The sequence below is a fragment of the Malurus melanocephalus genome, unplaced genomic scaffold, assembly GCF_030028575.1.
Source record: "Malurus melanocephalus ecotype Western Australia unplaced genomic scaffold, MMel_1.1 scaffold_413, whole genome shotgun sequence".
In the NCBI taxonomy this organism is placed as follows: domain Eukaryota; kingdom Metazoa; phylum Chordata; class Aves; order Passeriformes; family Maluridae; genus Malurus; species Malurus melanocephalus.
In genome coordinates this window covers 309,407-450,325 of record NW_026623645.1, presented here as the reverse complement: position 1 = coordinate 450,325, position 140,919 = coordinate 309,407, and the positions used below count along the sequence as shown (strand labels likewise).

Here is a 140,919-nt window from a genome sequence, read left to right as displayed (position 1 = left end):
TAGCTTATGCCTAATGTAGTGTAACTTTGCCTAAAGAAAAAAAAAAAAAAAAGAGAAGCCAATTTATATTATCTACTTTTCATTTTGAAATTTTCTTAATCAAGTGTTATGTCTCTTCAATGATTAAACTGGGAAATTCAAGACCACCTCCAAATTCCTGGTTTGGGATGCATATCTGGCCTCACCTTGATTGTTCATTAGGACAAAATCTGCATAAAAATTGCATAAAACCCTCCCTTAAGCTCACGAGTACAGGCAACTGACAATCAAAAATTGTGTGGCCTGCTGCAGTGTGCATGTAAAGATCAGTTGAGAGGGAGACTAGGTYTGACAATTCACACTTCACATCTAAGGAAAACAACAACAACAAAAAAAATTAAAAAAGCCCAACATAGGTGTATCTTACAGTAATTCACACACAAGTCCATGATCCACAAAACACTATCTGTTTGTCTATGTTAGGTGTTGTCCTTACATGATCTAAAAGATCCTAAGGAAATTACATGAGTTGCTCAGAAAGAAGCAGCAAAGAGAAATAGCTACCACAAAGATTAAACCTCTGGGAAATACAGCACGGTGACTGCCTGGAATTTTCAAAAGCAACAATCAATTTTGGGCATTTCCCAGTTTTGGCACACAAACCTATTTTCAAAAAGTGCAGAACAAGTGGCATCTGAAGTTTGGCAGCTTAATTCACAGGTCCCTTTGAAACTATTGTCCATTTTATAATCTTTGGCTAAATSGCAATCAGGGAATAGGGAAAACACTGCCTGCAAACATTTGATGAGGCTCAATGCCAGTAGGAGGAAGTCTTTTCGATCCCCATCTGCAATGATATCCATTTGTAGGCTAAGGCCAGTGAAGTCTGTAGTGCTCTTGTTGGCCCTATATCAGTACAGTTGCGAAAAAGAGGCCTGAGATATATTTCAGAGTTCAGTTACATTGGTACCATGTAAAAAAAAATAGGAAGTTTACTAGGAAAGTAGTTCTTACATCAAGACTTACAGCTCTTGAGGTAATGTTTAAGAAAATCTAATTTGCAGAAGCTAATTAGCTTTAGATATTTAAAACTAGACTGGTTGAAATATTAGTATATATATGTAGAGAACAATCTTGCCCAGACAGAAACTACTTGTTCAAACTGGTCCTTTCTGCATTTAACTTTGGAGTCTATCTTAATGAAGGTTTTGTTTGGGAATATTACAGTGAAGAGTTAAATCAGAGCAGCGGAAGAGAGACATTAAAATGTATAGGGAGAGTAGGAGAAAAGGACTTGTTTTCATTTGAGATTTGAAATGAGATGAAGGTCACTGAGGCTGAGAAGTACACAAAGGCTGTCCCAGACTGCAGCCTGTTTGGAAGAAAAGGCTCTCACATCAACAGTAGCTAGATTGTGTGGAGGGACAGACCAAAGTCTAGACAAGCTGCCAGCAGGACAGGGGGACACAGAGAAGAAAGGTTTTTCTTTTTTCCAAAATTGAAGTGTTACTATAATTTCTATAATTCTGTAATTGATGACTCTCAGCTGACCACATTGCAAAGGCCAAGCATTGAGGATTTTGAATATTCCTTTGTTGTAGTCCTCCAGCATCTAAAAGCATCGTGTTTGTCTTTGATCAATTCATTCCTCTTGCTGTGGTGCAACTTAGCATCATCCWGTGTGCAGTGACAGCACAGCCTCTGCTGAGCACAGTGAGGGTGTGAGGTTCAAAGCTCCATCAAACAGACAAGGTGCTGACTGCTACAAATGACAGCTTTATATTTGGCCATGAGATTCAGTGCTCACAGGTCAACAAGAAACTCTGTTTATCCACTGGTGAATTCTATGATTTGGGGGTTGTCCTTTACTTTTGTTTTTGATCTCATGCAATGAAAGTTGCACAATGACACTTTCAGTGGGTGGATGTCTACAGGCAAACAGCCTAACATGTAGGTCCAGCATTTACAACGTCTGCACTGTTTTATTACGCACTTCCCGAGCTGTTGGAATTCCTCAGGCTGCTCACATAATTTTTTTCTGCTTGATCAAATCCCACTTTTCTAAGGTGATAGAAATTACTGGAAACTAAGTTTTTCATATTCGTCTTTAAGGATTGCATGGTTTTGCTATTTTTGAGTAGCAAATACGTGCATATTCGGATGGGTGATCTTAAACCTAACTGGGAGGAAATGGGAACTGAATGTATTAATTGCAGTACTTTTCATTAAAAGGTAGCAACCCAATAWAGCATAACCCAACCTTCTTTTTCCTAACTTTTTTACCACAGATTGCTGATATTTGTAATAGKTTTTTTTTTCAGTTTCTGTCATTGATATTGTTCACTCAGGGACACTGGYAGTAGCAACAGTGTAACAAACACTTGGGTTCTGAAAATTGTGCTCAATATTTTCTTTATGCTTTTTTTTGTTTCCAGTGCCAGCTTTGCAGGGGCAATACCAGGTTTGCTGCATTTCCTAGCAGTAGCAAATGATGCTTAAACAAATGTCTGACTTTACAGGTGATGAAATATTTCAGTAGAAGTTAAAATATCTGTGGATGAAGAGATAATAACAAGAGACACTGATGGAAACATATCTGTTGAGTTATTAAATTCTTTGAAAAGCCAGCAAAAAAAGTTGAAGATAGAATCTAGGAGAACATAGTGAGAAAACTAAAGAATTAAAGAAGCAGAATCCTTGTATAAACTACTAAAAGAAGGATCAAAAAGTCAGAAAAAAACCCAAAATAAAAACAAGTCTAATGCCTTAGAAATATTGTACTTGCTGCAACCATGCTTGAATTTATTTCTGTACTCATAAAAATCTCTTCTGCCTGGCTGTAAATCACTTAAGGGTATCATTCTCTACAAGAGTTCCACCAAAGTAATTATTTCAGAGTAATTACTTTAAGATCTGCAGAATTACTCCAGTTTTACATTGATATTACAGTGACCATAATCTGACTGTGGGTGACAATTTCTGTGACACCTACTTACTCTGTTAACCATTGTAATTTACATTTCTTTTCACATTTGCCTTAAAGGGTGATATTATCCACATTTGCCTTAAAACACTGTGAATTAATTTGACAAAAAAACTGTCTTGTGCCTTATGTAATAATAAGGATTATTTTAATACAGGGTTTTTTAAATGTTATTGTACAAAACTGCTTTTAAAAGCTATATACTYGATATCTGATGATAAGTTTGGTTTGACTAGGCAAAGAACTGTTTTCTCAAACTAAAGGGACTGAGTTCCTCCCTAGAAGTTAACCTTTTCAAGCAGTTGCACTCACTGAAGTGGATTGCTTTTAATTTTATTGGAATAATAAGCAATCATATGCAATAATATACARTAATAAGGACATGCTCTTGCATTTGTGCAAGCATTTTTTCAGGCCTGTACCATACTTTCTTAATTGCTTATTATCACCAAGCTTTCATGGTAATTTTTTTTTTTTTTCAATTCATTATCAATTAGCTTTTCTCTCAYGGATTTTAAATTGAGTGCCCTTAGAAAGAAAGAGTAGATCTTACTTTTGAAGAAGGGAACCCCTCATACAGAGTGAGCAACATCCCTTCATCCTGGTGAATTTTACCTTAAGGAACACATAGGCCAGCCACTCCAGCTGACTCCTGTGAGAAYTGCATGTGAACAACTTGTGAAAGCTGGACACTTACTTTGGTGATTAAAAGAATTATATTGGTTAGTATAATTATATAATAATTGTTGGACACTTTTTTTCCAACTTCCATTTAGTCATGTCACACTGCTTCTCTTAGTAATGTTTTACTGCCTTGTTAATTGGAAATTAYTCTTGATGTATGAAGCAGATGAAGYAGTGTGATGGACAGACTTCTTCATGTTGCTTTTGTARTAAGTACTTCCACAACTTGAAACATAAACAGATTTTCCAACAGTCATTAGCCCCAAAGAGAAATTTCTTTAGTATCCCCTGGYCATAAATTACTTTTAGAACAAGCAGAGACAGGAAATGGTTCGCAATAGAAACACGCCCTTGAAAAAGTTTTGCACTTCTTAGAGATGGGTCATCATTTAATCCCTATGAAGGAAACCCTTGACAATTGGGGTGAAGTGTTAATGAATTGCCCAATTTTCTATTCTGCCTTTACAATCCTAATTATATATTTTTATGTATWCCTGGTCATCTTTCGGCATGTAGCTGCTGCCTGTTGAAACTTTCAAAGCAGGTCTCTGTATGGGATTTYCTGAATCTCCTAACACATGGAAGGGTGATATTATCCACATTTCAAAGACAGAAAAGCTGAGSCATGGCTTGAGATTTTCAGCAGTATGCAGGAAGCTTCCTGCAAAGTACTGACTGGGTATAAGCTTTTGACTCCCAGTCCCACACCCTTCCTACAGAAGAGCTGGTAGTCCAGAAGCAATCAGACTCTTAGAGTCTGGAAGGTTTTCCTCTGGCTACACATAGCAGTAGTTAATAATCTATTTTCACTTCACTACCTTTCATAGTGAGTCCTGTACTTTTTTTAATTTAACACATACCCTTTTCTCCCTGCAACTGTGGAGATTGTTAGGTAGAAGACTATCTTATTTAAATTTCAAAGGGCTTCTTTGTAATATATTTCCTTATGGTGGAGCCCCTAGTTTATGCTTTTAAATAAAATCTTTACTCAGCATGTTTAAAAATTACAGGGCACTGCACACAAGGAGCATTTCAGGCTACATTTGCAAGCAAATGTAATGTGTACAAGTGCAGTCAGAGCATAAGAATGTTGTGATCTTTTGAGTGACTTCCGTTGTTCTGAAGTTGCCACTCTTTGGCTCGACACTAACTAATGTACATGAGCCACCTAAAAATCAAAGAAACTGTATCTCATTCTTTTTGCTTGGCAGCTGGTATTTTTAAGAACCCAAGCACAAAATGTACCACATATACTTCCTTATCACATGACTAATTACAGTCCAACTGCTTTGCACTCATGGAATGCCTCTTATTATGTCAATTAAAATCAGGCATCACCATACACACACAACTTTGGCTGAATCCCTTAAGAGCAGAAACGGCAGCACAGAGTGAACTGAAGCAACAGCATGGGGTGGTACCTTTCTCTTCACAGCATCATTAAATGCACAAACACCTTCTTCAAACACCTTCTTTTCAGAGTTAGCCCCAGCAGCCCCTGGCACAGTGTCACCAGTGAACAATGGCAGAAGTGTACACTTGGCAATAGGAAAGTCTGCTAATTCAAGTGCTTGCTCTCTCTCTGGACAGCACAATCTGTGACAAGGCATTTGAGTGATGAGAAAACACAGCCACCAGTGAGACATTGTCTGTCTTTCATTACCAGGGTGTTAAGAATAATCTAGCTCTAAAATAAAAGAAGCTTTTAAAAGTGTTTGATTCCTATTTAAGCAGAAAACATGGATTTTTTTTTTTTTGTTTTTATTATGCTGGGATTCGATTGCATTGTCCACATCTCAATGTAATTTATTCCATTGCATGGAAAGAGAAAATAATGATGTTCTAGGAAAGGCACACTTACCACAAAYGCAAAATATGTTGAAGGGATATGTYCAAATCATACAGCATGCCATGACAGAAAATCATAACCACATTATCAATTAAAGGTAGAGGAAAAGAAATGGAGTTGTCATTAACAGAGTACTTTTGTTACCTGAATAATACTGTTGCACAACTACAAATAACACTTAGTCCCCTGTGATCCATATCATAATCGYTCTACCTGAGGTCAGAATTGGGAAACTGCCATTATTTACAGAGGAAAAAATAGCCATTTTTTCCCCCCCACAGCATATTTTCTGGCCCCCACAAACCAAAAGTCCATAGAGATGTACTCTGACAATTTCAAGAACAACAGACTAATAGAGGGTGTCTGTCTAGAAAAAAAAAAAATAAATTCAGGGGGATGCACCTAAATGCAGTGTGACCAAATCTCTAACTTATCTGGTTTGCATGACAGTTTAAAATGAAGCTTAAGATAAGAGGTTTAACCTGTACTATTGGATCAAACCCTTAGCTGAATGTGACCAGGGAGAAGTCTCTTTTCTATTACAGGAAACTATTTGGCGTCAATTATTTCCTTTACAACTTTKGAAAGCTCCATTGTTTCTAAGGCTTATCAAGCAGAGATTTAAACAAGCAAACTTAACCATATGCTCTGCACATTCAGGAAACAAAATATGAATAMATTTAGAAATTTTAAATTTAATTTAATCTTAATGAAATTATCATTCTAGATAACTGCAGGAATACATTAGATATGAAATCACCAGAGGAAAAGAACCCTATTTTTTAAGTTGGGTAAGAGTAGGAGTAAAGACATAAATTATTGAAAATTATTTTATCTAAAAATCACTGAAAATTTGACAAACTAATCTGTTCCTGGAGGTATATATTAGTATTTTTTAAAGAAGCCTTTGAGATTTGCACTCTCTGCTGGTATGGCTGCCTTATTCCAATATAAGCAGTGTATTTGCTCTAAGAAAGCCTAAAAGGTTCCAATATTATGTTGTAATTTTTCTTTATTCTAAAGAGAAGCAAATGTGACATTACTCAATTTTAGTATGAATCAACACTAATTTTTTTTTACAGTAGGCTAGTCTGTGCCAGCAATATTCAACAAACTCACCTGGGTAATGGAACAAGGCTGAGAACTGGAGCTGCATCAGCTCCCAAGTTTCCAAAATGTTTCGCTGGAGAAGTCTGCGCTCTGATTTAAGACTTCTCTRCGTCCAAACTGTGAACTTATTTTTTAAGTGGAGTGATCAGTAGCGTGTGTAAATAAACATGAGCCCGTGTAGTTTGATTATCCACTCCTTGAAATTATTCCAGCAGCCCAAGTGGCTACAAACCCAACCCATATGGCTGCTCTTCCATGAGCAGACAACCCAGATTTGGGAGCTAAAAGCAGAGGTACCTGRCAAGCAAGAAAAACCAAGATTTGCTATCTTGTGGGGCCCTGAATTGGAGTCCTGTGAGTATCACTATGCATTAAATGATATTGAGAAAAGAAGTACTTACCAAAAGAAAACCATGGATGACCAGTCTTGTGATGTAGTTTGGAAAAGACAAACTAAGGAATCACTTTCAAAATTCTGCTTTGTGGGCRGGTATTTTTTAATTCTCAAATTCTTTTTGGTTAAGAGTTGTCTTTGGCTTTGTTGGACAAAAATGAAGAACGAAAACAACCTGTACAGAGATCTTAAGAATTTTAAAAAATGCTATATACACGAGCCATCAGCAAATCAGCAGTCATTTGAGTTGTACACATGAACTTCCTCTCAACTCACTCCACTCTAGAGCAGAGGTTTCCTATTACATCACTGAACCTCAGCCTCTTTCCCTGGTGTAAATYGATAGGGGACGGGAGACTGCACTGGAGATAAATGACTCCTGGTTGTGTCCCTCATGCCACGACAATGTGACCTGCTTTTGGAACCTAAACTTTGCCAGAACCTGGGAGTTTAGAGCTCTGTGGCACGTCCACACTCTTGCTCCAGGAGTGCAGATGAGATCACTTCATTCTTGGTTGTCCTCTTAGTCATTTCTGTGCACAAGTAATTCTTGCTGCTCATGGGTTTGCAATTCTCTACAGTCTTGTTTCATCTTTTGACTTGAAACATTCTGTGTGTTTCCACCCACTGGCTCATCTCTTTCCATCTCTTTTCTGTCCTGCTCAGTCAGGGAGTTTCTTTCACCACGGGAGCAGCATCCACTTTATTTCATGCATATAAAATATAATTTTAAAGCACTTTTTATTTGTTGTTGTTTTGGGTGTGTAAGTCTACTCCAATRCCAGTGTCATTCATTTCTCTTCCTAGCTAACACTTCTGATGTTCAAATATGGTATAAATCACAGGAAACATAACAAGAATTATTCTGTTTTGGAAGATTGAATTCAATGTGGATTTTCTCTGGAGGGAGATATTCCAAGTAAGTTAATTTACTGATACTGCCACAAATACTCTGAAGGCAATGGTGCTGCACTGATTAACTACAACTGCGAAAGCTCAGACTGACGCCCTTGTTACCCCTGATTGTGTAATTATTAYCCAAGAAGGGGCTCAGAGGATATTTTTTATGACACTGCTGGAAAGCTTTCAGTTACAGAATAACAACAGCAAAACAATAATCCAGAAACAGGTATCTTAAGGTACTTGCCCCTTTGTGACTGGCTTAACACTGCAGATACTCTTTTCTGTCTCGGAAACACACTTTACTGCAAGCCTGTTCCACAGACACTTCAAGTCAAGGACTTAAATGTTAAAAATGAAGTCTGAAACTGCTGATTTTGTTAATTTTGTCATGGGAATGCTGCAGACTGCAATGTATTTCTTTACACAAAGGACTGCAGCATCTGATGTGCATCTGTTCTGCTCTGAAGAAAACAAAGCAGCTCCYTTTTCACCCTGTTCATCTTTTCCATCGTTAAAGCAGATAATGAGCTAAAGCAGACAGTCTCAGAAATGCACTCGAAATTAGTATGCTATTTAATCTTTCAGGCTAATATTTTGCTCTATGYATGACTGGGTGTTAAGTCTGTTTTATATTTTATATAATATGCTTCAAGTACTTGCAGTGAAGCTGCRTTTTCTTGGCACAGGCAGCACACCATTAACATGAATGCTGTGACCAAAAGCTCTGTCTCCTTCCACACAGAGAACAGGCAGCTTCCTGGAATAACACTATGGTCCTGTAATGTTCTTTAAATAAACAGAAGGGTGAGGCTGAAATTCTGGTACTATTCATACAAARTAATTTTATCGATGGATTTCCTCTGTAGCATCTTTTACTTTTCTTTGTAGTTAAACTTACCTGCAGTCCCTTGCTAGCTCCTGCATGCTTTAGCATCCATAAACGAGTTAATAACAAATCCCTTACCTCCATTCTGTAGCTATGCAAGCTACCTTTTTATAATTTATAATGAGTTGATATCTGACTTAACAGATTCTGAAATGCTGAGAGGTCCAGGCAAATTTTAATTCAGACTGTGTGCAAGATAATAAAAAATTATTTGCATCATCAGCATAACAAGTTTACTTTAACGGACATCTTAGTGTTGTTATTTGTGACACCTTCTACAATCTCTTATTTCTGATAAAAACAGGTAGGAAAGAGGGAGATGATTGATTTTTCTGTACATGATTTGAGTGGAATTGCAGCCGTCTTGGGAAATTCAGCTCTAAAAGTAGGAGACTGAATTTACAATTTGTTAAAGGTAATGCCCACTCTTGGAGATTCTGGACATTTCATTTATGTACTAGTATACTAACCAAAATTACAAGAAAACAAATAACCAAGGTAAAATATGAAAATCATTTTTTTTTATACTCAGAATACCTTCCTATTTCCTTTCTAATCAAATCTCTCATTGAATAAATTTACAGCTTTGTATAAAAAGTATTTATGATGAATGACAAAGTGAGTTGTGGTTGTAAATGGATTTCAGTAGTTAAAAAAACCAGTCGTAAATCAAAGTACTACAGTAAGTATAGGCWACATTTTTATACCATTCCTCAATATTGAAGTGTTTGAAAACAAGCAAAATAGARTTAACCCTGGCCATAAATTGTTTTCTTCTTCTTCAGTATATTATTTATTCTTTAATTATCTTGTAAARGAAGTGGCTGAAAATATGGTATCTGGTCAAATGTTTACCACCACAAGCCAGAGTATTCCCACAGCAGAGAAATTTACTATATCCAGTATATCTAAATTGCATGACAGAGTATTTTTTATTTACTTTGCTGTTTTCCAGAGGGCAATTGCCAAACATGGCTGGACTTCATCTGATAATAAGGATASTCTTGAAAAATAGGGCTTGAGAGGTGAAAGTGCATGAAGCAGTTCACACTACRATCTCAAAGGCTTGTTTTTTGTTTTGAGTCACATACACAGTTATTAGTAGTTATTCATGTTGAGAAATTTMAAAATCTTGAGCATCTTTTCTGTCCTTCCTTCTGAGAGAATATAATTAGTTCAGGATGGAAGGCACATGTAAGTCATTTCCTGAAATTATACTTTTGTGAAAAGTCTGGTGGTTGGAGTTGAAATTCAGGGARCAGAGAAGGGAATGGAGCTGTCAGACTCTCACGCCATACTATAGTAGAGAAATTGATTTTAACTCCTTCTCTCACCAGAAAAATACCAGTCACTATCAGTAAAAAAGAAGAATGAGCCAAAACCATTTGAGCCGCTATTCATACAGTGAACTCTGCTGCTACAACGTTTTGTCCTGAAAGGAAAAGACGAGATTTTAGTGTATCAAGAACATGCAGGGAATGAGTTAAACTTTAAAGGGTGCTTGATAGGATACAAGAACACCTCCCATACTTTTTCAGTATCACATTAGTTCTTTTAATTGCTATTTTAAGTCCTGCTCAGTTGAAGAGTAATTTTAGTAATTTAGTAATTTTCTTCCCCAGCCTAAAGAGCTGCCTGCCTTMGTCTTGTAATTTTGAAACTCTCTGAATGGTCAGAGCCATGTGAGTTAGTTAGAAGAGGCCTCCCACAGGCAAACCATGGACAAGTTCTCAGCCTGTGTGACTGTAAACATTCCAGCTCCCACTACTGAACCTCAGGGAAATGATTATGTGCCAACTGAAACAAAACCTACAAGTCGAATTATTTGGCATCAAAGGCCACAACCCCCGCAGCAGSAATTGTTCTCAGAACACCATAGAGATTCAGAGAAGTCCTGCTGGCATGGAGAGGAATGATGGGGATCCTCTGCAGTGCAGAGCCAGCATACCTGTGTTCACACCATGGGACAATGCACCAGCCATCCAGCACTCTCCCTTTTTCCCTGCCCTGGTGTGATTCCTGTGTTTTACAGGTAATCTTMCACATGGTTACAAAAGCCTAGTGCTCCAAAAACACATGTAGCATTTAACGAAGTTCTGATTTGGTGTTATTAGCAACCATTTGCCTACAGGGAGACTGCTCCCCATTAGCAGGTGTTGTTTTGTTCTATTATGCTCATTAAACTTGGTATTTCCKAAAAGAGTGATGACTGTAATCAGCGTGGCTGTCAGATATTTATTCATCAGTTCAAAATGCTGAACACAGCGTCAACAACCAAATTGCCTGTAGTGTCAGAGCTATTTCAACCAGCTACTCATCAGTCCAGTAGTGTATCAGTTCATTAGGGTGGGTTATGGCAAAAAAAAAAATTCACTATGGTAGATTAATTTGTTAATACTATTGAGACAGCTGTACTCCTCAATAGTTAAAAGGAGTGGAAGGAAGAGAACATAAAATATCCTCTGCATTGCAGTGACCTGGGGGCAAGTCTACACCCTTATTTCAATATTGTATTGTAAGGAAAAAGAAAGCTATTGTGCCAAAATGTTTCCAGGGATATTTTCTCCAAACACCACCGTAATTGAAACAAACTGCTGCCTATATGCAATGTCATTTACTTTTCTAACTTGCCTTTGAGCATACTAAGCATTGTGATGTGATTTACTCACACATGGCACAGTTAAGAGGTAACTTGTGCTTAAAGAAACACCTGACAGAAACTCGCTGCCTGAGACAGGCCTTACTGCATTCTGTCTTACAAAAACTTGGTAAGGAAATAYTTTCCATTTGGCTTGTTGAACGAACTGCCCTTTTTCAGTTAGTGGCTATGTTGTTACTTTCTCTTAATGGTCTTCTGTGGAGGAAAAAAAAGAGTGCTCGTGTGTTATGTAGCTGTTCCCTGCATATTAACTCTAGATCATCTAAAACATCAAATCAGTGTTGTAATTCCTTACATGCACCTCACTATGTAGTGCAAATCATWAGCTCCTGGCAGCAAAATTGCAACATTGATGCAGTAACATTTTTTTCCTTTACTTGTRGTACACTTCTTACAGGCAATGAATGTAGCAGGAATTTGCGTGCAATCATCATTTTAAATGGCATCTCTGACATGATGAAATGAGAGATGTGATAATTACTGAATGTTATTATCTTTAAGAGAACTCATTTCCTGAGCTGATTGGGTAGCCCCTAATAAATAAATGCACTAGAGCATAAAACAGAAGATAAAAAGCTTTATCACTCGGTAAATTGTGGGGGTTTTAAGATGTCACAATGTTTGCTCTATGTGGGAGCAGCAGGTTCAATTGTACTGACCTAAACCAAAGTTTACCCCATTACTCACAGTAGTCATTGGCTGTTTCCACTGCTAAAGAGGTTTTTGTAGAGGTAAGGTCCATTCCAACCCAAACCATTTTGTGAGTCTATGATCTTGTTTATGAAATCAACAGAAATTGAAGGAAGGCATAACTAACGTAGGATTCAGAGAATGCCTTTGTGTTAAAGTGGACATAAAAAAAAAAAAAAAAAAAAAATTAGAAAAAAAAAAAAAAAAAAAAAAAAAAAAAAAAAAGAAAAAAGAAAACAAATAGAGCAGAGATTTGAAAAGAACTCGAGACAAAAGAATTTCCAAAATGGTAGTATTGTCCAACTGTCCTGATGGCTGAGCTATGTAAAGGGAAGAGAAATATGCCAATATAAAATGTCTATATGACATGGCTTTGTATGCTCTGTTGGAAAATAGTGAAAACTTCTGTAGTGAAAACATAATTTCTAGCTGGTCATGAACCAGACAGTTAAGAATTCATAAAAGGTAATTGTCTAAATTCTTTTTGGCATCTTACTTTCAGGACTCCAAATAGTTTTGAAAAGACTGAGAGTGGCTTAATCTACCCGYACCTCCAATTGGTTTAGCTCTCCTGTCTTATACCCCTCGATTCTGCTCATTTGACCATCTTTTTCCCCTGTGCTACAAGGAGCCCTTTACACACATTCATACACAAAAACTATTGGAAAAGCAAGAAAAAAACCAAGCACAAACCTACTGAAAATACAGAATTATGCTTTGCCCCTAATTCTGGAGCATCCAGAAATTGCTCCAGACCATCAAGGACAGGATGAACTGTCCAGGGTCTGTCTGGATGGAGAAGAAATCCAACAAGAGGATGATTTACAGAATGAAAGTTTGCCTTGCTGGAGCCTTGGACACATTCATGCCTTTAGGTGTCACTGTTCACCTGTRCGGTGCGTTCTCCTCGCTGAAGGGAACTGTGTCTGTGTCACACCACCCGAGTGAAGGAAAATTCCAAAGCTGCTGCCTTGCTACAGCTCTGAAATGCCACATTCAGAGGGGAAAGATGAGCACAACATTAACTGAGATCAGGGATCTGCTCTAATGCAGAGCAGAAGCTGGGATAACCATGGCGGTCTTTCTCCCTTAACTTTAAAAAAGACTCTTTGTACTGCATTCTCTGATTTTTTTTTAGGGCTTTTTTCCTCACATCCCCAGTTGCTGGATGCTCCTATTAATTGGTTGCAACACCGTGAAAATTTGATGTACGATCACAGTCCTGCTGGATTTAGTGTCACATGACAGTGGAATAAATTTCTGCAGCACRTGTGTGAGTGATAATGGTTTAGAARTCCATTACTAAAAGTGATGGACAGCCTGGTGGTGCTGTCAGTTTGTTCATGCTCATAATTATGGCCAAGAAGGGAAATGAAAACTGCCTTCATGTATTTCAGAAATCACATGTCAATGTTGGCAATTGAATTATTTTAGCAATACATGCTGCAATTTTGTTGTTGTACCCACCAACCTTGTCTTGTGTTTGCAAGAAAATGTCAGAAATCTAAAATTGAGGAGAACAGCTGTGCTGAAACCTGAGCTTCACTGTCCCACTGACCCACCTGCAGGCAGCAGCATGGTATTGTGTTGYAGGGTTGTTCAAGATGTTACTTTTCTCCTTCCTGGTGAAAAAGATGAGAGGTTTGGCCAAAAATTAGTGTTTTCCTTTATGCAGAGAATCATAATAATCCTTCAGCTAAAAGACATTTCAGAAAGACATACACTAAAAAAATCCAAATACTCCTGCTCTGAGAACACAGGTGTACTTTCTGATGTCTTACRTGGCATTAGACTTTTGAAAATTAATTTGGACGATGTTCTGACTGCTTAGAACTTTGATATTCAGTGATATTCAGACATCAGGTTTAATTCCTGGACTATTTCTCATAATGTTCATTGATTTTAAACCCAGAGCTTTATCCTTTTGACCCCTCAGTGACAAGACGGACCATACAGTACTTCCAATTTTACTAAAGAGAGCTTTTGCCCATACTCTGAATTTATTGGTGTTCAAACCCTGTTAAGTCTGAATTGAATCTCCATTCCCCCCTGAACACCCATATCCACTAATCCTTCCGTGAAAGGCAAACTGCTCCCTGGAAAACAGATGTGAGGGAGGCACTTCTCACAGCACCCTGCAGTGACATACCTCCAGGACTTTCACTGTTAGGGCACATTGGATAATTATTCATGTTAGGAAAAAGAATGTTCATTCTTAAAATGAACATTTATTCTAGTTGAGATTTAGTGTTCTGATAATATACTCAAAACTTATCTGTCTTCTTCTAAGATGATGCAACTGAACTGAAAAGATAAGATYATTCCAAGAGCTTAGATATCATCTAGAGAATGCTGAGGACAAATCCATCAAAGACATACATGTATCTTCCAAGACAAAAAATTCCAGAAGTAATCTTTCTGAACATTTGTTGACTGCAAATCAGGACTCAAAGGCATTTTCCTAGCACCTGCCATAATTTTTTTAATTACTATCAACTTAAWCTTGTAACATCAGACATGGTTTTATCTAGCTGGGGTTAACAGCAGAAAGGGGTCTTTCTGCAGCTTTTTGCCTCATCTACACCTTAAGCCACTAACAGTTCTGGAAAATAGAAAGGGTATTTTGTTGCTTTGTAATTTTGGTCTCATGGATTTGTAAGTATCAAAACCAATTTCCCTTATTCACCACTGAGAGATGTGGAGCAGAATAGGGAATAACTTCACACATTTTAAATTCAGCCTGGAGGATTGTTACATGGCCCCACTGTTAGAGCCAGGCTTATGATGCAAGAAAGGCTAAAATCTTCCAGACAGTAACAACCAAYCATTTCCCATAATGGGACATACTTAACAAAAGCCCCAGTCTGAACATTAAGTAGACATGTTCAGAAAGAGAGCTATTTTATCCAGCACCCTAATTTCTATTTAATATATAAGTGCTCCKGGCACAGAACATCATATGGAAGCATCAGGAGACAAACAACACTTACTMCTTCCCAGCAGTCAATTTCAAAATAAGACAAATACATTAGGAAATGGGAATTMATTTACCAGCTAAACTTTCTCCCTGGCTCCTTACACTGTACTGACAAACATGTTTTCATGGAGGCAGAGCAGTTTTGCAATTCAGGCTCTAAGCTGTGCCATTAACAGAGGGCCTGGGAGAGCATGTTGGAAAGCAGCATAAGGTGAATCTCTGTCTGTGTGTACCTGAAAAGTCCCACCCACGGGGCAGGGAATGGAGCCTGCAGAACCATCAGCACACAGAAATAACACAGAAATAACACAGAAATAACACAGAAATAACAGAAACAGAGCAGCCTTCAGCAGAGGGTTCCACAGGAAGAGCAAAACATCACCTCTGCCATCCAAGCGAAGACGAGTCGCCCGTGCAGCTCGCATGGTCTCACGTCACCCAGAGAGACCTCAGAGCACCAAGGCCAATGCTCAGTGGCTCGAGCACAGGGCTGCTCACTGACCTTCATCCYACTGGATTGCCCCAGGCAGGGATGGAGGGGCAGCTTAGCACAGGCACTTTGATCTCCCTTCACGCAGATGCTTCCATCGATCCGCTGCCACCCTCAGCGTGGCATGAGGCGACCAGGCCGTCACACGAGCTCGTGGGAAGCTAAATCATAGATACAGCTTCAGATCTGGATTCAGTGAGGGATAAATCACTGAAATACGGCCATAAAAATCGTGATGCCTGGAAAGGGCAAAGCTCTCAAAAAAAGATGACTCTTCAATTGTTTCAAAAGACTCCCAGTAAAACAAAATAGCTGGTGCCTATATGTAATGGGTCCCCTCCTTTTGCAGCAAGAATCACAAAGCCAGAATTCCCCAGCCACTGCAAATCAGAGGTTTCTATCAGATGGTGTAGCTTGGCCAATCTCTGCATATACAAACTGGGAGAAAAACAGCAAGCCAAAACAAGAGTACTACGGTGCATAGTAGCCTGAAATGACATTCAAGTACCAACAACTATAAGGATTTCTTCCCTTACAGTTCTTAAAACGTGCTTTAATTCATCCTTTTCTGCACCTYCCACCTTCAAATTGTTTTGAGAGAAAGCATCTGTCAAATCTCTACACATGATAAATCCAAATATAAAAATGTCCTTTGTGTATTATGATTTGGCTTGCTTGGAAATGTTATGGACAYAGATAGTTTGTGCAAGAATTGGAAAATCATCAATGTTTTCCAAACAACAGCACCTCTCCTCTTTGTTCTTTTTTTTCATCTAGAGTGAAGTGTGTTCAACTTTGTGAAAAATCASCCTCCAGATAATAATGCTGCAATTGGTATGGTGGTTTGGGCATTGGTTTTTTTTGTTTGTTTTTCTTCTGGATTTATTGTTGTTGGCTTGATTTTGTGTTATATTTTTTTTTTACTGGGGGAGGTGATGGGAGAGGGACTAGCTGTTACTTGGCAGATTTTCTTCATTCTCTCCAGTCATGTCAGAATGACATTTCCCCCATCCCCTTCAGTATTTTTAGGCAGTCAGCCAGAGGAATACACTCCAAAGCTACTCAAAGACAAAATGTCTGAGTCTCATGTGTCTTAAGACACACTGACGTTCATCTGGTGCTGTAAAAGCTTGAATGAAGCCCACCCAAAACAGCACTGAATTCGGTAACCCTGGTCTGAAAACACCCTTGTGTTTACAGCTTTACCTGCACCCCCTAGAGAGGGCTGAAGGAAAAGAAACAAGAAGCCAGGAGAGCAGTAGGAGCATACTTTCCACCTTCTTCATTGATACCCTTCATGCCATTCAAATAGACTCTGGAATACACTACTTTAATTAGCAAAGCTTGTTTTAAAGTAAACAACACAAACACTCCTTATAGGACAGTCACAGTCTCCCCTGCTAGACATACAGGCTTTTTGGCAAGATCACATTCAAACAGCATGAAATTCACCCGTGGCCAYGGTCCCGAGAAGGCCCTTGCACCACTTTAACTTCCATTTAGCTGCTCTGGATAGGAGCGAGTGGTTTGTGGGATAAGGACAGCTTTCCTCCAAAAAAAAAAGATGGTCCAAATCCACGTCTGTAAAGATCAGCAGTTTTACCCCTATAAGGTCATAAAGGTGTAATATAGGCGTCATGCATAGAGTACATACCATGTTTCCACTGAGTCCTGTCCCTGAGTGACTTTGAGCCCCGTGAAAGTACAATGCACAACACGTCTGCAGCGGAGCCCTCGCTCGCTGCGTTTGCTGCACTGGGCTCTTCACTGGGAACACCGCAAAGTCATTCAGGTGACAGGAGTCAAGACAGCAGTGAGAAGAGTATCCTCATGAGGAAGCTCTGACAGGATTCCTTTTGACACATGGGAGAACATGAGAGTCCCATCTTGGTTCAKTAATTGCTAAACAAACAGGAATCGGAAATCATTAATGCGACGTTGACCCATAAACACTGATCACCGAGGCCCTGTTCTCCCCTGTGCCACRCACWGGGAACAACAGATGCTCAAAGCAAACAGGGTAAGAACAAAACAGTATGGAAATAATGTTGGTTCCTTAACAAATGTCTTACTGTAGTCCATTTATGCTGACTGACACCGGTTGTTCATTTCAGTTATAACTGTGCAACAAAATCAGACATGTCTCATCTTCCAGTCTTGATACTGAGCTGTTGCTGTTGTTGATTTTCTTTTGTTGGTCAAGTTTTTTTAGTTTTTCTTTTTTTTCCTTTTTTTCTTTTTCTTTTTTTTTGGTTTTTTTTTTTTTGTTTTTTTTTTTTTTTTTTTTATCAACACTGATACATTACAGATCTTGTTAGTTATACTTTGAAGTCTGATCATGCAGAACTACAGGCAGGTGCAACTTAGATCTTATTACAGGATGGACATGGCAAGGTGAACAGTTGTTTTTGCTAGTTAAGATCTGGAGCTTTGTTACTGTTGTGGCTTAATGTATACTGGCCATAAGTCCCACTTACCCAATTTACTAAATATACATGATTCTATATGTACACTGAAACTTCCAGCACCCTCCTTCGTCAGCATGTGACTGACTCAGGAGAAGGTCAGAGGTCAACCATATTTAGGCAAACAGCGGCCTTATTGTAAAAGATTTTAACAGAAATAGCATGTTGGATTATTACACATTAGTTACAGAGGAAGAAAAAAAAATAAATCCATACAACTATTTACATTATAAATATCTTRCTTTCCAGAAGACAAGAATGGCCCTGTTCAGTGAAAATTAGCAAATGAGACCTGTCTGAAATGATAAGCATGGTAAGGATACATTTCTTTCCCAAATWGACTGTCTTCCTTCAATATGTGCTTTTCAGCTTTTCCCTCTCAGGTAAAAAGGCACCATTAGCCTCAGTTGAAGTTTTTCAACATTCTTTTGTCAAATCAAACCCTTTTTAAAACTCAAACTTGCCACAGGTCAATGAGCCTGAACATGCATTAAGTTTAACAYTTCACCTCTTGCAATCAACAGTTGATTAAAAAAACCCAAACCAACAACAAAAAGGAAAAAAGAAAGATCAGGCCACACTGGCAAGTTCCTAATACAMTAAGCAGATTCCACTAAATTTCACTGGACAGGTGTGTTTTCCAGCTCATTGGTGAAGATGATACATTCACCATTCCCCTGCATCCCTCAAGCATCTTACCAACTAAGACATAACATATTCACATAATATTCAAACCTACTGCACAATGATTTTCTTATRTGTGTGTGTGTGTGTGTGTGTGTGTKTKTGTGTGAAAAAGATCACCTTGAGCTTGCAATTAGTTAACTGTGTCCTTTGTAAAGTGGTGGAAGTTCAAATAAGCACAGCCATCAGATTCTTGAAGATGTGTGATCATGTTACAATTCCTCTCTTTACCCACACTGAGAACTTGGATTGAGCATGAGAAGAACAGAGGTTCTAAAAATCCGTATGTACACCCTCTCTTCCCTACACACAAATACAGAAGCAAGTAAAAAGAAAAGTCTAAACATAAATTGAACCTCTAGCTCAGACCTTTAAAAGAAAAACTAATTGTTCCCTGCAGGTYTTCTTTCGTATTGCTCTCCCTGGAAGCACAGAGTTTGTTGCAAAATGCCTTTTTTGTTTGTTTGTTTTTGCATGTTTGAATTCGCACAAATTTTTAAACTCTCAATAAGCATGAAGGAAGAAATAGAAACAGATCTGAATGAATTGAAATAAATAGATCTGAAACTAAAATAATTTTTGATCCTTTGAAATACTGCGAACCTTGCAATAGAAATAAGTTAGCATTGCTCACTAGAAGTTATTTTGAATTAAAAGATTCCAATTCCATTTTATAATAATTACAGGATACTCAAAACACTTTTAAAATAAAAAAATTGGGAGATTTGCTGAAAGTGACTCTCTCAGGCAGCTCTGGAAGTTCCTATGAGCATGTTTTTCATGAGAAAATAATTTGGTAGAAAAGACATCACTGGTGCTTACTGACAAATTTAGAATACAAGTTAAGTGAGTTAAGTAGCACTACTTTGGTAAATTCCCTAAAGGCACTGCAACAGGTCTAATTTCTTCAGTATTGCTATCCCAGACTCAGAAGGAAAAGCAATATCTATGAATATAAAGCAATTTATATGAACCCAATTGCTTATAAATTTGGAAGAGTGGCGTACTGACATGATAATCTGTCTCACACAACCTTTGGAAGCCAACGTTGTGCAGGAACTGGTGATTTCCAGAGGAAAATCATCAGGGCATGAGAGCTTAGAAAGCCTGATCAGGCTTTTTGTAGCTTTGTTGGTTTTTTGGGGGGATTGTTTTGGTTTGTTTTGGTTTTTTTTTTTTTGTTTTTTTTTACACACTACCATACCTGCTCTCCAATTTAAGTCTGCTTTATGTAATGCAGGCTTGCTATCTATTTGTGCCATGGAATCCTTGATGGGAGGGGGGAACATCAACCACAATACAATTCACATAAATCACTGTGACCAACTCAAATAGCTGAGCTCTCTGAAGATAGATTGTAATGGAACAGAGTCAAAACTCACAAGATACTATTTCAGCTACCAAGTCAGTATCTAAAGACTGTTTCCAAAAACTACATTGAAAACATATATAACCTTGCATCAACTTGTAGTAAATCAATTCCTCATCCTCATTAAACTCTCTGGTGAGTAAGAAGATAGAGAAAGGGTCTTTTAAGAGCTGTTCTGGCTTCTTTTTTTTTTTTTTTCAAAGTCCTCCATCTGAAAAAAAAGCAGGGATATTTTGAAGAAATTTTCYACTCTACCTTCTCAGTGCAGCCAGTGGTCTGAGCAGCCACTGACAGTTAATGCTCCTGCCATTCTYCTCACSCTGATGATGCCTGTATACATGACTTAGCTAAGCCACTTAGGACAGAATTTTCTTGGGTATTGAGGCACTTAGGATGCCAAGGGGCTCCTAGGTACATTTTCAGAAATGCCAAGGTGTCCATCCATTCAGGATGATGTAAAGTATGCCATTTCTGGCACAGGCTCTCAGATTGCCCCMTTTGGGTGCCCAAATACCTTGGAACATCTGTCATAGATCTCTGGCTTCCCAATTTCCTTCACTTCTGCAGTGGTGGCCATAATTTTTGCTCACAATTGCAAAMCTCAGAGAATTATGTGAAAATTGTTGCCCAAGTACTACATTTACTAACATTTTAAACAGAAGTAAGTTTAAAAGATCAATGGCAAAAATAAGAAAAGCATCTATCATGATCAAGCTGAACAAAATTTTGCAACAAAGGGGAACAGACTTGAAGAGGAGGGTATCAAAATTTCTAGAATCAGGAAAAAAAAAAGTTTTTCCTTAAGACAGCCTCAGAACATCATCACTACAATCCTTTACTCAAGAGTACATATGTTGTTGCAAGGTATCAGCTGACAGCACCAAATTCTGGCACAAAGCAAAGCAAAGGATGCTATTCCTGCTTGACGGTCGCTGCTTCAGTTTGGACATACAAGGGACCAGAATTGTAAACAACTAATGCTTTTCTTCACGGATGGCTTTTTTTTTTTTTTCCTAGTGTCCAATGTGGACAGCTCCAAGTCTCCTCCCCSAGGCAGAGCTTCTCATGAAGGAGACCAATTTGAGGACAAAAAGATGCAGTAATTCTTTTAGGCCCCATTTCAGCAAGGCACTTAAGCACATGCTGATGTCRATCACTGCTGAGCAAAGGACAAAAGCACATGCTAGTTTGCAACCTTTGTAAGCATCCTCCAGTCTCCATGAGCTGTTTGAACAAGCACTGGTGCTCAGCAGAATCAGGGAATAAAGCTGTGTAACTCCTGTGCTGTGAATTCATTCAGCACTGACCAAAGGACACCTTCTCTGGTCACTGCTTCTCCACCTGCACTCATGAACCCAAACAAGACTGAATTATCCATGGGACTAAGAGTTCAATTTTTGGCTTCAACAGATGAAACATGGGAGATCTACAAGTCTCCATCTACTATAAATGGCTTCCCTGCTATTGCCTATGCTACATCTTCATAATATCACTGGCATTGGACTGGGATTACTCCAAGTTTCTACACTGGTGGCATTTTTGCAGYTTCTCTTACATACAGCTTTGCCTCWATGAGWCTTTGTTTAGTTTTGTTTAAGTAACGCACCCAAATGGTGCACACTAAGGAATGTAAAGTAGATAGTAGTTACCTGAATATTATTAATGTGTATCTATGGTGAATTCAGTCTGGAGGTGATACATTTAATTATTGCTAAGAAGTCACCCTTGGTGTTATTGCCTACATACCTACAGAGCTTTGCTGTTAACCTTTCAATACTTTTATCCTCATTGGCTTTGGAGTGAGAGTTACATCAYTCAATAATGACCTGATGTTTCATGGCTTAAGAGAGAATATTGCTAAATAWATTTAGCAGTAGTAAATTATTGCTTTTAAAATTACTGCTCTGAGTTTTTAACAACCTAATTTTATCCTCAAAAAAACTTTTGAWAAAAATCTACCAAAAATATAACCAGGGAAAAAAACCCACTTCCTACAGCCATTCTGACATAGCTCAGACTTACCAAATCTGATTTTATTTTATGTCCTCTTAATTTTTATCTCCCCTCCTCCCCACCCTGGAGAGAAGTCTTACCTTTCTTCCCTTTGAACAAAATCTGGCTTGATACTCAATTTTTTCTCCTACCACAGAACGGCAGGCTTGTAAGCCACCCAATGGAAAGTCCTATTTTGGTAGAGTTTTGAGTACAAAAGAATTAGTGAATTTTAAATATCCACTAACATAGTACAAACAGTTTCTCTCTCTGACATTTGGAAAAGCATTGGAGTAGGATTTAGCTCATTTCAGATTACATKGCACACTCTGGTAAAAGGACAGATGACTCGGATTTTAGTTAATTTCCAATTCGGATAACGATGACCTTGCAGTGGAAAATGCCAATTACTGTTTAGGCTGGAAACATATTCAGTTGTTCTGAAATTCTGTATAAARTTTAGTCATTCTCTAGTAAAAATACTTCTTGTTACTTACCATGGGAAATACTGTGTTTTATCACCTGGTAAATTCAATTTGATATTCAGTCACTGTTGGGTTCTTCAGAACTTGTCCAAACTGCCCAAGACCCCTGGCTGCGACTCTTCCAGCCCAGCGCACGAGCTGATTGACAACCTCGGCTATTAGAATGTAGGAAAACTARACCCATGCACTCTGTGCTCTTTTCCATACAACACAGCTGCTAAAACTTCTGGGGAGTCCAATGATTTGTATGAGGAAATAAACAGCCAAAAGCACCCAGAGAAGCCTGTTCTCTGAGTGGCAGAAGTGCCTGCAAGGGACTGATTAAAATGGAAAACAAACTCTAAGCTGCAAACACACACTGAGAGGGAGTGGGCTGAAAATATCCTTTCTCCATCTAACCTTGTAAAGATCTAGACRTAAAATAAAAACAAGCTGTTGCATGTCCTTCTGATCATAATCTGCCCATTCCCCAACCCTGTCATACCCTCTAATTTACAAACAWACATGTAATTCAAAATAGCGAGCCTACCTATGACCTAAGATGATAACTCACTTAACACTGACAAAAAGAAGTTGCTTACTGATATCCTTCTGGGCTTAGACATGCATAGAAACCCTTCAYTCTTGTTCCCTGTAGCTTGCAAAGATACATGTGCTTCCTTCTAACCCAGTCTTAGCTTGGCATATCTGCTCTAAAAATCAGAACAAGTCTTAACATTCACAAACTAACATTTTTCTAGGAAGCTCTGTGGCTTCTTCTTTCAATAAAACCGGYTATTATTTCAAAATATATATACAACTCTCAGCAGAAATTTGGTGCTACATCTTCAAGTGTCTGAGGGAGCCACARTTCTATGTGGTTATTTACACTTCCACAAGTCCTCATACTGTAAATGCAACCTCATCAATGAGCAAACAGATCGAATATGTATGGGTAATATCCCATATGTAGTTATGCAGTCCACCTGGAACGGGCCATTTATAGCTGTGGAGTGCCCACGAGGTGCCTGTGCAGATGTGCAGGCACACAGCTGCATGCACTGCCAGGATTCTGTTGGCACGTGTGTGTATGTACTGTTGGTGTGTGAGGAGAAATGCATGGAGATCCCTGCCTGCCTCCCTGCGCAGATGGCAGAGCAGAGAGAGTGAGAGCAGACACACACTCATACGGTGGAGATTGGCTACTGCACACCTTGTCATGCCAGTGTGAAAAAGACAGTTGCAGGTTGCTGGTTTTGCAGCCATTCATTTTACATCTTGTGGGAAGGGGGGTAAAAAAAGGATTTTTCAGTTCCTTTTTTTTTTCCCCCCCCAGTAAGCATCACTGGAAGAAGACCAAAGCAGAGCAACTATAAGTTAAATATACACTTGAGCTTAGCTGCATTACATAACTCTGTAGGAGAAGCAGGCTGAAAAGATTTTTTTTTGTTTGTTTGCTTGTTTCACTTAAATCTTTGTATTTTATTTCTCTTTCTTTTCATCTCTGAGCTCCCGTTAATTTTTTCCCTCCTAGGTTCCATCATCCTCTGAAGAACGCTGGGTTTCGCAGGCAGGCGGCTAGTCACCTGCAACAACCGAGGGGTCCCGCAGAAGCTTCCAGGCTGCTGTCCGTGTCAGACGCCAGGGTTTGATCCGTGGACATGGATGAGATGTCGTTGACAGATGAGGATGGAGGGAGGCTCTCACTGCTGTTCACTGCTGCACCTGTGCTACGAAAACGAACACCAACGTGATTAAACCCGAAACCCCAGAGTTTGTCRCACCTCAAAAAGCAAAGGGTACTCACCCTGTGGCAACAAGCATGGGAGCACACAGAGCACTTTACACAGCAGCAAACGTTAGTAGAAAATGGGCCATACAAACCTTAGGCATTGGACTATACTGAATATCTTACCAGGAAATTCTCTCCCTCAACAGTCTGCTTTGAAAAGTTACACCTYGTACAGTGTTTGTCACCCCACTTGGTTTTAGCTTCTCAGAGCTTCCAAACAYCCAACAGTCAGAGGCATGCTAGGGTCATACAGTGTGTGATGAAAACAAAASCAGACCCTAGCTATTCCTCCATATTCTTCTCATAAAATTCCAGTTTTCTTATTGACAGTCTAGAACAGTGGGTGGGATCAAATCACCCAGAGGCAATGCAGAGTGTTTTCATTCTCTTGACTAAGGACAAGGTGACTAAGCCCAGGATTTCAGTTGTGACTGTATGTTTGTACACTGAACTTTACCTTGTCTCTCTAAAATTATGATGGTACCAGATATTATGCAAAAAATCACTTTGACTTCATGAAATGAAGAATGAACCTTCTTGAGATTATCATTAATGCACACCCCTGAATATTATCAGAAATTATCTGTCCTATAAATTCAGATAACTGAATGACAAATACAAAACCATGTAAAGAATGTAATTGTCATGCACCTGTGACTGGTCAACTGTTACTGCCCATTAACCTCAGCTCAAACTAAAGTTCTCAGAGTMGCCAAAACCTGTTTGATTGGCATTTTTTCTTTCCACTGAACTTTCAGGTGATGGGTTTGTTGGTGGTCTTTATACCAAAATTATCACTGTTTCAGTCTGAGAGGGATATATTAATTTTCATTACATATTCATGACAATAAAATGTGTAATTTTGTATAATCTTGCACAGCTAGAAATTACAGCTAGTCTTTGTTCTGCAGTGGATATAATTTCATTCTTAGGTCTGAGAATTTTCTCAGCCAACTTTTACAGGCTTTCATTTCTGCAGAATAGCTAGAAGTTATTACCCGTTGTCTAATAAAACTACAAAACTCATCTRTTCCTCAGAGATTAATAGACATCTCTACAGCCTAGGCTAAATATATGATGCTATGGGCACAGGGAAAGGATTTCTGTCACTTTCCAGTTTGCAATAAAAACATTACTTTGAGAAAACAAGCCACCATACTACACCTTCAACCACTATTCTATATTCCTCAACTTCTTCCCTTTGTACACATCAACTGTAAATATGCACAAAGGAGAGACRGATATGCTCACATTCAGAGCTCCAGATGGGAACTGCTTTCTGCTGTTCTAGTAGTACATTACGGCATCAGAACCAACCTTAAATTAATTTACTCTCCTTATATATTTGGAAAATAAAATTTTGTAAGTGCTGCAAAAATACAGAGCAATCTTAACAAAGTCTGACTGGTTACTGCAGACAGCAATCATCCATCCTCTCTGCCAGAAAATGTGTTTTTCAAAGGGTTTTTTGCACGTACTTCATCATCCAGTGCAATACTGTTACTTCATGCTTACATGGTATTTAATCATGTGGCATTTTATTTATGAAAACGCTAATCAGTCAAGACAAGCRCATTTATGTGCAGTCAAAATATGACTGAATTCATTTATATTAATGACTAAACAATATATTACCTTTCTAAATGTTTGCTATGCTGGGCAGAAGCCTGCCATTAAGTCACAGATACTGTCCTATGAATCAAATGGGAAGAATTCCAGTGGCTTCAATCAACTTTTGATCAAGCTGTCGCTGTGCAGCTTTCTTTGAAGAACACATACTCAGCCAGGCAAAATAACTGAAGAAGTAGCTTTAGAAATTTCAGAAGAAAGACCGCAGAAATTGTACAGATGAAGATTTWGTTACACTCTGTCTCGTTCAATACCACTGAATTCAATAAATCCTGCCACACTCTTTTCAGCAGGTATCCATGCAGCCCATAAGTTTCTGGAAATTGCATTTTTATGGCTATTCCTAGCTTTCAACACAATTCCAATGACACAACACACAGACATGATAGCTGCTGCTGCAGTCCCAAAGTCCCCAGACTCAGAGAGTACCCACAAAAACAAATGAAACCACACTAAACTTCAAGGACAGACTTAAATAGCTCAGCAGCACAAAGCAGCACTTGGGCAGAAACACTCAGAAGCCCAAACAAAAGCTGTCCTAGGCTGGAAGGAATGCTCCATCTGCTGTGCTCAGCACCTGCCTGGTGCTACAGCAGCTTGTTCCTGGAGGGATGTATGCCAGGTGAGACAGTGCAGATATGACAGAGGTGCACTCAAAAGGAAAAAAAGCCCCATTTATAAAGTTGCTRTTTGACAGGAAGCTTCTCACTGGCTGCAGGAAAGGTGCTAAAGGTTAGAGCAGGTGAGAAACAACTTCTGGGATCTGTTCCTGGCTCTGCCACTGACTTGACAGCTTCTCTTTTAAGCCACACTTCAGCTTCCGTGCTGTAAAGCAGGGATTCCTTCCTCAGAGGAGGTGCTATTAAACAGCACCATGGAAGTGCCTCTTCCATGACTTCAGCTGTGAAGTGGTACAGACTTGGGGGTAAAAAAGCTGAAAAGAGAACTGCAGCTTTTGGTGTTTCCAAAAAAAGCCCAGTGTCTGTCTTGGGGATTTGCTCAGCTTCTTATAAATTGTGTAAATAGAAACTCTTGGCACTGAGTGTCGCAGGGCTTGGCAAGTCCATAAGCTGCTTAATTTCATCTTCACATGGCAGAAGAGAGCTAGTAAAGGTGTCCAGTAGTTCCTGGGTGATGGCACCAAAACTGCCCCAATCAGACAGCAAGTAAAAGCCAGGAAAGGAAGAATAAAATATCTATTTTCATCTAGAATGGGAACGCTAAAAACAAGCTGCACTAAGATCTGTGCTATTTACTACAGTCCATAGTATAGTAGGAGTACATTTATAGAAAGGAGAARACAGTTGAAAATGTTATGTGTGAAACTACTGCTAGGTAGTGAAGGCTGGGGGCGAGTGCGAGAGGAGGTTAGATAGTATGGACAGAACTTACATTTAATTCTAAATAATCTATAACCTTGTATTAAACTATTTTTTTCAATACTGCTGTTTGATAATGTCAATCAGAAACAATTTTTTTTTTGAGAGGCAGAAGCAGCCTCTGCTGGGAACAATTTCTGACACTTGATTTTACTCACTGGACATGGGCATGAGGGGCAGGTACTGGACTTTCCCCCCAAAGCTTAAATGTTRTACTAAAGAACAGAGCAAGAGATTGAAATCCCGATTCACAGGCACTCCAAGTGGCTCAGTCAATGGGCAATAATTATCCCTGGTGCTGTCAGCTTCAGCAGGTTACCCCAAAACTCTGATCAAGTAATCATGGAAACTAATCTCCAGCTTGCTTGCTATGATTATTGATGGARCACTAAATCTTAGCTTTCTGAATTCTTGCCAAGAACACCAACCAATGAGTAATGTGWGTGTAGAGTCTCTCTCATTTTCCTTATGCTCAGAACTGGTGTTTTACCTCTTTCTTCCAGTATTTCATTCAGCTGAAAATTTAAGTCTGGCACACAAAGTGAAGAAAAACAGGAAATCTACTGTTTCATGATACAGTCTCATCTGACAGCAGTTTTAAAATATTTGCTGAACTTGTTGGTGCCTAACATTCCAGAAACAGCCAAAGGGAAACAGCAGAAGAAATACAGGTAAAAAATTACTATTTTGTGTGTTTGAAAATGTTTTACATAAAAAATAAAAACCTTCCACATAGGAAAAAGAGAATATGAAATACATAAAGAAATCCCTGGGTAGTTAATTCCCAAAGCAAGCAATTACAATGTTTCTTGATCATGAATCAGCCTGCAACCACAATTCTGCAAGGCAGAAAAATTTAACAATGAGGAYTTATCAGATAATTGTTAGGGCCCCAGATTTCTTTTCAGTGGTGGCACCACAGTTCGGTAAATTAAATCTGCAATTTCTGTACTTTGTCTGTGACTTGGCAAGAACACAGTGGATTGTTTCCAATATATTACTTCATCCATGTCAAAATCCAGGTGCAAGGCTCGTGCTCCAATATCACCACCCAGCTCTTTATTAGCTCCCTCCACTGTTGCCATGTTTCCCCCTGTCCTGTCATTTACTAGTGATGCATTCTTGTTCTGACATTACCTTAGCTCAGCAGCAAGGGAAAAATGAGAATGCAAAAAAAAAAAAAAATCTCCATGAAAATATGCAGAGAATAATTAGTTAAATGATTTTATTTTGAGGAAAGGTAGTTTTACCTTTAAATGCTGCTGGAACACTGTGCTCAAAATCTGGGCACTTCAAGTCTGCCAGTGAAAGTGTACCTTCACAAATATGTATTTCTGTCTACTGGCAGTCACAGTTTGCATTCCTGTGAAAAGACTGTTGATGTGAATTTTCCTCAGAAAAAATTAAGTTGTGATCTTTTTTGTGACAGAACTTCCTAAGAGTCAGTGGTTGAAGACAACTTTCCCTTCTCATTGAAGAGTCATCAAACCTGTCAGCTAGCTGTTCTAATGTGATCAGACTCCTGTGAGGATAGACTGCCAGAGTASTATCACACACCTCCATGGGGCTGGGGTGGGGGTCAGGTGTGCAGTGTTGTGTGTCCAACAGATTGATTTGAGCTAACATCACCAGTTTCATTTGCATCGACTGGCAAAGTATTGGTCCAATTATCCACCCGTGTGCAGTATGAAAWTATTAGTGTGAGATAAACCTCCACACCCACAGGAATGTAATCTGTAACCACAGACCTTTCCACAGACAATGGCAGGACAATTATCTCTCAAACTGCAAGACGACCATTTTTCAAGTATTACCATGACAGTGGAGTGCAATTAATAAAGGTCAACCCATCAGAAGCACTAGGTTTCCTAAAAACCTCTTAAACGGGCTTGCACAATTGCAAGTGTAGCCTGTTTCAGCAATCTTCGTTCTCTCTTTTCCAGTACAGAACACAYATCAAAGTTATTCAATGGGGCTGAGTACCTGAAGGAGAAGGCTGTCCTTTTACTACGCCATTTTTAGTCTTTTCTTCAGAATTCATTACTTCTTTGTAGATGAGTTCTGGAAGAGAGAATTGCATCTGTTACTAGCAGGGACCAGTGCCTGTGACCAGGAACAAAATCACTATCACACAGTGCTGGAGCCTTGCCCTGAGCTCCCTAAGCCTTTGTCTTCCCAAGTCTGACAGCTCTACTTGCTACTTTCTCTTCCATTCCCCTCCTCTCCTCTCATCTCCTTTTGGAGCTGCATTGAGACAAATGGGATTCAACCAGAGCACATGAATTGTTTAACGCTGCACTATCTAGAAGAGGAGCAGCACAGTAATAAAACACTTTTTTTACTGTGGCTAAAATAGTGATGCACTGCCCTCCTGAACAGTACTCTGTTCTCCAGATGATATCCTCAGATTTCAGTGAAGCTTTTATATTTTTATTTTATTATGTTTTTGCCATTTTGCCACTAAAAYACCCCTTCCCCTGTACTTCTAAACTGCAATTACCTTTCCATTCCTCGATTGTGTGTTCCCTTTCATCCAGCTGTTTATCATATATCTGAGGAGGAGGCTGCAAGAAAGAAACAAAACTGTTTAGTCAATTGCCTGTGATATGGTAAATAATTAAGAATAATTATTTAAAGATAATTTCTCTTCTCCCTCTCTGCAATCCATCCTATACATGCAAAAACACATGAAAAACATTTGAATATTAAAGGRATTAACACTTCTGGAAGTCAACTCTTTTGGTAGAAGAAATCAACATACTTCTCTGTTTTCCTTTCTTAAACAGGAGGCATAGCTGCAGTTGAAATAAAACCCAGGTCAACAATGTCACTGTGCTTGCACTGAGCCAAGGAATTCCACACACAAATTGTTTGCACCAGCAGAAGTACCGTCAGAATACCAACGCTCATCTTCATTAATTAGCAGTAACATTAACATACTAATTTTTAAGCTGCTCTTTAGATTTGCTGCCATACAAACTTCCCAAAATAACTCTAATTTTTAAGTAAGTCTCCCTGCCACAGTTTCTAACCCATATTCCCAATTTCCAAGTTTTCCAGTATATGTACTTATATGTAACTTATATTTTTTTTTAAATTGTGTTTCTCTTAGTTGGTGGGAATGTCACAGGACTGGCAGATCCTGGAATTTACGGAGACAAAGTCACCTAGAGTTTCAGGGAGGCTGAATACCCACTTTCAGTGGGYAACTCAGCCATGTGTTCATTGCCTCTCCTGATTTTGGCTGCCAAATACAGCAGCCAAGAAAGGCAGAAGAGTCTCCCCTCCTTCTTTCTACCAAGAAGCTTCAGCATCTGAGCTAAGATGTATCTAACAAAGATGGAAGCAAGATTTATGACACTTTCCTTGCTCATATCTATTTCCTCTGACTTTCATCTTGGGCACTTGCCATTGTGTCCCTTTCAAAACATCCTCCTATTAAATACATGCTTACCAAACTGTTTCCTTGAATCATAAAAATTCAGAAATTTTCTCTTGGGACTCTAACTCCATCAATCCATTAAGCCATTTGCACACTACGAATACAACTGAAAATGTWATAGCTCAGTGACATGATATGGATCAGGAAAATTACGTGATAGCTGAAGTGGACAAGTCCACTGAAAGCAAGAGAAGTTTCCTCAGAGTGGCATTTGTGTCAGGGCTAAAGATAAGGTGAAGTCATGGATTGCCAAGTCTCATAGCTGAGAAGGTGCTGGGATAACACCCTGAGTTACAGTGAGTGCCAGGCCTCAGCAGGGGTACCTGAGGTGTTTCTGTATCAGCAAGATACCCTGTAAGGGTCTGAGCCCCAAACCAATGCAGCTGTTCCCTTATTCAGCATAACAACCCTTCTCAGTCCTTTCCAGGGAGCCCTAATGCCACCAAGATCAGTGCARCCTCTGTGGGGATTCTGTGTTTCTGCTGACGGTGCTGCCAGAGAGGGGGATTCTACAAGACTGAGGTGATCCTCACCACGGACCAGTTGGATGGGACAAACAAGCTCCACTCCTCCATCTGAGCTTGCTGGACTCCTGCTCAGCCACTCAGCCAGCTTTGGAGCATGCATTTCCTACTCGGAAAAGCAGAAAAAGCTGGCCAAGACAAGGAAATTGGGGGCTAGGAATTTACAGGAGCAGCAGGGGAGGCATTTGGCTGAGCTGCAGCTGAGCCACAGCRACAGAACCACCTCTTCTCTGCCAGGTGCAAAGGAAAAGGGCAAACCAAGTTGGACAAGAAGATCCTGAAAGTACCTTCCTTTCTAAAAGCTTCAGGGAAAGKCCTATGAAAAGCACTGGTGGGAGTAAAATTGCATCTATCAAGTATGAACACTCTTTTTACACCTTCCATAGAAAACCTAGTATTTCTCCCCCAGACAGAAATAAGAGGAAAGATTCCTTTACTACTTTAATTCCCGAACATAAACTGCAGAAAAAGGAATGAATGATCAGATGCACATACCAGTTCTCAATTCACACAGCCACAGAATCTTTGGCTTATGATTCTTCTAATTTTTCACCTATATCTTAAACTGGGACATTTGACTAATACACAACAAGAAAATCAGTARTAATCATTGCYTAGAYTAACACATTCTGGAAACATTTTCCRGGGAGAGAGCCCGGAATAACCTCTCCTGCTACCAAGCTCCTATTTTTCTACAGAGTGAAACAAGGGAGAGCAACCAAACTGTCCTTCACACACTGCAGGATGCCAGAAGCTGCACCTGCACAGCATTCCACTGCTCTGCCAGGGTTTATTTTGCAGACTTTTACTTGTGAGCTAGCAGAACCCATGGCTATAAAACATGGCTCTTGGCAGGCATGAGAGAGCCAAGGGTAACAAATATTCAGCAGGATAGTGGCATGAATAAATAAATCCCTGCTCTTCACAGAGGCAGGATCTATAACTATAAAGCCTGTCCATYGCACAGTTGAATGGAGCTCTACTGCAAGGCCAGGCCAGTGCTTCACACTGGGAGAAGTGAAGCTTTCCCATCAAAATGCCCTGAGCTCTCGTATTTTCAAGGCACAGAGATGAGCTGAGAATACAAAAACTATTTCAAGAATTTATTTTCCCACAACTCTCTTTAATCCCAATGAGAACCACAAAACTTATCACACTGTTATCAATACATTGTAATCCCCTCCAGGGTGATCACCCTTTTTCTGCTAACTTGTTTGCTTTGTGGTAGGTTTTAAAGCCAATTTCTAAAATTAGAGGGAGAAGGGAGCTTTTAAAAGATAACACACAAGTATTKTCACAGCAATGGAGCAATCAGCTGCTGCCATACCCAGGTCCTCCTGGGCACCTGATTTCAGTCTTGGTGCAAAGGTTGCCTAAAACTGACTTCGCTACTTAAATCAAACATCTTTGAAAATGACTGAGTTCATAAGCATTAGCTTTCCATGTGGATGCAGCTGCAGGGTTGCAGTAGTATAAATCCTTCATACTGCACACACCAGCTGAGAGTGGTATAATTTATTAAGTGTTTAAAAAAAACTGGATGTGGCACTCAGTGCCWTTAGYTGATAAGGTGTTAGGTCACAGGTTGGACTTGATGGTCTCCAAGTCTTTTCCAGTCTAGTTAATTGTATGATTCTCTAGGTCTCAGAAAAAGTATATAGTGCAACTGGCATTAAATCAAGGCAGGGTGTGGATCAATCCTATGGGTGGCAGCATCTAGCTTCAGTTTAAGGCAGCCATTTTCTCCCCAAACAAGACTGATTTGTAAGCAGTTGCATTGGCGAMAATAATGAAGAATAGAATCTATTTCTGGATGTGGAAGCAAAGAAATGAATTAAATTTTTCTTGCAGATATTAAAAAAAATCCCCTTGTTGTTTCCATGGGGCTTGGCTTTTCTATTTTACAAATTGATTTTCAAACTACTTTTGCATTAAATGTAACATTCATTCAACACAATAAAAACTAAACAAAACAAAATAAAACAAAACAAAACAACCAAAACCCCCCCAAACAATAGAAAATATCCACATGGATCTTTTTCTGGGGAAAAAAAAAAGAAAAAGGCAAACCAAACAAACAAATAATCAAAACCCACCAAATAAAACCAAACTAAAAAGCAAAATACACAAAAGGCAAGGGGGATTTATGTGGCCTGATAAACAGCAGGAGACTACTGGATTTGTTAAACACCATTCTAATATCCAGGGAGGGGAAGGTTTTCACAAGAGAAAAARGCAAAACATATGTTGAAGCTGATGTATTCTCATTTTCCCAAAGCAACACAGATTAGTTCGTATGCCAAAGCAAAGGGGCTGAAAAGCAAAGGGCTGGAAAGCAAAGGGGCTGAAGCTCCCACTTGGGCAAATCACGCCATCTCTGCCTCTGCCTCTGCAGAGCCAGTGCCAGCACAGTGGAGACCTTGGGATGAGCTGTTTTTAGAAAGCTTGGCAGAGCAAGGCCTGAGTCTGCATCTGTTCCCAGCGTGGCAGGGTCCAGAGCAATAACTGTGGTGTGGCACAACAGGACAGCGATAGTTAGGAGTATGGAGATAAAAGAGGGAACTGGAGGCTGCAAAAGTTAATGGTGTGAGGTTAAACATTTTGTTAAATAGCTTAGATCCTCATAAAAGTGAGTATAAAAATTCCTTGGTGTTTTGCTACAACCTAAATTGTGTTACTGATACCATTTATATATTTATTCTTGCAGTGCAAACCCTAGTGCACCACCGTGCTTGTCACCAGAGGTCTGGCATCCCTATCTAGGAAGTTCTTGGGATTTCACCCTGCATTGCCAAGGGATTCCACAGTGGGCTGGGCATGACCTCAGCTATGGATAYGGAAGAAAAGATTACTCTAGACCCATGCATTCCTTGGAATCTCTGCAGAGACTTTTGGAAAACTCCACGCATAGTGTGCATCAAAGAAACTGCAGCCTGAGCTGTTTGCGAACAGCTGGACCATAAGGATGCCATGCAGCAGGAGTCAGSATTACTTGGCTCCACACAGATGAGTGAACAGCTTGCAGATACAACAARCAAGCTGGGAAAAGATTAAGTTTGGTTCGAAAAAGAAGAAAAGAAATGCCTCTTTCTTCTCTAATCACACCTCCTCACTGACATTAACAAAGGTTTTTGTAGAAGCTGTGCTCAGCTTCCATAATCAATCAGCTATAAATGGCTAGATGTTGTTGACTAGAGGAAATAYCCGTGCTTGTGCAGGAAGCAGAGCTGCACACTTCTTTCGTGAGACAACAGATGCACACCATCAATCTCTAAGCAGAAAACCAAACCCTGTACCTGAGTGCTAAAAAATGTGGCAGCTCATCGAAGAGTTTAGTTAYAACACCTATGCACACAGAGCTGAGYKAGAGAAAAGAGCACCAGAAAAGATGCACAACCTGACAGCCTTGCTTTTGTCATGAAATAAAGGTGACACCTTCTTTGAAGAGTTTYTGGGAAGGCCACAGAGCTATCCAAAGTGCTTCTCCATCATGATGGATGCTCAGCATTCACACGTAAAATAAGAGGTGGGTGAGRTTTTTGGGTGTTTTTCTACTGAAAAACTATGAACCTTGAAATGAATTTAAACCAATTGTATTTAACAGCTGGTCACAGATAGTTTATATAGRGCTAAGATAATACAGCAGCAGTTTCTGTCCTGGACCTTAGACTGAGACCCATAAACCAAGTTCTCCTCACAAACAACATTGGAAACAGCATCACATTAATAGAGGGTAACACACAGATTGGCATGCACAGAAAAAATGAATGATAGTTCACAACTCAGCCCCTTGTGGATGTACCTAGATGCAGAAATAATCCAGTGAAATAGATATCCTACGAAAATAAAACCAGTAATGAAAGCTGTGAGAATTAAAGTTAATAAACCCCCACAAAATCTATCAATGTTGTGAAATTCTGTCAACACAGAGAAAAGCTTAAAAGGAGTATTTTTAACATCTGATTTTTTCTGTTTCATAGAACTCTCTTCTAAATGGATGGCATATATCAGATAACAAACAATAACGACAGGTACTGCAAAATCCAAGACAAATTTTGAAACCAGTTAACAGAAAACATCATACAATACTTTATGGCACATTTTGCTACTACATTGTTTCCCATGAGGTGGGACAATACTTTTCCCAAGTAGGWATCAATATGAGATCACACATATATTCAAAAGGTTACCAAATGGAATCTAGTATGAAGTGAAGGGTTTCTTCAAATATATCAATATCAAAAGGAAGAACTTCTTTACTATGGTAAAGGATATGTCTAAGAATCCATTTTGTTTACGATTTGAATATTTTGGGATAAAAAACAGTGATCTGAAAATAGGCATRAGCATTAGCATAGATATGAAAATTTAAATATCAGATTTGGGGTTTATTCACAAATCATTTCAATGAAGGTAGAGAATGTATAGCAACTTCAAAAAAAAAAGGCAGCTGTGTAAATGGAAACAATCTCAAGCACAGCATTTTCAGACAGGAAAACAGAAAAGCTAATATGTCATCAGGGAGATACTGAGATTATCTACAATAAACAGGATAGTCTTCATGTAGAGGCAAGAGGTATTGGAAACCTCTTCTTTCCTAAAAATAGAACAAGAGCAATTTGAGGGAGAAAAGGTATCGTGTGTGTCATTTATTCATGATAATAGTCCAAATGCTGTTATATAAGTAAATATCATAACACGAAAATAATAATATTTGTTTAAAGGTGGATCTGAGACAGTTTATGCATATAACTTCCAGGAAGGAGTCTTGAACTGAAATGCAAAACAGAGAAATAAAGTCTATAGGTTCCTATTCTGATTTTACAATAGGTTTCCTGGGTAATATTAGCAAATAATACTTTTGCCCTGTGAACTCTTGTTTCCCTACATTTAAATTAGGTGTGAAGATTGATAACCTATTTTAACAGTTCCTAAAATCTTGTGAATTCCACACAATCCAAGCCTTATATTATCTGTATGGTCTCCTATTTTTTAAAAACACCAATTTTAGCTGTAATTGGCTGAATACAGAAWTTTTAATACCTGAACTGTAAAGCTATTCAAGCAATTTCAGATCAATGATGCATGCTTTGCAGGACCTAAAACTGTGACTTTCTTATCAGAGATACTGTGGTAAGCTGCAACTGCACAAAAGAACCAGGCAAACCACCGATGTTAAGACTAAAGAATTCCCTCCAAATCCAAAATCCACCAGGTAAGCTCAAAAGCCATGCAAGGCCTGTTTCTAGCTGTATGCTGACCGTTTCAGAGCTGTTCAGGGCTTTGACTGTGGTTTGTTTCATGCAGAAATTCCGAGGCAGAGTCACAGCAGTGCTTGAAACCTGCGGTTTGTGAAAAGCAAGTCCCACATCTCATAACAGCTCCTCTTCCTCTCCGTGTCAGGGAATCATCCTTGGCATTTAAGGCCACCCAGAAGAGTTTAATGCTGTGACACATTGAGGGGGAAAGGGTATTGCATTCCTACCTCTTCCCGTTTGTGCGCACTGTTTGCCCATTAGAATGAGACGTAATAGTTCCATTGCCCCCGTACAGTCTCTGAAAGGCCATAAAATTATAACAGACTTATAAAAAGGCACTGTGACTGTCTCCCTAGTCTGCTTTTTAACTGGGTAGGGCTGTTTTATCTGTTTGCCTCACGTTTATAATGCTGTACATCTGGGCACACACAGGGTTGTTACCTCCAGGTTAAACTTTGACACCAAATTCTCTGCTCACTCCCTGAGTTGGCTTCAGTGCTCTTCATTGTCTGCTCCAGCGCAYGCTGACATTTAATGACATTGCAACAGCTCACTTCAAAATTCCTGTCACATTAAATGCTTTCAGTTACCTGTCCTCTTTATGCTTCTGAACAGAATGGACACTACAACAGATGCCTGGCTGCTTTTGATGAAGCCATTTACTGGGGAGAAGGGGGAATCTAACTAGACAGTAAAAGTTACCTAATTCCCCCGTCCTCAGTACTCTACTGGGTGAAAATGTCATCTTGATTAATGACTCTCTATCCTAATTTCTATCCCCGCTGTACAGGGCTACTGATAGTGGGAGGAATCCTACTTCATGTTACAGTATGGGAGGAGAACTTAAAAACACCCCAAAACATCCCACTACCAAACCTTTCACTACATGATGAAAGACTTCACTCCATGTAAAAGTGCTTATCAAGTATTACCAAAAAAGAAGAGTGCAGTGAACAGTCAGATGCAACACACTGCTGGCTTCAAAATCCCAATGGTGGGAGGGAAAAATGGTGGGAAGTTAAGCATTATGCAAGAGACCAAGCAGAACTCTGTCACTAATTTYCCCCTTGCTCTCTTGTCAGATTCCCTGGCTGCACATTTGCAGGGCAGYCCATGAAAAAGCAGGGTTGCTTCACAGAGYCTYATCACGCTGCAATCTCACATTAATGAGCCACATAGCCATTTTTAGGCTGTGAAATGTCACTGAAATATTATTTCTTTGTTCAGTTGGACCCTATTATAGCTTCTGTGGTTTTGCTCAGTTTAGACAAATTCACAGAGTCAGATTATTAAGTGAATKAGCAAAAGTATCTACCTCTTAAACAGCTAATTTGTTGGATGTTTTTAGACGCCTACTGACTTCCACCCCTGCTACAAGTTTGGCAAGATCTAACATAAATACATGGAACAAGCCATTTCCCCATTGTCCACGGCATGCTTAATGCATAGCATTAGGAAATGTTTACGGAATTTGATCCTAACTCTTCTGCAACTATAACCGGGCCAAAATCTCAGTGGAGTACATATAGGAGAATGTTCTTCTGAGTAAGAACAAAATAGTWTTTTTGGTAAGTTTTCTCCAGGAAATAATTAGTAAATGATTCATAGCTAACCACTGAAGGTGTGTCAGCATGAACASATGGATATTTATAATTTAATAAACTGTTCCTTGCAAAAACAAAGTCTTCAAATTTAACCTCCATTTTGAAAGTGAGATTGGCAAAACCAAGCCCTATAAAGCATTTCTAAATAACACCCTCTGCAAAAATCCCATGGAATTTTGGTGAGGGTCAGAGCATTCCATTTCTGTTTGAAGTTTACTGCATTTCAAAAACACAGATTGAATTGAAGCACATAACCAAACAGCAGTGATTTAACTTTACAAGTTCTTTGTTTCCTGTGGTGGCTAAGTAAGATTTCTAAACCTTGTTTAGAAATCTTAAAGTTGAAATACTGAGCTCTCTTTTCATACATTTTATGGAGGGTATTACAGAGCACCTCTCTGAATTGATGCCTATACCCCTTATACCATACCACGTCACTGAAGAACTGACAGATTGCACTTATCCCTGCTAACATCAGCCTCACCAAAGTATACAGAGAGCTGTCTACAGCATGACAGGATTATCAGAAAAAATCCATTTCTGTTTGCACACAGTGTACATGATACTGTACACTGAACTGTGGCTCAGGAAAACACATGAGYCTCTGCTTCATTTTACAGAAGTATTTATGCCCTGCTAAGATTTTTCTGATTCCTTATTTCAGGATTTTTTTCAGAATCCCAACTATTGTTTTGCTTAATTTTCCTCCTCTCTACATATGTCTTTGAACACAAACATAAAACATGATGTTTGCTGTCTTTCACGGGAAAATGTTTGGAAAGAAAGATAGTATCTTTTGCCAGATTGAGTTCTATAGCTAAAAAGGGGAGCTACTGTGTTCAAAATCCTTTCTAGAAGAAGGCAAAAAATGGCTTCATATGCTCCAAGTGTTTTTGTGTCTCCCATCTATTATCAGTTAATCTAATAAAGAGAGATATCCTGTCCCTACAGATCTCATTTCACATCAATCCCTGGACCACCACGGTGCAGGCATTGTTCCTTTATAGCATGCTCATTATCGTGCTGCTGTAAAGCAGCAGGAGTCCATGAATCACATTTGTGTTCAGCATTCTGATGGAAGCAGCGCTGCCTCACTTACCGCCTCCACCTCTGCTGGGTCGTACCAGACATTAATGTATGGATGCTGTAAGGCTTCATCTACTGATATCCTCTTGGCCGGATCAATGACCAGCATCTTGGATAAGAGGTCCCTGGCTTGGCTGGCTGGAACAAGGAAAGCAGAGAAACACAGTGTTAGTACAAAACAGCCTTYAGAGGAGGGATAATAGGGTGGGGAAATAGCAGTGCACAGCCTTTTTAGAGACTCTGTGTATGTACTTCTGCCCCTTGCCTTCTCACAGCAAGAGCTCTTCAGTAACCATTTCAGGTCAGATTCATTAGAAAGGTGCCAACATCAGGGCTGAAACTGTAAGTCCCCTAACAAGCTTCAGTGAGATTTTCCACATATGTGGATTCCACGGAGAGGGCTGAACAATATACCCAAGAAAAACGTGTTTGATATATCTGTGATTATTATCAGGATCAGAGTACACAAGTTCACATAATGAAGTCCAAAATMATTGCATTACTAAATCAAAGCCTGAAACTTACAGACACTCTTAAACTGCCTCAGAAAAACAACCACACTTCTCTGGATGTTTTAAAGTTTTTCACCTAACCTGCTGTGTGGCATTAAACATTTTAATGAGGCATAGATATGAGGCTAATCTTATGGCAACCCCTTAGAAGCAATAATTTCAAATCTGTAGCCTTGGCACCATAGTGGTAGGGAAGTGTTTTAGAACTGGTTGAGTCTTGTTTGTCCTGCATAATGAAGTTTAAATCAGTGGGGCACATCATCCTCCACTACATATATATATGTATACATTTATACATGCACATTGAATTTTACATTGCAGCATTGATTTATTTTACCTGATAAAAGATCCCATTTTGCCTATCAGGYCACAAACTCAGATTAATATTACCCAAATGTATTTTTACTAGTTGGAGTTTGTAAAAAATATAATATCATCTCAACCCACACGAAGAAATTATAACAACATATATTTCTATTGTTATTATTATTAACTGTGTAGTGTTCTRAGCTCTCGGATGCTCAAAATTATTTGCTGTGTAAGTGAAAAAGACAATGAAAGGAAAAAACTGCAAGGAGCAGTAAGTGCAAAATATTATTAGGTATCGCACCATACATGGGTGAGTATCTAATTAAATCCTTAACATTACATTATGGTGAAATATTTAGGCAGGGCATGGACGATACAGTGCTACACAAGTAGGGTTTTTTTAATGCACCATTTCTTGCTCTGTCACTGTATCTTAAAAACAGGCATTCAGGATGCTCAAATGTACATGCTTTCTGTATCCAAAAGATAAAGCACTGTTTGACAGTAATTTCTATTCATTAACYGCAAATCCAGGAAAATTCCATTATTCAGTTGTGATGTAGTAGGAGTATAAAATTCTGTGTATCCAAAAGCATCTGCTCAGACCTTTCACTTTACTCACAGAGCCAAGACAGCAGCTTGGCTATGAAGCAGTTGTTAACTGGAAGAGAATTCTGGGTCGTGTAATGACATGCAAATTGCAAGCAATTGAAAACCATTAGGTGCCACYGTGGTGAGTGGCTCCAAATAGTGGAATGGTGCAGAGCCAATGTGCAGCACAAGTCTGYAGGGTCTCCAGAACTGAGTAATAACACACAGTAATCACTCCTTCCAATTGAAGGTCAATGACCCTTTCAAGGAAAAAAAGACTTTAATATATGATTAAAATCATGGCAACTTTTCTTCTGCAGGGGGATATCTAGTCACACTGTAATTAAGTCAGTTTTCTACTTTTCATATCCTAAGTGACCAACAGCATTTTCCCAAAAGAACAGACCCACCCCAGTAGTATTAAACCTCAGCTACATCATTTTGGCTGATGCTGGTAATATCTTTGTACTTTCTAGTAAAGGTAGAGCTATGAGGCAGGCATCTGGCTGAGCTGGTATTTTTCACCTAAAACAAAGCAGTGCAAGTGCTGAGATCTCCCAGTGGAAGTTCTATTGTTCCTTCGTGTTACAAATTCAAGAATAAGAGTAAAGGGACACCTTGATTCCTCATGGAACAGGACCATCACATGGAACACCATGGGAGTATGCTCAGTGCATCAGYGATTATGTTCCCTTGGCTGCCCAAGCATCAGGATCTCCAAAAACCATTTCCAAAGCCTGCCTCTCAGCTGAACAAAACCCATGCAGTCACTGATCTGCAACTAACTGCATTAAATGGAGTGCAACTAGAGAGAAGAAAAATTGGAAAAACMCTTCATTGCACTGCAGCTGTTGCACATGAACCATGTCCCTCTGTCAGACATACCTTTGAGTTTGTTGTGTTCTGAGTCCGCTGGGAAGAGAGAGTCTGGAAAAAGTTTGGGGAAAGTGAGRCCAGCATACTTGGGTCTGTTCTCAACGTAGTTCCGTACTGTTGGCTGCAGCTTCTTCATGAATTCTGGACACGGCGTTCCCAACTGCTCGATAACTTTATTCCACTGATCAATATCTGAACACCAGTAGTTAAGGGAAACAGAATGCAACCCCACATGTAGCCTCCTGACATTTCTCTCTGTGTTCTCTGAGAATCCTCAGAGGTATTTAACTCCCTTCATAATATCTTTACAGTCACTGTCTTTCCTTCTCTTCTCACTATACCTCCAGCCTGCAAAGGGAAAAACTCTCTCACACAAGAATATTCGCTTAAGGACATTGTGCAGTCCTAAAACCATGAYCACCACAGAACAACATACAGATTCCTCTCTTTGGGTCAACACTTGTTACTGTTTTTTAAAAAAACACAACTTGAAATCCAATGACTTGCACTCCCTTTTTTTACATGCAGATAATTGCCACTACATCACCTTGGAAGAACGTGTGCACCTGCCCTCTCCATTCAGTCTCTGTAGAGAGGGAAATGCAGCTGACTTAAAGAAGTTCTGCACAGGACAAAAATCTTCTTGCACTTATCTGCTTTGTACTTGTATGTTTACGCTCTCCAATAACTTCATTTGTGCTAACTTTTTTAATACCAGCCACCCCTCAAAAGCAATTTGTCCCATTTTATAAGAACACACTGGGACTCATTTTCTACAGACAAATGATGCACAGGTGTAGAGAGATGTTTACTGGAAAATGTGACAGCTACATTGCTCAACTGATACTGACTAATGAGAAACAGGCTCTAATGCTTAAAAAGAAAGTGTATTACAGGCATTTCATACTGAGCTTTTTTTTTAGCTTGAGGTATTGACTTTTCAGTTTTCTTGTGCTAACATTTAGGCACCTGACAGGTGTTATGTAGCTTTTTCAGCCATGGTCAGAATAAGACTTACTATGCTAACAATAAAAAGCAAATTGCCAGTAGCAACTCTACATCACAGTAATCCACAGAGCTAAGAACCTGATGGCTACATGGGAAAAAAAAAGGAGGATTACATGCAGCCATGGGTACATTGATACTAAGAAATATGATGAAGGGAGTTTCATTAAGAACACACTGGAAAGAAAAGGCTTTTAAAAGACAAACATTCAAAGCATTTCAGCACTGAGATTTTTTTTTTAAAATTATTCTTTTAAGTTATTATGGCTATGAGTTTCATAAGTGTGGAGGAGTTTCCCMAATACTAAAGATGGGTAACAAGAAAAAAAAAGTCAAGCCAAAACCAGTTCTTGRTTGCAGTRGCAAYTTCAGATTAAAAAAAAAWAWTYYAAGGAAATCARAAGTTTTTTAACGTACCTTGAAAAGTAAAGACAGACTTMACTCAGATTTACCCTAAACTGTCTTATTTGAATTAAAAAAAAGAAAATAAATAATTTAAAACTTGCAGGTTTACTAATCAAATAAACAAATTAAAATTCTAAGAGGATTTTACATTTTAAATAAATTCAAATTCTGAGAGGATCTTGAATGGGCTTGTTTTCAACTGAAAAAGGCTGCTAGAAATAGCAGCAGACTGTAAAGATTTTTCTGAATACCTTTTATTTTTTAAACTAAAATGAAGATTTGTGTAGAAAAGCCCCTCCCCCCCACACAACTCCATAGGCAGCACGTAGCTTATATTATGTTGTCCATGAATTTTTTTTTTTCTCAACAGAAAACCAAACAATTGCAGCAACAATAAAGTTATCTAAGACTTCAGCTGCCCAAAGAATAACCTGAATATTTCATTAAATATTTTATTAGAAAATAAAGTGGTTTGACATTTTAAACTTGTATTCAAGTTAACAGACCTCAGTGATTGTGGCTGCACTGCTTCAGAAGTAGATCTGAGGTGCCTGAGAATACCGAGTGTGTAAATGCTTTGCAGACAAGAACAGAGAGCACAGAAATGAAGAGGCTGTTAGTTGTGCCAGGAGAAGCTAAATGRGTGAGAAAGCCAAGCTCTAAAATCATCACTGGAAGTGTAACCTGTGCATGTTGAGTGAAGKGTTTGATAAATGGTGAGGGCCAAACACAGGATTTGCATCAAAGGTTACCCTGGTACAGAGCAGCTGAACCATCTCCCAGGCATTTAATCATGGCCAAAAGGAAAATGATCTCTGGGATTACAGCACTTTGGGGGACTTGGACACATTGAGATGGAAGATGCAGTAAGATGCYCTAGACATGAGCAAGAAGGGAAAAAGAGTACAAGAAATCCCCAGAACAGCGCCTGCATGGTAAGAACGCAGTGGTGATGGAGAGAAGAGAAGGAAAATCCACATGCAACAGGCCACTGCACATGTTTCTTCTAAGCTGACAGAACAACTCTCACTAAGACACAACAGACAAGCAAACCACCACATGTGACTGGGAGATTTTAAGAGACGGAGACATCAGTGCAAAAAAGAGAGCCAAAGGTAAGGGAACTGGAGAGCCACCATGCTCTGCTGCTTGACTAGACTTGGTTCGCAGGACAGCACTGGACCTTTTTCAGCCCTGGCTCACACCAAGAAATAAAAGRTCAGGCTTTATGTCACAGTAACCTCAGGGACATGTTTTGGATAACTGAATTATCTGAATGGGTTATTGTGCTACTTTACTGCATTATGTTGCTCATATACTGCCAAAACCCTTAAATAAAATACATTCACATGCACACACACACACACAAACTGACATGATGGAGCACTCAGGACTGGTTTTGTCCTGAAAACAGCAAGAACAAAACCATGCTAAGTGAAAGCAGATAGACCATTTTTTAGTCAGATGGACACACACATTTTCCCTCTAGTAATGGTTGTCCCTTTACCTATACCTTACAAACACTGGATTATATTCTGAGGTCCAATACCTGAAATTGTGCAAGAATGTAACAAAGCTCTTGCAGAATGCTGGTCCATCTCCATTTCACTCTGATGTTTTAYACAGTCACCACATGTGATGCATCTGTGATGCACCTGGAGATGAGAAGTTGTATCCATCATGGTATCAGATTAAAAAAAAAAAGTCTTGGAAAAAAATCTGAGGTCAYTTATCAAAGCAAAGATAAGCAGCTTTCTCTAGCTGGCAGTCAGCATTAGCTCCAGCAATTCTGCAGGAAACGAATGTTACTACAGGACAGTCCTAATGTGAATCAAAATCTGCAGTTGRTTACATTAATCAGTTAGAGATTGTAACTATAGATGTTATTGAAAAATGGTACTAAAAGTTAGTGATCACATAACTCTGACAGAAGTTTCCCAGAAAAAAATAAAAACCCCTTTAAGAAGAAAACCAGAGGACCCTGTTTTCCCCCTTGAAATTAAGCAAATGCTAGACAGACTGAAAGTAGGAAAGAATTATGACCCCAGCTCTGGAAAATGATGAAATGTCTGCTTAAAAGCTATTTGAATCAGTTCAGCTGTCCATTGCCCCGTTGCTCTTTCTGGATAAATGTGCTGCTTCTGGAGATAAYTAAAACTAGGACATGTCAAACCTTGCTTTGGTTAAGGTAGGCACAAAAAAACAAAACAGACACAGGAAGTTTGTAACAGACAGGGGAAGATMATCTCTTTTCAAACACAAAATCTTGAGGGCGCCACCTTTCTAATAGTCTTCAMCTTAAACCTGCATATTCCACCAACAAAAACTAACTGCTCCATTTCAAGCAAATTTTTGGTCCTCCTAACTTGTCAAAATTAGAATAACTACTATGAACAGCTCTGCATTTCCCTCCCTAAATTGTGGCAACCACTGCAAAGTTGRTAGGTCAACTTTAAAATAAAAATTTTAATTGAACCTTTCTTTTTAAAAAGAAATCTGTTAAAAAAGACACTAACCAGCTTTACTGTGGGAGACATCAGTGTCACATTCATATTTTTCCACAGTCCCACAATTTACATATTGTTGCCATCACATTTTCAAAAAAAAACCCACACAAAAGAAGTTGAAAATGCTACCATCTGACAAGAAAGCAGCTATAGAGCATTTTATGTTCCAAGGTGAATAGTTTGAGAAGAATGTGGCATTTGTAAAATTAGACTGCAACAGAAAATACTGTGCAACATTTCRAGTAGTAGTTTCTATTTTTATGGTATAATAGAATATGTGGTGATGATTAAAACAATTTGTAACACAAATGAATTACTTCACAAGATTACTATTGATCATTCAGGAGTGAGGAGATTGTGCAGATGTCATTAACATTTTGGATGCACATCTGTGACAACACCTTAACCAAAATTTTCAAGTACTACTTTTTTTTTGCTGGTATTTCATTCAGTTGCTGAGTATCTGTGCTTACACAGCAGCAAGCAAATCATAAAATCATAGAATGATTTGGGTTGGAAGGGACCTTAAAGATCATCTCATTCCAAGTCCCCTGCCATGGGCAGGGACAGCTTTCACCAGACCAGGTTGCTCAGAGCCCCAGTCAACCTAGCCTTGAACAATTCCAGGGATGGGGCACCCACACAAAAATGTTACAAGTGTTTATAAAAGCCACCTAGGAGTCTAAACAGGAAGTAGGATCTGAGTGACAGAGCACAATCCTAAAATGTTTCTGTTGTTACTGTCAGTGAAGTTGTTAGGGGCTCAYAGTTTGCTTCTGTACCTCAGTGTACCTGCAACAACTTGGGTACGAAATCAAGAATAGACTCCTCAAGCTCAAAACACAGAAAACAAGTTCCTGGAAACTGTAGGATTGCTCCTGTTCCTGAATCAGGACAAAACAGATTCATTCTGTGTTTTCATTTGTGTAATCATTTGTGTAATCAAGTTCCTTTTACCCTTTACAAATGAGCTTTCACACCAGTTAACAGTTACTCAGCTCACCAGTGTTTAAGGAAAGACAAACATTGGCCTTGAAGCTCTGCAAGAATATTCAACAGCATACACCATTCTATATATTCATGTATCTATCAGTCAATATTAGCTGAGTCACCTCCAGCAACCTTCAGCTCAGTCATATTCTACCAGTCTTTCACATCAATTCTCTCTACATTTCCTCTGACTTCCAAAAAGCAAAAGCTGTACTCATTGTTCAAAGGATGGGAAGTAAGTTAAAAGACTAAATAAATGCTAAAATAGAAAAATTCCACGAGAAAATACAATAAATATTCAAGAGACCAGTTGTAAAAATGCATGAAATGAGTTGCATTATTGGATAAGCGTGAGTGTCCTCATTTTCCTTACATTTACATAGAGAGGGCAGGTTTTCAAAGATAAAATTATAAGCTGTYAGTACACTGCCAAAGTTCAARCAATTTGTGTTTAGTACAAACATTTCTAACAGAGTTACATTGCTGTACTGAAAAGTCTTTCATCCATTTAATACTGCTGGGCAAAACCACCAGCTGGGTGCTCATTTTTTTARTGGTTTCTCCACAAAGATCACTGTTTCCATGGAACCACTGCTCATTGAGCATGGACRCTCACAGAAAAGCCACACCAAAAAATTACTTTTCAAACAGAGTATAATTTTCATCTCKGATTTAAAGAAGAATTAATTTATTGTGCAAATACACAAAGCTGCTTTTCCTAAGGAGTTTATAATTTCTAACTGCCAATAATACCCTGAAAATCACAAAAYGCTGTTTAACTTACTGTTGTAACCATTAAATCTGTACAGCTAAGAYCACAGTAGACTTCTGTGCAAAATTTCTGCAGTCTCTGTGTCTTTTTCCATCAATTCAGATGTCCTGACAAAGAAAAGGTATCAGAAAAATTAGTTCTTAGAAGGTTTGCTGGAATAGTTTCCAATAACCTGTTCTTTTATGTTGTCAGACCWKTCATTGCATCTTCTGCATAAAGCACAGAAAGCCTTACAGCAATTGCTGAAATCTTCTCCGATGCCTGCAAAAATTATTTTGCTACTAATCCCAGAAAGCACAAACCCATCTCTTCTTAAAAAAAAAAACAATTATTATAGCCAGTGTTATAATGACTTGTGCACAGATACTGCTGGACTTTGCAGAGCATTCTGACTCAATACAGCAGCATTTGTTTATGGAACCTAGACCAAGTTATTARGCAAAATATGTACATTGAAAAGTATTTTCAGAAACTACCCAAATTTTTCTGCTCTGCATTTCACCAGCAACTCAGACGAATTTGCTGCAAAGTTTGCAATTAGATTAACTCTGTGCCTGAAGAATCTACCAAAAACTGAAACTACTGTTTCAGAATATGAGACTTGAAAAACATTGTTTCCTTTTTGTTGAAATGAAATGGCCAGGAGTGTGGCTTTAAACAGAAAAGTCCTTCCAAGGTACTAATGGCTTACAGTATTTYAATCTATTTTCTTCCCCTCACACTGGTCATATTCTTCAATTTCTGAGCACTGAGTYTCAACACAAGGTCTGAGGGAGTAGGTTTTAACTGTGTGAGAATCTTTAGTGAGCTCGGCTGTCTTCTGAAATTCAGCTGTCCTTCCTGAGCACAAAAAGCCCTGTTTATCTCCTGAGTTCCACAATATGGCTTTGAAGCTCTGCCCAGCATTTTTTCAGCAGATCAGCCCAAGTATAAGCTCATCAAATCTGGCKGGAGAACTTCCTCTACAAACACATCTGCTGCTGCACCTGGCACTGGCTGGAGATTCCAAGAGTTCTGGTAAGATGGATGCCTGGCAACTTCTGGGAGAAATTTCCTGGAATCATAGAACTGTACAGGTTGGAAAAGACCTTTAGGATCATTGAGTCCAGCTGTTAACCCAGCAGTGACAAGAGACAAGTGACAAGACACCACTAAAGTCCATTGAAGGCAGCCTGGACTGYAGTGATCATGCACTGCTGGGGTTTGCAGTCCTGGGAGATATGGGTCAAGTGAAGAGTGAAATCAGGACCCTGAATTTTTGGAAAGCAAAATTCTAGTTGTTCAAGGAGTTAGGCAATAGGAYCCCCTGGGAAAATGCCCTCAGGGACAAGGGAGCAGAACAGAGCCGGCACATCTTWAGGGACACTTTCCAGAGAACACAARAGAYAGCAATGCTCTTGWACCCCAGTCCCTGCAACATGCATGACAGGATTGCAGATGTACAAGGCAGAATAAGACTGTGAAAGCTTGTGCAGACGATCCTAAGAGCAGCTGCCACCACATCTCTCTACTGAATATATATTTGTTTCCCTAAGCCTTCCCAACCACAGGATTTAAAGGAACAATCATCCTTCTTTGCCCAAAATGTCTGCAGCAGTTAAAAAAAATGCTTTTTAAAAATAATGCACTTTGACAGCTCACCACAGGACTAAGGCAACTTCTTCACTCCTCCAGATCGTTTATGCAGCAATGAGAAGAGAGTCTCCCTCATAAAATCTTGAGGAGAACACGTGGAACAAGAGTCAAGCTCACAGGTACAGCCAGCTTGTCACATTGCTCCTGAGGCAACACAACACACCATGTCACCATTTTCTCCTTGCTCGAGGCACAATTACGTGCAAGCTTCATGCTAATTGGGTTTTTGAAAGCAGAACTACTGCTGTCAACATTGAAATGAAGTTTCATAGGAAATTTTTTAAAAAAAGTAAAAAGGAAAAAGATTTAGCACATAATTAACTGCATCACATGCATAYACCAAAAATGGTAGAGAAACAGTAAAATTTCAAGGATCAGTAAAGACCATGAGAATTTTGGACCCTGCAAATCACTCTTTGCAACTGGGATTTTAAAGGAGAATAGAGGTGGGTTCTGTTCTCAGCTTCACCCCAGKGATTTCCGTGAATTCAGATGGATTACAGGAGTGGAACAGAGCTGCAGCATAGCTAAACACCCTGCTCTGCACTTATCAGAAGCATTTTCTGCTTTTCTGCTGATGAGTTTTGCTCCTGGAATTTTTTAAGTTAGCTGAATTGACTGTTTAGTTGTGTAAAGAGTAACAATATCGAATGACCTACTCTTCTTAAGCACTGGAAAATGGCAAATAGTAAATTCTGCAGTCAAATATATGATTGACAGTGCATTTCTCATGAATATTCAATCCTTCAGCTTCAAAACTGCTTTTCATGGTTATTTATGCATAAAAATTGACACAAATTAGTATTAAATACTCTTCAAATCACAGTGTGGATGTGAAATGAAGCACTGCCTGTTAAGAAAAAATTGCTGATAGCAGATTCTGGTACACTGCCAGGCTTAACCCATTTTACGTCGAAGAGGAAACTTTTTTAAAGAARCGGATGTTTAATTACTCTTGCTCCTGTACTTAAATACATCCGTAAGTATGCTGCCCTCGAGCTCTGAGGGCTTATAGTCCCYGCTGATGGAATTATCCAGCTGCCCAACTCCATCACTCGTCTAGAGAAATAATCTTTTTTACAGCAATGCTAAGCATTTTCTGTGCAGGTTTAAGCAGAAGATGGCACAAGGTCATGAATCGCAGCAGGCTGGGTGGGAGCTTGCAGCTTCCTGCCTGGTTTTCAGCTGCAGATGGGCAGAGGAGCCAGAAGTGCTGAGTCCCTGCTAGTGGCTGCTCAGCAGCAGGGAAGGGTGTGGGGGATGGATTGGGAGAAGAGGTGGCTTTGAGGATCTTTTGCCTGAAGGAAGGCAATGGCATTGTTCTCTGTCTGCAGAACTCATGGAATGGCAGAAGAAAAGCAGAGYGGTACAGAAAACACAGAGCAAGTTTAGCAACGTATTATAAATAAAAATGGAGAACATGAACTCAATTAGAGGCCAATCCCAAACAAATCGGCAGCTGGTAATGACAATTTCTATGGAGTTATTGCAATAATAGACAGCACACAATGGTTTAATTATAGAGGCTTTGCACAAGTTCTTTTTAACAAGTGCGCAGCTGTGTCAAAGAAACCAGATTTTGAAGTGCTATTTAAGACAYATTCAATTCTTTTTGGGCTTATTTGGGGGATATCTTTAAATGCTGGATTATAAAATGTAAGTCTATGAACATTAAACCAGTTCTGACTACAACACTGAGGGATGCTCACCCCTACACTACAATGCTTCACTCACATTCACAGGAAACAGCAAATCTGGAGCACAAAGAGGTGCTAATGATTGCCATTAACACACAGAAACAAAAGGTTTACTTTCACATAAGCAGAGAATATGTGCTCCAGATAACACAAAAACACAAGGAAAATGTATTGCTCATTTCAGTATGGGTATGCTCACCCAGCATTTTGGACAAAATACAGATTAGAAATTTACTAGACAAGGCTGTGAAAATATTAATGATATAATTACCTACTTTCATTTCTTTAATGCTCTTCACATGATACTTTTTCCACATTCTGATCAAAATATTGAACCCTTTAAAATGCAAATGAGGTCAGAAGTGAAGTGCTGAAGTGAACTGGTAAGTATGTGTATACACACACAGACACACACACACACACACACACACACAAGTGTATGTGCACACATATTCAGAGAAAGTCACATAAAAATCAATAATGCCTGGAAATGTCTGTCATCTAAGTACAGAATTTAAAATAGAAAGGAAATGTGTACACAGATCATGTCCATTTATCATATTGGTCATCCTGTGGGTAGTAAATGACTGGAGTTAGACCAAGCATGCACTGAACTAAGTTGCTGTTGTACACAAGGAAGCATTCCACAAGTTGATAAATACTAAAGTGCATATCAAAGCATGAAACAAAATAAGAAATATGGCTGCCTCAGCCCTGAGTGCAGAACGGTCTCTAAGGAAAACATACATATTCCTARCCTGCTTGTCCTCTGAGGGGCTTATCTATAAATCACTCCTTGTTGATGYCAAAAATACATTCTGCTTTCCCATAATACTCATATTAGCTTATGTACTCATCTCATGYACTCATAATAGCTCCATGTACTTCAATAAAAGATGACAGACCCGAGTCCATTACAACAGTTTCTCAAGAAACTTCCAAACTTCTGAGTCACTAAACTACTACCAAGTGATAATTTTAGTCTTGAGAAGTTGTGCCCAAACTGAGGCCRTTTCCTACTTTTGTACTTTAATACCAATTGAAGAGCAACCAAACAAAGCAAATAAGCAATTCYATGAGTCTATAACAAACAAGCATTTCTATGAGTCAGGTCTGAGTCAATCAGAGATGCAGAAATGCATGTGAAACACAGAACCTCTTACATCTCATCCTGAGGTAAGCAGTGACTTGTGCCTACCCTGCTACAACCTTCAAAAAACCCTCTCATTTATGAAACACACCCCTCCCACACACAACCAAATTAATAGAGACATTCATAACAACAAAACTGTGGTCACTGGCTGCAGAAAATGGCTCTGATGAACTGTGTAGGATGTTGTTTTCCATCTCCTTATGCTGTACTTACTGCGGTTTCCTAAGGCTTTTGCTGAGAGGCAGTAATGGATTGTGGACATTCTGGTTTGCAGGGATTTTGCAGTGGGGCTKAACCCAGCTCTTTAGGTGCAGTACAGAGGTATGTCAGCACTAGTCTAGTGGGAAGGGGCAGGAAGGGAAAGGGCTGGAAGCACCYACTGGGGCCAGAATGGCTGCTAGGAAGGATACGATCAGTGCCAGGAAACAACACAGCACCTTTAATCATTTCTCCCATGATGCACCCTACTGACCACATGTCAACTGAAAACAAAAATGAAATGAAGGTAAACAAGAAAACAGGAACAGAACAACAAATAAATGAGAAGACTTATCCAATCATGCTATTGCACAGTGCCTGCAGACACAGACCTGCCTCTTGCTCTCGGCGGGTGCTTTTCTGCCTGAGCACACAGTTTCATGACAACAGAGCAGGTCTGAGAAAAATCGACTCCAACAGTTTCCTTTACCCCAGTGTGGATGAAAGACAACGCTATTAAATACAGAAACCCAAGAGAGACCCGCGGCTGGCTACTGTGTCGTAACACAACTTTGTAATTAAAATTTACCAATTAATTTTGTCTTTTTCGAGTTTTCATTTGTATTCATTACCTAGRTTTATGATGCTTTGTCTTGTAAATGAATGCTGGTCTCTGTATTCAATAAGGATATGCAAATTGCTATTCCTTTATCATTCCAGCTACCAGAGATCCATGCATATTTTCACAAGCTGAACTGCCAGAAGCCACAAAAGGAACTTGGGTCCTTGTGAAGACGTATCCACCGCTTACTCAGGGTTATGAATAGCATTTTTGAGCTCATTCAACTCCAACAATGCTTGCTTTRGGGGCTGTTGGCTCACTTCCATCAAATATCAGTGAAGCCAGCAGTCCATCACACRGATCTTGAGAATCTCATAAGATTTCCATTTGCCATGATAGGAAATTGTGATTTCTAAACAGGCCAGTTGAGACACAGAAGCACTAAGCTGTACCTTCTGCACTGAAATTCACAGAGAACTGGGGGCCTGTTTACCTCACAGAGGGAAGAGCAGTTCAGCTGGGTCAAACAAAGCTCACCACAATTTACACAAGATGAAAATCAGACTCCTTATATCCAGCACAGGATTAAGGTGGCATTTTCTCCCACACTGATTCCATGTAACCACATTACTTGCGCTGTCCTTGCTCTATGAAAAGTCATAGGGCATGAAAGCAAGCACAGGGACARACTGGTGTCTCAGGGCCAGAAACTGGGGAAAAATATGAAAGCACCATGCTGCTTGGTTAAATTTACTCTTGCAATTTCACATTGAGCAACATTTTAAAGYGCATTTAACTTTGAAGGCAAATGTCCTATCTGTGGAAATCTTAACATGCCTAGGTCTAAGGTTCCCTTGTTGCTTTATTTAGCATATGAAAAGCTTCACACACAATAAATAAATCAATAAACAAAACACAAAGAACTAAAGAAAAGGCTACTTGTTTGGAAGCAATAAGCAGACCTAGAGATGCAAATTATTGCTGCTTTCATCACAAGCTAAATGGCATGCAAAATATCAGGAAAAGATAGAGCAAGCAGTTGTTTGTTCGTCTGTTATTAATTCCTTTTCATTTTTGGAGGCTGCCTCCTGACACCACTGYGCTATGCTATGCTCCAGGGGGCACACACACAAGTTCAACCAGTGACTTCCTAAATTGCAAACTGTAAAATCAGGGAAGATTACTTCTCTCTACTCTTGAGGTTTTGGGAAGGAAGCTCCTTGAAAATTTCCAAATCAGAAGGAGCAAAGATAAATATAAGCAGCATTCCAAGAGCCTTCTTTACTGCTGCCTCCTTTTCGCCTCCTGAGGCAATTAGAAATAAATCAAAGTGGAACCAGGATATGGCTGCAGGTTTAGAAGTAGCTAGCTGGAGCCTAAGAATTTCAGCATATACAGCAGCAGCTGTCAGAAGCCCCAGCTAAGGCAGGCACCAAGACTGGTGCAAAGCTCCAGAAASAACTGCAGTACAGAGATCTGTGTCTTGATCCTCTGCTTTCTTCAGTCCAACATAAATCCAGATGTCGTAGTCCAATTAATTTTGCTTGTACAAGCATCAGAAAAAAACAAGCATACCACAATCTCTAAGCATCTGCTCTCAGCTCCAAAGCATTGAAAATGTACACCTGCATGAGACTTTTTTTTTCAAATGCAAGATATTCACAAAGACTGGTAATGCTACATCAACACAAGGAACATYCCTAAGCTTTAATCAAGGGCAACTTCTAGTGACAGACCTCTGGACGGCTCTGGGTGAAACTTCAGTTTAGCAACGATTTGCCTTGATGTTCAAAGATTACATGAAACAGTGTTAAGGATTTCAACCTACAACTTTTTAAGACTCTCTGAAGTGGAAGTGTTAAGATTTTGATAGCCCTTGATGAGAAACCCACTCTCCACTGGAATATCCAGGTCCTGGATTACTAARAGTAGGGGATTTTTTTAAGTGTTCAGAATCTCTACAAACCAGATTATTGCACCCAGCTGCTCTGGAACACATTCTTGAATGTGTACACTTAAGAGTCCGAGTAAACTGGCCAAGGACACCACCTGCCACCCTGGCATACTCAAATTGGATTAATGCTCACCAGAAACCACATGCAAGTGTCTTCCTGAACAAAGAAAACATTTTAATCATACAGCAAATCTACTTCTTAGGGCCACCTCCTGGTTCTGATTCCCCACACAGGTACTTCCTGACCCAAATGAGTGCTTGCTCATCCTTCCATATTTCAGATTCCCTCCAGCAGAGATGCAGAAGGATTCCTTCATCAGCCCACATCAGCCTTCCGTAGACACCTCCCTGGTAACTCAACTTTCTCCTCCCACAAAACTGTGGGTTTTTAGGGACTTCACAAAACACAATGAGAGGGAGCCCATGGGGAGAATCAGTAACTGTCCTTCTTAAACTCCCACCGAGGCGGCTCTTCAGTCTTGCACTCAGTAAGATCCAGCTGTCATTCAGTGAAAATTGTGACATTCAAATTAAAATTCATAAATGCAAGCCACAGGAAACTCTGGGGACCAGAGATGAGGGCACAGCTAAATGAGCTTTGCTATCTCTTCCAGCCTCATGGGTTAGTTCACATTTTCTGCCCAGAGCACTAGTGAGAATACCAAACATTCACATTTGTAACAGCTCCTGTTTTAGTGATGTGGAAATCACCCCTCTGCAAGCTGAAAAGAGATATTCATGTCCTCAAAACTGACTGAAGAAGATTATGATAGACATGTTAATGAAATAAATAATGATACCTGATTTTATTTGTGTAACTGTAGGCCAAAATATTTAGCACACAACACTGCTTGCCACTGGCTAAGGTGCAAACTCTCGTAAAATGTCAAGGCAGCTGAGTATGCCTGTCATAACAGTGAGGTTCTCTCTCCCAATTCTCCTAAAATGGACAGACACCTTGCTGGGCAAGTCCTTTCTTTACCTCCATCTCTGTTTAAAAGGACATGGTTTATAAAAATACATGGTAATTCATTGTAATACACTGGCAAAGCTTTTTTTTTACATGCTCCAGATACTGCAGCTACAAAGGCTTCAGAGCTGCCAGTGCTAAGGGAAGTCTGTGATGTGTGGCACTCACAATGACCATTGTAGAGATTACTCAAAAACTTGAAAAGGATTAAAACCCTCCCCAAACCACCAAACCCTTATTACCCTCAATTCTGGCTCAGTCATGGCAAACTCTCAGTTTTGTGACATTCCAGCCTGCTTGCTGAGACCTTGCTGAGATATCAAAACCCTTCCCTTCGTGCATGTATTTCATATATATATGAATTTCAACATGTTTTAACAAGGGTTCGCTCTGCACACTATCAGCTCAATCCATTAAGATTCCCAGAGAAGGTCTTTCTAATTTGAATAAAGTTGAGCTGGGGAAGTAGGGAGAAATGTAGGGAAGGTACTTTAAAGATTTGGTTTACTTCTGATTAACCAACCCTGATTTTGAATGGTGATAAACTCAACTAATTTCCTGAWGTTGAGTCTGTTTTGCCCTTGGTTCAACATGGGTGATCCAGCCAGGGTCAACCCAYCACAGTGCTAGARCCTGGCCGACCTGGAARAAGGCAGAAGGAAGTAGGGATCAAATCCARACCTGTGCTCTCCCTTGAAGGTTGGCTCTTAGGTTGCAATGCCAAACAAGAGCTAAAAAATTACTGTTAAATGACTGAAAAGGCCAAGGGAATCCTGAGCAGCAAGCTCAAGATTGAGCGGAGGCACAAGGGATGACTCATGCCCTTCCCTTTCTCCCATTTKCTTGTGAATATAACCATATAAAAAACCTTCACAGTAAGAGAGACCTGCAGAGAATCTTGCCAAGGAATGTGAAACAAACTTCCCTGCATCTATCAGACCTTAGCATTTCAAACCTGTTTTGCAGATCCTGCATTTCCTAGCTTCAGATCCTTTTTTTTTTTAGCTTATATTACATTTTGACTTTGAAGTATCTCTTCCCAGGTCTCAAAGCATATTCAAGKACACTTGTGTTACCTCCTCCAGCAGGAAAACCACAGGTAATGTCTCTTGCTACAATACAAACAGATTAGCAGATCATTTGAGCACACTTGTATGTTTTCATAGCTGGAACAGGAATTGYACAATAGAATCACAGAATATGCTGAGTTGGAAGGGACCCATCAGGATCAGCAAGTCCAACTCAGCCCACCCCAGGAATCAAATCACGTGCCTGAGAGCATTGTCCAAATGCTCCCTGAGCTCTGTCAGGTTTGGTGCTGCGATCACTTCGCTGGGGAGCCTGTTCCAGTGTCCAACCACCCTTTGGGTGAAAAACCTTTTGCTGATATACAGCCTAAACCTCTGTTGACTCAGCTTCATGTAATTTTGAATATGTTCCAGTTCTTTACTTTGACCCCATCAAAATACCTACATGCTCTTGACAAAAAGCAATTCAGTACTATCTATTTTGTCCACAAGTTCTAAATTCTCTGCTCAACAGTTCCAGACTATCTCAGCTCAAATTAGTACAGCTACCATCAAGAAAAAGCTGACTAATGCCACAGAAAAAAAAATCAAAATATTTGAGACAATCCAATTTTCACAGGTGCCAGAAAAGGTGACTAAAACTTGCCTGGCTTGAAATTCATACAAGGCAGCAGTGAGTGTTGAAAATCTTTAAGGTGAGTGATGGGAAACAAGCAAAGGATCATCTTCACTGTAGCACCTGGGATCCCCTCCAAGAGCCACACAGATGACAGACAGCATGGRGGTTCTATGCTAAGTGCAAATTACACTCTAAACTGTTGGAGTAGGCATAGCTGAATTAAGAAACAAGAAGAATGGCAACAGCCAAATCATTCTCACATCTACTCCGAGGTYTCTTTGAAACAGACTTCATCTTTGTCTGAGCAACCTTTAAGAAAAATCGTGAGTCCAAAACCAAATACACAGGGAAGAATAACCCAGGTCAACAAAATCCAAACTTAGCCATCAATAGCTAACACACACTTAAGCATCAGGCTAACATGAACCAGCTGATCCTTCCTGGAAAGCCAGGCCAGTCAAGCTGAATAGAATCTTAAATAATCCTAATGCTTGCTGCTGGTTTTGACTTTTTTGTTTTTGTTTTTTTGTTTGGTTTTTAACACAAAAGAAGACTTTAGGAAATACTATCCGGAACAAGAAAAACAACAGACTGCACTTAACAAAGTGCAGAAGTTTTATTATACTATAATTTAAGAAAATATGCCCTCAAACCACTAAAATTACACTCACTGATCAATGCAGATCAAATGCAAAGTTAAATTCTACTAATGAGCAGTGGAAAGGCTGCACCTTTTCCTAAAAGATTTCTTGATGCAATTTTTTTTTCCTAAAGCAATAGAATGCTCTCTGTCAGATGTCAGAGAGCGTCTCTTCATCCCACCACTCTCCAAGACAGCTGGTGGGCAAGGGAATTTTTGAAAACCAGGTCACAGAAAACATTAACTGCATCTGTTAATGCTGAATTTTCTTCACAATTCCTTTTGGATGTCCATAATTACATAGAAGAAAGTGGAAACTTTTCTCTCTTGCTGCTTTCATGGTGTTTTCTCTTTTGACTGTCTTAGACTTTAAGCTATTTGCAGTAGGAATTCTGTTCTCCATATTCACCATGGAAATTCAGGCCTAGCCAAACTTAGGACATTTGGCTGATACCACAATATATTTCTATGGCTAAATCACTGTTTACTCTTTGATCTGTTGAAGGACTTACACATGAACTTGCTCTAGTACCATCCTCTACATGCCTCCTCCTTTTCAGTACTGAAAATAAATGCTCTGATTGCTTTATTTTCCCCACTAAGTCACATGTGCCTGTAGGGACATCACCATGGCCTTGGCAGCTCAGAGCTTAGTAAATCCGTCTCACCTGAAAGCATTCATTTTAAGCTTTCCCTTCTCTTCAGATAAAAAACCAGAAATTCATTTCCAATCCTTAAATTGAAATCTTATGAGATTTTGAAGATGTTATTACCGAGAGCTGAACAAGCTTTGGGGGAAGCCCAGGGTTCTCTACCATATTTCCAATGGCATCCAAGAGTTCAGGAAGTTTTTAGTTGCTCACATTCTTTCTTTACAAAAGTGGAATAAACATCAAAGAAACACCGAACAAGAAACTCAGAAGTGGAYTCTAAAAGCTTATGGGAACTTGCCAGGACTATTTTGGTCTAAAAATATACCTGGGAATGGATTGAAAGGTGAATTTCTTCTCAAGAGGGTCTGATTTCTGACAAGAAAGTCCCCTGACAATATTTTTAAATGTCTGCTTTARCTGAACAACAAGGATCGAAGGTACCTACCAGGCAATTCCTACCTGGTACTCTCCAGGACATTGGAGAGCAACTTAGAGAGAGTTTCTTATKTACATAGATGAGATGTTTTGAAATTAATCTCCCCCATGTTTTAATTTTCATGAAGACTTTAAAAATGAAATTTCAAGTCAGCAGCACCTGAGTGCAGTGGTAATTCAGTGGGATGGTTTAGGTGAAATTACCTTTTAAAATATTTTCTTTCCATAAAACTTGGCAGCAGCATTGAATTTTTCCTTTGATGTATACTGTGCCATATACAAATGTTCCTACTCCAGACTAGAAATGAGTATGCTTATATTGATACAAAATGCATGCAGTAGACAGTCTTCTGAATGATTAAAGTGATTTTTTTCATTTCTATACAGACTTGCCTCTTTCAGCTAGAAAACTCTCTGCTGGAAAGCCTTAAGTAGCCCAAGGGAATTATGTAATGTCCTTCTGTGAAGTTTACCTGCAGCTGCACAAATCCTTCTTCAGCTCTTCCTGCACCTGGGAGGGAAACTAGATTTGCAGATGGTAGGGATGGAAAATCAGATGAACCCATACACAAACCAGTCTTTCCAACACAACTCATCCATGGGGTCAAACTGGTCAACAAATGAGTACTCACTTGGAAATGAATGTACAGATTTTTTTTTTTTTCTTTTCCCTTAATTTTTTTTCCTTTTTTTCTTGTTTCTTTTTTAATTTTTTTTTTAACTTTCCACTCACCTGAATTAACTGACTATTAAAGCATGACAATAATTGTGACCTGACTCACATACATTCTATTTCAGGATATGGGATTTCCAATGATTTAAAAAGTAGGACTATCCCACAATTTACACAACGTTTGCTGCATTTGTTCAAAAATTCAGTTGTTATTTTAAACTGATACTGAAATGTTAAAAGGTATTTTAAAAAYATTTTACAGCTCTCCCTGAATACAATGCTGTCATAAGATACTGTTTTCACAGCCAGACAGAAACAAAGTAAATCTCATGTTTGAATGATTCTTTTAAAAGCTACATTGTTTAAATTACATAGATTAATTTTTTTTTTCTAGACATGGGCAGAAGAACCTATCTCTTAATTTGTTGTTGGAAAAGGAGAGCAACCCATTAACCACACTACTATGCTTTTACCCGGAAACCATTCTTTGTATGAATTCTAGTTGTTTATTTCTCTGAAAAGATTAAATGGAAATATCCTCARTTTTTACAGCTGAACCTCAAGTGTATTACAGACAATTTAGTTTTTCTTATTTTTTTTTTTTTAAGAGGAGAAGAGTGTATTTTTTGGAGGAAGAGTTATGATGGTGTTTCTGAGGTGGTGTTGCCACTGAAACACAGCATAACAATCGCACTGAATGACAGGTTTTGGCAATGCTGGGAGCTGCTCTGCACTTAGGTTACAACAGAGGGTGTGCACCCTGTTCCTCATGCTGCAGAGGCAGCTCAGCACCTTTAGAGTGACATCTGAAAGCTACCCACTAATACAAAAAAAAAATAAAATCACTGTTTTTACTTCCTTGCCATATTTTGCATCCAATAACTTTCCTGTCTCTCTTGCTTTAAGACTGGAACTCAGTACAGGGCTGCTGCCTCCCCCTCAGCAAACAGGAGGTRCCCGCTGTCCCTCCATCTCCCTGCTACTGAACTGAAACTGCATCTTCACTGGGCCACCAAGCAGAACTCAGCTTTCAGAGGAAGTTGACAGAGCTGTGAAAACAGGACAGGCAGGACCCAACTCTGACAAACGTGACAGGAATTACTCAAGAGTCAGCAAAAAAATAATTGCTTCCATGGCCACATGTCTGTGAAAGCTGGGTTTTCTTCACACCAAMTGCCAGTGGCTGCTGATGCCAGATTTTTGTGGTGCCTTTCTGCCAACTGGCTGAAAATAATGTGCCTTTTTGTTTCTGAAAGTGAAGGCATGTTACGTTGCCTCGTTTTATTCTGATGGGCAAAATGCACACTACTTAYATTTCCAAACCATCATGGGCAGGTTGCCTGGCTCAGCCTGTGATAAACAGGAGGYTAAGCAGACACCTCCTCTTTTGTTTTCATTTTCTAATATTGCTTTCACCACCTTGGAAGGGGTAAAAATAATATCACCCAAGACAAGAAGAACAAGATGGGGAGGGAAATACAGTTTAGTTGACGACACAGACCTCATGCAAGTAAAGGGAAGTCCATTTTTAAATCAATAGAATCTGATTTCAGGCCAATTTGGAAACCACAGCAGATAAAACGGTTGCCTTAAACTGGGTGAGTCAAATTCTTCATTTTGTTTTAAAGAAAAAAAAATGTTGTATAGACTCAACACAGAGCCCATACAGCATCAAGATGAATCCAAAACCATGATGCATTAGCAAGCAAAAGATTATGATGTCACCACAAATGTTATGAAGTCAATATTTCCAAAACATAAAATCAGAAAAACAGATTTACAGGAATGAGATGGGCCAAGTTAGAACTCTTTTCTTTTTTTCTTATTTTTCCTTTGAAGAATAATAAATAAAGCTATCCAATTTGCCATCATAATGCTTGTTTTCTATATTGCTTATTTGCATGACATAAATACTATTTAAAATGGAAAGATTACAGTTTTTAAAGTAACTAAATTGACTGAAATAATTCTGTGCATCTGTTTTTCATTTTCAATTTTGTGCATATCAATGGTGTGCTATTTTCATTTAGCCATACCTCTGGGATTCAACTTTTTGCTTCTATCTTTACAGTCCTGGTATAGTCATTTTATGGTAAAAGGGATGGGGTGGAGGAGAGGAACAAATAATAGGTGAAGCTGCAGCAAATGGCACAAGGATACAGTCCCTTCCTGGAAAGAGGATTTTGTGGCGAACCATTTCTCCCATAATGCATCCCACAGACCATATATCCACTAGAACAGCAGAGACAGGGAAGTGAAGAAGGAGGAAAAAAAAGCAAAGTTAACTACGACATTTCACTCCTAAAGGAGGGGAAAAAGAGCAGGTTGATCAGAACAGTACAGTTTGTTTTGTGGTTTTGTTGGGTTTCTTTTTCGTGTCTCAACAAAAGCTAAAATACGTAGCTAAATAAATAAAAGCTGTGTCAGTCGGCYCAACAGCAGTTAGTAACAACAGTGGAAAAAGTATAAAATCAACATTTTGGGTAAAGGTCCAGAGCTAGCAAGTAAAGAGTAAGTAACAACTGCACAGACACATGGTATACACTGAATTCATGGTTAAAAAACAACTCCCTTTATTTTTATTTTTTTTTTCAGAAAAAAAAACATCCGACCAGATAATGATAATCTGGAATAAATCCTACTTGCTGAGTTTCTAAGCTTTGTCCTGCAGCACTGAGTCTCTCTGCAGTTGACAAGAGGCTCTAAATGGAACTGCTCCCACAAGTAAAGGCCATAAACWGCACCCTTAAGGGTTATTTAAAACTCCTCTTTCAGGATCTGTACCTATGGCCTATCTATAGGTACCTATCTATGTCTATCTGTCTATACCTACACACCTGGAGAGCGTGATCTGAGTGGACTCTGTTTTGTACTGTGTAGGTACAAAACAGAAATGCTAAAATGAAAGCTTGTCCACAGGGTCAACAAGACTAAGAGCATTTCCTATTCTCAATTCTGCCTTCAGGTTTTAGATGCAATATGCATAGTTATTTTATCTGCTTGACTTGGATAGTTTTTTTACCTATAAGTCTTACAAGAAAAAAGGCTGGATAGATAGTGACACAGTACACACAGAAAAAAAAAAAAGAAAAAAACAACCAACCCTGTACTCCATGTGAAGAGGAAAAAACTGCTTTACAATCCTCTAAAAGTCTGTGTTGTTTCTGAGCTTGAAATCCTCATTTTCTGGGCATGTTTGACCTACACAACCAGATTTCACCTCCTTTTCTTCCCCTTTCTTAACCTTCAAAAATAATCCAAAACAAACCCAAAGAAACAAACAAACAACTCATTTCTTGGAAAAACAAAATAAAGGTGAAATGTTCCAATTGGGAAAAGGAGGGTACAGGTATCAGGGGCATGGGACAGCAAAAGCATGCCTGAGGCAGTGGCAGAGTTTTCTTCATAGTGACAGTTTTGGGACCTTCCATAGAAGTGCAGCAAACTGGTGATAATTATGCATCTTTAGCCAACCAAGTGCAGAAAGAAAATGAAAGCAGTGAACAGTCTTTGTACAGGCAGTTTACATAGTCAGTGGGAAAAAAAAAATACGGGAGTTTCAGTAATGTGGCAGCATAGGCCAGAGCAGGGAARCAAAGAACAACCCTTTCTGTTGACTTCCTTGGAGCTGGATCAGWGCCTCCAAGCAGAGAGGCTCCTCCAACTGCTGACCTTCACTTGCAAATATTTTGTTTCCTTCCTCTCTTTATTTTGCTAGGTCCAAGTAAGACAAGATCATTCATCTTAAGCCAGATTCATTGCCCAGGAAAGTCAAAGGAAGTTTCTATGTTAACTTCAGTGGGCATTTGATCAGGACCTTTGGATGTGGCAAACATTAGAACCTTCCCAGCTGTGTACTTTATCACAAAAGTGTGTCTGACCTTTTCTTGGTGCAGTTTTAATCATGCAAAAAGCAAACGTTCTCTGTTCTTTCATGGACTATAACAACAATAATAATGGTAATCATCTACTAAATGTGTAGAGGGGGAAAAAAATCAACAAAAGAATTCAYTTGACAAGAGAAGGAATTCTGGATATTGACTAAGGAGCTATCTAAAGCATGCTAGCTCAAATTTCTAATGGCACTCAGCAAAAAATTGAAACAAAATACTTGAAGGAATATTACTCCTTTTTTTCAGAAATTATTATCTATGCTTAGACTCTGCTTAATAATTCTACACTTTTTAGACTTTTGTATTAAAATTTATACCTTAAATTCATAAACATTGCAAATAATTCATACAGGAACTTGCTCATTTCAGAAGAGGCTGTGTGATTATGCTTTTAGTAGTGCTGAAGTAATGGAATTGGCTCCCAAAATCCRTTTCACTGCCCTTTACAGTATGCAGTTGGCTATTAGTAAAAGTTTTCCTGCAAGTTAGMTAACCTCCTCAATACAAATTAAGTAGGACACTTTTTAATAATTTCCTGGTCTTGACTTTTGCCGTATTTGCCATCAAAAAGTCTTGTCAAAAAGAYAAGTGGTTTCTTTGACAGCAGAATCTGAGTCACAGGATATTCTCTCCTTTCCTGCCTGGTCTACCTGGCACTCAGATGCAATTCTCAGTTTTGTTACAAAATGAGAACAATTTAAAAAGTTTTCCCTTCATCTTCTGCAAAGTTTGAGCTCTTCTTTACCCACTTGTCTATAGCAAGCACCCCCACCTTCCATTAAAAAAAAAAAAATCAAACTGCGAAATTGGTAGCTAGATCTTGGGGACATGGAATCTGTCAGCAAAACCTGGGACTTTGTTAAATCTGTTATGAAGAGGAATTARTTCCTGAAATTCAGATCTAGCTCTGGATTTAGAGAAATTCTGGAAGGGCTAGGACTTGCTATTTCAGCTTGTACTTCTTGTTTCCTCAAACAATTCAGMGATCCAGACATCACTCGTTCAGCAATTCCCGCATTGTTTCACAGCCACAGAAGACAAAGATATTCTGGTCAAAATGACCTAACTGTAGTTGTTAACTTCAACCATAACTAAGAACAAGTTTCATATTATTCTGCAACCCCACAAGGATAAATTCCCAAATACACACAGTAGCTGCAGCTCACAACAATGAGGAACTGCTCTAATTCAAGATGTCATTCCCCATTATGTTTCCTCTCCCTCCTTCAAGTCTCCCTTACAGTGGTGGAAGCAGACCTTGCCCTTGAGGTCACACCGTGCAAAGTGGCTGCAGCCCTACCRTTCTCCTTGTAGCCCATTCCCAGGATGACCTCCGGTGCTCTGTAGTAACGTGTCACCACGTAKGGGGTCATCATGAAGCTAGTGCCTGCAGTCCTGGCCAGTCCAAAATCCAGAATCTTCAACGTGCAGTCAGATTTTACTACAATATTACTTGGTTTTAAATCCTGCAAAAGATAATGAAAAGACACATGTGACTGTCCTTTACAAAGCCAGGCACAGCTGGATTTATAGATACCAGATACCTTAGGTCACCCTTCAAATACTCTTTCACTCTTCTGACCCTTTTATTACAGAAATACTTACAAYTATACAGCAAAACCTTGCTATCATTTGTCTAAAAAAACTGTTCTGGAAGTTGGTCTACCATACTGTGGGGCTTTACCCAGATAGCCAGAGCCTGCTGGCTTTCAATTAATTGCATTTAGCAGATCAAGAAACTAGGATTAGTATCAGAGTACAGATTTGATTAGATTATTTTCTTTTAATTCTGTGACCCTGATGGAGACATTCCAACTATAACTGTGGAGATACCTTAATGCTTCATTTATAAGAATTCAACTCATTCTTTGCTGGGTTTGCTGAAACCTGAAAGCCAAATCTATCACCATTTGCTAAACATGACATGTCAAGAAAGGAAATCTTTGTAGAGCAACATTCACTTTATAACCAATTTTATGAGCCTTTCTTTTCTTTAGGGAAACATATTTTGATTTTTTTCTTCATGTAGAAATCCCAAATTAGTAAAAGAACTTTTTGATAAAGAAGTTAACTCAGGGTATTTTCAATCCATTGAGAATTCTGTTGTGCTGACAGTGATACAAACTGATTCCTTCTGCTATCARCTGTCACTCAGCCACAGCCACGTACCACATCCTTACCAGGCACRGTGCTGATGTGGAAAAGCAAAATGAGAGGATGCATTCAATATGGACTCAGTAGTCTTTCAATTTATCTCAGCATATGTAAATTATGGCAAATGCCAATTCTATGTCCCCTGACCTCTGACTGTGGCTTTAACATTTATATTCACTGTACTGGGAGACAGGGGTTTGATGTACAGCACACAAGAGGGTCGAATGGTATTTGAAATGTTCATGATAATTTCATTTRCCACCTTAAGTTTTAAACCAAAGGGCCCTTACCCTGTGAATAATTCCTGCGGAGTGAAGATGCTTGATTCCACAGAGCATTTGGTAAAGTAGGTAAGACATTCGCTCATGGTCTAGCTCCATCTGAATGACCTGGCACAGATTGGCATCCATTAACTCCATTACCAGGTAGCTGAATGGAAAAGTAAAGTCACAGGGTTATTTTCTGTGTCAAAGACAAATCACAGCATCATTTCAAATACGTAATGATGCATTTTCTTGCTTCAAAATTCACTTTATTCCTGATGACTAGGARTAACACAGCTGGAGACTGGGCCCACTAACAACAGCACCATGGTGACGTTTGTATCTCACTGCAGAGACACCATTCTTTTAGCATCCCAGGCAAACTGGTGGATTATTTGCCCTTTCTTTCATGCATTCCCCATGACAGAGACTAAACCCTACATGGACAATCAGGTAGGACAACACTGAAATATGCAAAACCCAAAAGACCCACAAACAGAAAATTATGTAACTGCTCAGCCTTCGACTATYGCAAGGATGGCTACCACAGTACACGTAGGAATCTGAGATAAACAGAGGTGTCTGAAARGGTAAAATATGCATTCCCACACAAAATGCCTCCAAAAATCCTCCTCAGATTGCATGACTTCACAAAATTCTTTTTACAACTAATTGGTTTCTACTAGTATCAGACTACAGAAAAGAAACACGTTTCCATGCAACACATACAGAAAACGGGAGAGACAGGAAGATAAAATGAGAACAACCACATAAAACACAGAATGCTTAAAATTTCATTCACATCAGGTTTGTAGTAGGCACAGTAGTGGTTGTGCAATAAGGCAAGGTTCAAACAGAGATGCTGGTTGTCTTTGACACCTACCCTTTGTTCCCCAGGCAAATATCTTTACTCAGTCAAAGGTCAGATCACAACAAATATGAAACCTGATAGTTTTCACCTTCAATTGTCAAGAGCTCCCAATATGGGAATTCAGAATATTTTTCTACCCACTAGACTCACATGATCTTTTTTAGAAAGGATTATAACCTTTGTATTTTGCTGAGTTACTGCATTCAAGGTACACCATAAAGCCCCACAGATCCCTAARGCTTCAGCTTAATTACCGCCCGTGTTACTTACACATCCTGGAACTCCTCCAGAGATTTCTGTGGTGTGAAGACATTTAATAAACTGATAATCTGAAAGGCAAAGTAAGACAAAAGAATAAAGAGAAGCGATATACATAATCAGTTGAACCCATTTTGAAGTGTATTAAAGGACAAACTGTTTTTTCACTGCTCAATTTATATTAACACTTGTTATGAATCAGTACAAAATTGACAACATTCAAAATAAATCCCACAGATTTCTTGTAGGYACACTTGAAACGGTCTGGAAGAAGGATAACCCGTGACAAGTCCAAGTGCTAAGGGTGAGACACTCCTCTCAATTTTGAAGTTGGAGGTCAAAACATCAACTTCAGCTCAATCAAGCAAAGCAGTCCTTGTGCTACAGCCAGAATTTTCTTATTTATGAGGAATGCTAATCTGAGGGGACAAATAATCAAGGACCATCCTATTAAACAGTAGTCCTACATTCTCTCTGACATGGCCTCAATTCCTTTGAGGGCAAATACACACACATGCTGGCTGGCACAAATTCCATCACGAGAGGTACCACTTTTCAGTAAAAGAAGAGACACCCTGARCAAAGACATCTTGCATACTGCAACTCCTTTTTTCCTTTCACTTGTTGGCATTTTTGTTTGTTTAAGTGGGCTGGGCTGTTGAAAGACACTGGTAAGAATGTGTTGAACAGAAGAGAGGGAACAACATGACCTCACAGATCTGGATTTCCCATGCTTTTCCTCCGTGCAGGGGTAACAGAGGTAGATGAAATCAGCACTGCTGCCATAAAGGCAACATCTGAATGTGTCCCTTCTCACTTCCATCAGCTCTTTAGGTTTTTTAACAGAAATGGTTCAACTCCCTACTCCATATACTCTGACTGGATCTTACCTGCAATATGATGCTGTTAGCAGCTGTCATGCAGCAGGTTTAAAATTATGTGTTTAAAATTAGTGTTGCTCCTTCTGCCCTCTGCTCTTTCCAATCCACTGAAACACTACAGTGAGAATGCATCATTCTCCTGCGTACAGGGAGAACTCCTTGCTCATCTCTGCATTTTCAAGTCCCCATGCACTGGTCTGGCTGAACATAGCTTCCATCAAGCCAACAGGGAAGAGACAGGAACAGTTCTGATCAACACAGTGGGAATGTAAGGATAAATCACTGCTCAGAGGTGAGGCAGAGGACACTGTAGTACCAAGTCCTGCCATTTGCCATTTTAGGATCAGTCCTTCCCCTTTCTGTGGGAATTTGTGATTAAGAGCAAGTGTAAAATATCATCTTACATCACATTTTTTAAGYTCATTTACATTTTGCATAAGGAGAAAGAATCATTGCAAGATCTCAGGGAAGAGTACACACTGCAAACTGAAAAATTCGTTCCAATGAAAATGAAGTGGCACACAGATATGGCAGCAGGAAATCAGGGAATTGAARGAAAATTAAATCCGTGGGACATCCCTTGACAATGCAATGTGGCAATCCTATGTATTTCACTAAAAAAAGAGCAAGTTTATACAGTGTCAGGGAGATTGTTCTAACAAATAACTGTTAAAATTAACATATAGACCTGGAATAACTCTTGCTGCAGCATAGAATGAATACCCTCAGACTCTCCTGTGGGCATATAGTACCAGAGTGTAGCCCTTGAGCACAATTTACTTCTAATTTCTCTCATTTTAAAAAGGAACCMAATAAAACAATTTTCATCCTAACAAAGCAATGCACGTACCATTTCTCCTRCTGAAAACTTACATTTTTATGATTCACACACTTCATGAGGACCAGCTCCCTGTAAGCTCTCTTGGCATGAGTTTGGTTCTGAAATGGTCTGCTGAGCTTCTTAATGGCCACGTTTCTGTCAAGGACAGCATCATATGCAGCACTGCAGTGATTACAAACACAGGGGTTATGCATCTTAGAGGGTATCCAGCATTTCTCATGGCAAATTCCTGAGCTTCAAGTCTACCATTTCCTTTTTTTTCCACTGAAAAAATACTGGGACAAAAGAAGGAGAGAGTTTCTAGTAAGTAGGAGATCAAAAGGAAACATGTAGCACCACGGTGGCAGAAGAGAGCAGGCACCTCTACTTCTGAACTCCAATTCTGTTGGAAAATAACACTTATTTTCAAGGGGTGGGAGAAAAAATTTAGCAACTTCAAATAAAAATACAATAAAAACTGGATGAGACGAAGGTTATTTCATAAAGCAACTCTCTTTGCATGGCTACATCAGAAAAAGCTTTTGCTTTTTCTGTCACAATTAAGAACACTTTCACCACATGGTTCAATGAACAAGTGCCCACTTATGCAAAATGAAGTTTGCAGTTTCCTTATGATATTTTTAATGATATTTTAATAACTAAAGTTATTTAGTCTTCCTTCGAAACCACACCATCCAATTCCAATAACACACCTGGAAACAGAAGCATTTCACAATTTTACTGATTCCTGATAGTGAAAATTTTTGTTACATATGCACAGTTACAACTTTTGAAAACCAAGAGATACATTTTTGTTTGCAAAGTGGACTTTTAAAGCTAGGCTCCTAAAAGTCTTCTTAAACTTTTACATGTTTAGTACAACCTTCAGCTATTTTTGTAACTGTTACTGCCTATGTACTTGAAACACTTATTTTGGTGGTTCAAATCYGACTACATAAATTCTGACTTCAAAATTTCACAAAGCACATTCAGTTCTAGAAACATTYCCAAATGGACAGCATCCTCAGACCCTCTTTGTGATTTTTCTTTTTACCAAGAATGAGGAAAGACATTACACAAGTTTTCTCCTAGTCCATGAAAAGCAAAAGTATATTTCCCAAGAGATAAATAAACCAAACCACTCCTTATGCTAAAAACTGCTTTCTTAAACATAAATACTCAGAATCCTGCAACTTTTTCCTTATTAACTCTTGCTTACAGCAGACATTCAATGACAGAGGCTAACTAACCAAGCTGTGCAGAAAACATGCAAGAATCCGAAACTTAGTCACAAAGCCAAAAAAAATGTACAGCTGTTCAAAATGGGTAAAAAAGGGTTAACAATGTTTGTCTGGGAAACAGACAAGAAGTGAAGAATTGTAAATATTTAATTTACATGTCTGCATAAATAATGCACATCCCATAAATAAGAATAATTGTTTGCTAACAGTGATGAGGAGTTTTGCAAAGATTACTTTACGAATTAATTCATTCTTGAGAGTGGGTCTAGGGAAGTGATCCTTCCACACTGCTCAGTGCTTCCAAGGCCACATCTGGAATTATGGATGCCACTCCAGGCTCCCTAGTGTGAGAAAGATAAGGACTGCAGCAATTCCACTGATGATCCATAAAGATTAKTCATKAGGACTGGAACATCTTCAATACAGGGAGCAGCTSAGTGAGYTGGAGTTGTTTAGCCTGGAGAAGGCTTAGGGTGGATCTTATCACTGTTCTTAAGTATCTGCTGGGAGGAGTAAAGATAGAGCCACACTCTTCCAGTGGTCCTGAGTAATCTGTTCCAGCTGATTCTGCTTTGAATAGATGGATTGGACCAGGTGCTCTCCAACATCTTCCATTCTGTCACTTGGTAACAATTCTTTACTCTCCTATTCATGAATAAGGCATACAACTTCCATGACCCAGCTAATATCATGCATAATCAAAGATACTGCACTCACCAGTTAAACCACATAAGCAGCATCTTAGGAGACAAGGCTATCAAAGATCCTCTGGCCACATAATTTCACTCAACTAAACCTGGTGCTAGGAGGACCATGATGTGGGATTTGCAGCCTAACAGACTGCAGCAGAAAGCRAACCTCCTGCAGCAGCTGTCAGAATCATGGTTCTCATTCTGATTTAGTTCAGCTACAACAGGGCATCATAAAGGCCATGACAAAAATACTCCTTAATTCCATTAAGTATTGAATAAATAAAACTCAAAGCCCAAGGACTAAAAAATAGGATATTTCAACAGTTCAATATTTTGTCTCTATGGTTCATGGATATATACTGCAAATATAATTCATCAGACAAATCTCTCAGCTAATCCATATTACCTGATCGCCTAACTTTTAAGATGAAAAGCCTACAAAAGACTCTTCCAAGCTATGTGAGAGTACTGTGAATMATTTTAATAACCCTTTCTCATATTTTAATCTCATTAGATACATCATAATATTACTGAGTAGGAGTTAGAAAACAACAAAAGTTTGTCTGGGCGAAGATTTACTTCAGTTTCTGATCTCTGTTCACTTTTCTGAATTCTCTCTCTCTGCCAAAACAACAACAAAAGCATCATTCTAAACAACCCAAGGCTCCTCAAATGCTTGGCTTTTTATTATGAATTCCCAGTCCTTTGCATACCATGGAGGAACTAAAGTAATCCTTTGTAGAGGAACATTTACTTTCAGACACAAAGATCTTGACTGCAGTTCTGTCATGGTCAWATGGAAGGCATCCAACTCCTTGAAGAAGTCAATAGGTAAATTCATTGCACTGGGTAAATTCATAGCTCTGATTTTTTTTTCTTCTGTTCACCAGAGAGAAGTTTTGCTTACAGACAGCCAACTCTGCACTTTACTACAATGAAATTACAGACACCATATGTAGGTCCCCTCTCTGGTGCTTGCTACACAAATCCTCACCTCAGAACACCGAGGTTAGTACCGATAATGAGCCTTCCTAAGACAAATTGCAAYCCCTGGCAGAAGAGTGGCTCTGTAAACAGGTGGCTCAAGGGAGCAGGAGTGAGCGAGAGAGAGAATAATGAGTGTCTGTGAACTGTGATGAAAAGACTGAGTAGAAAGTCACTCCACATCTCAAATCAGACACTGGACTTGCATCTAAAAGAGCTCCTCTGGAAAATCTGTCATAACACCTCTTGCTCAACTGTAAATTTATTTTTTTAATTTTTACAGCTTCCTGTTTTTATAGCAAAGACTCTAAATTACCGCTGGACTTGTAATAAAATATCTAGCTTTACCACAACATGAGCTCAGAAAAATCCTCAAAGTTTACTACCATAGTAGTTGTACAGACAGAAAAAGCAGTAAATAAACTCCTTCCATATAAATCGTGTTTACAGTTAGTTTGACATGGTAAATGCTAGTGCAAAAATGCCTTTTAAAACTGTAAATAATTTGAAACAAAACTATTTAACAGAGATAAAAAACTTCAGCAAATATAAACTCATGACTACCAAGAGATATATGTAATTGCACATATTTAACAAGGCTCTTTGCTGACTTCAGCAGGACAAAATGAAACTCCTTCTAGTAGGATATACACAAGCCCAGGTCATCATTTACCACTAATATTCTGTGTGAAGTCAGATCGTAATGAATAATGAGCAACGCTATGTTGTCTGCACTTCAAGGACCAGACATTCATTTTTACAACTATTTCAAAACGTAAAGAGAAGCTTTCTTGTCCAAGAAATTTCATGTCCAAGTTTCTCTTTCAATAGACACTTACCAAGTAAATACTTAAAATTATTCCYCCCATCTTTTCATCAACAGTGACACTTAGCATTTATCAAGTCCAGTATAGTCTACCCCAGGACAGACTGTCAAACCCATGGAAAATTCTTTTTTTAAGTCGACTCATAGAGATGGGTTCTTAGGATAATAAAGGACAATTTTTGTAATCTTTAGTGTCAAGATTCTTTGAATGGGGCACACACACATCTCAAGCCATCTTGGACTTCTCAAGCTCTCAGAGGAGAGATCTGAAGCCCACAAAAGGAAGGGGAACTCCCAGACTCCAGTCTTCCCAGACAAGCTGTGAAATGGAGACTCTGGACAATCTCAGCAAACAGTTTTTTGCATTAAGGAAGTCTCTTCACTGAATGTTGTAGAAATCCAAGGGACAATAAACATTCCCCTTCCCTATTCCTATATATACATATTGTGACAAATATAATGGTAWCATTTTTCTGAAAAGCTACTTAATATTTCACCTACTTTCTAAAGTGACTTTKGTCACTTAAACTTTGGTCATCTTTGCCTTGCTTCAGAAAGACTCCAGTTACAATTCTGCTYGTTATAAATCACTGCTGTTTAGATCTGCAATACCTGATCCTTCTAGCTAAGCTAGTTTTGTCACTGACATTTGCATTTTGCCTTATTTTCTTCATCCCAGCACAGCAAGGGGGAAGAAAGCTGAAACTTTGTTAAACAAAGACACTGATGTGTGTCGGTGAAGTACCCTGGTTATTTAGTGGTGAGACCTCCATCACTGGARAGAACTGGTAATCCTGAAAATGACGTTTAACAAGAATGCTAATGATGGCTCATCCTCAACCACCAATCACCACCAATATATGGAGTGGAACACCTTCTAAATATGTGCTCAGATACACATCTAAATATATACTCCCTGACAGATAAAAAGAAAAGCGTAGATGGATGCTTATAAAAATCCTTTTCACAGCAATTTCTCTGTCTTCAAAGTTATCTTCCAGATAACCATCACTACTTCTGAAGAAGTAATTTTTAGGAATGACAAGAGCCAAATCTTTTTCCTGTATCAAGCAAAAATTCTGTTAAAGCATTTTATGAAACTTTAATCAYAAAATATTTTAAGTGCTTTACCTTCTCTCTGCTTATGGTCCCCTTTCAGTCTAATACTCCAACAAAAAAGAGTGAAAATATTATTTTGCTTTAAGCAAACTTTTCTAAGTGTACTCTGGTAAGGTTTTTTTTGGGTGGATTTGCTTTGCTTGCTCCTTTCATTGTCATCAAGTATCAGTCTAAATTTTAGAATGAAACTAGACTTTCTCATTCTTAACTTTTTTCCTCCTCTTGACACATAACTTCTGAGTTTCTAAAGGCAGACATTCATACAAATAGTGCATATTCCTCTCTTCAATAATTACAATAAAAAGAGAAAAAAAAATTCTTTTTGGAGCGAAAATTTCTCTTCAGAAAGTATATTTAAATATAGTAAAATTTTTCAATGAAAATGGTGTAAAAGAAAAGAATTCCATACATGCACCAGTGTGCAGAAAGTTTGCCCCAAGCAGTTYAAGTCAAAGGCTTCTGTAACAAAGAGCCTTTCAATGTCCTTMTTAGGTTTGAAATCAATTCTTTGTGCTGAAAATCACAAAAATTCCAATATGAYGGTACTGAAGAGTTGCAGACCTGTTGTCAGGAACGGCCACTATACACCCTAAATGAGCTCTATTTCCCCTCAAAACACAGAGAAATTGGGACAATATTCAGAGCTGATGCTAAAAAAGACCAATACAGCTTCATAATGGATGACCGCTACACTTTTCTTGTTGGCATTTACKGTTCAGGGTTTTTTGTGTGTGTTGATTCCATCAGCTCACAGCTTCTYGCAAGCCACTGGAAACAGCTAGATTAGAAGATACAATGAAGCTGCCTCCCCAGCTGCAGSACAAGTCATCATTTTTTTACTATCACCAGATTACAGTTTCACAGAACAGATAAATCAGTTGCCAAGACTTTCCATGAGCATCCTCATCACTATAGAGATTACTGATTTGGCTCAAAATATTCCTTCCTGCACTGCCCAGCAACATGTGATCCATCATCCTGTGCTGGAATGAAGTAACATGAGAGACGATTGAAGTGCCTAAATTGTCTGGGATTATCATCTCAGTCCTTGAATGAAAATTCAGCATTTCTGTCAAGATTAATAGTAAATTCTGCAGCGCTTAAAACTTCAAAGATGTGYCATTAAAATGGGAGGATTTTAAGACAAAAGCTCAAAATGTGTGGCTCTATTTTTACATTTCAGTGTTTTATCGGGAAGGACAGCTGGCATCAGCAAAGCTGAGCAGAGGGTCAGAATCCCCTCTCTCACCCTGCCGCCCACAGCGCTTGGGAAGTTTGGTTTCTGGTCTGGAGTGCACATGGCTGGGTCATGTCCAGCCTCTCATCCACCAGCACCCCCGTGTCCTTCTGGGCAGGGCTGCTCTGATCTGTCCATCCCCCAGCCTGTGTGYTGATACCAGGGATTGCCCTGACCCACATGCAGCACCTTGCACTTGGCATGTTAAAGCTCACAAACCTGCAAATTTGCTGCGGCTGCACTTGATCCCTTGGTCTGTCATGAATGAAGATATGAAATAACCCTGGTCCCAACACAGACCTCTGAGAGACACCACTCATCACTGATGTCCATCAGGACTCTGAGCTGTTGACCAAAGTTGACTCTCTGGATCTAAGTGTCCTCCCATCAGATCTATCTCTTGCCACTTCAGAGAGAAGGATGTTATGAAGGACTGTTTCAAAGGCTTTAGGGAAGTCCAGATAAATGATATGTGAAACCCTTCCCTTGACCACTGAGGGAGTCACTCCATCACAGGAGACCGCAGGTTGGTTARRCAGGACTCACCCTTGGTGAAGCTGTGATGGTGGTCCTGTATCACCTCCCTGCCCTCCATGGGCCCTAGCACAGCCTCCATGGATCTGTTCCATCATCTCCCCAGGCACAGAGGTGAGGCTGACAGAYCAGTATTTCCCAGGGTCCTCCTTAGTACCCTTTTTAAAGATGGGTACAAAGTTCCCTTTTTTCCAGTCATCTGGGACTTCACCTGAYTGCCACRGCTTYGCAAATATCTTGAAGAGAAGTYTGGCAACTACMTCAGCCAAGGACTGTGGGATGCCTCTCATCGGGTCACACACGTACATTCAGGTTCCTCAGTGGTCATAAACCTGATCTTCATTTACAGTGGGAGAGACTTTGCTACCCCAGTCCCCATCCTGCTGTCCCTCTACTGGAGAGGTGTGGGAAGGGAGGCTGCCATTGAAGATAGAGGCAAAATGTTGTTGAGTACCTGTGCATCACCCTCTCTGGTGGGGCTGTCCATTACCGGCTCAACAGCTTACAGGCTCACATGCAAATACAAAGTTCAAGTCAAAAATTCATCCAGTCCCTTTACAGCCACCCATAAAGCATTAAATAGTGTCATTGTCATATCCATAACAGCCYAGTTTTGAAGCTGTATTACTCATTCTGTTTCAAGTACTACAGTCACTGCCTGAAATGTCAAAGCCAAGCAGYGCTTCACAGCAAAGATAAACTGGGAAGTAGAATTCATTCATATTTCTAAGGACAACTAGATCTGAATTTTTTTCTGTGAAATCTATTTCACAATTCAGTCATGCTGAGACAGATCTTATCCACCAAACTTTAAGATGGGGGCTCTGAAGGAAGGTGTTTGAGCCATCACATGWAAGATAACATAAAAGAAATTACAGAGATAAAAAAGGCCAGAACACTCACTTTTAGTAAACATATTTACAATAAAAGTTAGTTATCTTTTTAATTACATGAGCTAATGATGCCCTAAAAAGAACCATTTTGTAACCCACCAATTGTTTGTGCACACTGATGCAMGATAAAACTCTTCCCACAGTCACTGTCACACGGTGCAGGGATACAGTGGGAAAGGCAATGTGGAAACAGCTATACAGTTCACACATTGCCTGGCACACCACTCAATGGGCCCTGGTTCAGTTTGCCAGATTAAAATATTCATGAGGATGCTGAGTATGAAGCATGTTTACATAGTTCTCATCTGCATGTGCTCTGCTAATTCTTTATACTTGGCTCTCAAAGAGACTCGGCTCTTTCAATACTTTTCTGAACAGAACTGTAAAATCAGTACTTTCTGGCCCTGCATGTCGCTTGTCACTAACTCACTACACAGTCTGCTAGCTGTCAGTAGCTTTTGTTAGCTTCCAGCCTAGGAAACTAACCTGGGCAGTGAAAGGAGCCAAGTTTCTTTCTCATTCTGCTTTAAAAGGGCTCTAGACCAACATGCTTTCTCTTACACGTGATGCTGGTAAGAGATTATAATCTCTGCTTTCCAGAGTATGCTATGCTACTCACTCTTTGTATGCTTACCAAAGCCAGAGCAAGGTAGAAAAGTGAAAAATGGACCAGAGCTGGGGGTGCCTATCAGTATTCAGTGGCAGAAAACACATGGGCAAAAGAAGTTTAAGTGTGATTTGCAGTTAAACCATATTAARTAGATGTTTGCCCAACATCTGGAGAATTGGTATAACACACCAAATTTGGCAAAGAGGACTCACATTTGCTGCTCTGAACTCAGCAGGGAATATAAAGTTTGGACAGTTTTCAAGTTTGCTAAGCATCAAAGCCAGAAAAAGTCCAGTTTCCTTGTTTAACAGCAGTTTACAAGATATGGGAAATAGYGGCACCAGGGCCAAGTGTGTGCATCTGGCAGAAGCTGAATACCTACCACATTCAAATTGTCAGTCACATGATAAACCTGCTATTTTTTGGATCTGCAAACTGGAATAGAAACCTGCTACTATCTCCTATAACCCCCTCACAACCATAATTTAAAAGACTTGCTGGCTTGCCTGACAAACAGAACAAAAGCTGTCACTTTACTAAGAAACGCTATTTCATAATGTTTCTTGCTGCATTTCTCAAATGATTAAAAACTAAAATTCAACCATGGAATAAAAGTGTACTTTTAGCAAGCCTTCACCTACAATGTGATAATCATGGGAGTAAAAAAAGTAAAAAGTTTAACCCTAAAAAGCTACTAAAGTTCTAGTTTCCCCAAACTAGTACTGCTTTCTGTACAAGGCTGTTCTAAGCAAACAGRACCAGTTTTACCTGCTGCATAACAAGTCAAGGTGTCTTTTTTCAACAGGAACAAAATAAAAAATCTCACATTTTTGAGTTGTTCTGTTACACCAGAACTTTCAGGATGCAGATTTGTAGACAGAATTTTAAAACACGGTATTTGCTTGAATCAGAAATTCTACCCAGTTCTGTAGGTCATGGTGAATTAGTGACCCCAAAACTATAAAACTTATCTGTAAATGGGTCTGAACTAATTTTAGATGAAAAAGTGTAACACTATAAATCCAGAAAATAATAAAATATTGAAAAAACCCCAAACATCCCCCAAATAACATCTACAAACAAACAAACAAACAAACAAACAAAAAAAACAGCCTTGATGGCCTACTTGCCATTTGCAAAGGGACTCCTGTCTTTCAGTCTTCCTACTTTCTGCTTCTTTTCAGAACCATCTCTTGCAGACTCTTGCCCATTCTCGTAAGTTTTGCCACTCATGTAATTTCAGACATGGCTCACGTTCACAAACTTCACCCAGGCTTCACAAATAATCTCATTTCATATTGGTCTTTTTATTTTGCACAACTTGTGTTTTTTGGCTGTCGCTGTTTTATATAATTGTTTAAGCGCAGGTCTTGAGACAAAGAACAACATTTTGCTTCCTRTAGAGCACTGTGAAAATCTGTAGATTACATTGATATTAAGACAATAAACATCAGCAATACATGCTGACAAAGAAAATTGAATTATCTGAACTTTATTTTCTTCCAGACTGGCTCTATTTTCTATTTCTTATTCCACAGCTTCTTTGTTTTGACACCGGCCCTTTTATCCAGATGCTGTGTCCTATTGCCCTATCTCTCTAATTCCATATGTTCACAKCTGTTTTCCTATCACAGGAGAAATCCCTTGATCCTGAGAGGGAACAGAAGTGTTTTGTGCAATTTGTCTCATGTGATCAGTGACGATGATGCAAGTGTTCATTTCAGTGGGGACAGGATTTTGGGTGAACGAACAGCTGYAATGCACTGACATTAGTTAATTCTAACCCTGCTTTCCATGCAGAACTGATACCTGTCTACAGAATTCCAGGCAGTCAACCTGACACAACGGGAGAAATTAGAGTCTCGAAAAAACCTGTCCAATAAGTTACATTGTAGTAGTAACATAGCATAAACGTGCGAAAAAGGGAGATCTGCCAGTGACCAAAAGGAAGCTTTTGACAGTGTAGGAGCAGATAAGGATCTGACATCTGTAACAAGGTTTATGAAATGCTTTTGCCTGATGGCAAGAAGTGTAAATTTAATTGAGTTTCTAATCAACCAACATAGAAARAGCTTAAGTTTCACAATCATCAGTTTCTTCTCTGCAGACACAGAATTTATGAACAGCTGGTATGTTTTTTAATGGCTCCAAGAGGATCACAGTTGCTTATCCAGCCACAGCTATGAACAAACCTGCTCTATGCCTAAGAGTTGTACCAATCCAGTTGAAAATCCTGGCTGCCAATGCTCTCAAATGAGCCTGACCGTGCCTTTACAGTACTGAATTTGTGACTGATAATGGGAACATTTCTGCCAGGGTTCATGAAACCAGATTGCACAGAAATGGTTTGCTCACAAACTTATTTACTTTTTTCCCCATAAACTGGTAGAGTATAAATATGGAATGGATTTTGCCTGCATAACTATTGTAGTCATGGMAACCATACAGGTTCTTTAAGGAGAAAGGAACTAAAAAAGGACACAGAAATATAGGCAGTGTATTTTAGAGACAGAGGGCATGTTGCTAGGAAAGAATACTGTGGCATATTTTATTACATACCATTTGGGATTACCATTTCATTTTAAATTTTAGATTTCTCYGTACAACCAAAGGGAAATGAAACAAAAGAAGACAAACGTGAAACAMGTGGTGATTTCCTACCTACCAGGAATCTCAACAGTTAGGTAGAAAAATTATTATATGTAGTAATTATGTCAGACCTTTAAAAAAATACAGTAATATATAATTATATGTATTATAAATAGATAGATAAAAATATATACAGTAATAATAGTTCTTGCACAAGTATTACATCTGTGTCATGTAAAAAATGGGTCTTCATCCTGCCTTAGGTGCCTTCGTGCACAATACTAGATATATACCTTTTTTAATGTCTTTCACACTTACAGATAGTAGTAATAGAATCAAAATAGATAGTAGTATAGGAATCAAAGCAAACAAGGACCCAAAGACAATCCATCTGTCCTATTTTCAGATGTTATATATAGTTTGTCACATGGCAACAGCTCTCCAYGATCCTAACAGCAATTCCTTCCATACTGAAGCACAGTCCTTTGTTGCAAGAGAAYTGCAAGACATGCCCACTTCCTCTCACTCCATATGCAAGCAAACTGTCTCTGGATATGTGTTAATACGCAAATGCTTACAACATCAGCTCAAGAAACACAAATCTGTCCAATTTAAACAAGCACCTCCGCTCAATATTCTGGAGCTCAGATACAGAGAGATACTCAGACTTTGCTGTACCCACTGGGAGTCTCTCAGCACCCTAAAATATACATGCCTGTGATCCAGATTCCAAACACAATTGGGAAATTTGCTATCTTTCCCAAGAAACAAGGCACAGAGATATCAGAACCACAAAGCAGAACGCAGTTTTTCAGATGTAGACCAGATGGTGGTCAGTGGGTAAACAGATACATGCAGTTAAGTTTTTGGTGTTTCAGAGCAATCACATGCAAGAAAATCCAAAAGATACTACACTGTGAATCTAAATTCAGKGTAAACAGGAGTTGGGGAGACATCCTGCAATGTACACTTGAATGAGTGAGGTTTGAAGCTTGCTCTGAGTTTACCTTCTGGGATTTCCATAAGAACTTCCCAAAGGGAAATTAAAAAAAAAAATCTAAAAATAGTTTAAACTATCTAAAAATAGTTTACTTGTTCCTAGAAGAGAAAAAAAATAAAATCACTACATGTTGCCATTGCATGAGATGGTATTAGCACTGCGAACATGGCAGAATTGGTTTATATTGACATGCTTATTTCACTATCTGTACAGCAATTGTTCCCCGTGCAAACTGACAGCTATTTCCTACACTGCTCTTGCAGAACACTCTTGTAAAACTCTCTAAAGGTCGTCTTCAAAAACCTCCTCGGGAGCAGGATGTCAAAGCACATGAGCCCAGCACACAACAGCGTGAGGAAGAGAGCACTGACTGAACTAATAGATACGATCTGAAGAATCCAGAACAGAGCAGGATCAATCTGCAGTGCCAGCCAACAGAACTCTGAGCACAAAAAGTGTGAAAGATGCAACCACGTAACTGGAATGAATGTAACCAAACTCACAACATATGCTCAGTTCGGATTGACAGGAGAGACTGGGGCTGACAAAATTCATCCTGCCACTCCCTTCTGTGCCACTGAAATTCTAAGCTTATCCASACGTTGTTCACCCCATTTTGCTTCTGAATGACATGTATTTTTCATTCTCCTCTTCTGAGGAAAATTAGTGATTAATTCWACAAAGAGAACACCTCTGAACTTCAGTGGAACTATGCCAGTTTATACATGCACAAATGTTGATCTCTATCAAAGAATTCAGTATTTCAATTCAGTGATACAAAAAAAATCAAAACAGTATTATTGAGGCAGCAGGACCACGATGGAGAAACATATTCATGTCTCAAGAACTTGAATATACTAGTGTCCAGCTAAACAATAAAAAAAAAAAAAAGTGTGTTAGCTGTAAGACGCTGATACGACTACTATTCTCTGTATTTTTTCCACTGCACCATAGCAAAAGCATGAGCTTGGAATTGATGATGGTCAAAAGCATCAACTCCTCTTTTCCATGGCTTTCACCATTATTCCCACTGCAATATCACTTTAGATTCTCATAAACARACCAGGAGTCAGTGGTGCAGTACAAAACCAGAGCAGAAGGATAATCATTGTACAGAAAAGCTCAAGTGCTTTTGTATCTTGTAGTGGACAATACCTGTCACAGTTATCCTCGGGCCTCTGAACACTCTGGGAAGTGGCTGAGTCACCATCCCTGGAAGTATTTAAAYRGATGTGCAGATGTGGCACTTGGGGAAATGGTGGCGGGGGGAATGGTTGGACTCAATGACCTTAAGGGTATTTTCCAACCTCAATGATTCTCTGGTCCTAGTATTACTTCAGGCAAATTTATAAGCTCCAATAAGCACCAGCATCACCACATGCTGAGCTGAAAGAACTCTGCACTCTTTAAGATTCAACCACCAAATCACAATTAAATCAGCAAAGGAGAACCTATGGTAATATTAGGCAACATAGCAAGCTATTTATTGTCTTGCTGGCTCTACCTATTACAGGAAATATTAAAAGACTCCTTTACCTCCTTTATGTTGAGGCTGAAAAGTATCATCAAACCACTAATTCAAAGAAAAAAACCTGCAACACATTTCCCAATTTACTACTTCAGGAATATATTTACAGTCTCCTCTACATCTGCAGATGAGGCGTCTTTCTAAATTTATAATGCATTCACCAAAAAGCTCTCATGAAAGCATAATCCCTGCTCCCACATCCTCCACTTAAACATTACTCACACAAAAACTTCCTGCATCAAAGAGATAGAAAAAAGCACTTCCCAGCCAAGCCCCCCGGTCCGGCTGACGCATCATCAGACCACATCTCAACAAACATCATGCAGCATGAAAACTTGTGTTCACTTTTAAGAAAAGACCAAGATAAAGGATTTCAGATGAAAGGCATCATCAGACCCATTGATTTGATGTTCACCCAGACAATTTTGTTTTCAAAGCTAACACTTTCTCCTGATAATACACACAGGTATAAGCACCAATGTGGTCATAAACCAGGTCAAATATCTTCATAAGATACWGTTAAGATTTTAATTATTTGTGTCCTCAAGCCTGTAAGTGATGTCTGCCCTATCTGCCTTGGAAACCTGGACTTCACCCTTGCTTCTATCAYAAATTCAAAAACTGTCAGAGGCCCTTCAAATTGCTTTTGAAATATTTCTGTAAAACACCATTTTTCCAGACATCACAGACAGTATCAAAAATATCACAGACAACATAAAAAGTGATAGCTTGCAAACCACAGCAGAAAACCTACAGATCAATTACCTTGCTTCCAGKCAAAAAGCATTCATTTAAAACACAAAGAAACACCCACTCCAACATCAGCATATTTCTGTTGATTTTATGGAACACGAGAATTTCTCTCTATCTGCCATCATTTAAACCATGCACAAATGCAAGCTGGAAGTGACCTGTCTCTCTCTCTCTCAGTCCCTCTTGCAAAATAAGGTTGGTGTCAACTCCCTTCTAACATTGTAGAGGGGTATCAGCTACTTGCCTCAGCAAGTTTAAGTGTCACATATCTAATTAAACTCAGAAAACTCTTTCCTGTTTCTATCACAGACCCAAAGATTAACTGGTGTGGTTAAAAACCTGCACAGTTTTTACAGCTACAGCTCGGTCTAATAAACTCCAAGCTGTGTTTCAGTGATGCCCCATCGCCATCATGCCTTTTAGAACAACATGATAATGATATGCAAACACACCCCAGGCTTTCTCACAGGCRTCAGTGTGATGTACAGCAAGCAAACAGCCCACACTTGGATAAAAAGTAGTGTTTGCAGGGTGAAGAGGAGCTTCCCTGCTCAAGAGATTCCAAACAGCTTGTTTTCTTTATTTCTTTTGGCTGCTAAAATAACTTTGTGAAAATGGTTAACACAAAACCCTTTGAAAGATCCCAAAGATTAATTTCCAAAGATACTGTACTTACAACATCTACAGAAATACCATCTCCTTGCTGAGTTTATAATTATTTCATATGGTTACAGTTACAACAAYCACATCATACAGTTTTCTCTTTTTCACGTAATTTATTAAATTATCATCTCCTGAAGACCTTAATATCTTTAATGCTTCCACATCAAGAAAATAATATTTTCTTTGATGTAATTTTCAGCACAATCAAGTGAAGTAAAGTTACTACTTCTTTTATAACCATATTCCCTGCTTCCTGTGCCTGCTTCTGTTCCACAATGTAAAACATTCCCCACTGAAATCCTTCTGCTTATCTTGATACCTKTTTATAGAACTGTATGAGAAAGATTTCAGGACTCTGTGGCTTTGCCTAGGAGTCCTGCAACACCTTCCAGAGCAGCCTGAAAAACATCAGGCCTCTCCTCCTAAGAGTAGCTAGCACTCACCAGCAGAACTCTGTCCCTCCATGAAACCAAATGTCACCACTGAACTAAGGCTGCCTCCAGCAACAAGGAAGCCATTTATTCCACTCAGATAACAGGTAGTGTTCCTGCCTTCAGTTATGCYGAAAGAAAATCCAGAAACTGGGCATGCTATGAGAAGACTGAGCCTAAAYCCCTCTGTGCTATGCTGCCTGTGTCTGCCCTTGGTGCAGGGAACAATCAGCACTTAYCCATTTGGCTTTTACACTTCTAGCACTGAAGTACAGAATTAGACCCCAGACCTGTGACACTTCTTGGACAAGACATTCATGTATAAACAGAGCCACTGGATCTAAAMAAACCTGTAACCTAGGTTTTTCTCACTGTTTTCATAGAGGCACTCCTCAGGGCTRTTCTTTGAAAAAGAGTAAGACAAGCAGCACAAATTACTTTCCCCACCAGAGCAAGCTGTCTCACATCAGCAGACAGGTTTTCAGTATTTCTTTTTTCTTAATCAGCTTTTTCTAGATGTAACTCTATTTCCATCAAAATACTTCTAAAGAGTGTAAGTTTCTAATAAGTAGAATAAGTAGTAACTCATTCTATTATATTTTACTGTGTAAGCTTATTATTAATATTAGGTAAGGAAAAACTTACACAACTGAAGATATTTTTCATCATGTACTCTTTTTTCTTAGCTCAACTACAAGTATTTATCTCCCAATTGTCTTTTCATTAATTAATCACCATAGATTCTTCATGCTTTGCTCCTAGATGGTTATTGAATTTCTGGTAAACAATGCCTCAAGACATGCAGTTTACTATGTAAGATAAAGTAAGAAAAAAATGCTCATTATCTTTTCCATCTATTATRTAATACTTCTATATCTGTTTCATCAAAAGGGCCTTTTATGGCCTCTCCATGCTACTCAGCCATTTCAGGGGATTTGTRTTAACTTTCACTTGAACTTACTTGTTTTCTGATTTGATTTTCCTTCCTCAGAAATTCTTAATTTTTGCTGTCAACTCTAAGTATGAAAATGAAATTCACAGGATGTTTTTGATTTTATTTAGCTTAACTTCTATGTTTTTTTGCTGCTCATAATTGACCATTACAGCAATTCAGCTGCGGAGAGATTCAACAAAATTTTATTTTCCTCCAAAATAGAGAACAGTAAGGAAACAGGAAAACTATCTTTGCTTGTTATGGAATTGCACAAATAGTAAAAAATTAGTTTTACTACCACTCAACCCAAAATACGCTTCTTTCCCAAAGCTGATTTTAAAGCAACCTTTAGTCATTTTGTGTTTACAATGTGAAATAAGGTCCTTAGCCCTCTAGAGCAATCTTTGGACTTGTGGTCTCAAAGTATCCTAAACACTGGACATGATGGACTGGGACCTAAGGATATGCTGTCAGCGTTGTTACACTGTCAATTATGGTGCCAATACCAACAATCCATGGAAAGCCATTTGTCACTGGATTAAAGGAACCTCTTGCTTTACCACTCCCTCCACATTACATCAAGTTAAACAAAAACAAAACACTGATAGAGATGACAGATGGAATTAAGATTTCATCTCTGATCAAATTATAGATAAAAGATTGTTTTAGTTACCCTAATGCCTCATAATTAAACAGGTAACAAATGCTTGCCACAGAAATTGAAAGGCCATGTCTAAAAATGGCAAGACAAAAGCCAACCAGGATTTCACAGCTTTTGAACATGCTAAACACAAACTGCATTGTTTAGGAGAATGAATTTGTCTTTTGTTCACATTATTCACATCACTGAAACATTGCTTTTAAGAAATAAAGGAAACATYAGCAGTTACCTCGATTCAAAAGGCTTCCACCATGAGTACTTGCGAATGTTATGGGATGTGACAAGTTTCTATATTGCTCTCAGTGACTTTTACTGTAAAAAGACTAAAATTACAGGGTTTACTTGGGATATTATTTGCACTGCCTCTGGAAATAGTGTCTCAGTTGTCAATTATGATAAAATCTCTCCTGCCTTCTTGCTAGCTGCATTTTGCTGCGTGGAGAAACAAACCCAGTGCTATCACACTCACCAGCCGGGGAATTTATTAGCAAACCACTGGGCTCCTTCTGCCTCAGGATGTCTGTTGCCTGACTGCTATTTTTGCAATTTCAGACAACGGCTGTGACTGGAAAACTGTGAGGAAATGCAAAACGCCAATTCTGTTTCAAAGCATCATAAGAGAAACTGCTGATACTCACCAAACTATTCCCTGAGCCCCAGAGCCAATAGGTTTCAAGTTCTGGTAGCGTTTGAGAACTGTGAAGGTCGAGTCACCTACTTCCACGCTGTAGAACTGGTTGTCAACTTTGCTTTTGCTCATGTTGTAATGTTTGGCAATATATGACACATCCACTTGTTTCCCAAATCCCTGTTGTACAGAAGAAGGGAAGGGGAGAGAGATTGGTAAAAACAGAGGAAACAAGTAAACCAAGTAAAACACATGAATACTGATAAGGCACTGTCAGACTAATTTTTCAATATAAATTCTTGTCATTTTTTGGCTCATTTTCATGAAGATTGTATCAAACCTTCTTTCATGCAGGAAGTTACCATAAAAAGCCACCGATTAAAGWAAAATGGGGAATTCTCCAGCTGCTGTTTGTGACACAGTTACTAYTGACTGCTGGTCTCTGCTTGCCATCATTTCTGCTTCATGACTACTGGCTTATGTGTTCATGCTCATTCTGCCCTCGTTTGTACTGCAAGGAAYACCTTACTTTAAAACAAGGTGACTTTCATCAGTGTGGAAGTGGGACAAGAGACCAGGAATCAGGCTCTTCATCACGGATCAGACAGAGCAAGCAAACTATTCCTCTGAGTGCTAAAACCTTCCCTGAGCACATGATAAAGGCCTTGAGAACTTTCCAGCAGGAGTTGCAAAGGAAACAGAGCAGTTTAAGAGCCAGCCTGTGATCCAACACGGCTCTGTGTCATGGGCATTTATTCAGAAGCTCTGGAGGCTCCTTAGGATAAGAGAGTTACTCTCATGACATAACAAAATACATTYGTACTAAGCAAGCATCCATTTTCATGACACAAAAATAAGTTTGTGCTTGCACTGTAGCTAGCGCTGCACAGCAGTGCTYCTCCCCAAAACTGTAAAATTAAAAACTATTAATTTTTAYAAAATTAAAAAAAAMMCCTCCCCCCAGTATTTAAAATTACTGTGCAGAAAGTTACATTATAACGACTTTGTGACTACCACTGAGCTCAGTTCCCTTAGGACTAMAGAGCAAATTTAAAGTAATTTGAGATAAAAATCAGAATTAATTGCTTGTAGTTTAGGATTCCATACTACATGATGCTGAGCATAGGATGCAAAAACTCAACATATTACAACAGATCTGTCCTCAAAGATTTGCAATTCAGTTATGGAGGTTAACACATGCCCAAAGKACTTCTACAAGGAAAGCAAAAAACCAACAATGCCTCCATCTGTACATTTTTTTTCAGTGCTCCCAAACACAGATTCTAAATTTTCTTATTTGCTGTATTATAAATTTCCTTCTCCCCAAAAGGTCTGAGAAATCAACCATGTTATGTGTTTATAGACTACTATATAGAAATTTGATGGAGCTGGGAAAAATTTAGAGTTGATTTTGGTTATATTACTCTTTCAACTGAAAAAGACATTCCAGTGTTCAAAAAATCTGGCCAYTAAAAACAGAGCACTGGAATTCTTGCTGAGAACTTGGATTCTCACTTTTGCCTTAGAAAAATTGTAAATTTTTTTTCTGTCCATTATCTGACTGGAAGGCCCTTTGGCACTGGAAAGCCTCATCCTAAATATCTCATTTAGAAACTTTGAAACATTTCAATAAATATAGCTCTTCATTCAAAGAACAAGTCTCTTCTCAGAAGACCAAATGGAAACTTTAAATTTACTTGTTCATCAAACATTGTGAGGGCAAGGGCAGGGGAGGCCTTGCCCTAACACAGAAAGTGAAGCTTCCAGAGAGTGAAATGATTCCAAAAGAGGTTTGAATTTTTCTCAYTGAAAGACAGACTGCATCCAATTCACACGGGTAGCCTTAGTCTTAAAACTTCTTCCATTTGGTGAAGARAGATGCATAAATTTTGCCATTCAGTTCAGGTATTCATACCAGACCTGGAATTGAGAGGTTTTTTGGGTTCTTTTAATAACATACTCCTGATTGACAGGAATTTCAYAGCCCCCTCTGGTTTGACAAACACATTTGGAGCGTGTTTTTTTCTGATGTCATTATCAGAACAATGCAGGACATATTCAGCATTAACACCCATTACTCTGAAACCAACATTTATATACAAAGTGTCAGCATAAAAATTGCATTACTGAGTGAGCCTGACTCATAGCCAGCTCCTCTGGAAGTACAGAGAGAGTGAATTTTTTAAACAAATTGGATGACTGTGTTAGGGCTTGGATGAGCCAGGCCTGCCTCAATTTATTTGTGTCCTCAGTTCCCAGATACCTGACAGCTCGTTGTGTGGTATGGAGCTACATGGGAACACATATTTTATCAGTCTGTGTTCAGAATCCAAATTACTTGCTTTTAAGTTAGSCCAACCATGTGAACTACCAGCCTCRGGAAACTTGTGCTGCATACAGCRGGATTTCTGAACTACTGCAGTTCCAGCAGCTGGTCATTTTAAATCCAGAAATGTCTCAAAAATCAATTAAAACAGCTCAGAAGAACCACTCTGTAGTACCTCATTTACATGGGTAATTAATTAATAACCAATTGCTTCAGTCAACAGCAATGAAAGCCATGGGATCCAGAAGACCACAACTGGTAAGAAAACAGAAATGCCCCGATAAACAGCTCTCCTCTGCACAACAYAGGCCATTCCTATGTCAATCTGCTCCTAACTGTGTGTGAATGGGAAAGGTGAAAACTGTTTTGTTTTTCATGGAATCTCTTTTYCTTTTCAGATTAGTATTTTTCCACCTACTTAAAAATCTGTGCYCCATAAGGTCTTTGATAGAAAGCAAACACCAAGCATTACTTCTAAAATTCAAGRCAGGCTGATTTGAAGTTCATTTCAAGCAGAATGCCTCCTCTGAGTGACAAACRCTTCAGCTTTGTGGACATGACAGTCTCCAGGTCATCCACTAAATTGCTTCCTCACTTTAAAATCACACTGCTAAAAAACTACCCAAAAACCCCTACTCTCTATTTTCCATTTTTTACCAAAGYCYAAACAAGCAGAACAAAWGCATAGTATGGCTACTGTTTAAGCCCAATGTATTGCTTACTTTCATAACAACCAGGAGAAGAGTGATATAACTAACCTTGTCATTATGCTGACTTAAATYAAATCCCTAAATCAACAAATTAACAGTATTATTGGATTAATCACAYTTGATTAGATCCCTAAACCGAGATGACACATAATCACGAACCATCTCTGATTGAATCAACAATCACTTCCAAACGAGAACAAGGAMACAGCAGTTTTGTTCCACTCCAAAATTAAGGTAAAAAACCTTTTCCCATTGGCAAGGAAATTCATACTCTCTATAGAGCGTGTCAATGTTGGTTTTMGTTTCAAACCCTGATGTAAAGATTCTTCTTCAAATCTTCAGATTCACATAGCACATCTTAAAGAAGCACTCACACTGGATTCTGGTCTCGTTCTGTTACATCCCCAGTGCTCTCTCAAACCTCTTCCAGAAGCCTTGGTGTGGTTGCAGCTATTAACACTTCCCCAGCTGCCCCATATGCACCACTACACCRTTTCAGATTCAGGTGTTAATGCTTAATGCCTACAACTTCTGTACAAGCAGCTGAAGTTAAAGCTTTGATTATGTGGCATCAGAAAGGAACCAAGGCCTAGGAATTCCCAGTATACACCCTTCTGTACATGCATCCAACCATAAACTTCTCTCAAATGCAATTAAGACTGACATTGTAAAAAAAATAGGAATTAGCATTTCATTAAGAAATAGACAGGGGAAGGAAGTTTACAGATACACATGACAATCAGGTTTGCTTTCTAGGATATCATAGTAGAAGTGTATAGGTCTCCTACAGGAAAGTGAATTCCAGTGAGTTAAAAAATTTTCAGGTGAACTTCAAATGAATTTAGGCAAGCTACGAAACTGAAGCCCCAGAATAACATTGCAGGCGTGAAACTTGGAACAAAACACATCTAAGTTTCTCAGACCTCTGTGTAAAATGAAAGATTATTCCTCAGAGACAAAGTAGGCACTGAGGTGCCATTTTTTCTTTGTTTCCATAAACATTTGGACATGAAATTACATTACTTCAGCACTGATAGGAACTTAATTTTCATTTCATATGTACAAAAATGTATAGGCCATTATTTCCTATTTTCAGTACCAAATTGAAAACTTCTAACACACACACATCCCCCAATGCCGTTTTCTTTCCTCCATACTGAGAAATTTAAGAATAAGAAAAGTTTCTCAGCCATGAAAACCTAACYATCCTTGTTGGCTCACTTAAGCACATAGCCACATTTGTAATGATATTTGCTTAGTATCCTGACAAGTGAGAAAGAGAAAAGAAAATAAACTGTCAAGACTCAAGCATTTGAGATGAAGGAAAAAAAAATATACTCTCACCATTACTGTTTAGAGAGCCTATATTTTGCTTTCAAAGGACAAGTATTTAAAAATTCAGTGAAACTCAAATAACTTACTGCCTCACACAGAGCTACAAACTGTATTATTTTCCCTTCTTTCAGAGTACAGAGAGCAACAGAGTTAAAAACCCAACAGAAATAAAATGATGTTATTTTCTGCATTATGAGGTGAATTACTTCCTGATATTCCATTTTATTTGTCCATTTCTATCCTACAAAATAACTATACTTATTATATTTCACTGTCAAACCTTTGTTTCTGAACARCATTCTTTCTATTATGGATGAGCCTAAAATATGGCAATTTCTTACAGCTCAGCATYTCATACATTTAAACTTTTATAGATACAAACCATGCTAGCAGCAATTTAAGGCAAATTGCTCTCCCTTGCATCTCCAAGGCAGTGAGTGCTGTCACAGAATCCATTGGCAGCCTCAGCACAGGGAAGATTTTCCCCCGTGTTTGAATCCTTCCCTGTCTGCCCACAGAAACCCCAGAAGGAGCATCCTTTCGAGGGAGCTGAAATAAATTAAAGGACTCCACACRTGTGCAAATGCTGGTGAGCAAAAGAATCTGGTGGAAGACTGAAAGGCTGACTCTCAACTTGGCACAGAGCACAGAGGTGAGCAGGATGGAGCAGAGAGGATGCTCTGAACCAGCTATCACGATGGCTCCCCAGCGGCCCCCAAATCTCCACCCCTCCTCAGACAAAGAGACTGATGTGGACAACTGCACATGTGAGAGGTGGATGCCTTTGGTTCCCTCAGGATCCAAAAGGATAATATCTTAAAGCTACAATTTAACCTTAAAAGTCAAATGCTGARATGGTACACATTGAAATTCACAAGAATGGTAAAACCTTCAGYCTCCTTGCCAGCTCTGAAAATGTACAGAGGCAAGCCCTGCTCACCTGGGTGCATCTGCTAAGTCAACATCAYTATTCATTTAATGGCTGTCCTCCCACTTGTACAGCTGTAATTCTCACACAAGTTTCAAACGCCAGAATTTGGGGATGAACATGCATTTACTGAGCCCTCTGCTTTGAATTTAATGATCACAGGTTTTGCTGGGTAAATTTGAATGGCCACAGAAGATGTCAGCTGGGAAATAGAGAGTATGTTTGMACAGAAAGAGCTATTAAATTATTTTAAATTGTGTATTCCCTATATGCCACATTTATGGCAGAAATTATTTCAATTTTTCTCATCATAAAGGTAGACTTCTCCCTTATTCTGGCTCTCTTTCAACTCAAAAGTCCATAGATCAAATCTCCTTCAAGGGGTTTCATCTTGTGTGTGTGTGGTTGAATGTAATATTACAGAGTTTGGTCTTACCAGCCACATCACACCACAGCTCTCCATTCTTCCCCCTCATTCTCATCCTGTAAGGCCTGTATTAGTCACTCAGTCTTCCTGATTTTGGTGTGCTTTGAGTGGGATTTAAAAGCTAATTTTAACCGTTCTTTTAGACTATTATGAGCAGGATTAAAAAGCTAATTTTCGGCCTTCTTTTAATCCTTCTCCAGCTGTCTTGCCCTAGCCCCCAGATAGCAGGCTTTATGCATTTAGCCTTTCAAGTAGACAACTGACCCCTGMAAACAACTCAGCCTTGATTGATCAGTCATTGATCTTTTAACATTTGCTTCATTCACTCTATTTCAACACATCATATCAAAACATCTTATTAAATGGAGTACAATATTTCTAAGTGCTGGTTGGGTATTTTTTGGTTAGGTTGGGGCTTTTTCRTTGTTGTGCGTTTTTGTTTGTTTAAACAATTTCATTTAACTTTTTCTGAGATAGCAAAAACACATCAGCTTGCCTAGCTCTTACCTAGTTCTGATTACACACAAAGCAGCAATTCTGCCTTCTTCTTTTCCCTTGCATCTACTCAAAAAAATGAAGCAAAGCACTGTTTTACTTCTTCTTCTCTTGTCCTCCATATGTTCACTGAGCTCTAACTATTTTTAATTCTTTCTTTCTTACAGGCACTAGATTTTCATAGCCCAGTTACAGCTGTGGAGTCATGTATGGCTCAGAAGCCCCTGTGTCCCAAAGGTGTGTCCTTTAAACCCAGACAGAGTTCTAAMAGATGAGCAATGTGTGAGTATCTGCACAACAGAACAATTACTTCCAGTATTCCTCATTCCTGATGCCTAAAGAGCTCAATGCTGATGCACARGTGACATCCAGCCCTGGTCGTTGTACCAAAGAAGGCTGAAAGGACTGACTGAGAAAACGATAAGTTCTGAGAAACTGAAAGAAAAGGTTTCTTGAGACTGAGGTTTCTTTATGGAGAGGAACTAAATCAGTGATCTAAATGCAAAATGTAGCCAAAAATACATGACAGAAAGCAGATTTCTAAGTAGAACTATATAATTACAGTATTTGATTTGAAGACAATAGCTAATTAATAGATTCTCCTTTTTATAAAAGCTATATGGAGCTGAATAATTACACATTTWGCTGGAAATAGATGGCTCTTCACCCTATGCAGTATCATTTTACTCACAGGAATCTAATATATCACTTGTTGATAGCGTATGAATACCAACTAATCTCCCATTGGATAGAAGGCATAATCATAGGACACACTACATTTAGAACTGTATTTTAAATAAAGGTATCCCATACAGATATAGCTTAGGAAACATGCAAATTCTGACAGGCTATACACATCTCGATATTGATTAATAAAAAGATACTGAAAGATTAAATGGCAAAAAATATGCACAAAGAAGCCAGTATCCTTTAGGCACTGTAGATACTATTAATATATTAGCATTAAAATTTAACATCCTAGTCTACTCCCAATACATTATTCTGCATTACCTTGTGCTTTGATAAAAATGTTTAGAGTCCTACAGATTAAAGYTTGTTGGTGATACCAGCCTTACAAAAATCTAATGAAATTCAATAGACCTTCTTATCCTACTTTCCTATTATGATAGAAAAGCAGATGTCCTTTCCCTCAGCCTTAAAAAAGATAAAATTCAAGTTTCAGAACATGAATTGACTACCAATGTCCATTAATTCCAGACGCAGGTGTTTCTATACTGCAAACAGGGTGAGGGGGTGGGGAGGCATACATTTACCCCTGCTACTGAGCGTTTCTCAGGAAGGGCCTTTCCTTTTTTCCTTAATTGGAAAACCTTAAAATTCTATTCCTGCTGAATTAGCATTTCACAAAACCCATGTGTGCTCATTGACATAGGCTCCATGTCAAGAGAAAGTGCCTGTAATTTGTACRTGTCACTTTCCTTTAGAGAACGCAAAACCATGCCTTTTAGGCYACAAATATATATTACAAGATAAACACACACCCAGTACTAAAAATAATTGAAGTACTCTTCAATATTGYAGCTTTATGGAAGGCACTTCAGCAYCAACTCTTTGTAGAAAGTGTGCAGTGATGCACAAATTTCAAATGGAAGCAGGAATGAGAATGGAATAAACAATTTTACTACCTGGACACTATTCTTAATCTCTAAATAAAGATCTGTATGTCAGACCAAGTGCTACCAGGACAGAGATATAACCTCCATCCCAGCCTAAGCAGGAGAAGTGAACAGCATCCAAGACAGGTCTTAATGCAAACAGACACTTAATTTAGAGACTGTTCTTGCATGTAATTCTAGCTGTTATTTGGTTCAAGGCCTATCTTTATGGAGAGAATAAATTAAAGAGAAGCTTAAACCAGCTTTTATCCTCAAGAGAATCAATCTGAAGATCTGAAGACCTTTAAAAAGTATCGGTGTGACAAGGGCTTGAAGGATGGAATTCTGTTCCCTACAATGTCAGGATAGTATCTCAGGATGACTCCTCTCTGGGTRCCTGCTGCAGCCATTAAATAGGAATAAATCTCACTCAGTGATAAAAATGCATCCAAAATGGTCCTAGTGGAACGGAGAGGAAAGGCAACAGGAGAGCCATTCCTCTATTCTGCACAGTGAAAGTAATTTTTCAACAATAACACTTTTCTCATGCAATCTGAAAAAAACCCCTTTTTTTTTGCAATTTATTTTCTTTTTGGAAGTGACTGTCAAAACCTTACAAAAATACTACGTTTGACAAAGTTGCAGTGGAAGAATGAAGCCAGTTAAACGGATACACATGAAGAAGGGAGATAAAAAAGAAGACAGGTAAGCAGATTATCAAACTGAATAGCCAAGACCCATCCTAGGGCTGATGGTTCCAAAGTTCAGATTCAATCTTCTCAGCAGAAAAAATATTTAGTATTCCTGAGTTGAAAAAAATAAAGTAAATCTTCCAACACCTGTTTCATGTAAAATACTTACACACAATTAATAATCCTTTTTTTACAGCTGCACTTTCCCTTACTTAGACCCCATATGTAATATAAAAGAAAAATAGTGTTTATCATAAGTTCATTTCTAAGTATGAAGCATAGCTTTTCAGCCTCAAAGAATGTCTCTAATATCTCCTCAGTTAGTTAGATTACCAGTGTCCCATCTCACAAAAAAACTTAAAACCCTGAAGAGACAGAATTCAAGCACAAAGCACTGTTTAAAAGGGAGAACAAGTAGTCATCTTTCATTCACAAGGGAGAATTATACACACAGGTTGCAATTATATTAAATATATATATGTTAACAAATTTAACCCAGAGAACCGAAAACTGGACAAATCAATAAGCCTTGTCTTTACATCACAGGTTTAGTTTCAGCCATGTGGACTTTCACACATTGTGATTAAACAATCTCAAGGATGATGCAGAAATACAGGACTGGCTTTGGTGCAGTCTCACAGCCCCAAGAACCTGCATAGCACACAGTGTTCAATCAGATGCAAGACAAACATCACAACTTTAATTACTCTTCCTTCACTTCCAGTAAAGGTAAACAGAATATTATAGTCACAGGCTACAACATAAAAGGTTCAGCCTCAGGAAAACAGAGACTAAGATAAAATTAGTTTTAATYGGCATTTTTTCTGTTTGAAAATAGTGCCACTATATTTCTTCACTAAATAACACCACAGAATACTAACTGATATTTTAGCAAAACAAAATCAAAAATCATTAAGATTAAATGACAAAATAAACTTGAGAGCAAATAGAAAAGTAATTTTTTGTGATGCAATTCTCTATTTTTTTGCATTTATTCTCATTTTTACTTGTGGCAAGCTGCTGAAACTAATTTCTATTTTTCTCTTATTATAGCATATATTGCAAAAATGAAGTACAAGTATATACTGTACCTTGTTTTACCTGTAAGGAACACACACCTGACAAAAGGCAATCTTCACATCCAGAGTAGGTTCACCACAATAATACAAGAAATGGCGGCTCATAAATACCTGCAATTAAAGAAAAGTAGACATAGCAATCCTTTCTGGCTGCTGATGTGCAAGCATGATTCAGCTCTAGCTACATTTGGATTCTAAAACCATCCTGAGTTGTTACCCAGCTTTTGGAAAACAGAAATGTTGTAACACTGAACTGTAAAAAAGCTTTAAATTCTTTCCAATGCTTGTCAAGGTTATGGCCTCAAATATTACTTGGTTATATCTGCAAAGTTTTATAGTAATTGATGCCATTTCTTCAAAGTTGATCATGTCACTTGCATATTCCTACACCAACCAAAAAAAAAAATCAGGTCAATAATGTTCTAAACAATGTGGGAGTAGGAGACATTACTATGGGGAGGAAAGAAACAAGTCCTAAGATGATAAGTATTATGAAATTTATAGAAACGGAAAGAATAATTATGTGACTGTAAAAATTMATGGCACAACCACTTTATGAATATCACATTCTGTTCTGGATCTGTTCCTAACGTTCTACCACTAAAAAAGCTACAGAAAAGGGCATTTAAGCAGGGTGCAAAGCACACAGAGATTCTTTACATGAAACAACTGCACAGGCTGGGAATATACTTTTAGCCTAGAAAGGAACTGTAGGAGTGCAAATATGCTGGAGATCCATAAAACAAGTGGCATACTGAAAAATTATTTTCCTTTTTTTTTAATGAAAGAAAAAAGTGGCACCTAATTATGTCATTAGAGTTAAAATCAACAATAGGAGAGAAATCTTCATACACTGTTTTGTCACTGTGAGACTCCCTGTCTCATGCTGGTGTGGAAGCCAGAAGTCAACACAAGCACTAACATGATTAGGCAAATTCACACAAGAAGAAATCTGCTGAAGGCTATTAACCTCGAAAATGTCACCCCTGACTCAAGACAACCCTGAGTCACCGTYTGCCACTGCGTGCTCAGCCTGTTTCTGGATTTCACAGGCATCTGATACTGGCCCAGGGAGCCATAGGCTAGGCTAGACAGGCCTCCTTGTGCACCCTATTACAGCTGTTTTACCTTAATTCCATATTCCCACATTCAGCTCTGACTAACCAGTCCTGTCCTGGCTACATTCTAGCATGGTACAGCAAGGCAAAAAAACGCACAGCAATGTCATCAGGCTGAGATAGGGAGCAATGTCACAAGACTTTGGAGCACATCAATTTTTCTGCATGACTCCAAAAACAAAAATACCACCCAATCATCACTCCATAAAGTTATGGTTCTGAAACACTATACAGCTACTTACGACACTTGTCTCCAGTAGGAACAATCAACTAACTTCAAATTAAAATGGCACTAAGTAAGATTTAATTTGAAGTAACTTCAACTCACACCAGCTGATGAGGAGTAAAGAAACTACAAGAAAGTATTTACCAATACTTGCCAACTTCAATGCATCATGTGCTCCCACATGTGTTTAATTTTTAATGAATGAATGTATGAATAATCCTGTTATGAAAGCAAGTTTATGACCTTTTTTGCATCATGTTACAGTTTCTGAAATTGCTGTCTCATTGTCCAGTGAGTCATTACCTCATTACCAGAGAGTCTCACATTCCACAGAGGGTTTATAATAATTTATATTTAAAAAAAAAGAAAATAGGAAGCTTTTATTTTTCTTTAAAAAAAAAAGCTTTTAACATTAGTCATATTGCCAATGAYTTCTGGAAAGCCAGCAGTAATTACACTGTCATGCTGCAGATATATACACTGGCTGTATGCAATATATTACTATAATAATCAATGACTGTCATGCCAATAGCCATGACATAYCACATCCAAGACAGGGCCTAATCATGGAAAGTGAAGAAAGGAAGGGAAAAAAATGGGGGCAATTTGGTTTCTCCCTGAATTTGCTGTAAGGGTCTGTTGAGAAGACACACTTTATATTAAATATGTGTTACTGGTCATACACAACTCCTCAGCTGTCCACAGCAATTACTGTAACTGTTAATGGCAGAACCCATGGCAGAACAAAAGGTGAATTTTATAAACTGGAATACACGTTAGAATTTATTATGTTGTCTTTGTGTGTAGTTAGTGTTTATAAAATAATAGAAGTATGATATGTTTTAATGGCCTAGATCAATACTCATATTCCTCTGTGTGTGAGATACACCGAATAAATCACTACGGAGCTGAGTCGCTCCAGTTGTACAACAGGAATGAATGRCACCTTTCCATGGCACAGAAAGGTGTACCCAGGACAAAGCAGACCTGGGTTCATGTTTTACACGGTGTTTATTGAATTCTTATAAGGTTCCCTTCAGTGCCCTGTAAGTAATCACACATGTATGTAACTCCTCATTCCTTCATGCAGAAAATACATTCACACTCAGCCGCGCAGATCTCCTTGATCACGTCTCCTCTGGTGCGAGCTGACACCACATCACTAGAGAWGTTTAAGAAGTGTCAGAAAAAAGAACTGGCCTGATGCTGAGATAATTGTGTTACAACATAAAGCAGTTATAAAACAAGAAGCTACTGAGACAAACTGGCATCACTCACCAGGGATTGGAGCTTTACGTGAGAGCATAAGCATCCAATATTTCTTTGCCCMGCTTCTGACACTTTACCTTTTCAATCTTGAGTGAAATCACCCAAGGGGGGAAGAATTGGGACAACGGAACAGCGCTGATAGAATAAAACACTCTGTGAAGACAGAGACTGCAGTAGCATCACAGGGAGAAAATCTGTYTGTGRAACACCAACATCRCAATCMTATCTCAAATCTTCATCATAAGCAAGGCATCTGTATGCAGCCCATAAAAATAATCAAGATTCAGCAGCAAACACATGATCTACTTTCAGGCAAAACAAAGCTAGGAGGCACTCAAATTAGGAGGAGGAAAGTACACATGGAGGCAAGACAAAGAAAACCCTGAAAATCCTCTGAACTGTCCAGTAGCACAGCCCCCAAGGGAACTGCTGCCTGGAACTCAGAAGTCACCACTGAGGTTGGCTCTACCTACCCTACCTGCTTTGCCATCCTCTTCTTCACTCCACTCCTCCTCCCTTATAGAAAGCTATTCTTCAAAACAGAATGTGGACTAAAGATATGCCCCAATTTCAGGCAGGAACTTCTCTTTACCTRCAGTACTGCTATCAAATCTGCTTTTCTGGGCAACAACTTTTTACTTTTAATAATGGTTATCTGTCTCTCCAGGGGTCAGGAGGATTGCTTCATTATTATTCAAACAGCTCTTTGAAGACTGAAAGGATTAAATCAATACTATTAGTATAATTACTGAGAGCAGAGAAGAAACCACGCAATGAGAGCAGTTAGAYTAGAAAACCAACAGTAGCTGTAGCTCTCAAATATAGCCTCCCTCAGTAAATCTGTCTGCTCCTCCTTGAATTCTTTCCTTACTCTAATGCTGTATGATATTAGTACCCAGGGAATGTCTGGGCAATTTGSCCCAGTCAGATTAAAACACTTGGCCCAGGGAACCTCGTTTTTTACCCAGGTTGCACTATCATTCATCTAATGTTCCCATCATGCATTTGGGTTGTAATGGGTACAGTGAATGTGCTCCCTATTTTCACCGACATGTAGTTCTCGACTTGTGCTAAAAAAGGAGAATGAAAGTATTTATTACTGCCTCATTAATTATTTCATTCATGAACATAAAGATTCAGAGCAGGAAAAAAATTAATGAAATAGCACCATCACTTAAATTTATTTTAAAAAAAGAACCATCCCGTTTCAATGAGAGGGGGCAATTGATCAATTCAGTTGTCACTTAAAAACCTTCTTGTAAAACACTAATGTTCAAAGATTAACATTTATGAATTATTAATGCTTCCTGTTTTGAAAATATGCTTGAATAATTTCACACATTTCCAGTACTGGAGTTCCTTTCTCCTTCTGAAAACACATACTCTGACTGCAGTATCTTGTAAGTTCTCTGAAGATTCTAGTAAKGTTCTCACTCCTGTAACTATATTTTTTCTTTACTGAAACATGGCTATTCTGCTCTGTGTAAACAGCAAGAATAATGTAGGAAATAATGAAGACCTGACCAAATTCACACAGCATGGCAAAGTGTACCAGCAGAGAATGGTAAACTCCTACAGAATTCCAAATGTGGGCTCTGTCATCTTTAACAAGCTGGATCRAGAAAGAAGACCTGCAATTTGCCCACATTTTTCATATAATTGCTGCCAGTTATAATAGGGATACATATGTTCCACTATCCCATCAAATTGGTCTTCACTGCAGAGAGCAGATCTTCAGGCATATCAGCAAGTTTGAAGTAACCTTTTTTCTTTCAGATCTGWTGTACAGCAACTGCAACAGGAGACCCACTGCTCAACAAGAAGCTTCAAGTCTGACAATAAATATGAACCAAAATTTGCAAGTGGATTAATAATAGTCAAGGAGAGTATTTCTACTGCAAAAGAGTGCTTTCCTGTTGTGTCTATGCTCCCATTTTAATTATTCTTGGAATAACCATGGAAAGCAGCAGTGTGAACAATGTCATTATTAAGGTTAAATCCCAGCAGAAACAGATCATCTTCCACTGGGATGAGAAGTGATGGCATGTTAAAATTCACAGGAATCATGCAAGTGGCTCTAAAACTGAGCTGTTGGAAGGTAAAAGAGAATGAAAGGAAATGAAACAATTTAGGAATAGCACTGAAAAGGAAATAGATACTAAACAAAAAAAAAAAAGAACAAATGAATTGAAAAGACAAGGGACTAATCAGCAGATTTGCCTAACAATCACAGCTCACATGCAGAAGACAGGAATAAATGAGCTCTAAGTCTGGTCTTGCTACCAACTTCYGTTTTCTCCAGCCAGTTGTTAAGAGTCAGAATTCCACACCTGACAATATTGGTCTAAATGCCTACATTATAAYARTCCGAGATACCATATCCAGAGGTAWTACTTACTGTTATGAACAGGTATTATCAGGAAAAGAGCCTACTCCTGCAAGATGCTGCAGCAGATTAATTAGTCAAAGTTTATGATGAGCTTGTCAGAATCTCTCATACCATCTTTTCATTTGCAGCTGAGCATCTTCACTCCCGGAATAAATGCTAGCCACTTCCTAGAGGCATTAAATCAAACTTTGATGTTGGAAGCAGCTCTGAATTTGCATACGATGAACCTGCAATGCTAAGTGTGCAAGACCACTACTAGTACTAGGCTACTACTGTCAGCAAAAAAATGAAGAAAAGCTAATTGGAAAGAGCTGAGCACAGTAAAACACTACCTGCCTCACATAAGATAACAACTTTTACCACAATGGTGAAAATAAGACTTTTTTTTCATGTCTTTTTTTCCTGTTGTGGCACTTGATTTTAATCTGTTTTCTCTTTCTGAGTAAAAAAGAAAAAGATAAAAATTGAGGTAACTGTCTCAGCTTAGCTGAATGAAAAATTCTTCCCCCTTGGAAATTTGTTTTTCTCTATTAAAAAAAAATAAAATCAATATAAAGCTGTTCCTTAGATAAATGTCAGTGGCAAAGCTGCCTGAAGGTATGTACTGAATCACATCAAAACTATTTTTAATACACTCCCAAATCAACCTCCAAACCTAATTCAAATTCAGTTACATTTGCCTTCAACACAGATGTCCCTGACACTTGATGACTGGTGAAAATTATCCACATTTAATAGAATACACAGAGAAAAATACTTAAATACTGTCTGCATCAAGCAATATCAAGAAAATTACCAGATCTGAATAAATTAAATATTTTAATTTTGAATAGTTTGGCATTAATTTCTGATGAACTGTATGCCATTGGACCTCATTATTACAAGGCTGCTCTGTTACACGTCAACCACTCCATTAATGAAGGGTGCATGCAAAAAGAAGGAACAGCTTTGGGACAAATGTATGAAAGGCCAGGGCATTTAGAGCCTGTTATAGATCYTTCAGGGTGGAACAGTAGTAAACAGCAATTTCTGTAACAGTTTCATTCCATTTAGGGGAAAAATTGATGGGTTTGTTCTCTTAAGAGGAACAAATTATGCAACCAAAATAATATTTAGCCATGCTTTTACTAATTTGATTAAAATTATATTGGATTCTACCAATGTTCATCTTTCCTGTATCAAAATATGCATGATGGAGATATGAAAAACTGTCAGAACTGTGGAATAATTTGCTCAGCTGCAACATCTGTGTTTATCATCCTAACTTTAAAAGGACTGTGCAATTGGCCACTGAACTGAGCCAGCTAATTTACACCTCACAGGTTATTCAAAAACACAGCCAAAARAACACCCACATTGGAAGGGACTGAGGACACCTATTATCCAAACTTTCTAATCAAAACAAGGACAGTTGCTTGARTTCTTTGCAAAGTTAGGGTGCACAAACCCCGCCTTGGTTTGTATTGACACATTAATACAGTAGCCACACAACTAAAAACACTGTTACTCTAAAAAATGTAAGAGGCTTAGTTCTGGAGTGCAAGGCTGTGGCCATGAGCAGATTACACAGTAAATTCTGCAGCTACAAAACAGCTTATTTCTCAAACAACTAAAATACAGATTCATTTGCTTCTGAAAAGCCTTTCTCCCTTCTAAGCTTTAACATTTGCAAATTTTAATTACACCCATAACAAAACACTACCAGAACTACTCATCTCCAGGATGCAAGCAGGATTTACTGCAAAATCTCTGCAAGCTGTTAATATTAAATGTCAGTTACAYATTGTTTTACAAAACACAGAAATTATTTTGACATTTTCTGGCATCTTTTGAATAAAATTCTAAATATATGAGGAAAAATAATTCTTAATGGAATAAGAATAGGCCCTGTGTTYCTGATGATCAATAACTAAATCTAAAATTATGCAAGACTGGAAAGAACAGCTTGCTTGCTGCTGGACTGCAGCCAATCACCTATACTGCTGTTGTTTAGAATGCATCGTGCTAATGTAGAATAGGTAAAGAAAGACAGACCTCTTTGATTTAGGCAGATACAAACCAGCAAAAGTGGGYGTTTCCTTGCCCCAGTCTAGCTGCAGTTAATGCTGGGTAAAAGTCCTTCAAAGCATAAGGAATATGAATGGTAATTATTTATCCAATGAATATGGTTAAAGTTCCAGTCTTACAAAACAATGGGAGACAAAGCATTTAAAGAAAGAGTATCTGCTGCTGCCAAGGGGTGTTGCTGCAAGTGCCATTTGTGTTTTCATATGCAAAACCAGAAATACAGTAGCTGATTAATGCAAAAATAAGGAACCATGAAGGCTATTCTTAGTTTCATATTATACAGATAACTGCAAACCAGCACACTTAATGCGTTCTTAAAAAAAATTTACAGTTTTGTGAACTTAGACTGGTCCGGTAATGAGTGATCAAAACCAAGTCATGTTCCTTTTAGGTTCTTATATAAAAGTAAAACAAGGAAAAGCATGTTAAAACACAAAAGGTAATCATCACAAGAAAGTAATTTTTTTTCTTTGGTTCTCTTTGTTCCATAGCAYTGGAACAATGTGACTTTGATAAAGTCAGAGGATAGGAATTTCTTTGGTAAGAAAGAAAGAAGACAAAGAGGCAAAGTCTGCAATTTTCTAGACAAACCATTTGGGGAAAGAAAAAGCGGAAACCAAACCAGGTTATTTCATAATTCCTCCTTCCTCATTGCCACTAAGACACAGAGACACTAGCTCATACATCTTTCTGACTGCAGGGGAATTCTCTCTGTTATGGATAAACAACCATTTGGAATTAATCTTTCCAGGCAGAGGCCCACAGCACCATTTAAAAGCACAGGCGCCCTCAGAGTTATACAGAAATGCTGTAACTGATTAAAGCACAGCTGAAGCACAGACATTTCAGATAAACAGGTGACTCTCATATTCTCAGGTTGCTGAGGAAAGATTTCAGAAGTATTTGACTCTGCTGAAAAAACAGACAGGGATAAAAGATTCAAAATTGGCACAAACATGCAAGATCCAACACCTCATATGAAATCAAGATTTTCACAGGCACTGAATGTAACTCAAATGACATTAGAAACTGTACTCTTTCTTGTATCCCAGCTCCCTTCAAAGCTGGGAAAAGGGGAGAACAGCAACAACTATGGGTGTCTGATCCAGTACGCCAAGAGGGCTACAGACAATAAAGGAACAAGCTTAATTTAACTGGATACACCAGATGGATTGAGGACCTCACCCCAAATCACTACCATTAATAAGGTGTGGCATACCCCAGCAAGAACAAGCTGAGCATCCTTGAGACACTCTGTGTCACCAGAACGATGTGGTGAGTAATGCAAGGCAGCACTAGGGAAAGAAAGACCAAAGGATAACTTCAATGACAAACTGATGTATTGCTTTGAAAGAATTTGGACTGGAGTATCCAAGATGAGTATCACAAAGTACTACACAGACATGAAAAGGGTAAACACATATTTTACATTAATACTGTAACTAAAGAATTTAAGAAGTACAAGAACACAATCTTATCCTGCTWTTGACTCCCTAAATATAAGTGCAAGAGTAATTCCTTCCTTTCAGAACCTTCTTATGTAATTTTTAAAAAGCTACAATCCATAGATTGCTCTTCTAATTATTYTGGCTTCTTTTTCAGCTGTGAAAATTACCAGAGCTCCTCCACAGCTATAAACCTTCTGATGTCCATAGTGCCAAGCTTTCTTTAGGCTCCCAAGAAAATAGCAAGATAAATATTCTTTATTTTGTCCAGGCTTTCAAATCATTAACCCATCTGCCTGATACTCAACCCAGTTAGAGCACAAGCTTGGAGGGTATAAACACAGCACGTTCTGCAAGGCTCTGTGCAAACATCCTATCAGATCAGCAGCAATAAYAATCACACCCCTTACATGTGTTCATAATGCACATGGTCATGTGAAGAAGAGAAAGCTCTTAAGGGAGATATAAACCCAAATGCCCTTTCTGTTTGAGGAAAATCTCGACCAGTTAGTGTGTGTGCCCAAGGCATAAATGCTTCCTAGAACTCCCATGGGGACAGTGCAGCTTTGCATTAGTCTTGGTGGAGGCCCGTGCTCACAAAGCACAACACAACCCTTGYACAATCTCACTAGAGTACCAACATTCACTGCCCTAAACTACAAATGTAAGCATGAATGAAAAAAAGTAGAACTCGGTCATATGCCAGAGCTCTAGAGTTTGGGATTAAGGTTTCAGGGCTTCACATGGGGGTTTTGGGCGGTAGCCTTTATCGAGGGCTCAGCAGGGGATCATTTTCTGCCTCTGAAACATCTGTTGGCCACTGAAATCCTGATTACACTTAGCTCTTTTCTTGCATCAGGCAAGGAATATGCACCACAAGAAGGCAACTGCAGTTTGAGCGAGCAACAGACCAACAAACGTAAGGATTCCTGGGGTCGCTTCCTTTTTTTCCTTTGTACTTTTACACTTTAACTACAAATGTAAACTCTCCTGAACTAGGCAGGTACAGCACCCTGCTTTAACTCTATTGCTATCTTCTAGACTTGTAAACAGGTATGAAATATGATGTAAAACATACATGTRTATAAAAATATGAATATATAAAATATATTCACACGTTTCTTTGTTCTCTTAAACCTCACAAAGGTCACACACCCAGATAGCATGGTCAGCCAGCTCTGCTGCCTGCTTTTCAGTGCCAAGCACTGAAAGACACTCATTTCCTGTATCRCAAATAAGTTTGAGCCCACCTCCTAAACAAGAGGAGGTGCTCAGAGAATCGGTGTAACTGACCCTAAACATTTTTCAATATAATTTCCAGCTCTCAYAGACACTGAATATAAGATAAATCAACTTAAATCCAACTGACCTGACATCACTTGCAAGGAATTATCCCATTGTGAGACAGCTGATTTATTCCTGTTCTCAATTTCAAAATGGTAGCTTAAGATACTGCAAAATGCAATGAATGTCATGAAGCTGCTCTGCACAAAAATTACTTGCTATCCATGAAAAGCAACTGAATTTAGACAAGAAATTTTCTTCACATGGTTTCCAGCCTCCTGTAAACTACAGAATATTTTTCACACCCTATGCTACATAAATCCCTTGCAATAATGTGCATAGTAAATGTATTTCCAAAGTAATGGAGTGTTTACTGCAAACTTGGTGATAAACCCACACATTTTAGACTTATCCCCTCTTCCAAGTACCATGCAAAAGCAGGATCTAGATGTTCTACAAACATAGGTTGTTTTGTAAAGACCTCAGGAGTTTCTCCACACACATTTCACAGATAATAAAACAAAGGCTACTAGAAAATAAACTACATGCTCACTCAGTCAGGAATAATGGCTTGGTTGCCTGGCCTTAATCCACCAACTGAAAATGAATATAAATAAGAAAGGTCAAATTCCTAAACAAAGCAGAAGTTCAGGAAGTTTGTGTTACTGTTAAGAAAGACTTAACAGAAACCCATCCTTGTTTCCCAGAAACAAAGGAAAAAAATCCAAACACATTGAAGTAGAAATGAGCAGCTGATATATTTCCCTGTGAAATCTTGTATTTTTGTAGTATTTCTTTCCCTAACATGGTTGATTTTTTTTTCCCAGAACACGTTTCTGGGTTTTGATGTGAAATCAAGTGGATACATGAATAAATAACAGATTCCACATTCTTTTGAATGACAGGGAGTTTTAATTTAGGCTGCGAAGAAATTCGTGAATGATGATGGGACAGAGGAAAAGGAACATGAAACTCCTGAAGCAGAATGAGCCTTYAAAGCCCTTGTAAGTGTGGCTATCAAAGTAACCATGCTGCTACCTCTCTTCATGAGTACAAAGACTTTCCATCAGTCATTCTGTGTCTCCCCTGACTCTCTCTGTCCTCAGTACACTGCTCTTCAGGGCATGACAAAGAAGGCGGTTTAGGTTTTGTGTAATTTATGTACCTACAACTACCAATACACAGTCGAAGCCTTAAAAACAAAYRMAAGACAAAATCTTACACAGATTCTGACCTCACAAGAAGGTATTTTATAATACTAGATATTTTAAATTTTATWTTTTAATCTCAATAGCCCATCAGCTTGAATAACAATCTCCCAAAATGCATTGTTTATCAAAGCAGATGCTGCTTTCACAATATATTTTTTTTTGTATATAATTTCTTGGATTTTTGTTTGATGTCTGAGATTTTTGTTTAGGTTTTAGTTATGGCTAACACTAAAAGGGTCTTTTGGCTTTTTTTGGCCCGAGCAGACCACTAGGAATAAATCTGATTAAAAGTAGAGTTCTACATCTGTGCCACAGATTTTTATATCAATAATACATCCACTGCAGAAAAATTCAACTATATTAGATCCATTTGCATTATGAAAAGATCTTTAATAGAATAACACTTCAGGATATTTACAACAATAAATAAGAACTGGCCAGACTGGTTACCATTACATGCCTGAAATCTGACTATCACTGCTGTTTTCTTGTTTCAAACTTTATATTCAGCTGCCATTTGTTATCTAACGAACCCATCTGTGAATCATACCAGCACAGTTCCTGCCTTACAATAGAGCACATCTGAAAGGTGCCACATTGAACCACAGCAGTTCCAGTGAAGGATACCTGTAGGTGACTGTCAACACACCGTAAACTGGACAGGCTGAGACAGCTCCTGTCCTGCAGCATCTCAGGGTAAACTCTGGCATTTTTGCAGACATTGCTAAGCAGGATGGAAGTTTTAGCTTNTTTTTTTTTTTTTTTTTTTTTTTTTTTTTTTTTTCCCTAATGGAGGAAAGCTTGTCTGTGCGTTCTTCAACTTTAAATAACTTTTGTGAGTGTAATTAATCAGGAGTGAGAAATACCGAGAAAACCAGGCCTTTACTTGTTTAACTGTTCATTAATTCATTTGAGTGAATTTATGGGCATCTTGTCCTCTATGGTATTTAATGAGTCCAACAAATTCACTGCAGCAGATGACTGGTAAGACACAATGTTTTAAAAAATTTCATCCCTGATTTAGACAAAAGAGGTGAAAACTGATGGCAGGCATTTTATACCATTATTGATTTTCCACAAAAATACATAGATATGTGCATTATACACAACATAAATAAAACTGTTCAGACACTTCCCAAAAYTGAAACTCAATCAGCAGAAATGCCACTTACTGACCTCAACAGAATAGCAGGGAAAATGTTGCCCTATTCTCCTTCTCGTGTCTCTAGCCTGTTTCTCTAAATTACAGGGCCAAACCTCTGCGATAAAGAAGCATCACTATTAATCCCTTGTGCCAGCTGCCCTTACTTTGCTTGCACAGGGGCTCAGTGCCCCATGCTATGTAAATGAAATGAAACACATTATTTGAAAGAACAAGAGGGAATAATTTCTGCAGATTACTCTGAGTTGCAACATATCCTACCTCAGCCCTAACCAAAAACCTGTGCTTGATTTCAGCTTCCTCTCAGGCTTTCTCATTTACAGCAACATYTTACCTGCAGGTAGCATGTCTTTGTAACTTACAGCTGAAGATACTATATTTGAAATAAAAGASGATTTAAGAACATTTTGTTACATTCTGACCACATAAATTTGTGTCTCAAGAASCAAAAAATTCTAAACTGAATGGAACAGGTTTGGCAGACTGGATATGTGAAACAGATACATTTTGTGAATGGCATGATTTCAGTATCCAATGTAGCACGCTGAAAATGTTCCTGTGCTGAAGTTTGCTGTTTATCCTCAGATCCAAGGCATAATGAATTTGTGCAGATTCTGCACATTTTAAAATACTCTGAGTCATGTATGGTGAGCACTTCACTGTTTTCTTATACCTAAGCTATGTAAATACTGACTTCCTTGGAAATGTAAGCTCTGTACATCTAGCTAATGGAGTCCATGACTTCAGAGAAGAGGACTAATTTTGTTTTCTATTAAGCACATAGAAACCACCAAAAATCCACAAAAAATTACTTCTGAGGAGGCATGGAGCCRGCATGCTTCAGCCTAGATCCTCTTTCCTTTAGCCATAAACTGCCAGCTCCACCATTTCAGGGACTTGCTGCTGTTGGGTTGCTGCTGGGCACGTTAGAGAACACTGATATCGAGCAAGGTTTCACTGGACAAAGTAAAAAGGGAATACAGGCCTTTTCTTGTTCTAATCTAGTCACGATATGAAGTCTTAATAAGCACAGCTTGAGTCTGTCTTGCATTTTGAGTTGACATCAACTCACAGATTCATGAGTAGTGCTTTCTCTTCTCTAACCTCTTGTAGACAGGTATGAACAGACATGAACTTTATCCTGACAATGCTGCTCCCATCAAAATTAATCCTGGTACAGGCTCTGCACCAGTGTTTTCAAGCTGACCCGAGAGTGATGCCAGGCAGCAAGCTGGAGCAGCATTAACACCTCTTCAGCAAAGCCAAGCATTGTTTASTRGTAGATCATCTTAATGTGACATACYGGGGACCCAGAAATGCAAATAGAATCATAGAATTATTAGGCTTGGAGAAGAGCTCTAAGCCCAAACGTTAAAACCTCTTTTATCCAATTTCTCATGCAGTCACTTGGCATGCAGATAACTCATACTTCCAGTGCGATCAGTACCTTGTAAAATAACTTCACCCAGTCACATCCTAACATGAWGTTAATTGACTATGTTTATCAAAGTACCACAAAGAAAAAAAACAAATTAAACTAAAAAGAAGTCACTCATCAAGCAGGAAGAAAGTCGGCTACATATGATACAAGAATGCTTTGTGATTTTCTGCAGCTGTTCTCAGCATAGGTTAGCAAATTAATTTAATACARAATGTAATTCAGAACTATCTTTAGTCCTTGTTAGTGTTTTTAGCACATTATAACACCTTATCAACTTTTATTAACACATGGGCATTCAAAGATGAACCAAGAATAGTGATATTTGACTGGGTACTGGTAGCTCAGCTTTTATACCAATATTTACGCTATTACTCAACATACAGACCCATACTACACAGAGAAATTTAGAAGTGCATTGAGATCTTGATTTTGGAAAAAAATTAAATACAGGCCTAAAGGGAACCATATGTGCAATTTTCTCTAGAGCACAGAGGTAAATATGCACATGAGGCTTTGCATAGAACCCACAGCTGCACAGTCATTCTTACAGAAGGGAAATAATATTAGCATCAGATTTAGTGGTGAAACTTCACAGAAAGATATGCTGAATAGGTCAGGGCTACCTCCCCATGCTGTCCAGGCTTAGAGCAATCATCTACACCTCATTTTCGTTCAATAGTTTTTCAAAGATTCATTGTTTCAATGCACCTTCATGTATAGAGAGCAATCCAAAAGGCAAATAAACAAGAAATATATTAGCCCTTAAATGTGCCATTAGACAAGTTTAATGAGCCCACACCCTGAATTTTGTTTACACAGACTTGAAGGCTTATGTGAAAAGGACAATTTCTGATCTGGAGAAATAAAGAATTGTGATTTACTGGCCAAATCAAAACCTGTTCTGTCATTACACTCACAGCTATTTTTCAGAAATGAATCTACAGTCACAATCAGTGTTCCCTCAGRGGAGGCAGACTAAAAACAATGTCTACAAACAACAAACTCCTTTAGAAAGTCTTTCTTTTCCTATTATTGTTCTCCTCTTATTATTTTGCATGCCATTTTTACAATATGCCCATCAGAGTGTAATACAAACACTTGACAAACACAACATCTCCTAGCAGTCCCCCTTATTTTACAGGTATTTTCCTTTTAATTAAGCTTTTTTCAATCAATAATTAAGTGGCCTTAGATGCCTTACCAGAAATAGGATAGTCTGACAGCGAAGTTTTACATTTTGTCCAGGTGAAACACTTGTAATTGTTCTGAGGTCTTCCTGGGGAGAGCTGCAAATCTGGGGACCACTGCTCAACAAATGCGGTCTGTCGAAGTTTCACCTCTGTCCCAGTGGAAGACAGCTGTCAAAGGAGTTAAAGACAGGCAGGGTTAAGGAAGCCTGAGCTGGACTGAGTCAGGACAGTTCGCTCATTTTGGGACTGTTTGCTCCATTTTACCATGCTCCAAGTCAAAACAGCACAGATACCGAGTGGTCCTTTTCTCTCATTGAAGTAGTTAGGTTTTTTTAAACCCTCTGCAATCTTTCTAAGGTCAGTCCTTTCATGCGCTGCCATAGTCTGTTTGATAAAAAAAGCCTGGAGGTCACAGTGATGCCTTGTGATAGTCAGAGACTGCAATACCTGTCAGAGGCAGAGAACATTTCTGTTGCTATGGACCTTTAGGTGCAGAGAACAGTCCGAAAGGCAAATWAACAAAAAGTACATGATTCCTTAAAKGTGCCATTAGAMAAGTTAAAGGAGTCCACATCCTGGATCTTCTTTTGCATAGACTTGAGKGCTAAAAAGGACAACTCCTGATCTGGAGAAATAAAGAAACTTTCCAGGAAAAAGTAAATTAAGACCTCCCAAAACATCAGYGTTGAAGTAATCAGGAGAAGAAATTTAAGGGAAGCAATCAATAAAATCTTTTCAGCTGCATATCAGTGAGGAGAGGGTACATTAGAAATATGTATTGCTGTCCATTCTTTAAGAATAATACCGACACTTCAATTTCTACCAAACTCATGAAATTACAGGAGCTGTTTTATCAACCCACCTGCCAAATACATTTCCATCTTTCTCTTTCGCACTGCTGTCCTGAACAACTATGGCAGGTCTTATAAACTGGAGGATGGGGGGAGGGAGGACAAGGACAATCATCAGCCTCACAGCTTCTCCCCTTTACTTATTCTACAGGATGCTTAAATGTCACTCTCATGGACAAACTGGCAAAACACACATTTCAAACCATCACAGGGCATATTTACCTCTGGATTCCTTAGGCTTCTACAAAGGTTTGAACTGTGTGCCGCATCTGATTTAGAGATACCAACTCTAAAAGGAGCAAATGGCTTTTTGAAGCCTTTGAGACACCATTAGATGACAGTGAAAAGCAGGATTAGTACATTCAAGAGCATCCACATCTTCAAAAAACAGTATCCATGATTATACCCTGCTTTTTATGCAGTCATGAAGGAGTAARCCCATGCCACAAACCACTGTGTAAAGTCACAAGTAGAAGATCAATAACCTCTCCTTTCCTTTTTTCCTCCTTATAAGTGATTTTATCACTATTTTRAGTTAAATTCTGATATTCCTGGTAACAGTGCTATAAAAAACACTGCTGAGGAAGACACCAGTAAATTATCCAATCTATATTCCTGCCCGACAGCAGGATCAACTGTAATTATTTCTGACAGATATTTTCATAACTTGTTCTTCACAATGAAACATGCCCTTGCAATTTACATTACAGTCAGTGGAGAATTCCTGTTTGCAAAGAATAAAATCTGTAGCATCAGAAGAACAATGCTCAACAATATGCAGTGCTCACAAAGATATACAAGAATTCACAGCAAATTTAATTTAATTGCTGGTAGAAAGGTTAATCAGGGTTATGACCACTTCCTTGATGTTTTTTTTCCAGAAAGTTTGAGAGTTTTAAAAAAAACGCTACTCTTCACCTCAAAACGCACACTGAAAGTGCCAGAGGGCACATCATAATTCTTTYCTGTTTTTTTCCCTCACACCTACAGAAAGTTCACAAAATTTTTCTTCTTGTAAGTTATGAAAAAAAGAGACATTGAGGGTAGAACAATAATCAAAAGGAAGGGTCACAAGTGAAAAGCTTTGAAAACAAAGAAYGTTTTCACATCTCTTWCTAGAATTACTGAAGGAGAAGATCAGACTGGTTCAATCACTCACATGGAACCACTYCMCTAAASCTTCAATCCARTAYGCCAAGAAAAAGAGTGACCGATTGGGWAGACTTGCTTGCAAGTACATGCACACAKCCCACATAAATAATCAGACTATGAAAAGAAGTGCTCTACAGCAGAYAGAGCTGTTCCTTTAACTCATTSTTGCTCTGAGTTTTCCCAGCTGTGGGTGCAAAGCATTCTTGCAACTTAACAAAATAAGAGCAAAATACATCCTGTAAAAACTGTGCATCAGTCACCAATTCTTAACATTAGATAATTCAAGTCAATAAATCCAACATTGAATTATATAATACTGCCAACTTATTTATAACACTAGTTATAAATATTTACATTTTTACATTTATAAATATTTACATTTTTACCCAAGTCTAGTTACTCTGAATCTCTCTACTCTATTTTACCCGAGACAAGTCTACTCCATTTTTACCCGAGTCTCTTTACTCCATTTTACCTGAGTCTAGTTCCTCTGATTTTTGTCTGTTAATGAAGAGCCTGTGTGTTTAATATCCTCTTGTGTCAGTTKCTTTACACATGCCAAATATAATTTTAAATAGCCAGTGCATCTGAATTACCACAATCTGATGATTGTGCCCCTCATAGTTGCGAAAAGGCAACAAAGAACATATTCAGTAGCCTCAGAAGATCAAAAATGAAAGAATATGCAAAGTTTTCTCATTTAAAACCAAAATGAATCAGGGATTGTTTGTGACTTCAACACATGATCTCTGAGAACATGGAGAAAAAAATCCACTTGGCAAATGAAAGGGAGACCTAGGCACATGCTTATTTAACGAACTTAGCCATAAATTCAAACAGTTTCTTGTCTTGGAAAGATGCCTTCCTCTAACATCAGTCTTTAAGGAAACTACCAGTTCTTGCAGAGGGAAGAAAAGCAGGTTCACTGGTGACTGTTGTAAATCACTGCTAATGAAAGCTAAATCACCATACAAGAATCAAGCACCAAACCAAAGATGCGCCAGCAGGATGGACAAATAACCTGCTGAGAGAAATTACCACTGAAATAAAATTCTGCAGCATTAACTAAGGGCTAGCTTGGTGTAATGCAGAGCCAAAACACAGACAATATCTCATCTACACTGTGACCATGAGTGCTGCACAGCAAACATTTTTAAAAAACTTGTCAGTTTATAAATCTACAGCAACCATTATGAATACATACAAGAAAAGTCCATGTGTTGGGGGTTCAGTGTACTACTGATATCTTCTGGGTTTAATCCAAAAAAAAAATTGCACATGTAAAGGAGGACTACCTGGCAGTGGCTTACAGGAGAGCATTTTATTTGCCAGAAATTGCTCCCTTGTATCAGAGACACTGTGTAATGAGATTTCAACATATTATTTTTATGCAAATATGACAAAATTACACAGAACACTGCAAGTGCAAAGAAAATTCCTGCATGAAGAGTGTAAGCCATTTTTAATAATAAGAAYTGACAGCCCAGTTACTCTAGGCAACTTTTCAGTTGCTGCAACAACTGAACAACAACCAGCTAGAACACAACTTGTACATTGTCTTGCTAATTGTCCTCCCCAGTGCTGGCCAAAGTCAACTGCCCAAGTAGCAAATGGTGTGAAACTTGATGATCAGAATAAATGCCAAACATTTAAGCATGAATTGTAGAATCCTTGAATGGTTTGGGTTGAAGGGAACCTCTAAAAATTATCCAGTCCATTCCCCCTGCTGTGGACCAGCACATCTTTCATTAGRYCAGGTTGCTCAAATTCCYATCCATGAGCAGTACACTTCATAGGATACRTACACTTCATTTGAGGCATGAAAACAGACTGCCTTTAACAAAGATGGTCTCAGTGGTGTGTTGAGTTTGTCTTTACACTGTCCTTTCCTACTGATACTACACAGGAGCTTTCCCCAAGATGAGGTTTTATCAGCTTTCTCTGTATAGTGGGTATTATCCAATCCCTCTGAGTGCAAAATCCCAGTGCCTAAAGTAACAGAAATTATATTTCAAACTGGAGTAGCAAGACATTAAAAAAAATCCCTCACTATCCAACATATTTCTCATCAGCCAAGGCACATGGGTGGAAAACAAACCAGTGGCATCAACCATGCAGATTTAACTATGAGTATATGCAAAATTTTCACTCTTTAATTACAATTTATTTTCCTCATTGCATTAGAGGTATGATTCCATGCTGCCATACTTACACCTATTATCTCTCACCTGTAAAATAGTGTAAACCCCCTGCTGCTTCTAATGAATCCAAATCAAWCACTGCTCACTGGGGAAACACTGAATGGCATTTAGTTAAGATGAAGACTGGAACAGTTTTAACAGCTTATAGCTGRGGCAAAAGGGCAAAAGGAAGAGAGAGAGAAAAGAGAGGGATTGACTCTTCTTGCTTTCTTTCTATGGCATTGGCTAAACCAGCGTATTTTGAAACATCCCACCATGAGACAGGTACTTCTATCACTATGCGGAGTTTCACAGTAGAATTCTTCTTGTCATAACCACTACATCTGGTAAAATTACTGCAAAGTGGGTGTCAGATGTAATGCTGAATTGCTGACCTACAGAAACTATGAAGCACCTGGTACTGCAKGTTATACAAGAGCTATTAAGAATAAAGACCGGACTAAATGTTTGGAAGCTATCTTTGACAACATCAATAGGTCACATTTATAAACCAGTAAAAGATTTGAATGGGGTAAAAAATAGAGCTCTAAAAGCTCATTAAAGATTGTATTTGGTTTGATTTCCAAGAGGCAATCACATACCCTAGGTTTGGGTTGAGAATATGTGGTCTGATTTGAGACAGATAAGTCTTTCTTTCAAAAATAATTTGATCACTTTTCATCCAGGAGAAGAAATAAGGAAGTCTGGGGTGGAGAGGTTAAGTTCTGAAGAATGTATTTTATTACACTTTTTCTTCGTTTGGGTTTGTTTGGCGTTTTTAAATAAACTTAAACAGCATAAACCTTAGATTTCTACATGTGCTTTTGAAAAGAATGGCCTGACAGACTGAAGGACCTCTGCAGAAGTGAGGGCAGGAAAAAAGAATTATTTTTGGTACTGCCTGTCAGCTTCAGAGGGAAGGAAATCAAGGTCTAAGTACAAAGAACCTAGTCTCAGAAAAAAATGTACATAATCTAAAAATTTAAAACAGCTTTAGTGCTCAAGCTGCCTGAAGTCCTATAGGTCCCGATATGTCATTGTTATAGCATAAGTTGTGAGGGTGACAAAACTTTCTAAGCTTTCCTATACTCCCACTCCTGCAAGGCAGGCAGTTATCTGCTGAGGAAGGAACATGCTTCTTTTCAGACTACCAAATTTACTCTTCTCCACTAAGGAGCCTCTCCTTATGGGCCTGCAGCTGTATTCACTGTCCTAATGATACACCACATTGTGTACGGACCACTGTGTCTTTGCACTTCAGGAATGAACCCCTTACATTTGCAGAAATCCTGAAAGTGTCCAAAGTCACAAGTAAACAAACTAGGATAAGCTACAATTCTCTCCAGCTCCATAATTCTTTTTCTTTTACAACATTCACAGTCAATCAGCAATGGTCTTGGAAGAAAACATCTGTTTAAGTATCTTGACTGCACTGAGATTCCTTCATTTCTCTTCACGCTAAATGAGTTACAAAGAGGCAAACTGTTCCTCTCCATTCAGGAAAATACTGTGAAAAYACTTTTTCTGCAAGAAAGATGATGACTTGAGGGGAGAGAGCCACCTGATGCTGAGCAGTATTTAATTACAAATGTGAATGTGGCTGTAGATCACAAAACCAGCATGCTAATGCCCTGTGTTTCTCATTGCATCTCACTCTAGCTCAKTGGCTACCACTGTGATAGTTCACTGATGGGCCCAGTCCCTACTCACAAACAGAATAAAACTAATTACCATGTACTATGAGCAAAGCTCAAACTCTAGCATCAGCACCTTTTACCATATGTTCCTATCTATCTCATGGAAAGCACAGATAAATATCTAATTYACACTGCCTAAACAGCAAGCTCAGGCTGTAAATACATAAAATGTATGTAAATGAAACTTAAAGGAATGCTTTCAGAAACACTACCCCACAGGCCATTAAGGTTTCACTGCCAAACAGACAGATGTTGTCTCTCCTTAGAGCACACAGAGTTCTCTTACATCCTTCATCTGAAAAGATTGCAGCTCACATGTGCCCACGTGTTGATTTCCTGTCACTCCTGAAACCCATCCTGGCACAAAGCAGCAGCACTTCTTGCCAGCAATGTAACATCTGGGATTCCCTAGGCTGGCAAAATGCACCATAAATTCTAAGAGTAATTCATGTAAAGGAAAGCTAAAATTAGTAGGTGTCTGTAGATTCATTAACATGCAGCAGTCCTCACAAGCATGTGTCTTTGTATAGTTACTCAAATTTATGTAACTGTGACAAGTGTGTGCAGTCTTATGTTTGATTCATCGACCTTTTGTGATGTGCTGCTCAGCACTGGTTTGCAGACAAGGTGGCTCAAGGAGCTCACTGAATGAAGAGCCAAGAATCAATGTCTTTGCAAGAAACTCCAACATGCAGTTATCATCAGCTGCAGATAAGGAGGGTTAAAAGTGACAGCAATCAGAGACTGAAATATGCAACTGTTTCCTGAAACAAAGTTCAGAGGCACCACTAGCTGTGGAAGACCATTCATCTTGGCAACACAGAGATGGTAAGCTGAAAAACATATGCATGAAATTCTCATTTCTTTACTGACTGCAAAATCAAGTATAAGGAGGTCAACAGGCAGGTTGAAATAACTGTTGTAACCGGCTCAATGACTTGTCCATAAATAAACATATTAGAGAGGCACTCTGCTAACTTACTGAGGTTCCACAGGAAGAATTCAGCTAGCATTTTTCTCAGATTTGAAGGGATAGCTATTTTAATACCTTTCCTGGATTTGCAGTTACTTCTCTCTACATGCTGCCAGATTGCTCATGCTAAAAATGAATCTCCAGCTTTTCTACCTCCTSTACAGTGGAATGAAGCACATCAATGGCAAGATATTCAAAAACCTCTCTGAGAGAGAGCGAGCATGGGTCTGTGTCCTGCATCGCTTTGTGTTGTCAGATACGCACATTCTTGATGCATTTGTGCTCATCAAAAAGTTCAAAGCAAAACAACCCCCTTCAATAACAAACTGCCCGTGCTACAATTGTATATGTCACGCTGGAGGACACTGTGACATCTGGGGACAGATTAATAAGGACATGAGAGACAATTCCCTTTGGAAAGGGAAGGATTTGATAGCTTGGTTCTTTTCTCTGTTTTGTACTGGATCTGGACATGAATGCCAAATATCTTCAGGTCTCAGAGGAAGGCAAAATACTGTTATGAATCCCATGTCTAAAGTCAGGTCTCACACTCATCTATTGCAACACTGAAAGCAAGTTTCACTTTGAAAATAGATTTAGCATTCTCACAAATTAGGAATAAATTCAGAGTGCTGCAGGTTCAGCTTTGAAAAAGCCATCTTGAGCACTGCTAATAAATAATGGAATCACAGAATATCCTGACGTGGAAGTGACCCACAGGGATCATCACAAGTTCGACTCCTAAAATAGTCATGGTAGCATGCAGAGGGAGCAGCACCAGCTGGGTATCAACCCMTCCTTACTGCAGTTCACAGCAAGTTCCACACTGCTGGGACTCCACTCTTCCCAGAACTCAAATTAGCTRACTTAAAACTAGTTGCATATGTACTATAGACTTGCACTGACTACAGCATAAACATGTATTCCCTGCACTTCATGTACAGATAAATAGTTTACATAACTGATAATTGTTATGTTGTTTTAAAAAGGGAAAAGACAAATATTTGGAGGATTTAATATTAAAAATAGTAAAAGAAAAAATAAATTTAAATAGGCAAAGTAAGATCAACAAAAAAACAATGTACCTACAAATTCTGAAAATGAAATGGTATCTGCAATGATTAAGCATAGAAGAAAGTRGGGAAAAAAGGCAGATCATTGTTTTAGTATCTTACTCTTATCAATACCAAACAAGGKTGTCTAGTCAACAGAAATGGACAGTAATGCTGCAACATTATAACCTCAAACATTACCTAAGGAGATAAAATATAGAACAGACAGAATCTGTATGGATACTAATGTATCTGTAAGGCAACACTTATTTTCCATCAAAACCAAAGACATTGTAAGCAAGTCCAGCACACAAACTGAGTCTATTAAAATTAAAAGAATGCAACTAAATATAGACAAAGACAACCAGTATAAGTAAGAGGCCACTCCCAACTCCAAAAGGAAAGGGCTCTGCAATTCCTTCAGGTTTTAATAGAGGCTACACTTCAGCATGTTAAGTAAAGAAGATGCAAAATATATCACCATGAAAATTGAGTTTTCAAACAAAGAAGAGCCAGAGAGTACTAAGTAAAAGGCAATAAATTAATATCCACAGTCTCAGCCTGGAGAAGACACATAATATCCACCAAAAGGCATTCACTCTCTGGAAGAATAAGCTAGCAGYTGGGCAAAATAAGATAAATCTTTCTGTACAGATACTGACAGCATTTGCTGACCCCCATTCCCTGAATATCAGTGGCATCTTGTCTTTGGATTACATKATGTATAAAAACCACAAGATTTCTTACTCTCACAACAGAGAAGCTTTCTATGACTGATATAGACGTTTCAATCTTAGGAGTAATTTTTTTTTGTGCCAGTTCAGTAACTTCATTTCTGATTATAAAACACATTTGCAATCTCAAAAAAAATTACTGCAGTTGACACTTTTTCTGGYAGTGAGTTACTGTAGTCGATAGATATCTTTCTACTGATTTCACTGGGCTTTGGATTATTCCAGGAAAAGGTGTTCTGCTTTGCCATAAAGGTCTCATATTTATGGCATCAACCTAGTAGCTTTTGGTTATGGCAAGGCAATGGCAAAGCCACCKGGGGAGCCTCTGTCCTCCTGCACTGATTGGAAGCTGCTGCTGAAAACAGGTAGCTAGTGGTCATATTTTTATGGTGAACTGCAAGTTATTTGCTTATTTATTTCTTTTAAGCACTTTACTGTCATGTAAGGATCACAATCTCATCTTTCAGTAGTTATATATACTCACAATAAAGTATACTTTAATGAAATATGTAATGTATTCTTATTTATTACATTTATACATACYTTTAAGTATATCACAGATGGAGATTACTGTTTTATTTATTTTTTCTTTCACCAGAGTTCTAGAGTTCAAAATGCAAAATAAAAGAGTTCAAAACAATTACTGAAAGCTGATGCTGCATAGCAGCCACATACATGAGACTACAGGAAACAGTAGCATACCCAGTTGCTTTTGATACCCTCAAACCAAGGCACTAAGTTAGGTTCACCAAGCAGGTTTTACTGCTGGACATCTGAAGCAAAGCCCCATTCCACATCACTGACCTAGCATCTCCAAAAAAACCCTAAGCCACCACAAATGAACCATATACAAGTTGGATAAAAATGTCTGCCACTGATGATTTTCAAAGTTGCATTTCTAAACCACTTTCACAGAATGAAAGGAATCTTTCTTAAGATTTTGTTTAATGATTTGAGAGCCTGATAATCTAACTAGACGCAGTTAAATACTAGGTCACCCTCTTGGTGCCAGTCTCTGCATGAAGTATAGGTGGAGAAACGTGAATGAATAATAGGGCTTCCTGAAGATCTGTCTCTTCTTCCATCCTTTGAAAAGTTAATTTACATAAGAAAAAGCAGCAGAATATCCAAAAGCTGAAATATCAAAGTGAAAATACTGGCTCACATTTCATTTAGCTTCTGGTCTCCTCTGAGTTCATTTCACTGTCTGATTCTCRTCTCTCCTTGATGTAGTTACCTTTACCAGTTAGTGATCTGCAGTAACACATGAAGACTGATTGACATAGACGCTGCTTTTGTAGATGTGCTGTGACCTTKTACATGCTAAAAAAGATTTTGTTCTTACATTCTTTCTGCTTAGAACAATGAGTGAGGTTTTGGGCATAATCGAAAACAAAGCACTACAGAAAAAGATCATATTTCCATGTAGTTACTCTTTGTTTGAAGGCTTCTCTAAGTCAGGGCATGAACTGCCGGAGAAATCACAATCACAGAATCATAGAATGGTTTGGTTTGGAAGGGACCTTAAAGATCATCTAGTTCCAGCCTCCCTGGYGTGGGCAGGGACATCTTCCACTAGACCAAGTTGTTCAGAGCCCCCCCTTCAACCTGGCCTTGAACACTTCCAGAGATGGGRCTTCCACAACTTCTTCRAGCAGCCTCTTCTAATAYCTCTTCAACACCACAGTAAAGGATTCATTGTGCACTTGATCCCAACTCACCATCCAATTCTCATCCATACATGGTTGGCAGGCAAGCAAAATACCATGAAATTAGTACTGGTTACCTACCTACCAAACATTTCCAAAGGCCATCCCACCACATTCAACTGTGCCACTTGGATAGGGCTTCTCCATATGTGCCAATATACCCGAGAACAGAAGAAATGGAGGCCAGAAGGACAAGACTGCCAATTATAAAGCTATAATCGGATTGTTTTCTTCAGCCAAGAATTTAATTTTAGGTTGCATTCAGTAAAAAAAGGCAGGCCAGTTAGAAATGTAACTGGTTGACCTAGAAACCACATACCATAGTCAGTTATTTTTACATCTCTTTTCATGGATTTGTGTTCCTGGACAAAAATTAACTCATAGGTGTTCTTACAGTAGACATATTTAGACAAAGATCCCTGTGTATGAGATATTCAATGTTCTTGTATTTGCAGCCTGTCTTGCCTCAAAGTACCTAAAGAGGCATTTTCACTAGCTTAAAAAAAAAAAAAAAAGCTTTTCATTTTCAGTTCAGAAATCACAGGTTACAATGACTGAAGAGAGTTCTGTCGCAGTAATTCCAGCTGGCTCCTCCATCAGTACAATATAACATGACAGCTTTCACAATGCATCACCTTCCTTAAACACAAACGCTATCTTTCTGAAGTACTGCCAAGAAGTTTGGCACAGTTGCCAGCCTGGWTTACAAGGAGAAGACCACTACAGCACTGACTTGCTCAGAACAGAACACTTYTTTGGCAAATACACCTATTCTTTTGCAAAAAGCAAAGACWGTGGGTAAAGCACCACTCACAGCCRTGGGAGTCACCTACCAATAATACACACACCAGATAACTTTTAGTGGAAAAACTATGAGCATCAGCATTTGATGCTGTAACCTCACTACCACCAAATGCTACACAACAGTTCTTTCTAGAGCTACAAAAGCCAAAACACAGGATCTGTGCCTCCCCAGAGCTGACATCCAAAATGACATTAAGGTGTACAACAATAAAGAACAAACATGAAACAGACAATGGCAATGACAACTAGAAAGCTGAAAATATAAGTCAGTTGAATCAACAGTGGATAAATAGACTTTATTTTTAATTCTTTATTATTGCACTATTGTTTTTGGTGTTAATGATACTGACTCTTACTTTTGCTACYGTGATCGAGAAGACAGGTCAGTGCTTTCCTGAGAAAACAGGGACGTTTCAGATGGTGTTTGGAGCTGCATGGCTCATCCCACGCCATAAGCCTGAACAAATTCACTGTCAGAGCTCACAGCTTACGAAGCAAACTGGTTTAACAAGTTGAAGGTCACTAGAAGCAAGATTTCCCCAGCTGCTGCCTTCATATCAGACACTTTGGTTGATATGTCTCGCCTGTCAGCCTGACCTATAGACTGTAACAACAAAATACGGCCATAAACCACAAATACAGTGAAATTTAAGGTAAACAAATTATGAGAGTTTTCATACTGAGTAGTGTTAAGCTCTCTGTGAACTGGTAGACAAAAAAACATAGTTAAAATAATTTTTTAAGAAAGAACCCTCTCTTCCACAAGACAACAGAAAGGGTAAATAATTTTGCAGGTTTTTTCCCAAGAGAATGTCTCTTCAATGTCTACTATCAATGAAGAAAATYACTCTTCTAAAATTAAAGGAAGCAAACAAAAGCATCTTTTAGAGCTCTCCAAGTTCCCATCCCCATCTCTCAAACCTGACTATTCACCAAACCCTGAGAAAATATTTGTGTCTTTCATGGTACAGGCACATATTCCAAAAATAACATCTTTGTGTTGCCCACATCCCCAGTTCCCAAACTGTGCATTTCTTTTCTTGCAATGTTTCTAATCATGCTTCTTTTAACATATTTTTGTGTGTGTGTTTCTGTTACAGCCARTGATACAGCATTTTTTATTTTAAGCAGTTTTCCACCCTCTTGTGTGTTTCTACAAATGATAAAGGAACTTTTGGAGCCACACAGTGTGAAACTGTTAAAATTACTTATTTTGGGCATGCTGATGCATCAACAAATTTATGTACACCAGAACACTTTCTGGAAAATGCCTCTATAATCTTTGGGAGAAAAAAGACTATCCTTTTATCTAACTACTCTATCTAATACTCTTTGGTGTTTTAGATACATGTAGATTACTATAACCTTCCTTCTGAAAAAAAAAAAAGGTTCTCTTAATTCTGTTGAAAGATCCCTTTCCGTCTTCTTGATGGCTGCAGCTTTTTCCAGCCTGTTAGATCTTTTCAGAGCACCTAATTTCTGACAATTTCAGTTTGCTGCAGCACAGGAGACTGAGGTATATTAATCSAAATTAGAAGTAAATCCCTACCGTTCCCATGTGGGTTTCTTTTTTAGATGTTATCTTTGCTCCTCTACRATTAGAAACTTCCAGCAACAGTCACACTCAACAAGCACTGGTGTTCACTGAGTTTTACCAGTTTTCTGCCCATCAGGGAGCCCCATTTATAGCCCAAGTCCTTTATAAGTGAAACATAAAACAATCAAGGCTTTGTTTAATGACTCWCTTCAACAACATCAGCTGTAAAATAYAGATTCCTGCTTACCAAGTCTGCTTCAATAATTTTGTACATCATAAAAACCTTAAAAAAATTGTCCATCCTGACTCTTCCTATCCATCCCTCTCCAGAGAAACTTGGCATACTTATATCACAGACCTTTTTCCCAAGAGCTCATTTTCATGAAGCTGCATTATTTTTTACCAGCAATCTAGACAGATAACCAAAGTCCGCTTCATGCTGGGTGTTGCATATCTTYGTCCTTCAAGCTTGTATTTATCTCCCATTGTTCCTACCACAAACCCTAGAGCAAACAGTAGTCACAAGTCTGCAGTTGTCACAATCCTGTAATTTGTCAAAAGCAGTGAAAGCACAGCTCTGTACAAGTAGAAAAAAAATGAACTGGACTTCTTTCAGTGAACTGTTTGTCCTTCAACTTTCCAACAATCTGGGCACTGAATTGAAAGATGCCTTCAACAGCTTGAAGAACTGACACTATAGTAAAAAAAWCTGAGTCACCAGGCAAGGGAATCCACACTTCAACATGACTGTTAGAAGTAAGAAATGATCAAAAGTAAGAAGCTATAAACTTGTTCCAAAAAATGTGAATTCTCTTCTGCTCCCTGYCAGAGGTTATCGAAACCACTTTGAAAAGCTCCTGGACGTTGCCAAGTAAATTAGTAAATTGCAGCTGCCAACCAAAATCACTGAAAACCAAAAGCAGAAAGGGACGTCTTCCAGAAATTATTTAATAMCATGGAATTATATCTACAATCACCTCCTTTCTCTGGGATGCACAGCAAGTTGAGCCCTCCTTTGTGTCTGCTTTCTGGAACAGGAGCTCACTGGAGCGGAAATTCCCTTTATATTTGTGTCTTGTGCAGCAYAGATAATGTCACCAGTATTCTGCAAATACAGCACTGCAGCAGAACATCAGCACCAAGCAGCTGATTGTCAAAGCGACTTTATAAACTTAAAACTTTCTTTCTACAACATGGGACTTTTTTCAGTGCCTTCAACTGATAAAGATTAAACCAGTACTCCTCTTCCTCTTCTTGTTTAAGGAAGTAATAGATCTGGTATAAACAAGCTTTTTTCTTGGCCGTCTCCCCAGTGTTTAGGAATTTTAGGACAGCTCAAGACTGGCTTATTTGTTGTTCCACTCTTTTATGGTATTACCTGCAGCTATTCAAAACCAATCCAATTASGAGAAAAAGAAGAGCAACTTGACTGCCCTTCTCTACACCTCATACCTGCTAGAAAACCATCAKGATTTATTGGCACACCAAAACAATGTATGACCCCATACTGCATTCATAAGATCAAYCTTTTAGGTTCTCTAAGGAGAAAAAAAGACCACGTGGTATGAAAAACACCAGGAAGGAAGAAGTTTTAATATTTATGTCTAGAACACCCTTTACACCATGTTAGTAATTTAATGGAGGTGAGAATAGTGAAGGGGGACAATTCCTTTGGAAAACAAAATGCCAAAGACCTTGTGTAAAGTACAAATTTACCAGTTTCATAAGAGGGCTGGACAACTTTTTGCATGCTACATTGTTTTAAATGAAATGAACTCTCCTGGGTGTCATAATCTGTTAGTTAATACTGGAARTGGCCTGAAGGCCTCGTAACAAATGCGACCTTCAAAAATGGCATCTCAGTCTAAATGCACATCAAACCAACCAAAATAGTCATAATTCAGTAATCCCTTAAAGATGAGCTTTGACGCAGAACAAGTTACCACTTTGAGCCTTGGGAYGAAACGTATTTTTAAACTTGGATTTCTCAGCTCCCTCCCTTTTTGAAATGCTTATTGACCACCATTTAAAGCATTTAATAAGCCCTGGTTTAGGAAACTGACAGTGAACTACAGATGCTCTTGTACCAGAAACCAGATCATAGATGCAAAACAAAAATCTTTTTTGCTATTTCTGCACCATCACTCTGGTCAACAAAGTCCCAGAGAGACCTTATCACCATTCCATATCAAGGAGTCCGATATATAACTATAGCATACTTGCTGGACAGACAACAGACAAACTGTAAAAAATTATAGGAACGTAACAGAAGGAGTTTTCTGTAGCAGTAAAGCAGCCTGATCTACAGGGGGAAAAAAAAAAAACCCCAAAAAAACCAAACCACAAAACTGTGAAAAGGCATAACAAGAAAGGAATAGGAATAGAAGGAGAAGGCTATTATTTGCAGCACTTTACATAAGAAATTGCTTCTTGTTATCCTGATATATGCATACATGAAAAAGTACATCAAATGTCTAAAATGCAGAAATGCACTAATAGAGGGTCTTCCTTCCTGGTTGATTTTTTTTCTTTGTCAGTCAAGTGTTCATTAATAATTTCAGTTTAAAGTATTAAAAATTAAGTGGCAATATATTTTCCATTTCTCAGACTATTGCCCATCTTGAAACCTTTGATGGGTCTTGGTGGATGCTTTGAAGACTTAATTGGTCTGACTTTACTACAGAGCTGTATTCCTGTAGCTGAGCCTGCTTGWGCAAGTTTCTTCTCCCTGGCATCCTTCCAAGATTCTCTTAAATCCATTACAAAAGTAGGTAGATGTCCTTTCTTAATGACATTTTTACTTGCCYAGAGAAATTGAAAGCTTGTCAACCTTTCTCCTAGTCCCAGACTAAGATATTCTGTCATGTCCTCAATGATTCCATMTTTATTGTAATGAATTTACAGGAGTTGCTGGTTCTTTCTCTTTAATTGAATTCCAGACACAAGCCTTCATACTCGAATGACAGGGAGTCATAATACTGCTATGGAAATGGTTTTTCACTATTATTAAAATGCAAGGATGTTTTCAATGCATCAAAAAGTAAATTCTTCTTTGTTAACAGGAATAGAAACAGAAATTGTCTGCCTTTCAGGTTATTAAAGGATTTGAAGCAAGGATACTAATTATTTTTAGAAGATCCTTTCAAAATGGTCCTTTTAATGTTTCAGTGRTTTTCTTAAGATGATAAATTATAACCTGAAAAAAATTAAATTCTTCATACAAGGACATTTCATTCTAAATGAAACCATCCTAAACAAAAGCAAAACTCTGTTTGTATTCCTGTGCCACTTTACCATTGTTATTCCTTTCCTATTTCTCAATTTTTTTACCATTTTTGTCCCAAAGTAACCTTCACTCTCCTAAAATGGGGAATCTTACTGAACAGTAGTCATCATTTTAAGGACTGACAGAAGATAAGTTTATACATCTCACATTTGAGCAAAGGGAAATTTGGGGTGTTCAGGCATAAACTTTGGCAAAGGCAAAATAAGCAACTACTCACATTAGCAYGGCTCTGGGCACAGAACATTCCCCTTGACTACTCTGCCTAATGTGTTTGTGCCCAAGYGCTACAGAGACAGATTTGTTACTCCAAAGTTTAACTTACCAAAGTTAAACTTGGAGTTTAACAAACTCCAAAGCTGTAACTCCCAAGTTAGCATATATGGAGTGAAGACTACCATGGAAGCAAGTTCTATAGTGCCTGCTCTCTATGCTCCCCTTCCTCAGCACTCCATCAGCTGCAAGCACAGCAATCCTGGCTTTCCAGAAATCTTGATTCATACCACATAATTCTGGGGACAAAAATTATGTTGATAACAAACCTACGACTACCTTTGACTAAATATTTCAATTGACTCAACTTTGAGATATTCTTTAGATTTCCTTCCAAACATATCAGCCACAGGAACATGCCTTACATCCTCTCCTGTTAAGTCCTATGGAAGCAAACCAGACTTTCAGGATGAAGTGGGTCTCCACTGAAGTCAGTACCTGTAGATTTCTAATAAAGTTTGAATGCTGTTTTGGTGGTATCTTTTCTGAAGCTCAGATTCTGGACTCACTAAAATAAAACATGTTAATGATTTATGGCAACCGCCTTGCAGAATATATAACAAAATGTTTGGAATAAAATGGTTTCAACCTCTGATCTTATACTGCAAAATTTTCTSGTTTTCAAAATGAATACTTACTAGATATTAACAGATCATTTTAARCACTAAAAACAATGAGACCGTGAGAATATATTTGATAAGTTTTCTGAAAGACTGGAATACTTAAGCAGTTTCAAACAACTTGGTGATTCTGGCACCGGTTACATTTACCTTCTACTTACAAAAAGACCAATTCCAGCCATTTCTGTTTCTACAGTCAAAATTCATGCTGCTACTACTACTACTACTACAAGAAATAGTACCCTCCTCTCTCTTGTTTCCTAATAAGAAACTATCAAAGCCACCTGTTGCATGTCACTAAAGGTGATAACAGCCCTAATAGAAAACATATTCCCCATTCCAATGATGCTGATTCCAAAAAATTAATACATGTCTAACTTCAAAGATAACAGTCATTACATTCATTTCCATGGCATTTCTTACATGCTTAGGAACTTGGTAGTGTGCACTGATCAAGGAGAGCAGTACACTAAAAATAGAGCAGTAGTGCATTTCTGATCTGAAATTGCTCACTTTGTGCCGAGATTTAAATTTATAATTAGGTAGTTAAAATATCATGGCAATAAGCACACGGTGGGAGAGGAGATTCAGCACCTGAAGTGCCACCTGAATGTGACAGACTGCAGTGTGATTTCAGAATGAGGTCCTGCTGTTTTCTACATGAAACTACAATGTGTGTTAGAATTACAGGCACATACCCTAGCTAGGAGACCCCAGCCTGTGTTCTTTGTGTGGCACCTTGCCAATCATTATTTGGAAAGCTATGGTTTMCTTGCAGTAATGCTACCTCTATGATCGCTTTGTTTGACTAATTGCTCTCCCTTTTGGGAGTGATTTCTTAACATCCAGTGAAAACTTTCTTCCTCCTTTAGCTTCGGGCCAAACATCTTGCCCTAGAATCAACACAAGCCTTTGCAAAAGCAAACAGGGAACAAAAATCCCAGGCTGGTCTTGTTTCATTATTTTTCAGTTTGTTTTCTATACAACAGATAGCAGTAATTTGTTGGTACAACATAGAAAGCCTCATTTGGAAGGGCCGTAGGCAACCACAGTTCTGACTGTCTTTAAAATATGAGCTGTTCCAAGGGAGGGGGGAAAAAAGYATATGAATAATATTCATATCCAACAGCATGTTGCATATCTGACTGTTATCCAGGATAAAATTGACCTATCTATATGAAAACATTTAACCAGCCAACTACCAAAAAAGTTTTTATTTAGTTTTTCCTCCTTGCTGCTGTTGACAACAGCAAAATGCCTGTTCTCAGTTCTAAATATAAAGCCATCAGTCCTGATATTTTGGAATTCTAAACAAGTCACTTTTAAGTTTTTACAGACTACAGAAAACCAATCCTGAATCAAAGCAATTTATGATAAAAGTAGATACAAATCTCTTTACTTGGCTAGTATAGGATACCTTTGTATTRTCAGGACAGAATAATGTAAACAGAGCATAGCCTTAATCTGGATAAAGAAATATGAAACCATTGCAAAACAGGAAAACCGCTAAATAAAAGTATAGCTTACAGATGACAGAATTTGGGTATATTAACTACAGCAAATTTATCCAAATTTATCTTGGTAGGCATTGCCACAAATTCCACTGTATTAAAAAAACAACAAACAAAAAGCATTGATAATGCAATAAATCAAAATTATTAAAATTAATCAAGATCCTATGATGTTTTCCATTCCATCTTCCTACAGATGTTATGCTGCAAAATAYTATTTCCTAAACATTAGCTAACATCTGCATCAAGAACTGAGAGTAAGAAATTGGAAGAATTAGGAGAGTTAGAAATTATTTCTCACCATAGGAGCATACTAAAAGATAGATGTCAGATGAGGTAGATCTGTCATGTATAATAGGAGTGATGCAACGTGCTAAGGAAATGCAAATGGAGCTTTAAAAAGCAATCACACCTTCAATCAYTTCTTATGTGTGAAATACAGTCTATGACAAAGACCTTCCACAAACAGATGCATTTTGAAAAGATGACATACTAAAGGAAATAAAGTGCAGTAGGACAAACAGCTTAAAATTTAATTCACCCAACCTTAGTATCTTCCTTAACAGAACTCAACATGTTCAGAGATTAAATGATCCAGATGAGGCTGCTTTTACCTGCACGTGCAATGTAAAAATTCTAATTATCTGGGACTACTCAGATCATTGGTTTAAGTTATTATTTTACACACATTTCTCAAAAAGGGCATTCTACCCACAGTAAATGAGGCTAGAAATAMCAAACATCAGTCATAATATCCACATAGATATTTGGAACAGTSAAATAAAGCAGTCATTATAAAATCYAGTAAGTCATACCCTACTACAGAAAACACAGAGAAAATGGCACAAAAGAGCTCTCTGCTCACTGAGCTTGCTGACATTGGTGCCACCTCTGCTGATCAACTCACCTCTTCCAGGGCTGAGAGGTTTCACAAAACCTTAATTTCCAGGCAACAAAACAACTTGTGTTGCTATCAAAGCAATTCTGATGGKTAAAAAACTGCACAGGCCTTTACAATTCACAGGGGGCAGTTAATTTCAGTAATTGCCTCCAGCTGATGTGCTGTGTCAAGCTCTATGTGAACTGTCTGCAAGAGCAGAAATCTAGAACTAATAAAAAAAACACAAATCCAGTAACTTCCCATAGGAGTCTGGGCACAATCAGCTCCAAAGTATTCTTTCATTGGGAACTCAGAACTAAGTAAYACTCTAAATCAGTGGAAGCCTTCAGAATCTTACTTTAATTTTTACATTTCTGTTTGAAAAATACAGGTAGCTTTATATGTCTCTCATTAAGTTGCTGTGAGGATTCCTAAATGCCTGCATGCAAATAGTGTTTTTTTAAGAAAACAGGAACAAAAATTATTTGATTTTTTAAAAAGTGCTTTAACCMCTGTGTATTAAAGTAGAAAATAYAGATATTCTTTCWTCTTCTTTCCCCTWTTTAGCTCATCTGAAATGTAAACARACTACCCAGTGGTCTGAAGCTGATGAAAAACAAAAATTATTTRTTTTTCATCAGCTTCAGAAAGATTGAGAGCTAATTTTTACTTCTTTATGTCCAAGAACAGCTCCATAAACTCTTAGCTTTTATCACACTTGATAAGACCAGATAGGCARTGGTGTAAAAGAAAGCACAACCTGGACTATATGTCTTTTTTTCCCTTCAATATCACAATTGTGAAGTACCAATGTTATTAAGAAAGTTTTACAGATAACAAACAGAAAAGTATCTAACACCAATACAAAATATCACAGCATATTTTGTGCCTACTTATTTCTAAGTAGTCCACCAAGCTGCCGTCCAATTCATGTCCTGAATCTTACAAACTGAAAACAGAGGAAAACCATCTAAAGTATGAAACACCTTGGGCAACTGAACAAACACATTTTATTACTCTCCAAAGCCTTCTACACACRCCCAAATCCCATCAAATTGTTCAAAGGACCTTTGTATTTGACAGCAAAACCAGAGTCCTCTTCATATTAATTTTCTTTATATTTCCTGAATCAAGCACTTCTAAAGCCCACATTATACTGCATTATCTAGCACATATTCCAGTGCATACTACATAAATTTTTCTAGTCAGACTCATTGAACATACGTGGTTCTTGCAACATGGAAGCCTTTTAACTTGGCAGCCAAAGCAACATTTCTTGCCTCTTCTCCTGACTCTCACAGCGAACAGCAATACTGCTCATCTTTACCCAAAAATGACCAGCAGTCTCATTTCTCACAGATGTGTTCCACAAGAAATTGAGTCACTGATCTCTCAGCAGAATGTAGTTTTGCTTTGTTACAAAGAGTGAACCCAAGGAGTTCTGTATGCAATCCAGTCATGTCCCTGCTATTACAGCTTTTAAACCGATGTTAGGCATAATTTTAATTGAASGTGTAACACCTGCTCGATTTTGGGGGCCTTTTAGAGTGGGGAGTGGAAGGGGAAATAATCACAGTTAATGTTCCGCTCTCCAATCCCAAACAGCAGGTGTTCAGATGAAAGCTCTGAGATATCAATTGAAATTAACTCCAAACATTTTCTATTGCAGACAGCGCAACAGTTGCTGATCATTTTAATAGTATTGGCAAATCTTCCCCTGTCAATAACCACTTATCCTCAACATAAGTGGGTTTATTTGCTTCAGCTTAGATCCTGAACTCTCTAAACTGTTGATTAAAGTGATGGTTCTCATCTATGACACGGGACTGAGCAGTCTATGATTGAGTTTCAGATCAGCAGGCCATTTGACACACCAAAAATATTTCAAGCAGAAGTGGAAGGTTGGTTCTGTTTCACATCCCAGATGTTTTCCACATACAATGACATCACAGACTGAAACAGCACTGAAGTCGCTTCCACCCAAAAACCAGGAGTATTCCTTCAGGACATGTGGAGAGCCTCAGTTTCTTTTATTGTATCAGTTCAGCAAACAAATACAAAGTTCCTTTGGCTGAACAAAATATTGTCCTATGCTTGCTAATACAGGTTTCTGAGACGCAAATCTATCATCAAACCACACTGGAACACAAGCCCAGCATGCTCTGAACTCTAACTCTAAGAAATCCAATCCTTTCATGCATTACCCTTTGCAAAAAGTTATTTGGTTCAGCTCCATTCACAGACTCAAAAGGAATTTGTCTCTAACAGGTCAGATATATCTTCCCCYTTTCTACACCCAGGAATTTTAGAACTCAATGATCAAACCATTAACACATGGCTGAATACCCCACACAAACCTAAGAGTTTGAATCGCTTGTAAGCTGTATTTTGTACCTCCAAGTACAGGTGATGCTTTGGAAGTTATAGAACGCTTCCATSCCCTTGGCAGAGATGCACAAGTAGAGGTGTAACCTGCTGTTTCCTCTCTTTAATGACCCAAACCAGCGCCTCTCTGCAGACTCTTTTACAGGACACAGTCACCATCGTACCAATGCCATTAGCAACAGCAGCAASACAGGCAGTAAACAGCAATATCTGCTGAAAACCAACAGAGCTTGCATTATTTATCACCCTAGCACTCYATCTATCAACTGTCTCTACTCAGAATCATCACCAGCCATGTCACAAAAAAGGACATAAAGTCTTGCTAAAAGTTTACAGAAGACACTGGAATGAAGGTCTTTCTCATAGCAAAAAAGGACCTAATTTATGTCCAGAAGCTAAATATAAAATTCTTCAGCTCTTTAGTCTTGTTTACCTTTTAAAATAATTTAAGGCTACTCTTATTTCATTTTTATTTGGTCTCAAGACACTGAATTCAGAAATAAATACACCACACATAAAACCAAGTTTTTCCCATTACTTCCATGTTTGGTTTAATTGACTTCTGTCTCCRGAGCCAAGAAATAAACAAACACACATGACAGCAGGTGTAAATACATAAAACCCAGGTGAATGCCTAAATACTTCATCTCCTGCTCATTATTAAACCTTGCAGAGGCAAACAGTGTTTAGATGCTCTGTACTGAGCATAATAATCAGCACCAGGCCAAGAGGTCGGGTCTCACTCAGCGGCATTTCACAACATTTGAACATTACACCCGTGACAAGAATGGAAATGAGCTCTGTGCAACAAACACACACTTTCAGAGGGACRGGCAAAACACATTTCTGTCACCTGTGCTGTCAGTCACTGCCTCAAAGCAGCGGTCTCCTGACAGATACCAAAAAGGGAGTGAATAAGTGCAAAGGAAAAAGAGACACAAAGCAGGATTTCAGACTGCCCGGTTTTAACATGTTTACCTTTACAAAAGCTAAAGATAAAATCGCTGCTGTGGACTGTTCTCATAATGATATGTTTCTCCAACAGCAAGTGGTGACTGCCTTGGGARTTACAGCAGAAGCCAGCAGCAGCTCACTTGTACCCTAATCAACAGGAGTTTAATTCTTGTGAGGTACAAGGAGAAAAGCCATAGAATTTACCAGCGCTACTGCTCACACAAAGCAAACACAGACTCTCTTCAATTGCTGGCAACAGCTGCCATTGCTCTGGAGGGACTGYAAACCACCAGAGTGAGGAATTAGTGCGTGGAACACAAACAGAGGCCAGCTGAAGATACCACAGGAAGACAGAGGAGACAAAGGGGATTATCCATYTGAAATGCTTGGAGAAAAAGGCCTTGTGGGRRGGCACAYAGTTCAGGCAGAGGATGTTATCCTYCTTCACCAATTTCAGTCCTYCTTAATTCCATTCCTAATCCTGCTTGCTAGCTTCMCAATTCAATGCATTCCTTCTTTCAGGTATATTTTTTTCCTCTGTACCTAATTMTTTTCCTTGTCCTTGTTTAGATTTTTTTTTACTACACCTTTTACAATTTCCTTTCTTTTGTTTTTCTACCCATACTGCTACCCCTTTTCCAGTCAGTCTGATTTCCTGGTGATGTGCCCCATAGCTAAATTACCTTAAAAATAGGGATTTGGAACTTTAAATTATATGATAACTCTACCTGAAATTCATAATATTGCTGAGTATGTCTGTAAACTCCATACACAACTTGAGGCACAGCTTCAGCAGGCAAATAAAAGGGAAAGCACACACAAAAAAAAAGTAACTTTTCATACACTGGTAAAACCAACAAATAGTTCAAGTTATCCCAAAGTCAATCAGTGCATCTAAACCTGAAATACCTCCACATAACTATTTTCAGAAACCCCAAGACCAGGCTGTTTGTGTTTGTTTAGTTATGACACTGATTAATGTATTATTAGTGACCYTGATTCTCCAAGTTTAATAATGAAAAATAGCATCTTAAAATCTAATCCAGTGGAACAGTCAGCTGCCAGAAAACATGGACAAGCTCTCTCAGTGCAGAAGCCCAAGGTGCTCCTTGGGAACCTGTGGCATTACACAGCTGTTCTTTCTCTGATTTGTGAGGAAATTTATAAGAATACAACCCCCTGAATTCAGAACAACCAAATTAACAGCTTTTTATCCTGCCAGGATAAACTTCATTAAACTTTCTTCACACACAGCAGATTAAGCACAATTGATCACATACAGAATCAGATGGAGATGCAAAATTAGCTGGTTTAGAGATGCAGGAACAGTTAAAAACAGCTGAGATTTTTCATTCTATTTTCTTAATAGGGAGCAACAGTGAATAAATTTAGTTTTACTTGTCAGATAAAAGGGAAAAAAAGGCAGATGCAAAATCAATTAAGACCTACGAACATTCTACAGTCATTTCAAAAGTTACCATACACCAAACAACCTGATAATARCTCCATTTTGATCAGGAACACACAGGACTTTAAAACCCATGRCATGTGACAGCTGTCAGCCTTCCAAATCCTACAGCAACTGATCTATTCCTCAGCTGACTCCCATTAGAGAGTCCAATTCTGCAACTCCAAACTGCCACAAAAGAAAGGCAAAATGTGTCTGAATGCCTTAGTGACTATATTCTCCACCTTTGCCTAAGATAGATCTATGAGAYAGGGAACAGAACAGTGCAGACTTCAGCTTCCCACCAGACTCCTAACGCTGCAGGAACAAGTGTGGTCCGCCTCTGCCATTCTCTTTTCAGTCCTCAAGTTTCCAGTTYAGGATGAAGGAAGAACAGGCCAAAGGGAGTTACAAGACAAACGGGGTCACATGAAGGAGGTGAAACAGAACACAGTGCTGATGGAACAAGGCCACTGTAATTTGCACCTTACAAACCAAAAAAAGGGATACTGGGAGGACTGACACTCAGGAAAGGCATTTTCAATAGGAAACATTCTAGATACTAGCAAAGAGATTTTCCTCTTTCAATACAGACACAGTCAAAATATGTCCCTGCAGCTTATGCCAAAAGAACAAAAGGGAAAGAAAAAGTATCAATTATTCTCTGCCTGTTTGATCTCCTCTTTAGAAATCTTTGATTTGAAATTTAGAACAGCACACACTAGTGATAAAGTAGATTTAAAAGCAAAATATTTCCTATTGTTAGAAGTTGCCTAACAGGAAATAGCCCTGAAGAACRGTACAGCAGAAAGATACTGTTGACTGCTCATGGAAACAAACCCCAATTTTCTTTTTTAACGTGCCATGAGAGGTGAGCTCCTACACAGGTCCCTCTTGACCTGCCTCAGATCATCTTAAGATTTCCCATCAAGAATGGTATCAAAGGAGTAGCCCTCGCATGGACCCAGTGTCCATCATCCTGTAATCCTTGGGCTCACTCTGATATTACCTGCCACATGTAGGAACAATAACCTCCAAATATCTGCTGAACAACTTCAGCCCATTCCTTAAAACAGCAATTTTCCTGGATGTATTTAAAGAAAAAGAAGAAAGACCATAAAGCCACRGGAAATGCCATCACTTCCACATTTTTTTCTTTTCTTTCAAGCAGAAGCAAGGAAGACTGGTCASATTTTCATCCAGGCTGGATGATTTTTCCAGAGCTCTCAAAATACAATTTTGAGATACAAAAACAAAATACAAAATACACAGGCTTGGGGAAAGGCCTATGGAGAGTTACAGAAGTGCAGATGTAAAAGGGTGATGCTCAGCATTGTCAGTATTAACAAATTATTGCTAATTTGTGCTCTAATAAGTCATTACACAGGCAATGGTGAGTTTATTATTTTTTAGCAGGTATGATTATCTGGCTACACATCAGTTAGGTAGATGCTGTCTGAGCTAAAGTCAGGGAGAAAAGTCAGTCAGTCTGAACAAAACCAGGGAGGAGGGACTGATGYGCTGTTCAATTTAGCAACTGTTGCCATGGAAATATCTTTTTTCCTGACTGCTGATGATTGTCTCATGTTTGAAATGTGATTTATGCACATTCTATGTGAAAGCAGAGAAGCATATTTWTAAATGAGCAAACCGTGGTTATTCCAAGATTAAAATGCAGTGTCCTCCATGTACTTTTCAGAAACACATAATTTGCCAAAACAGGTTATTAATCATGAAAATATATTGGTCTTCTGCAGTAAATAACCCARTTGCCAGAGTAAAGCAGAAGCCCTTTCCAGATCCGAAATTAACAGGAACAGGAAACGTAATGCAATTCCCATTTCTTATTCTTATCTTCTCACAGGAAGGGACAGGGAGAGAGCCAGGGAGACTATCTGGTGCAGCAGCTGCTATTGTTATGAATTTAAAATGCACAGTCTGGATGAAGACACATTCAGCTTCCTGCTGCAGCATTTTTGTCACTTTTCTTCATATTGGCCTTTGTGTCTAAAACTAGTTTTTGGAATCAACATTTCTCCACAAGCTTGAACAYATTTTTTTAATCTGCTTTGTCCTGRTATTTGCCTGCCAATCATCTCTCATTCTACACACTTTTTTCTATTTCAGCTACATTAAACAGAGAATCCATGAGGATGATTCACTTATTTGTGTGTGTGTAAAGCAAGCTGAGAAATGCCAAAAAATAACTCCATTACTTCTGACAATCTCTTGCACTGTCCAGAAGTGGGGGTTTCTTTGCAACAAAAGACTGAATAAAACTAGCAAGGAGGATCAAAATGGATCACGGTGACCAAAGTAGCTTCAAATGTAGGGAAAAAATGTTTCAAGCTGCAGATGGACAGAACAAAACACCAGGTCCTTTGAGGAAGTCCCAGCAGTACCAGCAATAGCTAAGTAGACAAAAATTAGAGGCATTGAAAGTGTCTGCTTTAAGGTGCAAAAAGCAACGTATAATTGCAYAGCCTCAGAGAATTCAGACATCTCCTATTAATCAGCTTGCACAAAATTATTTTCAAGGTAAAGAAAGGAACAACTGGACCAGTGAAAGTAAACATAGAACAACAGATCACACAAACTGGAAGGASTCTTCCTTGAAATTGCACAAAGCCACACAAAATACAATCAATACTTGAAGTACCAGCAAAAATGCAGAAAATTAATGCCTTTTCTCCCATGCAAACAGCCAAAATTTAGTCATTCAAGAACTGCAAATGGTTTGCTACAGTCAGATGAGATCTTGTGTGTAAGACCACACAGATGAAGAGTGAAAAACCTTTGCATAAAAACACCCAGACCACAGACATGTTGCACTAAGGTAGTGCAAGTTATTAGTCAGGCTCCTTGTGTGTATCAAGTCTTGTCTCTGAGCCATACTGGGGAAAGAATCCTGCTAGTTCAGTGGAAGACTGGAGTTCAACTGTACTTTGTTCCATGTGAAAGAAATATATCCACACATTTCAACTTTAGTACTGCAGCTTAAGTTCATCTACTATCCTGCATTTGAAAAAGGTACTTAAAAAATCACCTGAATTTTCGTTTTGTAGCACATGGAGATCAGAGAACGGTCGGTTGTGAAATCCTCCATTTCAGGAACAGGGCCACCCTTCAATTCTCCACTTCTATTTTAATATCAACTAGATAAATGYATAAAGTTACAGCTAGCATGCATTCTAATTTTATTATAAACAGAGACACAACACCAAAAGAGAGCTGATTACAAAATACCTAGAAATTTGATGAAGCACAAGAGTTCTTGAAAAAGCCAAATTAATACAGCAATTGYTGAGTGACAATCATCACATGTGGCTGCAGAAACAGAAATGTGGCTGTCTTTGCAATGACAGAGCTGGTAAATGGAGGGACTCACAGCTGAAGCAAGCAAGCCCACTCTGCATAAGCCTGGCCAAATTTAAGAGAGATAGAGCAGGAATAGGATCCACCTCTACTTCAGACGTCTTAGCAAGGCTATAGAAAGACAGCATTCCTCAGTTCCTGTACCAGACATTCAGTACAGCCACACTGCTAAAAACACACTTAGTCATCCATACAGCTACTGGATAATCAACCGTCTGAAGCACATACTTTGAAGGAGAGGGGGAGAAGAAGGAAAAGAAAAAAAAAAAAAGCTTTTGCATTCTACTTATTTCTGGGAATTAAATAAGCTGACAAAGTATTTTTGCTAATGAACACAAAAAAAAAAATCCTGAACGTGTTGCCAGCATGTAATAGCTAATGACAGGATAAGAGCACCAGTTCAAAGACAGCAACCAGAGACAGCAAATGCCCAAGCAGAAAATTTTTAAGGTCAGTCCAGGTAAAATTCAGTTTGCAATGAAAGAAGACAAATGCATAAGACACCTACTCCTATCTGACAGAACCCAGCCAGTGAATTCAAAGTCCCTTCTAAACCTGAAATCATAAAGATTATTTCAGAAGATCCAGTTGCAGAATATGCCAGATGAAACCTATTTTCAATGCAGCAATGTCTACACGAGAGCAGATTAGCAGCCAGGAACAGCAGGACAAGTAGTCCTGGGAGTATTTGAGCCACATCACCTGCTTTGGTCAAGACTGTGCCCACACATGATGACCAGTGGTGCCCAGCACTGCAGCCACTGCAAACAGCCATCAGCAGATTATGGGGGCAGCATGAATGGGAAGCACCTTACACTGCCCTACRTGCCAAATCTACAGCACACACTTAYTTATACATAAAGAACCGCAGCCACAACCACTGACATTTGCACCAGCGATTAGAACTGCCACCACCATCTTTAGAGATGCACTTTCTACAAGACATGTCAGTAAACAAATTAACAAGTGGGAATGGGTTATGCATCCTCGCTTGACAGAGTGACACGTGTGACAGCTTCACTCAGGCTCTGCATGAAGAAACAGACTTAGAGAGTAATAAAGATTGAGCTTTGACCAGTTAAGTGTTAATAATATCTGACAYACATGGATGAGGATTAATCAGGGAGTTGTCAGGACCGTTATAATAATAGCTGCTTGAAATGCTGTTCAGTGGGAGGGATGCTAAAAATGAGAATACATTCCCTTAATATATTGCAGAGCTTGCTTTAAAATTAATCATGAATAATCATTAGAAGGCTTCTGGTTGGAGGGAGGGAGTATTTCACATGACCCAGATCCTGGCTGTACATCTCCAYAGATGGGATTATAGCTGTCTGGTATCTAATAATGAGAGCTCTGTTTCAGCCTCATGYCTTTTATTTCACTTTTGCTCTAACTGCAGTGGCAGTGAGAAAGTTCATCAGCTTTAGCCAACAAACTTGCTGATATTGCTAGGGGTGAATAAAACTATGATGCACAAACATGCATATGGGAGGTTGTCAAAGATGTACTCTGGAGAGAAAACTGATTTCCGCCTGTGGAAACTTTTTTCTGCTGTGTTGCAATTCTCTTTTCTGCATTAAAACATAATGCAGTAATGTTCTTAGTGCTGTGCTTAATTTTAAGTACAAGGATAGTCTGATTAAGGCACTGTTCAACTGCTTAAAGTTGGATTTGTCAGGATGATTCAGTTACTTAAAATTAAATTATGCATACAATTATCCTGGTAAAGAGCTCTCTCCTTTTTCAGTCCTGTGGGCAGTGCCTGGATCCAGAAAAACTGTTGATAGTAAAAATAAACATCCAAAAATGACAGAATGCATCTGAATACTTTTTTTCATAGCAAAAATTCAACAGTCAGTGAATGCTGTTACATTTCAAATCAAGGTTAAATAAAACTAACCGCAGGCTAATAAKGCAGAGGAGTATCCCAAATTTTTATTTTCTTCCATTTTGACTCAGGTACCCTGATTACATTGCTCATCTTGCTTTCCTTACCTTTGAGGTTATCCTACAAGACCGCTCAGAGACAGACTAGAGTTACTCCTAGTCTACTGCTAACACCAACAATGCAGCAAAAGGATTATATTCTTTTCTTTTAGAAAAAAATCTTCCTTATCACAGTTGTTCACTCCTAAGAATGAACTGAGAGACAGCCTTATTTCATTTTCTCCTCCTTCTGTTGYAGTCAGGTACCGACTGATTCACTGSCCCTTTAATCTGTGGGTAAGTATCAATATTCATGAATGCAACTCCTATTTAATAATTAATTTAAGGACAAATACTGCTTAGATATGGTAAGTACTTGAACTTCTAATATGAACCAAGGTTAAATACTTGTCAGAAATACCTTCTGTTCTCACATCTAAATTACCTCTCAGGAAAAAGAAAGAAAAAGATTTTTYAGTCAAGTCAAAATGTTTTGCCTTTAAATTTATAGTATTGAATTTACAACAGGCAGATTTCTATATGCTATACAACAATGTACATGCTGCTATATGGCCTATTCAACCACAGGGATGTAAGCTGTTGATCAAATAAAATGGCATTAATTTCTGAATATGCGAGCTTTACATGTGCTACATAGGTCAAGTGCTGATATCTCTGAAAAATATCAGCAGGCAACACCAGAGTGTAATTTAAGTTAGAAGCCAATAGCAGCCTTTGGCCACACTGAAATTCTCCATCTCCTCAAGAGGTGGGTTTTTAATTTCTAGGTGGCTTCATCACTATTTATGATGGTTTGCTTCTTATTTTTTTCTTTGTTTTTTTTTTTCTTCTGAAGGAAGTTTTTCTATTTCTAGCCTGCTGTGGTATGCTTTCCATGGAGGATCTGTAATTATTTAGTCTGCATTTCCTGCTGTGGTGCAGGTGAGGATATATTTCTGGAAGTGACAGCAAAGTCAGCTTTTATTCAGTTCAATTTTATTCTATTAGGATTTTCATTCATTAAATGMATCTTGACGATGTCCCACCTATCTRTTTCCCAAAAGAAAGAGAAGTTTKCCCTACTTGAACATCCAACTGACCTTAGAGTGCTTTCTTCTTCTGTTTACATGCATTATTGAGAGGTTACATACCTTAGCTTGGAAGAAACTGGAGAAACTTCAAGAAGCTGAGGAAACACACGAGGTCCCTCAAATGCAGCTTGGC

The 140,919-nt window shown here is 38.6% G+C and overlaps 1 protein-coding gene and 1 long non-coding RNA gene across 5 annotated transcripts in view; both read right to left on the bottom strand.

The window, feature by feature from the left end:
• Window positions 1-19,907: 19,907 nt before the first annotated feature.
• Window positions 19,908-95,653, bottom strand: MAPK10 (mitogen-activated protein kinase 10). Of its 4 annotated transcripts, none has more exons than XM_057379628.1 (12): window positions 95,587-95,653; window positions 85,950-86,119; window positions 68,670-68,799; window positions 66,928-66,986; window positions 65,814-65,952; window positions 64,670-64,835; window positions 61,637-61,708; window positions 41,590-41,772; window positions 39,306-39,430; window positions 29,879-29,942; window positions 29,362-29,439; window positions 19,908-24,303 (listed from the first exon to the last, which is right to left on the bottom strand). In XM_057379628.1, exons 1-12 carry the CDS (start codon window positions 95,650-95,652, stop codon window positions 24,161-24,163), a joined length of 1,395 nt encoding a protein of 464 aa, XP_057235611.1. In that variant the 5' UTR covers window position 95,653; the 3' UTR covers window positions 19,908-24,160. The 4 variants fall into 4 exon arrangements, with proteins under 4 accessions (XP_057235611.1, XP_057235612.1, XP_057235613.1 ...); XM_057379629.1 differs by lacking the exon at window positions 61,637-61,708 and adding an exon at window positions 52,155-52,226; XM_057379630.1 differs by having other exon boundaries at window positions 95,560-95,650.
• A 14,710-nt stretch (window positions 95,654-110,363) lies between these two features.
• Window positions 110,364-140,919, bottom strand: part of LOC130581502 (uncharacterized) — a 48,448-nt gene continuing 17,892 nt past the window's right edge. The window contains exon 3 of the long non-coding RNA XR_008966212.1: window positions 110,364-110,517. This is a non-coding gene — a long non-coding RNA (uncharacterized LOC130581502). The remainder of the gene's footprint in view (window positions 110,518-140,919) is intronic.